The sequence below is a fragment of the Neopsephotus bourkii genome, unplaced genomic scaffold, assembly GCF_033783945.1.
Source record: "Neopsephotus bourkii isolate Nb327-2 ecotype Australia unplaced genomic scaffold, CSIRO-AGI_Nbou_v1 NB_1615, whole genome shotgun sequence".
Classification (NCBI taxonomy): domain Eukaryota; kingdom Metazoa; phylum Chordata; class Aves; order Psittaciformes; family Psittacidae; genus Neopsephotus; species Neopsephotus bourkii.
Window position 1 is genome coordinate 5325205 of NW_026902090.1, and position 142195 is coordinate 5467399.

The following is a 142195-nucleotide window of genomic DNA, read 5'->3' on the forward strand; positions in this document are numbered from 1 at the left end:
GAATCTCTCTAGAAATCAGGCAGATCAATTTTGTAAGCGTTAAGTTGGCATCACATATCTGTAACAAAAAGTAAATCCAAACTGTGGTGCTCAAAGCACAATGAATTTCCAGTCCAGATTCTGTCACGCTGAATTTTCTTGGTGGAAAGGAGAACTCAGGTGTGAAAGACTTCACAAATGAGCACCATCCTGCACCCAAATATCAGCTTGGCCTTTAGACACAAGGCTGTGAGCGGTGTCTCTTGGACAGCCAGGCTGTAGCCCAGTATCCTGCTTGATCCATATTGCAGACTGGGTCAAGGCTGTGTGAAAACAGCCCTCCTTAGGGAGCCGGGCTGTGCAGGGAGCTGGGGACAGAGCTGCCTGCTCTGAAAGAGGCCACCATGGGCTCAGCCATGGACACTCTGCCCTGATGCAAGCAGGGCCAGGCTGATGGGCAGCTTGCTGCACACAGCAGTCACCAGTGTGGCATGAAGCAGCCTCCCTCCGCCTGCTCTGCAGCACCGATACAGCCCGAGACTCTGCTGTGTTTGTGCAGGTGGCAGTGAGGGCAGCTCCAGAGAACAGGTTTGCCTTTGCTTACTGTTCTCTGCCACTCTCTGCTTATCTGTGTCAATATGTTGAGTACTTCCTGCATGCTTGGCTTGCCTGATGCAATGCTTGAAGCCATGGGAGTATGCAGTATGTATTTGTGGAGAAGTTCCCCCTGTTATGGAGAAGAGGGGGACTGGACAAGGACTAGGGATTCTCCCTGTTACATCTTAGTGGAACTGGTAAAATAGTGCAGTGATAAACCAGATCTTGCACAAAAGAAATATCCATAAGAATCAGCCTTCTTTATCACAAGGCCTGAGCTGCCCTTACCAACCTGGTGGCCATGAATCCCATCCACCTCCCCTGGCATGTCACACCTCCCCTTTGCTTGCCTTCAGCATTGCTATGGTGTGTTACCGTGCTGGCAATCTGCCCTAATCTTTATGAAACACGCAGTCTTGTACTAACCTAATATATTCACAGCACCATGGAAACGTGACTCCCAGATGCTGAGGTGAAAGAAGCAGAGGTAGTTTCCATCTCTCCTTTCCTAGCTATCCCCTTTTACTGCCAACATGAGGCTCAGGAGGGCCCTGATGGGTGTCTTGGGGGCTTGGAAGCAGGCAGGGGAGGGATGGGGCCACCAGGATCTGTCTTCCACACTGGGAAAATGTTTTTCTTAGGGCACATCTCCATGCAATTGCATCAGCCTACTGCAGGGTGAGATTTCTAATCAGATACCCAAGGTGATTAAAGCCAGTCAGCGCTCTCAGTTCACATTGAGATTATTCTGGTTAAAGGGCTGTCTGTCAGCAGCAGCGTTCAGCTACCTGAAGTAGCTGCATTTAAACTGAAATAGGAGCATACGTCAGTTTTTAATTAACTGGGTCAGATCTGAGCGAGTGGGCATGTCCAAAAGCCCTTTGTGAACTAGAAAGCTGCGTGGGACAAGCTGAATCCAGCCTATTAAATGTTTAAATAATTGCCAGGCAGAGTCCTGGCCAATATTCCTCAAGGTAAGACAGTAAGTATCAACCCTGGGTCAAAAGGCAGCTTTTCCAGCCCGATTTCTCCCCAGTGCCTTAGAAATGAAGGTTCCTGTTTGTAAGCTGTCCTCCCCTTATTCCTGAGCCTTGTTTGAGGACATGCATATTAGTTCCCGCTTCCTTAAACACCATCTTGATGTCTTTAAAGGATACAGGAAGCATGTTTTGTTTGTGGGTTTCTTCTCCGGCTGGGCTGTGTTTGCATTGCAGCTAGTTTATCTTTGGCAGATAGCAACGTGTTCTTGGCAGCAAACGCTCACCTTGAGCTCAGGGGGTGTAGCCACAGCGTGTTTTGCACACCTGCAGTGGGGAACTAGGGGAAATTTGCCTGTTTGTATCACTGCTGAGATGTTAAAACCAGTTTCACTGCAGTGCAGTTACTGCTTCAGAGAGGCCCTGGCTCCCAGGAACTGTGCAGCGTATGTGTGTGCATCATAGAATCACAGAATGGTTTGGGTTGGAAAGGACCTTAAGAACACCCAGTTCCATCCCCCTGCCATGGCCAGGGACACCTCACAGAGAGCATGTCACCCAAGGCTCTGTCCAACCTGGCCTTGAACACTTGCATGAGCAAGGAGCAGCTGGCACTCGGACATACTTCGCCAACATTACAGTCACAAGTAGTATTGTTTTGATGTGTGCTCAAGCTGAGTTTCTAACCTCCTTATTTACCCTGTTTGCTGTTACTTCCTGTAATGCTCTCTGTGTAGGTATCAGCTGTGCTGGTGAGCTCGCATTGGTGTTTCCCAAGGTGCCCTTGCTACAAAGTGCAGGGTCTTTGGGAACAAGGCAGACCTTAACCAAGCGTGCTCGCAGCAGATTTCGCTGAGTAAACAGAAAGTAGGCTGAGACCAGCAGGAAGAACAGCTCAGGTCTGTCCTGATGCTAATGGGGATCAACACCACTCCAGCTGGACTACCCCAGTGCCTACTTCCATCTGATTGCAATTGGGAAAGATTAACTCAGGAGGATTTGCTAGGTATTAGTCTGCCAAGAGATCAGCAAGGCAGCCAGGATGCTGTAAATGATCCCAGAAGCCTTCTCCTTTATTTCTCTCACAAATTAACCTTGTTGGAGGTGAGGGTAGGGCGACAAAGGGTATTTTAGTGAGACAGCATAGGGATTTGCCATTGGATGTCCTCTTCCTGTGCCAGGCACGGAAGCTTAGGTGCTGTAGAGATGCGTGGAGACCTGGCAGTGCCTTGTGTCACTGATGCCAGGCTGTGTATGAGATGGACCCAAGAGTTCTGAAATGAATTGGTAGGATTCTGTGCATGGGTATTTCCCACCAGCAAGCTGATGTCCATGTGACTGCATGTTTCTAGGCTGTAAAGGCAGATGCTGCTGCTGTTCAGTCATTGGCATGTCTCTTCCCAAACCCCCTCCATGGGGTCTGATCCCAAAACCAGTGGTGAGGTTGCATCGAGGGCTACTTGAACTTCAAGGTAAGTACTTGTTTAAAACAGCACCAGATGCAAGCAGTGCTTAGCAGTGTGAGAAAGTGAAATGAATGTAACCCATCAGAAATACAGTTTGGGTACATTCCTTCTATGCACTGCTTCATCTCTCTGCACCCAGGGCATGTTCGCACCGTGGCAAGGAATGGCATGAACTCACTTTCATGAATTACTTCTTGTCAGCCAAGCAAAGTGGGAAGTAAATGATGTTTGATTAAACCACAATGCAGGTGGTCTAGGCGAGTGAATGTTAGCTCAGGAGGTATGTGCACCAGGAGTTAGCTGACACAGGGTAACTAGCACCTCTGTGGTATCTTGATTGCTTGTGATCTTGCAAACATGCCTGAAGATGCAGACAGTATAAAACAGAGCAGCACTTATGAGGTTTCTGAAGCTCAAATCTGCTTGTATTGGGTTCTGGAAGCTTTCAACAAAGACCACCCACTGCAATGAAGAGGAATTATTTTCCTGAAATGCGAGGGACCAAAACACAGATTCAACCTCTTTCAATCATAGAATGATTGAATAGTTAGGGTTGGAAAGGACCTTAGGATCATCTAGTTCCAATCCCCCTGCCATGGGGTGTTCTATGCCCTTTGATGATGTTGTGGAGCCTTTGAATTCCTCTTTACCTACAAGAGGTTTGCTACAGTGCAAAATGAGTTCCTGGAGCAAAAAGATCCTCCTTTCTGAGGGGATATATGTTACTGAGGCTCCACATCTTCCATCTTTAAAGATTCATGCTTCAAGGTGAGTGTTGTCATAGGTTGCTAAAATAATCTTTTCCCACCACTTTCCTCATGTCAGCATTTCTGGAGCTCCGGTGCATTGCGGCTGCTGTTGTTATGTAAGGATTTATGAATGGCTGCAAAGTTCAAAGGCATACTGGCAACCCCAAGTCCCAAAAAGCCAGGAGTCAGCCCGAGCCCTGCCCCATTTCCCAAGAAGTTGTTTGCCAACTATTTCTTTTCCTGACTTTTTTTATTACTAGCCCGCAAACTTTAGGATCTCTTTATTCACATCCCAGCTTTTTGAGCATTTAGGTTGCGCTAGTTTCATGCTTTCAAATCTTTCATCCCCAGCCTTGAGGGCTAGGGACATACTTTGTTTATAAATGAAAGTTGCAATTCCCTTGTTGCAAGGAGCTGGGATTTTTGGATATATTCCCCAAAGCATAAAAGTTGTGATAAAATCACAGGAGTTGCCAGCAGTGCAACAGAGTCTCCTCTGTTTGGAAGAGGAGGCACTGGGCTGCAGCGAGCTGCCAGCATCACTGGCTACTGTCGTGTTAGTGAGTCAAATGAAAATAACACTGTGGTTAAACATCAGCTCTGCTAAAGAAGATAACCTCATCTGCTTCTAGCTGCAGTGCTTCACAAAAGTGGTGCCTTTGTAATCCTCTGGATTAGTGTCCACACTCAAGCTCTCTCCCCTAGAAGGCCCCTGCACCCTTAACAGGGCACATCTGAAAGTATAAAGCCCTCTCTGGGATGCAGAGAAGGCTGGTGCCAGCCCGGCACCTCCTGGGACACGTGGCTGTGGCTGCATCCAAACCAGGAGCATTTCAGCCCAAGCGATCTTCCTTTCTTCCCTCTCCTTCCTCTTCACTGTTGCTTTAACTTCAGCTCCGTGCTGCCTTTCACGTAGCCCCCCTCAGCCTGAATCAGATCCCTTTTGTCTGTGTTGTCAACACAGCTGTTTAAATCCCTTCCCCCAAATACCCCTGCTTTCCAGAAAGCTCCTGCCTGCAAGTGCCAAGCACTGTTCTGGGCTTGTGGCTTTTTGTCAGGGCCCGGGCTGAGCTCAGATTCCTGTTTGGACCAGCATGAGGTCAAAATGGAAACGAACTCAGGAAAGCCCTCCACTTCAGCAAAGCCTGATGCTCGCTGGCTGCATGCTGGTGGCTGCCGCAGCGCTCCAGCCTGAGACTGACGAGCAATGCGGAGCGAAGCGAATGATTAGCGTTATTAAAAATGCTTTGCAATTATACAGCACCTTTTCATCTGGAGATTTCAAAGCTTCTTAGCACTCGCACAAAGTTACTTATTATCCCTGGCGTTTAGCAGAGTCAGGAAACGCAGGGAAGGAGGTAAGTGACTTGCCTTAGGTCATGCAGTAAGTCGGCGTCAGATGGGAACTCGGCCCCGAAGTGCTGACTTCGTGGCTCATGCCCCAACGTGAGGACACACCTCACCCTCTCCTGTGCCAGCAACTTGAGGGTGCAAAGGTGGGGGAGCGCTCGGCCCACCAGGAGGGTGAGCACCCCCATTCCTAAGCACTGGAAGCAGCACCACCGTTCCTAAGCCTTGCTCCTTCCCTTGGGAACCTCATGCACACCGCCAAGGGGCTGTTGTGGGATCTGTTGTGTCTGAGGCTGTAGTCCAGCTTGTCACAGCACAGAGTGGGCAAGTCCATGACAGACAGCAACCTGGAGGGCAAAGTGTGGTGTGGTGTGCCCCTGGGCTCACCTGTCATCACCACAGCCCCCATCTCCACCATACTCCATCCAGTTCCCCTCTGGCATACGCACATGCGAGACTACAAGGACTTCCGTTGTCAGGAAACATCTCTAGAGACACTGCAAGCTTGATACCCCAGAACACGCTATGGAAGAACTGGTGATGACCAGAAGTGGTTGTGCTTTTATCAGCAGTGCAGTCACATTAGCCAAGCCCTGGCTACAGGGAAGGTGCGGCAGCACTGATTCTCTCCAGACCAGGTGGTCCAAGCCTGCCAAGGAGCCCAGATATATGTGCAGACACCCACCAGGAGGTCAGAAATACACCCCTCTGTACTGCTAGGCTCTGTGGCTGGTTCAGGTGGCTGATGCACTGGGTGTCAAACCTTTGTCCCTTGCAGCAAGAGAGCTGAGAATGTCAAGCGCTTGCACACCAGCACTCCTCTGACTTCAGCACAGTGCTGAGTCTCTGGGGCAGTCAGCAGGGATGAAAGCACAAGGGGGGCCTGATGAGGAAGAGTGAGAGCAGACAACCAGAGGAAAAAGCAGACATCAAACAGGGTGAAGAGAGGCAGGCACATCTCTAGACCTCACTGGCCTTGGCTGAGCCTCCTGGCCTTGCTGTGGTAAAACACCTTTGTGGTGTTTTACACTAAAGGTTCTATTTTTAAGGTAAAAAAAGAATTATTTTTAAAAAGACTAACTAAACCACTTCTGTCTTTTCAATGTGTTGCTGATTTTTACTCTAAAAATATCAGGAAAATCCACTTTGGTCAAGTTTTTTTCTAGGAGAATTGAGATGCTTCAGTTTTCTAATGATAAACAGTACCCTGCTTAAAATGTTATATGCCCATGATCAAGGCAGGCTTGACTGATACAGCTTCAGACTTCCAAGGGGTGTATTTAAATATATAACAGGAACTAATCCATATAGCCAGATTTCCTTAGGAGCTCTGGGATTTACATGTCTAAACTTTACTGCAATGAGATTCTAGGATTGGGAATAAAACTCTAATTAATTAAGCATAACTTCACTGGGGATAAAAGCCAGGCAAGGGGAAAAACCTGAAGACAGAGGCTGCAGCTTAATATCATTTCAACCTCAGAAATGATACTAAGAATGAGCAGTCATCACAAGGAATCATTTCAAAAAGCAAAATATCCCACTGGGTGTAAAAGGTAAGTTTCAAAATTGAGTTGGGGTTTTGTCTTCTAAAGGATATTAATAAAAATGGGAAAATGTTTTTCCTGTATTTGGCTGAAAAAAAAACACAGAGGAAAAAGAGAGATTATATGGGATAGAGGTTAATGTGTATTGGGTATGTGCAAAACCCAAACTCATGCTTTGCCTCAACTTTCACTGAGGATGTTAATCATGTGGCTGCAGATGAGAAGTATAATGGGATGGGGGTATGAAAATGTTCACTGCCAGGATAGAAGCAAATCTCAGGGCTCCTTCCTGCACTTAAGGCAGAGGAACGGGCTGATCCGCATGCCAGAGCTCTGGAAGAACTGGCCTGATGTCTTTAACAGGTCCCTCAGTCAGGGACAGGAGCACAGTGAACCTGTACAGAAGTGAACTGATTGGGACAAGAACAGGCATGAAGGTTTCAGCTTAATAGTATATGGAAAGCTTCAGAAAAAATGGTGAAGCAAAGGCTAGCAAAAGAGAGGGAGGTAAATGGCATGAGATTAAATGGGTTTATCAAACCCATTTATCTTTCTTGGGTAAGGCAAGCTGCAAGCCATTTGCTTAGTGAAGGAAATGGGGTGGATCTCTCCTATCTGGACTTGAACTGCACATTTCATATGGTGCCATGTGGAAAAGTCTTAAGAAAAGGGAGAAGCAATTTAGCACAAGGCTTAAACCCCATAAAGAACTGCTGTGAGAGCAGCAGACGGCTGTCAGGCTGGAGGGCACTTACCAGGGGCGTATTAAACATCACTCCTGGAGATCTAGTAAAGTGCTTTTGTAAATGAGCTTGGCACTTATGTTAGTGGGGAACTGGTGAAATTGCTGATGACAGAAAATATGAAGCAACCTCAAGACAAAGGAGGCTTGAGATATTACACAGAAAAAAGCAGTCAGCAGCAGAAAGCAGTGGTCATAGGCACAAATGACTGAACCCTTTCCTACAAGCTAGTTGACAACTCACACTTCGATCACCAAATAACTGACTTGCTAACATGGTGGAAACATGAAGCAAGAAATGCAGTCCTAGGAGGCAGCAGGAGAGGTGCAGCCCAGGCTGCAGCAAAGGCTGGGGTGTGCTTCAGGAGAAGCTATCTCGTTTCATTTTGCAAGGAGAATGCTGTGAAAGGGAGGATTTCTCTGCACTAATACTCCCAGGAAAAGAGAGGGAAGAGCTCATAGTGTGGAGGGCTGGGGCTGATACAGAATAAATGATCAAAACCGGACATCAGAAATTCTGGATAGATCATTACTAAGCTTCTGACAGTGTGGTTCTGGAATAGCCTCCCAATTGCAGGCATGCATGCAAAAATATTAAATCACTTTGCGGACGGAACTTGGTAAGTGTACAAAAAGGATTATATCACACAGTGCCTGTGATGATAGGAGATTGGTAGCACAGAAGTTTCTGCCAGGCCTATGCACAAAGGTAACTATTCTGTAGCCCTGTCAATATAAATATGGAGCATGTGATTATGCACACACAAAAAGCAAGCACATGATTTATTAATCACAAGACCTCAGCTTGTCAAATAATAATTACAAGGCAATAACACACCTTGTTTTAATAAATGGTTCCCTAGGATTTTCTCCCACAGTGAACCAGTAAAAAAGGACAATTATTCTGAGGTAAAGGCGGTATTTCATGTTTCTGGTTGTTAGCTCTTAAATGAACTCACTGTCTGGATCTCTTAAATCAAGCACTCCCATTTTTCTGCACATTTCACAAGTTCAGCCCTTTCCAGTAAAGCTTCTTTTCAGATGCGTGGTTGCCTTTTGTTAAGACAAGAATGAACAGATGACAACTGCAGCACAGAGGAGACATGCCTGGAACAGTTTTACAGAGCGAACCCAATTCTAACACTTCTGCCAGAAGGGTGTACTCAGAAATGTGAAGAGGGAAGGCTTTTTTGTGCAATGTGAGGGGCAAGTCCTGAAAAGCCACAACAAAGACAGGCAAGCTGCGGTTGGGAAAGTGTTATCCAAAGCCATCACAGTGGGTGACACTTCAGTCTTGATGTTCAGGCAACCATATGGTGACCCCCTTCCACCCCTCCAAAGGGTTCCCAGTCTTGACAGGCCCTGCACACACAGGTCTGCAGCACAGCCCGGTTCCCAGCTCATGGATGGAGCTGCAGGAGGATGTTCAAAAGCAACTCTAATTACTGAGCATTAAAAAACAGCAAAGGCATGATTTACTATCCTTTCAACCCAGGGCTGACGCTGCCTCCTGAAGAATGGGATTGCTGTGCTTGCAGTTCATTTTATGAAGGCACCTTTGCAGAAGATGCAAAAATAAAAGTAGGCTGAAGGAAGAGAATGCAGAAGGCCAAGAGACAGGCAACTGAACAGAGCAGATTGATTTAACAGATACGATACATTTTTTGCCGTGTGCGTTATGTGTGGCAATTTATATTCCAAGTGGCACAGTAACAGACTCGACTGTAATCAAACAGCACTGCTGAGGTGTCAGGAGCACAGACGCTGCCTATCGAAAATATTTAAAACAGAAAGTAAAACTTTGAGAAACCCACAGCGAGGGGAGCACAATGGGAATGATCTGTGATGTTTCTAACCCAGCACCATTTCTCTCTGCTCTTCTCTGCTCTCTTCGGTGCTGGAGGTCGGGGACCTGTGTGAGTCATGGCAGCTGCAGCTCAGATAAACCTTGATGAAAAGCAAAGGCCAGCAGCAAACTGTCCAGGGCAGCCTGGAGACACCCTGTGTCTATTGTGAACTAGAGATTGGATAGGGGGGAAGGGCTGCTCCACGTGTTTTGGGGAACTTCAGCCAATGGATTCCTCCCCTGGGTGTTACAAGAGGGCTTGGCCAGCATGTGAGAAAGGGAGGGGAGAGTTTGAAAACAACGCAGCAGGCTCTAAGGAAGAAAGGCAGCTAGAAAGTGACCTGCTCGCCTCCGTGCAAGCATTCTGCTCCAGGTGACTGGCGGAGTTAAGGGTGGGAGCTGCTGGCGGGTCCCCCTTGGCACAGGTTGGAGTGGAGGAGGTCCTGGGTGCAGGTAACCCCGGGATGCAGGTGTTGGGGAGAGGATGCTGAGCTGCACAGCCCCCATGGGTTGTCTCAAGCTGCAAATTGGCCAGAAATGGTCAAAAGAGGGTGGTTTCTTTTTCTATGTGAGGAGAAATTCTGCTCTTTTGTTTTTATGGGGATTTTGGTGGTATGTTTGCTATTAATATGGCTGGGGGAAGAAGGCTGGGAGAGAGGAAGGAGGGCTCTACAGCTCAGAGATCAGCATGTGATCAGCTGTCTTTATAATATTGCAGGTGGTTTTGAGGTTAGAAAAGCAAAAAGAGGTGATATCTTTGAGCAGACTGGTTGATAACAATGGAAAAACACAATCTGTCATGTACATCAGACCCTTTTCAGGTCACAGTGTATTACGGATCAGATAGTATGCAGAGTCAAATCTAGACTAGATTTTCAGTGATTAATAACCCAGCTGCTAATAGAGAAATTCAGCAGAAGAAAGGGAAACCACATCATTTTCTTATCTGAAAGTATGCTGGATGGTTCAGGGGTTTTAATCTTCTTTTGATCACTGACCCAGCTTTTGGGCCTCTTGGAAGTGATCCAGTCCTAAATTGTACCAGAAAATCCTCTAGCAGTTTTCCACGGTGCTTTAAAATGTGTAAGTGGCATGATGCACTGATTTGGTATTTTGTGGCATCTTCTCTGGTGCAGGTTCTGGTTAGTTTTGTTTCAGTTTCTTTGCCCCCTATTTCCTTTTCACTGAAAAACATTGGTAAAGCCCTTTTTTCTGCCTTGCAAGGGAAGCTGGATCCCATGATCTGTTTGCTTGGTACATGCAATGGAGGTGCATAGAACAAATGAGATATTACTTTTTGATTGATGGGGAAACAACATCTTTTGAGGCTGCCTCTAGGTTGTATGTTAAAGAAGTCCTGTGTGAGCATGCTGAAGTGTCCTGACTTGAAAATGTCTGCAACTTAGTGTCTTCATGAACAAGAAAGGTTTTCTTTCTGTCGTTTGCCTGATGGGGAAAGGATTTATCATTAAAAATACAGCAATTGTGCTGCATGTTCTTTTAACAGACCACTGTTGGTTTAACTTTTAAACCAAGTTTTGACGACTCGTGCAGAACTGGGCCAGTAAATTAAATCAGAGGCTCTTATACAAGGAAGGTTTGGCTCTTATTTCAGTCAAAAGTACACTGATTTGGAGTAAAGTATACTGGAAAAATATGTAAAAGTACTATAAAATTCAAGCCATCATCTATTAACCGAGGAGGATTCTCTTGTTGGCAGCTGAAATATCCTGCAGTGCAAAAATACTAAGGCAAAAGGGATCTGTATTTGCTTCCCTCATATCACTGACTGCTATTGCTTGGGCTCTCCAGAGTGAAACATTAGAGAGAAAACAAGGGGTTAGCTGAGTTTTTAGGAGAAACTGTGAATGGAGGCAAAATACATGACAGGGAGACTAGTCTCTAATTAGGTGTCTGGCCTCAGGCAGTTCATATAGAATAAACAGGGTCAATGTAAACTAAACTAAGGCAGAAGGTTTGGAAGGTTGTAGATGGGTATGGCTGGTTTAGCTGAATCTTCACTGGGTTTGAGTCCAGCAGTGTGTAAGGTGGCTGCAGCACATTTGGATTGCCCGGCCAGCGAGTATCCTGTTTGCCAACTGCAGGCCAATTGCAGTGTTCCCCAGTCCCCTTGCCCAAACCCCTGTCCTGTGACACCCAATGAAGAGAATATAGGGGGGTCTTGTGTGAAGAGAGAGCAAAAGGTCTGAGATCCCCATGTTAGCAACACAAAGAGGTAGCACATTATTCATGTGATGGTTTTGGTGCAGAAAACAGATTTCTTATTGACGGAGGAGGACACGATGTTGAAGACAGGCAAGCAGAGCCGTCAGGGTTTCCTCAGGTCTGTCACTGCAAACCCAGACATCCCCTCACACTTCTCCCACATCCTGGCGTTCATCGTTGTCAGATCTGACCTAAAACCGGTCAAAGGCGTTGCTAATTGACACTACTGAGCCTCCTGAAGGTTAAGAAGTCAGGATACGATGACCAGGCACACTTTTGTGGGCGGACGGGGGTAATGTCATACAGGGCAATGTTAGTTGCGGGTCCGGTGCGTGCGGGACAGCCCCAGAGGCCAATTCCTCACACACCTCGACAGCGTAAAGCAGCTTCGTTTCAACCAGCAGGTACCAAGGGGCCACAGGGCCGGAGGAGGAAGGAGCCAAGCCTCGCCGCTTGCTCATGCGCCCTCCCGCACCGAGGGACCGCATCCGCCCGGTGAACGAGGCACAACTGCCACTCCTCACAGCCTGCGGCCCCCTCCTCCCCTCCCTGCACGAATGGCTCCTTCCGGCTTCTCCCCCCCCCCCCGACACGCCCGCGATGGTTTCGCCCTCTCTCCCCTCACTCCTTTTCCTGAGGGCTGACCGCCCTCCCGTCCCCCTCCCACCGCCATCCCCGCCTGCCGATTGGCTGCGGCGGCAGGCGGGAACCAGCCAATCGGCGGCTGCGCTGGCGGCCGTGTCGCTGGGGGGAGAAAGAAAACAACAACAAGCAGGCAAGGGTGTGCGCGCGGCCGGCGGAGGGGGGCGGGGCCGCGCCGCGGGAGCGAGCACCGCCGGTAACGGTCTCGGCGGGCGGCCTGAGAGGGGACACGGCCGGGCCCTACCTCCTCCTCCCTGCGGGGTGCGTTGGGGGGTGGCCAGGCCGCGGGTGCCGCCGTTGAGGGTGCTGCTCCTCTTGAGTGACCCCCGCCCCGGGCTCTTCGGCCGTGGCAGCCGCGCATCGAGCCCGCGCGTCGGTGTCAGTGTTGCTGAGGGCGCGTTCCGTGAGGTGCGGGTGCTTTCAGGCAGCAGCCGGGCGTGGTGCGCGCGTGTCGGGCCTGTGCTGCCCTGCGGGTGTTTGGCGGTAGGGCCCTGTGCTCCCTTCGGCCTTGGCTCTCGGTCACGCCCTCTCTTAAGGGCCGGAGTTGCTCCGCCATTGATTTCTTCCAGCGGCACGGGTTTTGTAGGGGTAGCTTAGTCTTACCTGCTTATACTTGCTATGGCCTCAGAACAGCTGGTGTTTGCAGGTCTCGAAAGCGTTGGTGATGGGAGGGGGGTTGCTTAATGTTAAGGAGATGAGAAAAATGGTGTAAGCTGTGTGAAAGTTCCTCAGGGGTGTTTTGTATAGGTGTATGGTCTTGATAAGTTTTGGAAGCTTTCTTCTGCAGTGTGTTTTGTTCTTAAATATTAATTTGCTGCTGTTTACCTGCTGTGGTAGAATTGCTTAGTATGTGCAGTGGTGGTGGGTGCAGAGAGCTGGGTGTATTTTATTAGTGGTTTTCAGAGATTCAGGAAATAACCCTAGTCTGCTAAACTCTTTTAGAAGTGCTGTTTGTGTCAGTGCTTAATCTGAAGATCTCTTGCAGCATTCTTATGTTGTAGGTACTTGAACTCTGTCCATTTTGTTCCTGTGTTACTTCCTTTGACATGAAATTTTGGGGCTATTCTGATGTTTTTAATGCATGTTTTCAAATTGTGTTCTGTAGTTGATTGGTGGTTCAGGGTTGTAACTGCCTGTTATAACTATGAAAAATATGAAGTGATGGTGTTTTTGCTACAGTAATAGCAGCATCCTGAAGCCCCAGCAGACCTGTTGGCTTGAGTTAATGAGAGGGTGCATTGCTAAATTGAGAGTGTCTGTCCTGATCAGTATGACAAAATGAATTGTAAAGCCCAGTTATTCCATCATCCTCATCACAGACGAAACAGGGTGCTGAGTGTCAAAAAGACAGCATATGAAAGTTGTGGTGTTACTTACTACGTTGCCATAGGCTGAGAATTTTAACTAGGATCTGATATGGAAGAAGTATTTCTCCACTTTAGGTCTTGATTACAAATGATGAAAATCATGATTTTTATTTAATGCAAGTTTTTGTCCTTTGTCTTCTTTTTCAAAGAGGTAGACAACTGATGGAACATTCCAGTACGAAGAATAAAACTGTTCTTACAAGGTAGCTTGCTCAGATTAGACTGAGATCCATACAGGAAAACAAAACCTCTCAACCAACGGAGACTGGGACCACTTGAGAACTCCTGAATGATCGGTTGAGGTAACTCAGGAAAATGTTTATTAAAAAGTAGTGGTGTGGTGCAAGGGAGGACTCGTTATTACACAAAGCTGTTAACTGTTTGGGTTGCTATTATGAAATGCAGGATCGTGACAGCTTGGTACTGTGCCCTAAACGAGGTTTTTTATTGCCAACGGTTTGTGATGAATCATTTGCAGTTAATGAGTCTGTGGTAGGCAAGTGGCCATACCAGAGGAAAACAAGGGAAGAGAAGAAAAGGGGAAGGGAGCACTGTTACTTGGTGTCACAAATGGTAAATTGTCTTCAGGGCAGCTAAGGGAAAAAAGGGAGCAAAAAAGAGACACTGCATTCTTACAGGGCAGACACAAATGTCTGCAATATTCACAGGACTACAAAGTGATCTGTGAAAGTCTTGTAGGTGAAAAAGTGTATGGGGAATTCTGGGGCTGCTTAATTTTTTTGTCTACATGAAGGGAAGATGGATGATGCCATCTCTTCGTAGTGACATGGGGTGGTTTGTAGATAAGTAGCTGCTAGGAGGAGGGAGAGAGTGACAGAAGTGTTGAACTTCATCCCTTGCAGATTGAATGGTGGTTGTGAAGAGTGTTTGAAGGGTGTAGCAGAAGCAAGATGTGAAAGTTTGGCAGCTGTATGTACACATACAGTAAAGTTCAAAGACTGTGTCCTTGAGGGAGGAATAAAAAAATGGCTTGTGTTCTAAGGGCTGGTCTGAACTTGATAAATTTGTACCATTTTATCAGTATAGTTCATGTGAAGAACATTTCTGTTATGGATGCAACTATAACATTGATATTGTATGCTCATATAAATTATCACTTTGCAGAATAGAACAGTCTAAATTGATAGAGGTGGCTTTTATCAACTAAAGCTGCATACAGAGGACTTTTCTCCTGGTGCCTCCTTTATAAGCAACAGAGCTGACAGCTGCTAGGACATCCAGGCTTAGATAGGTGTGTTTGAGGGTGGTTCTGTCTCATGTTGCACCATTTACCTTACCAGGAAATTTTTAGGGGTTGCTAATAGTTAATTATAACTTTAAAAAAAAAACCCTTGTTTTGGATTGTATTTCATGAGTGAAGCCTTTGCAGCTTTTTACTACTTTAAAATTTGGTCTAGTGCTTTTCTTCCCCTAAGCTTCTCTGTTTCTCTTTAGGCCTTGGAAGGAAAGCATTGAAGACTTTACATTTCACAGTCAGTTCTGTTAAGCAGCTATGGAACTAGAAAAGGACCACATTATTATTTCCCCCACAGGTAAGTAATACTTGCAGAATCTTTTTACTTAAAATTGCTGACCTGAGGTGTTCTCTGTAGAAAGAATTTATTACCTCTTGATTTTTTAACAGTGCTCATTAAAAAATCTTCACCAGAAATTTGCAGAATTCAGTTATATACCAGAGTATCCTGCTTTATCACACTGATTTCAAAAACTGTTTAAATTATAAAGTTAACATTTCTTAATAAATAATAGTGGCTCTGGACTCGTTATCATCTGACATCATGTAGTCCTGGTGTGAAAAAAAGAATAAACTCAAAAGTAAAGACATGTAGGTTCATTTGAAAGGTACAAATTCTGCTTTTATATAGCTGTTAAGTTTAAATGGTGAGAGGCTTGAACTGGAAGTGGGTTGGCATGGGAAAATATACTGAGTATTTGTTAAAAGATTGAACTGAAGTTGACTAGTTCGTGCATATTGCAGATGCCTTTTATGATGCTCAGTCAAGTTAACAGAGTTCCGTGTGGTTTTCTCTGTCTTCCAAGGGTTGTGATGATCTGCACTGACCTTCTTATACCTAGGAGGTTTTGTGGCTTTTTAAGGTTTTTTGGGGAAAAAAAAAAAATCATATATATGTTAAAATGGTATGTAATGCAGTTGAAGAGGCCACATGCTCTATCTGACCTCTTATTTTAAACCTTAATTAGCTCAACGTAGAAGATTGATTGCTTTTCAGCATTTCAGAGTTCTATTTGGATTATAGTTGGGGAAACTGCTAGATAGCTAAACTGACCTAATTTGGTCAAATGAAATCGGTGTGTAGGTAAGTACTTGCTGGATGCTTAGTTAGGTGACACCAGAAAAGCACAGGTTGTAAGTGTGCCTGCTAGGCTTGGTAGCAGGGTAATAAGAGAAATAAAAAAAAACTAGTTTAGAAATGCAGTGAGAAATACAAAGTCTTAGAGGTTGGATGTTTCCTGTGTAGGATTTCCTTTAGTCTTTGAACCCGAGGTCAGGATTGTGTAAGGAGGTTGAACTGTAGCCTCCCCTTGTAAGGGTCGCCACGTTCAGGACTGACTTGTGTTAATGGCTGGCCATTTTGTTTAGAAACTGAGAAGTGCTCACTGAGAAGTGTAGTTCCTGGAGGGCCAGATGGCAGGTCTAAACTGCATAAATCATGGGAGAGTGGACACGAAGAAGTATTTAAATTCATTTTTCTGATTGTGCTGATGGTGTCTCCCCAGGGAATGAGAGGAAGGAAACCTGTTTGGCTTTGCCTTTTTTTTTCACCCTCTCTGCTAGCTTTATGGAAATCTTTCGTTGTTCTATTAAAATGTTGGACAAACCGAGAAAGCCTGTTGTGGGGAATCTTTTCCTGGACATGGTGCATGCTTTTCTTTTTCAGCTTGCTGCAAGCGTAAAAGGAATGCTTTTGTGGGAGCAATAAGTGGAAAAATGAAGCTTAAACTGGAATGGCTGCATCATTGTTCAGCCATAGCATTCACATCTGTGAACACTAATATCTAAATGTTGCTTCTTTGATCAGGAAGGAGGCAGTTGTATCAAACTTTCTTCATTTTGTACTGTGCTATCCCCTTTCATATAGGTACATACTTTGAGGTTGGAAATGTTCTATTAGTGCACTTTGCTTTCAAAACAATTTTTCATGAACCTGTTTTGGATGAAAAAGCAGTTCTGAGAAGTGTTGCCAACTGAACATTGCTAATGAGAATGTATTGGCATGATGAAGTAATATATTTAGCTAAGTTAAAATACAAATTCAGAATGCTCTTCATATTCTGGGTTTATGACAGTCAGCTTTTCTGTAAAACAGGCTTGGCACAGCTGGAAAAGCAGCTTTCTCTGTGTGCCTCATGAGAGCACTTCCTAGGGTTGGGGCTGTAGTTTGTATTTTGAGACTCTACTGAACCCTCAAGAAAGAAGGGCTGTGTAACAGAGTTGAGGCTGTGTCCTTTGTGTGTTTTACAAATTTCAAGAACAACTGGGATACTAACTGGGATGTAAATAGGTCTCCAGGGGCATTTTTCTATCTTGATGGGTTAAGAAGGGTAAGAAGAGCTTACAAAGACTTTTGCTTCTAATGCAGTCAGTAAGACATTCTACTGAATCACATGGCTCAGGTGGGGGACATCCTACCTTTCTGAGACAAAAGACTTGAGATCCAAATTTTAAATGTGCATTAACTTCCTGAAAGAGTGAAATGGCTGCACTTCCCAGTGCTCTGAGACAACTGCAAGTTCCTCAAGTTGTGAGAGAGTGTTTTGTTGGCTGTTAAACAGAGCTACTCTATATGAAACAAACCTATTATATGATTGCACTAGGGAACAAACCATGGCCATATTAGAAACCATCTTGATAGAAGCTACAGTGAGGGGCAGTCCATAGAGAAGAGAGATCACACTCTTTCATAGAATCATAGAATAGTTAGGGTTGGAAAGGACCTTAAGATCATCAAGTTCCAACTCCCCTGCCATGGGCAGGGACACCTCCCACTAAACCATGTCACCCAAGGCTCTGTCCAGCCTGGCCTTGAACACTGCCAGGGATGGAGCATTCACAACCTCCCTGGGCAACCCATTCCAGTGCCTCACCACCCTAACAGTAAACAACTTCTTCCTTATATCCAATTTAAACTTCCCCTGTTTAAGTTTGAGCCCATTACCCCTTGTCCTGTCACTACAGTCCCTAATGAAGAGTCCCTCCCCAGCATCCCTATAGGCCCCCTTCAGATACTGGAAGGCTGCTATGACGTCTCCACACAGCCTTCTCTTCTCCAGGCTGAACAGCCCCAACTTTCTCAGCCGATCTTCATACGGGAGGTGCTCCAGTGCCCTGATTATCCTTGTGGCCCTTCTCTGGATTTGTTCCAACAGTTCCATGTCCTTCTTATGTTGACACCAGAACTGTACACAATACTCCAAGTGAGATCTCATGAGAGCAGGGTTTCAAAAGAGTTTATTCTCTGAGTCTTTGTTACTGAACTCCCTAGCGTTTGGATTAAACAGCTTTTTTCTTTTATAACTTTAAACACACAAAAAAGTAGTGATGGTTTTGTATTCTTGCAAGTCTAAATTACTGCTTTACCAGCTATTGTACTGTATTTGAAATTCCCTCAATGGGGAGAATGTTGGTTGATGACTTAGGAGATGAATTTCACAGTGTTGACTAGTCTGTTAACATTACTGACTTCTTACAGAACTTACTGTATTGGCAGTTTTGCTTGTGTCTAAATGGAGCTGAGTGGGTGGAGTGAGAATTAGGTACTTGGAGCTTCTGTACTGAGGACTTCTGATAGTTTTTGTTTAACAAGGGCGGGTGTTTCTGTGGTTTACCTGTTTATAAATGGTTTCTTCATTTGCTTTCCAACTCTTGACATATGTTCTGTTTAGATTGTGGATGGTTTGTGTGGGGGAATAAGGAACTCCTTATGACTGTGATGTGTAGACATACTTCAAAGCTAATGTTATTTGCCTTAATGCTGTTGGAAATAAGAGCTCTGTTTAATATTGTAATCCATTTTAAATGTAGCATGTTTTGGTATTCTAACATGAAACTGTTTATATCGGATTCTTTTTGCTCTGTCTCCTTTTTAAGAACTTGAGAATCTAAGTGATGCTCCGTTTTCCGGTGATGAAGAAAATGGTGTGTCTGAGGAACGAAAGACTGAAATCAATGGAAATTGGATTCCTGCAACTTCAATTACTGAGGCTAAAATAAATGCTAAAGCAAAGAGGCGCTTGAGGAAAAATTCTTCCAGAGATTCTGGGAGAGGAGACTCTGTTAGTGACAATGGAGAGACGCTGAAGGTTGGAGCTGCACCAACGAGCCCAAAGGGGAAACTCCTGGACAGGAGATCCCGGTCTGGAAAGGGAAGAGGTCTACCAAAGAAAGGTTGGTGTAGCTTAGCAAAGAGAGTAGCATGATAAAGATTCTGTCCAAAACATAGTGTGTTTTTTCTACTGGGAATCATTTTCATAACCCACAGTCTTTGTGCAGGTGTTTGGTTCTTTATGTTAGATAGTAGGTGATGATAGAAGCCAATAATAGGTGGCATTTTTATCAGAAAATTTGGCATGTGTATCATCCATTAATTTCTCTCTTCACAGATTTAATGTGAAAACTTGAACTGTTGGTGGTTCACAGGGCTATTAATTCAACCTTAAAGCATGGTTATATTTGAAGGTTCAGAGTTCAGCCTTTAGCAATTTTTGTGCAGTTTTATACTGCTTCTAGTATCATACTGGAAAGTAGTTGCTGAAGTGGGAACATATGATAAAAGCACACTTCTCAGTGTATATACATCACTCTTAAGTGAAAGAATGTTGGGTTGAACTCAGAAGTATTCTTTGTAAGCTGGTGGTCCTTGCTTACTGTCACATATTTTGCCAGGTGGAGCAGGTGGTAAAGGAGTTTGGGGAACACCAGGTCAAGTGTATGATGTGGAAGAAGTAGATATTAAGGATCCTAATTATGATGATGATCAGGTAGGCAAATAATTTCTTTGCAGTGTTGTTTTTTATTTCCTTTATTGATTTCAGTTGCTCTCATGCTTATATTAACGGCAGTTTGACCTTCTGAGTTGTATGCATGTCACCCTGGCTGTACTAAACGCTCATTTTATGTTCAGGAGTGAATTAGGTCTAGTTAAAGACAGTGGACGTAGAAGTGTCATGGTATAATACTCACAAATCTTACCCCCCAAACTCTCTTTCTGTGCTGCCTTAGCCAGCAGCCTTTTCCTAGGTGTTGTTTTCACTTTGGCTCTCAAAGAGGTGTATGTTGCAGTGCTGTACTCTATTGCAAACAAGCACTGCATTAAAAATGCAACACAGAGTGAGTCAAGTTAGGGGTTTAGTAAGGGGCAGTATCCTGTATAGATTTTTTTTTTTTTTTCCTCTCCCTTCTCATTCCCAACCGTCCCAATGTTTTGTATCTCCTTGGTATAAACACTTCAAACTGGTATGAAGTTGATAGCCTGGATATTTTGTTTACAGGTATTTATTTAGGGTATGGTTTGGAAGATTGTACCCTACAGTGATATTATTGGGGGGGGGCGGGGGGGGGGGGCAGAAGGAGGGAAGTGAAGTAAAGCTCATTGGGCAAAGGGTGCTTTGTAACATGAAATCGCAGAGGAAACACTGATTACCAGCTGTAGGTTACTGAAGTATCTAAGATCAATACAACTGTCAGACCGTGAGTAAATTCTCTGTAACGTAAACAGAGCGATGGAGGTGTCCTTTGAGCAGAAGCTGTTTGCTGTAGCCATAGCTGCTGAGAGGGTGGCATGTGAGAATGTCAAAACCTTCCAGTACTATTTTTTCCCCTACGGTTCAGTGCTGTACATTAACAGAGACAGCTATGAGAAATGAAGCTGGTGAGTCCATAAAAGAAAGTTTAATGAAGAATCAATATTCCATTGAACTTCTGTATGCTCAGCTTTTTTAAAGTTGTGTAAACAGAGACTGATGTGATGGAATGATAGGCTTTTGGACTTAAGCTATACTTCCTGATCATGGAAAGCTTCTTTCCAATCAGCACTAGTTGGGAAGCTGCTTTGTTCAGATTTCTGTGATCTGTAGTATTGCTGTAAGTATTACTTCCGTAGTCTGTGAGGAGCAGAGAACTGAATTACAGCAGGGAAATCTGCTCATGATGGAACTCTGCAGGACCAGGTCATACAGGAGGCGGTTGCTGCGTGATTTTTCTCCCCTTAGGGAATGTCTTTGTTCACAAATATTCTGAAAATGCCTTTTCTCTGAATTGTACATGCTGTCACCTGTCTGGTCACACAGTCACTAGGGAAGAGGTAACACAGGCAGGCTTGCTGTCAGGAACTGGAGTGCCACTTGCAGGGAAAGGTGCTGACAGCTCAGTCTTGTGCTGGGCTGGGACAGGAGTTTCTGTCGCTCTTCCTTTGGTACGTAAGCACTTGATCTCTGTGTGGATGTGGTGTCAGGTGTCAGCAGGATCCTAGGAACAGACTTGGGAATGTTTACCATTATTTAACTGCAAATTCAGCCTTTCAGTTGAATTCAGCTAACAGTATATTCAAAATATAAGAAGCATGACATTTAGCCATCATCTTCCATAATGGTAGAGGCATAATCTGATGTTTTCTGTCAGAATACTGGCTACCAAGGCTAATAAAGCATTAAGAATGTAGAAGATACATTTTGAAGAGACAGTACTGCTTACAAGAGGGCTATGTGCTTTTGTTGTCTTTTAAAATAGGAGAACTGTGTCTATGAAACTGTAGTTTTACCTCTGGATGAAAGAGCATTTGAAAAAACTTTGACACCAATCATACAAGAGTATTTTGAACATGGAGATACTAATGAAGTTTCGGTATGTGCAGTGCCTTTTTATTTCTTTATCTAGCCGCTAACTGCTTTACTCTGTAGCTGTAAACGAGCATGTAGAGATGTTGGCAAGAAATGTGCAGTAAGAATACCTCAGTAGTTATATTAATTACATGAGCAGAAGCATATATGTAAATACATAATACACATAGATATTAGGTGCGTGTATTTATAAGTTTATATATTAATCATCTTTGCTTTTCAAATCTTATTTAGGAGATGCTGAAGGATTTAAATCTTGGTGAAATGAAATACAGTGTGCCAGTGCTGGCTGTCTCCCTGGCATTAGAGGGGAAGGCTAGTCACAGGGAAATGACATCCAAGCTGATCTCCGACCTTTGTGGGACGGTAGTAAGCAAAACTGATGTGGAAAAGTCGTTTGATAGATTGCTTAAAGAACTACCTGAATTGGTGTTGGATTCTCCCAGGGCACCACAGGTATATTTGTTAAGTTCTATGCTTGTAGTCAAAAGCTTTTTCTTCTAAAATGTTGTTAAAATTAATCAAGATAACTGAAACAGACTCTAGTTTGAGTAACACCTATGGATTTTCGTGCTGTTTATAATCCCTTGCTACTTTCTCAGGCTGAGCCTTTACTTTGAGATGGTTTACTTAAATAAAATCTGAAACCCAAGCATGTTATAATTGTCTACTTAGAACTACTTTCAAATTCAACATCTAATTAAAACTGCTTCTGTTGTGTTGCAGTTGGTGGGCCAGTTTATTGCTAGAGCTGTTGGAGATGGGATTCTAAGCAGTACCTACATAGATGGCTACAAAGGCACTGTGGATTGCATCCAAGCTCGGTAACTTTCTTGCTTTCTATATAGCTACAGTTTTCTATTTCAAATACCAGAGATGCTGATCAGGAATTTAGGACTTCAGGATAAATGAAGTCACTCGCTATAACTTCTTATTTTTAAACTTAAAAAAAGAAACCCACAAAGTCTGCAACAAGAACAACACCAAAATCTAGAGTGACTTGGGTCAGAGGAGAAATACTGAAAGTACCTCAAAAATGTATGAATACATTTGAGTTCAGTTTGTCAGGCTTGTTGTCCAGCTCATGTTTGAGGGTGGAAAAAGAAGAGCTGAAATAAGAAGTGATTATAAAAGGTTTTGTCTTTAGAAGAAGCTTTAATGTGATTAATGAGTAAATATAGCATCAGGACAGCTGCTGTAAATATGTTGTGAAAATACACAAGGGATTAACTGTTTTGCCTTATAAAGGTTTGAAGCACACGCAGTGCTTTCCCAGACATTCTCTGTAATGCTTTATTTATTTTTCAAGAAGTCTAATTGTTTTCCATGTAATTGTTTTCCATGTCAGGGTGAGAAGCTTAGGGAGCAGTCTCTGGCAAAAAGGAACATTTTAATAACTAGTCATGGTTTATTATTTGCCCCCATAAATGTATGTTTCAGGCTTGATACAAAGTTGTTGAACATTTTTAGCTTCTGGAATGGCAATTAGCATTAGCATTAGCATTAGCAAACATTAGCAATGGTTATGGTTGGGTACTTCTGTAAGGAAGGGAAATGCTTAGCTGCCTAACTTGAGGGTTCAAGGAGTGGAAATTGCCAGTTCTACAAGTGTCTCCTGCACTTTGAAGGACCATAGCCTGATGAAGGACCATAGCCTGAATGCTGCCCACCTTGGGATGCTTTGCTGCCTTGGCTGTTTCTTGGACAGTCTTTTCTGCTCATTACATCTTGCTGAATAGTGTAACTGTTGTTGGCCAGCCCCCAGTATGAGGATTGGGATAACTGTTCGTTCATTAGCTGGATAGTGCTTAACTGGATCTGAAACTTCTTTTTTTCACCTTTTTCATTCTTTTCTCAACAAACTGGCAGGCTTCCCTAGTTCATGCCATCTCTTTGCAACTACATATTTGCCTTCTGGAGTACTGTTTTGGGTTAAATTGTCAAGGTTTCATAATTCTTTAGACCCAAAGAGAAAATAGTATTTCAGTAGACAGGCATCTCAAACCTCTTTTGAGACACACATGCCAAGCTGCATTCTTGGAGGAGGCTGGATGCAATCCACCTCTGAGAAAGAAAATACTAAGTTCTTGTGAGGATGCTTCAGGTTCTGTGTTGATGATTCAGATCTGTTGCTGTCACAGGATTGTTTCCTGAACACAGCATGGTATAACCAAAAAGGTGAGAGAATGTGGGGAGCTGGCTTGCTGGCTGCTTGATCCAGATGTTCCTGTGGATTTGTTAACCCTGACTCCTTACCAGGGATCTGGTCACTTTGCCCAAACGGGAATGGCAGTGGGGGAGGTTAGAGATGCATTTTAATGAAGTTCTGCAATAACTTTTTCAAACTAACTTTGCTTTCTAGAGCTGCACTGGACCGAGCTACTGTGTTGCTGAGCATGACCAAGGGTGGAAAGCGTATAGACAGCGTGTGGGGGTCAGGAGGTGGGCAGCAGTCTGTGAAACACCTGGTTAAAGAGGTAACTGCTTCTACAAAACTCTTCTTTCTGGAATTTGCTGTCTGTCTAAGCCTCTCTTGTTTGGAATGAAGACATGAAGCATAGCCTGTAGCAAAATGATGTCTTGAGTGTTGAGTTAGGGTTGGTTTGGGTTTTTTTTTTTTTGAAGATTTGTTATTTATTTATATAAAATAGTTTTTAAAACCTGCTGCAGGCCATTAAGTTGATTTTGTAATGTTCATCAGTGGTGGGAACATGCTGGTACAATTGCAAGTATACACTTATTTTTGCTTTAAGCAAAACTTTTAAGCACTTAGCTTTTTAAGAGCTTTTAATATAAAATGGTGAAATAATTAGAAGAGACAGGATGAAACTGGCTAAACTTGATAGACTATTATTATTATTTGGCATCATGGATTAAAAGCACAGTAATAAATGAAAAAGAGAGAGGAAGAAACAGGAATGCGTAGAGATCCATGCTACGAAATAGGCAGGTTTAAAGGAAAAGGTTGTGTTACAGTTTCTGGGTTGTGAGTGTAACAGATGATAGGAGGAGGAGTTCAGGGGAAAAGATAAACTTAATTGCTCCCATATTAACCTTTTATGGTGACATGCATCTTATAAAGCAATGTTTCTGGTGCTTGTATGTCTGTATTAACACTATGGATCGGTATTTTGCTTACACCGTGTTTCAGGTTGCTGATAATGTCTCAATTAACATAGGAATTTAATCACACTTGTAAAAACACTAGCAGCAAGTTTCAGGCACTGACCTGCTGCTGGGCTGGTTATAGAGTATCAGAACAGTTGACAGCTTTTACATTTTACATCTACTTGGTGTTGGTTGTTATGTTTGTTTTAAAATCCAATAGATTGATATGTTGCTGAAAGAGTATCTGCTTTCTGGAGATGTATTGGAAGCTGAACGTTGCCTTCAGGAACTGGAAGTACCCCATTTTCACCATGAACTTGTATATGAAGTAAGGAGAGATCAAGAGTCTCTTTAATTGTCTGTAATATGAACAGGCTTGGTTTTGTTTGGATTTGGGGATGCAAATATTCTAACTGGAATCTGAAGCTCAGGTTGCTTGTTCTGATGTTATTTGAATAATTAAATAGCTTAATGTAAAGTTAATGGTTTGTGTACGTGTTTGTTGTACACATTGTGCAACAGTTAAGCTGCTGCTGACTCTGGGAACATCCAAAATTATTTGTTGGGTAAATAGTTGAATTCAGATTATTACAGATTCCTAAAAAAGAAGAGATTTTATTTTCTGCTGAGGAGCAGCAGCAAAATCCCCCATTGTTTTGGTGTCTGTTTCCTTTTAGTTTTGGATAACTGGGTATTCACCTGCTTGTGTTAAGTTGCCTTTTTAGGGTGGGATTGTTCCATCTAGTACATTTGTAAAAGCTCCAAGATATTTCAGAACCAGACTGTAAGAGAGAAAGATCTTTGCTATATCTGGGAGATGTTCCCATTTGTACTCTTTTATCTGCCAAATTAGGAGATGGTTGTTTACCAGGAAAGCTGAACACCCACAACCTACAATTTTATTTCCTTTTTTTGGTACATTGACTTGTTTTTAGAAAACTCCTTCCCAGTAGAAACCCAGAATCTTTTTAGTTGATGGGGTTGTGCAGATCTGTAAGTTTAAAAGTTCTTTAAAATCACAGATACAAAAAGAATCATAGATACAAAATTAATTTCATAGAATTAATTGCCATCTGTACTGCAGCAGCCAGATGGGTATAGTCGTGGATCTGTCAGTGCAGAGCCAGAAAGGCAGTGCTTTTCTTTCTCTCTAGTTCTTTCTGTTTTTTTTTTCATGCCTTTTATCTTTATCCAAATCACTTTTCATCAGTTTTCCTTTTCAAATAATAATACACTGAAATTGTGAGTGTGTGGAACAACTGGGCTTGTCTCCCCAGAAAACATAACAACATACTCCTTTTTGCACCTTGTATGCTGTACACAACATGTACTTGAACCACTCCTTTCTTTTAGTTAACACTTGCATTGTTTGTTTTAGGCCATTGTAATGGTTTTGGAGTCAACTGGGGAAAAGACCTTTAAAATGATACTGGATTTGCTGAAATCTCTCTGGAAATCTTCTTTCATTACTGTGGACCAAATGAAAAGAGTAAGTGTAGCGTTTAGGGAATTTTGTGTAAAGTCTTCCAATATTTTGTATAGCTTTTACCTTCTTTAAAGTACGGTTTGTGGTTGACTGCCACTTTTAAATGCTCCATGGTTGTTCTGTATCCCACAGAAATAATCTGTCATTGGTACATGTACAATACTTGCCCTGTACTGGAAAAATTAGGAATTAATTCCAAGCAGCAGTTCTCTAGAGCTGTGTCCTGGGTTCAGCAGTAGCAGTCATTTTTTCTCCTTCTTAGTAGCTGGTGCAGTGCTGTGTTTTTGGCTTTCGGCCTGGGAACAGCGCTGATAACACCGATGTTTTTAGTTACTGCTGAAGTGTTTAGTCTGACCAAGGACTTTCTAAGTCTCATGCTCTGCCAGGGAGGAGGGGAAGCTGGGAGGAAGCAAAGACAGGACACCTGACCCAAACTGACCAAAGAGGTATTCCATACCACAGCATGTCATGCCCAGGATGTAAACTGGGGGAGTTACCCAGAAGGGAGAGCTCACTGCTGGGTCAGCCTGGGTATTATTGATCAGCGGGTGGTATTGTATCTTCCCTTGTTACTTCCTTTATCATCATTATTGTTGGTAGCAGTAGTGATTTGTGTTATACCTTAGTTACTAAATTGTTCTTATCTCAACCCCTGGGAGCTACATTCTTCCGATTCTCCTTCCCATCCCTCCAGGAGCAGGGGGAAGAAAGGGGCGGGGGGAGTGGACTACATGGTTCTGATTTACAGCCTGGGCTTAAACCACAACAAACTGTAAGATGCAGAATACTGGAATCTTCAGTCAAAGATTTTTTAAGTGCTTTTATGCAATTAAATGGTTATAACCAGTAATTTTACATGCTGTAGTATTTTGTAGTAAAATGCTTAATCTTAAATACAATTTTCCCTTTTATCCAGCAGTTCTTTGTAATTACAGTAGTTCAGTGAGGACCCACTTAATTCCAACGTCAACTAGAACAGTGTGTGTATATATACATATATACACACTTGGAATTCTAGGTATGAATACAGGACAGCAGTCCTGTCCCAGAGCAAACCAGGTACTACGCAGGCTTGTGTCAGAATTTACCCAGCCACACTGCGAAGGGAAGTGATAAACTCAGCTCTGGTTGTCACAAGTGTTTTCCTCACTGCATAAACTGTGGTGCTGGAGATTTGTGGCCACATTGTCTTTATTTACATGGAAGAAAGGTGAAGTTGTCTTCCTTATGTTACTACTCATGCAGCAGTGGCCAGGCTAACATACCCATTCTGTACTGTCTGGATTTCTGACTTGTAAAGACAATAAAAGTTCAGCTAGGTGGCTGTGCAGTATCATGGTATTCCACTGACTTGCAGCTGCTCTGATTTAGGCTGCTTGAAACTGTCCATGGACCTATACTGAAAAATCCGAGAATGCCAAAGGGTATTTGTGTAATCAAATCCTGGAATAACCAGGTGATTGTTTGAATTCTTACATTGCAGGGCTATGAACGAGTTTACTGTGAAATCCCAGATATCAACCTGGATGTGCCACACTCCTATTCTGTGCTTGAGAGGTTTGTAGAGGAATGCTTTCAGGCTGGAATAATCCCCAAACCACTGAGAGACCTCTGTCCTTCAAGGTACTTGTTTTACTGTAGATGGGTGAAGGCACTGCTTTTTGTCCCCACTGTAGGTAACAGAAAGCAGGGTCTTATGATCAAAGTATTACAGATTGATACTGGAAACTATGGAAGACAGAGACCCAGAGGGCTGGACTGGTAAAAAGTTTATTAAGGTGTTATGGTTATCCTGTTATGGGATAAATAGTTGAGGAAAATAAGCCTCCAATGAGTCTGTTGCAGGCCTGTGTGCTCTCCAGAGGATGAACGCCTGCTTCTCCTCTGTTCTGCTGATCTGCTTGCTAGGGATCAGTGCAGTACTGAGATGGAAGCTTCAGGTGTCACAACGATCCATGTTGGTGACAGTGAAAAACTGTGAGCTATAGTGGGGAAAGGAAATAATTAAAAATGGCTTAAAAATTTGTTTAAACTTGCCAAACAGCATGAGTAGAGTTTTAAGACAAGACCATTAATAATGTTTACGTCAAAGGTATAGAACACTTAATTTGGAAAAAGCTGTACACACTTGATGCCTTCCTATCTCTCCTGTGGTTTGCACAGTGCTTCTGGTTTTGTCGTTTTCGTATCTGTAGTATAAACAACGCTGTTTGAAGTGTAACTGATCAGTATTCTGTTCCCTCCTTACTGGTCACAAACCCCTTCTGAGTTTCATTTCATGTAGGGAATACACGCAAATTTTAAAATATGATGTTAAATCTATTACTCAAAATTTTATGCATCGAATACTATTTATTAGATCTTTTCCTATTTGGATGTTTTGTTGGGCTTGTTAAACTATCCTGACAGTTTGAGGTAACTTCAGATTTTGAAATGTTGGCGTCTTTACCCAAACCAGCCTTCATTTGTGGACTTCAGGCTGAAAACTGAGTTTATGAGTATTTTGGTACTGAATGTTTTGCAGGTTTGGGCTGTGGTAGGGTTGAAAGTCAGCATTGCAACAAAAGCTTCATTGTATTTGTTACCAGTAATGCACTGGGGGGGGCATTTCTTGCTTATGTACTTCAGTTTTGGGTAGAAACTCACCATTCTCAGACTTTCAAACTTAGCATCTTTTGCAAGTGTCAACATTCAGAGGTGAGCAAAGTAGAAAGCACTTGACAATAGAAATTAAAGCAAGAAGCTGGTTAAAACAAGCTGGCTGCAAGATTCAGATGGATTTTAAGCAATTTATCAGTGATTAGGAATGTTAGCTAATATTGCTGGATGAGCATGTCTTTCATTTGATGGCCTTCATCCAGGACTGTAGTGATAGGACAAGGGGAACTGGGTTCAAAGTGAAAAAGGGGAAGTTCAGGTTAGATACAAGCAGGAAGTTCTTTACTGTGATGGTGGTGAGGCACTGGAATGGGTTGCTCAAGAAGCTGTGAATGCTCCATCCCTGGCAGCGTTTAAAGCCAGGTTGGACAGAGCCTTGGGTGACATGGTCTAGTGTGAGTCGTCCCTGCCCATAGCAGGTGGGTTGGAACTGGATGATCTTAAGGTCCTTTCCAACCCAGATCATTCTGTGATTCTGTGACCAGGAGAAGATTCTTAGATAATTGTGATAAGAACAAAGCAGCAATGCTACTGTGAACTAAAACTATACTTTCTCCTTTCTTGCAGGGGCAGAAAGCGTTTTGTGAGCGAAGGAGACGGAGGTCGTCTTAAGCTGGAGAGCTACTGAATGTGAGAACCAGCTCCTGAAGCCTTAAATGTTGAAAGGGAAATAGGTATCTATATATATATATGCAAACACGCATGCTTTTCTGGTGTGTGTATGTATATATGTATACACATATATAATGTACCAAATTTAAGAGTTGCTTAGCACAGTTCATATTTTTTTAAAAGCACATGTTTTGGGTACAATCTTTTCTTTTCCTCAATAGTTTTATAAATTTCAGAAAGAAAAGAATTTCTTTCTTTGGGCATCTGGTAGAACAACTGGCCACTGCTGTGGTGGTGCCTTCCAATAAGCTATCGTTTCAAGTGCCATATGTGTATGACCTGATCATTCCACATCCGCATCCATGTCTGACTGCAGCTCTTTCTTTCAAGGACAATGTTGTCATCATAAATCACCATTTATACAAAGCTTTATAGAAGGGTCAAGTTAAGCTGCTGTGATCCCATTTCCATTGCTGCTGAAGAGATACTGTGCTTTGGGAGAAAAAAAAGCTGTTTCTTTGTTTTAAGAAAATGGAGTTGGGTCATAAGAGTAATGCATCTGTTCCAGGGGAGAACACTGGTTGGTTTTAGCCCCTGTGTACCAAACTTGTCTTTTTTGTTGTCTTTTTTTCTATGTAACTGGAAAAGTGAAAAGTTCTGGTAAAACATATTAAAAATATTTTTTGTGATGCTGCTTTTCCTGCCTCCTTTGATTTTTCAAAACAGAACAAATCTAACCCTGTAAGTTCTGAAGTGGGTGAAGTCAGCTGTACATCGAACTGTGCCCTTTTCTATGACAATCTGCAGCAAAGCACCAACTAACTGAACTCATGGAAAGTATTTACCAAGTATGGTGTTGAGAACAAGTGCCTGGGGTAGGAGCAGCCAGGCTGGTGCAGTGGAGATGCTCTGGTGTGTGTGTATTGCCTATGTGCCTCTGCCCAGCCCCTGCTCAAGAACAAGACCGAGCCAAGGAAGACTTTACATCGACAGCACAGAGCCCCTCCTGCTCCCTTTCATGTTTCACGTTGGTGCCACAACTCCGGGTGCCTGGCAACACCGGCACCTGCCGTGGCAGGGCCGGGGAGACCGTGTCGCCGCTCCCAAGCCAGCCCGGTAAGCCATTACCGGAGCCATGGGGTCGTGTAACGGGCCTCCCTCTCCACCTTATCTGCCCGGGCCTAGCACTGCGCCTGCTGTGGTTATGATGCCCGTCGAAGCTGGCGAGCCCAGAGATGCGTTTAAAACGTTGCTTAGAAAGCGGTAAGTGAAACTTCCACAGGAGGAACGCCAGGCCACGGATCGCCACCTCCCGCCTCCCCGCTCCAGCAGCACCCTTCACTCAGGGCCAGCCTTTAATCCGCGAGTGCGTTACAAGCGGGTACCTCCGAGTCACGGACACCGCAGGGCACCGGCCCCCTCTTCGGGGCCTGGGCTACGGTTGGGGCTGGGGCTGAGGCTGCGGTGCCTCCTCAGCCTGCCGCGCCGCCGCCTCCAGTGCCGCCCGCTGCAGCGCCTCCAGCTTCTCCAGCGACACCGACTTGAGCGGCAGCACCTTGGGCTTGCACAGCACCATGGATGCCGTGTCCTCCACCGACAGCTGCCCTGCGAGGGAAGAGAAGGGCCGGGGGTGAGCGCCGGGGTCGGGCAGGCTGCGGGGACCCTCCCGCCCGCTGCACGTACCTTGCTTGGGCAGCACCTCCTGGAACGCTGCCTTCCCCTCCGGCATGGCGGCTCCGTCTGCGCATGCGCACTTCTGTGGAGGGGAGAACTACAGCTCCCGGCATGCGCTGCGTGGTAACCCTGCGGTCAGACCGCCTACGGTTCCTCAGTGCATGCTGGGAGCTGTAGTCTTGGGGCGGGTCCTGGCTGCCATCCCCGCACCACCCATCGCAGGGACGGGCAGGCAGCGGGACGCGGAGCACGGCTGACCCGGGGCGGGGGCGCGGCGCGGTGCGGCCGGGCCGGGTCGAGCACAGGCTCCCGCCGCGCCGGGGCTCCTCGGTGGAGCGCCGTGCTCCGGCCTGCGCGGGCCTGCCCGCTCCCGCTGCCTGCCGCTGCCTCCCCTCCCCGCCGGGCCTGCGCCTCAGAGCAGACACCGTCCAACGACCGGCTGGGCCAGGGCGTGCGGGTTCTGGTTTGCGTTGCGAGGCAGCACCTGAGGATATGAGGCGTGAATCGTCTTGCTGTTCAGCATGTAAACAGTAGTAAAAGCCGGTGTTTTTCAAACACTGGCGGGTTTAAATGTCGCCGAACCTGCTCAGCCAGTGCACCTGAGATCACCTCCACCGGCACCGGCCTCGCCTTGGGGGTCATTTGGTGGCGGTAGCAGCTTCCCTCAGAATAACCCGCCTGGGGTCGGTCACTATCTGTGCACAGCACCCGGTCGTGCTGTAGTTTCAGATGTTGCTGATGCCCTGCACACATTGTCTGCCTTGTGCCCTTTGCCTCAGAACTGGCAGTGAAGGTTCATAATCCTGCTAATGCTGTGGCAATTCCTTACTTGTTGCAAGGTTGAGAGCTTCCTTCTTACTATTGCGCTGCGACTGGTTGTGGTTGGATAAAATGAGGGAGACTGTGACTGTTGATGATCAATGACAGTGGTTTTGCTCTCTCGGGCACTACCACGCTATGGACCCCCCAGCTACGGGATCCAAGCCTGCGGTTTGCCAGGAGACCTGTGGTAAAACTCCCAGCTTCCAGTAAGCGGCACCTCTCTGATAGTTATTTAAAGCATCCTCCTGCATTGTTCCAGAACTATTTCCTTTTTCCTCTGAGGGAAACCTAGGGTAGGAAACTGACAGTCCCTCAGGTAGCCCGCTTCCACCTCACTCCAAGTCTTGCCTGCCTGTTGGGTTGGAGGCCAGCAGAGAACCTGTGGAGGGTAGAAGCACACATCTCCTGTGTCCTGTGTGCTGTGTGGTCAGCAAGGACACTTGTGCTTCGGGCCACTTTGTTGTGATTTACATGTTCTACTTTCAGGTCAGGAGGTTGGCACTGATGAGGCCGTAAAATGGATGTCATTGCTGGGAACAGCCTTCTCTACCCTTTGAAGTGCATAGGAACGTTCCCACTGATTTCAGTGGGAAAAGCTCTTTTGTCTGGCATGCTAGTCTGTCTGCCAATTAGTATTTCATACTGATTGGAAGGGAAAAGGCTACGGACTGATTTGTGAACACTGTGGATGTTTGCTTGTAAACAGTGCGTGCAAATTGAAAATCAGTTATTTGGCAGTTGTTTCTTTGTTTGATCCAGCATCTTATATATGGCCGTGCCCAAAAATGAACATAAAAGCCAGTTATGACTGAAAATCTTGCACTATGCCACTAACAGTTATTCCTGTGTTAACAAGTATGGCTTGCAGAGCAACAGAAGGTGGACTGAAAGCAAGGCATTGAAATCAAATTGTAGGCAAGGGTTTTTGACAGCGTCCTGATGACCACCAGGAGTCCAGCATCATATGAGAATTGGTGTCTATAGCAGCCAGAGCCCATCGCAGTCATGCAAGGAATCACCTTCCAAGCAGAGTTTTCCTGCCGATGGAGTTTGTTTACATGGGGATGAGAAACAATGGTCAACTCAGTTTGTTACTTGAGCATTTCACTGGTGGAGAAGTGGAATCTGGCATTGTGTGCTGAATCCATTTTCTTAGCTAGGCAAATGCCAACTTGGCAGCCTGTCTGGAAAGCTGATAGCACTGGGACAGGTGTGATTGTGGAGATTGGTTTTGACAGGCTCTAGTAAGTCTGCTTTTAAGACGCCTCTTTCCATTGGGGAAAGAAAGCACAGTCACTACATTCAGGACTGGAGGGACTGGATGAGAGAGAGGAGAGAGGCAACGGCATTGTCTGCAGCTTCATACCCTTAAAGACAGGAATGGTTTAGCTTTGAGTAAGGCTGGCATTTATTCACTAGGGTGGTGCTAGCTATAGTTAAGAGGAGGGGAAGGTGTAGCATTGAGGACCTAATTCCCCTTCCTAAAGCCCTGAGACTTCAACTTTAGATAAACCCTGGTGTTACTTGGCAAAGCATGAGAGCGGTACCCACAGAGAGGACCATGTGCTCTAGGTTGTATATCCTTATTTTACTGAAGTCATAAACAAGTTATTCTTGTACACTGCAGAAAGCCTCGCAACCACAAACCCAGCAATAACTTCATAAATGATAAGCTTGTTTTCCTCCCCCTCTTCCCAGATACCCCGAGTGCAGCAGACAGCAGAGATGTGCATTGCTGGAATCCAGAGAGTTTCATAACGTGGCAGCCGCTTGCTGAAAGCCCTGCAGATACAAAACAACGCTTACTTTAAGTCTTGGGAAACAGCTCCTACTAAGTAGAAGAAAAAAGCATGTAGGTGAAGCAATGTTGCCTGTCCCAGTTGTTTATGAGGCTTGGGTTCTGTCTTTATATATTTTAAATGCTTTTTATTTTCATTCTGCTTTTTGAGCCTTTCAAGTGCATGTTTTCCATTTCTTTTCCATCTGAGACGAAAGTCTGGAATCCAGTCCTTGCTTTAAAAACAAAAATCTGGTTCAGAGTTCTGTATAATCATGTAGCTCCAGACATGGGGTGTTTAAAAATAAAGCCACTTTCATGAGAATCACCCATCTTGAAGGTGACTTTCTGTTCTGAGTTTAAGTAAATACTTTGTTGGCAGTTTAAGAAGTTTTTAACAACATCTGATCTGCATTTGCTTTCCAGGCAGATCTCTCTCTTTTTCCTTCTTTTCTAAAAATCCAGAGCTTGTTTCATGTCTGTATGTGCTGATGTGGTCAGAAATGTAGTGTACCAGCATGCCTGTGACGTGCGTTGAATAATGCATACCAGTGCTTTAAAAAATACACATGCAGGTTGCATGCAATTGTCCCCTCAAGCTGCTCAGTGGTACCATGAGATACAGAGCCCATCTTCTGTGGAGACAGGAGGAGGAGGTGGTTTGTGTTTACTGGGTGGGGTAAATCGGAGAACAGAAAGCCTGAGGGAATCCCAAATGCCTTCAAGGCCTGAAGCTTAACATCCTGATGTTTAACCCAGTCCTCCTTTTGGAAAGGAATTGACAGATGAGTGATTTCTTTTAGATGAGCTTTCCGAATCTATTTATTTTAGATCTGTTGTTTGATGCATTGGTGTCTTCAAGCTGTGCGCACAAGGCAAGAAGGAGACGTCCTTACTCAGTGTGGAGATTTATCTTTCACTGCTACATACGTAAAAGTGCCTGGAAATGTATTATCCAAGGGACACAGAAATAGCTTTTTGACAGGCTGCTCTATCTCCAGCAGTAATGCCCGGTAAATGCAGAGACCTGGCTGCCTGGCTCATTGCTAAGTGTCAGTCCCGCTCTGGGCTCCCACGCCAGATGCTCTATGCTGGCATTTCCAGGGGGTTACTGCTCTACTTGTGTGGTTTGAATCGCTGAAGTCTTTGGCCTTGTGCCTTAAAGTGCCAGCAGAGGCATGCTGTAATTGCCCGTAAATGCACCGTCTGTCATATTACTGTTTCATTACTCCAGCTTCTCACCGCCGCACGCTGCTCAGTGTCTCTCTTGCTATCTTTATTTAATTGAGCAGAAAAAATCTGAGACTTGTGCTTCACTTACGTCACTTTGTATTTACCCAGCATCACTGGATCCTACTATGAAGTCCCAGCTTTTGTTTGCAGAAGTCAGTCTTCTGTATAGAAAAGATAAGGTCAATATCTAAAGCATATGTTAGAAAGAGAATCAATATTTTAACACATGGTAAAGTCAGATCATAAATCTCTCAACACAGTCAAATGATTGTATTATTCGCCCTTGAAACACCGCTCCTCCCTCTGGGAAACAAGAGGGGGAAAGAAAACTCTTGAATAACCAAGCCCTTGTCCTCACAATGAAGGACTGTTCTGAGCTCCTCGCTCTGTGTCGCTTCTTTCTTTTCTGTCTCCTAACTCTTTCTTCTGTTGTGTGTCAGACGCCTGCCTCTTAGAGACCTGTCTATCCCTATCCCATCCCTGTTAATCTTTTTCAGAGTATAACTGGGATGGAGCCAGTCTCTCCCTATCCCATCACTGTTCATATTGTTCAGGGGATTACTGGAATCATAGAATCATAGAATCATGGAATAGTTAGGGTCGGAAAGGACCTTAAGATCATCAAGTTCCAACCCCCCTGCCATGGGCAGGGACACCTCCCACTAAACCATGTCACCCAAGGCTCTGTCCAGCCTGGCCGTGAACACTGCCAGGGATGGAGCATTCACGACTTCCCTGGGCAACCCATTCCAGTGCCTTACCACCCTAACAGGAAAGAATTTCCTCCTTATATCCAGTCTAAACTTCCCTTGTTTAAGTTTTAACCTGTTACCCCTTGTCCTGTCACTACAGTCCCTAATGAAGAGTCCCTCCCCAGCATCCCTATAGGCCCCCTTCAGATACTGGAAGGCTGCTATGAGGTCTCCACACAGCCTTCTCTTCTCCAGGCTGAACAGCCCCGACTTTCTCAGCCTATCTTCATATGGGAGGTGCTCCAGTCCCCTGATTATCCTTGTGGCCTCCTCTGGACTTGTTCCAACAGTTCCATGTCCTTTTTATGTTGAGGACACCAGAACTGCACACAATACTCCAGGTGAGGTCTCACGAGAGCAGAGTAGAGGGGCAAGATCACCACCTTTGACCTGCTGGTCATGCTCCTTTTGATGCAGCCCAGGATATGGTTGGCTTTCTGGGCTGCAAGTGCACACTGAAGCCGGCTCATGTTCATTTTCTCATCGACCAGCACCCCCAAGTCCTTCTCTGCAGGGCTGCTCTGATTCTCTTCTCTGCCCAGCCTGTAGCTGTGCCTCGGATTGCTCCGACCCAGGTGTAGGACCTTGCAGTTGGCATGTTTAAAGTTCATGAGATTGACATCAGCCCACCTCACAAGCATGTCAAGGTCCCTCTGGATGGCATTCCTTCCCTCCAGCGTATCAACCGAACCACACAGCTTGGTGTCATCGGCAAACTTGCTGAGGGCGCGCTCAATCCCACTGTCCGTGTCAGCGACAAAGATGTTGAGAAAGACTGGTCCCAACATCGATCCCTGAAGGACACCACTCGTTACTGGTCTCCAGCCGGACATTGAGCCATTGACCACAACTCTTTGCATGCGGGATGTCAGGTCTTCCTTGAGATCAGCTCATGAGGACGTTCCACTGCATACTTGTTGCCATTGCAAACAGCGCTAAGCTTCCTCCCAGGCTTGCAGCTGAACCCTTATTAATGTGTGTTTTAAAAATACTCTTCCAGAGCTCTCTCCAAAGCAGTCCTTGTCTGTATGGCCTATAAAAGAACTCGGCAGCACGCTGACTGCTTTTCTTTCCTCATGCTCCCTGCATCTGTGACAAATGTATGTCATTTTCCTCGTCTTCCATTTAGCTTTGAGTCTCTGAATCAGAACACAGCACCCTGCACACAGGATCAAGATCGAGGCTGCTGTTCTCTACTACAACAATAATAAATGTTAGGGTGGCCCGCACTCAGTCTGCTGTATGGTTTTCATTGCTCTGGGCTGAGGGAGTTTCACGATGTCCTTTTCGAATATGGGTGTGCACCTGAACTATTTTCAGGGTTTTTTGTATTTCAGAAATCCTCAACTAACATTTTCCTTTACAGGTGTACTCCTGGTAACGCCTGACAGAGCTAGCACCATTGTTGGGGTTGTTCTCACTTCCCATAACTGAACAATGAGGTTACTCATTTCATGCTGGTTTCTGGTTTGTTTTATTTTTCATCCATCTCTTTCCTGCAGGAAAGAGCAATTTATATAATGATTTCACTGTGGAATTGACTTCAGGCTTTACTGCTATTTGTCACCATTTAGGAAATCCATCCCTGGCTCCAGGAGAACACTCAATTCCTGCTGACAGTCTGGAAGAGGGTGGGAAAATAGCAGAGCTGCAGCTATTGAGACCAACAGGCAAATATTTTATTCCACCTTAATTTTCCCTTCCCAAATTACTTCTAAAGATTTTTTTCCTCTTTGTGAGAATGCAAATGAGGGCTGGTTGGTTGTTTCTTTTCCTGGGGACTCTCCTATTCATCTTCTTCCACATTTCAGGCAGTGGAGCTTGCAGCAGTGACAAGATGTAATCCCAGGTAACACTGCTTGTGCCCATAGCCTTGGTTAACCTGCTGGCAACAGTACTTGCCTGGGCATGGGGCAGCTGGCTTTTCACACAGCTCAGCATGGATGTGCTGCCACTCCCTGTCACTTTTAGGACACAGATGAGTGGAATTGTAATAAAGTTGTTCTGCCTTTCTGAGGCTACCAATGTCAGGGGCCTTTCTCTTCCTTGGCAACTGCAGGAGCCTCCTTCTTTCAGCTTCACACCTTTATCAGCTAAAAATGTTAACAGTATGGAACTGGTTGCCTTCAGGCTCTTTCTTTAAAGGACTGGCTGCACTGCTACCCTGTTGTGGCTTTTGAGGACTGGAAGATCAGAGAGGACAGTGGGAAGTAGAAGGCTTCTCCCTCTTTTATGCGGGATGGAGGTAGGCTATGCCCTTGTATGAAGTTCAGCAGAGAAAAACTTGGGCTCTGCTTGCATTCCTACATACCGTGCCATACCAGTCAGCCTGGTACTAATCTTCATGGATCTTTGAAGGCATGAAATGACATGCAGTGTAAATGAAACCCAAGCCACACCATACCCGATCATTGGTGCCAGCCAGTTTTAGAAGGCTGTCTTGTACCACTTGCAGGCATGCAGATCTGCAGTGCTCACACAGCATCAGAGTCCAACAGCAATGTGTGGCATGTAAAAGGCTGGTGAACCCACAGCCACTTAGGATTGAATGCACTTTCCTGGGGAGGAAGTGGCTTTTCCCTTGGAAAGCTCAAGTCCCCAGGGCCTGCGTGAGGTCAGTGGAAAAAGTGATCTCTTCAGAATACGATTCATAGTGCCTGAGCACAGGCTTATCTTATTGACTACAGAGGAGGCTTAACCTCTGTAGAGTTAAACTAGCTTTTGTGAATACCCATCCCCTCTTGCTCCTTTATTGTGGGAATTATGCTAGTCCTGGGCATGGTTAGTCCTTAGTAAGGCACGCTGCCTCTGGAAATTCAGGTGCTGCACACCCTAGCTAAAAGAAGCTTGTGCACCACAGAGCACAGAATGTCCTGTTGCATCCTGCTTGGTCACTTCGAGTTACCCTGGGATGTCAAAAAAGGTTAGTTTCTTTAGGGATGGCCTGGCTGTAATCAGCATCTGTTTCAGCTTAGCTGGGTTTTTCATTCCAGCCTTTCTTTCCTTTCAATATAGAGACAACTGAAGCCTTTAATTTGCCCTTGTCTTTCACTGCAGAGAAAAGTAGGAGTTTCTAACAGCTGATACTATCCTGTCTAGAATATCTACACTAAAAAAATACAGTTTATTTTCTGCTGTGAATGAAAAGCTCTTGCTTGTTTCTGTTGTTGGTAGTGTTGACTTTGAAAGATAAATTGTTTGAACTGGTTGACTCTCTGTTTGTGTAATTGAAGATTAGCTTGCTTGATAGCCTGCTGGATTTGCAGTTTTCCCTTGCACTAGATAAACTGCAGAGCTGCCGGCCCCGGGGCAGTTAGGACACAGCACATATTTGAAAGGTTTGTGTGCATACAAGTAAAGAAGAGAAAATCATGTTATGTGTGGCATTCTGGATGTGCTGTCTCAGTATTGCCATGTCCTGTCTTCCCACCTTGAAGAGCTCCTGTAAGACCTAGGAAGTCTGTTGAAAAACTTGCTAACAGCCTCACGGACACAGATAGGTGGCTAATGAATTGAAAGTTGAAGCTGGCAGGACCAGAACTGTTTTTACATGGTAGTTTTACAACCCTAAATCATGCTGTTTGGTTTTGAGAACACAGGTACCTTAATCAAATACTGTCCTTTTATCATTGCATTTGTTTTGTAGAACCAACTGGAGGAAAAAGCAAAAGTAGATTCATGTCACTCAAGTAAGCAGACCTGGCTGTGAAGACATAAAAGGAACATACAGTAAAAATAGCAACATCTTACTGTACTGTAGTCCCTCAACAGAGAACCACATTTTGAGGTTCCCCTTCTTTGCATCCTTCTTTGTATTGCAACAGCATCTTGCACCAAGGAGCAGCTTTTGCTCTGGTGGGGCACTGTGTGTTTTCAATGTGATGGCTCTTGCTGTCAGCTGCTCTGTTGGAGTATTGGCTTCTAGACACTGACATGGCTCTGAAAGCCTGTGTGCATCCTCCAGGTATGGTGTCTGTGCCAGGAACCCTTTCTCTCTCCCCTTCAGCTCCTTAGTTGTGCCAACTATTCCAGCCTTCACAGTTTTTGTATACTCATACTAGTAAGAGTGGAGCCAAGGTGACATTCAAGGGGAAGGTAAAAAAGCAGTGACAAAGGCAAACACTGTTTTCCTGATTGGTTTGATGCTCATAAAATGAAATGGGCTTTCTTGTGCCATCAGAAAGAAATAAAGCATGTTTCTTTCCCCCAGAAGAACTAAACCTGTTGCAGCCCTTGGCTAAAAGACTGAAGCCAAACTTTTGGTAAACTGATGACTCAAGAGAAGGGAAAGAAAGAGGATAGGGCAGGAAGGTCTGGGTAGATTAAGGTGTAGATGACAGGAAGATAAAGCCTAGGACTGGGAACTTGGAGGTTTGAGAACTGATAGAGGGAGATTCAGATTCACAGAGAAACTGAAACTGGGAATTAGAGGAGCTTTATACTGAGACTGACTGGGAAGGAACTGGCAGCAGGGGAGGGAAGACACAGGAATTCAGTTTGCCAGTACAAGGAGACAAGAAGAGACAGGAAAGAGTGTTAGGGAGATAGGCAGTGAGATGAAGAACCAGACAAGAGACTGAACTCGGACTTGGTGTGGGGAACCAAAGTTGAAGGCCCTGTTGGAGGCTAAGAAAGGAGAGACAGCCTGAGGAAGGATCAAGTGATCAGAGTCTGAAACTGGAGGTCAGGCACAGGGATGGGAACAGAGTAGCAGGGGAGAGCTGTGAGAGGCAGTGGGACATCCTGGCTTCCAGAGCTGGAAGTGGAGCAGAGCCTCCCTGAGACTGGCCTTCACATTGGCTTAGGCAGCAAAGAATTTGCCTCTTGTGTTGTCTGCCCCAGCCCACAGCACAGAAATGGCTCAAACCGAGTGTCCTTGGCCAAGACAGCAGCAGCTGCCTGCCTGGGGGAGGAGAGAGGCTTTCTTCTATGAGATGACAAGAATTGTACAGTTGGGAGGAGGTAGTGAAAAGGCCACATGACCAAGAGAGAAAGGGTCAATTCATTAGTCTGGCAGCCACTAAATTAAGCAAAGACAAGTGGGGCTATGGTATCAGAGGTAACTGACTTGAGTCAAAGATGATTCTAAAGTTGTTAGATTGATCTTGTGGTCAGCTTAAGCAAGCTCAGCTAATTAATTGCTTTGTTTTAGTTCATTGTGTAAGAGCTAGCTCCTAATAAATCACACTGCGTTGTAGAAACATGCTTGAAACAACTGTGTAAATACTAAATAGCCTTAGGAATGGTCTTATGAATCTAATCCAAATTCCAACACTCATCCCCCTCTGCTGCTGGTTTAGGTGCAGGATAACACTCTGCTATTGCTGTTTCAAGTGAAAGGGGCAGAGGTCTGTGTTTGACACACAAAGGTACCAGCATGGCTGATGACCCATAGATGTGCTGTGGTGTTGCATGATCCTATACTGATAATTGTCCCTTTCCAGAACAGGCGTTAAAGGAACATTATGAAGGTTGAAAAGCCAAGTATTTAAAAGTTAGGCTATGTCCAAATGAACCTGCTAGTGAAACCTTAACTCAGAACACATATGCATGTAGGTTATGAAATGCTTGTTAATTATATTTCCCCTCCTGTTCATTTCAGTGTGAATGGCAGTAATTCAAGATCCTCACACAGTTTTATGGGTTTTTTGGGGCAATGAAGCTGAGGAACCTCTTACATACTGTCTGTGGATCTGTTTTGAGGAGAGGTACTCAGGTGCAGTACCACAAGGTTCAAAATATCATAGAATCATAGAATCAAGTAGGTTGGAAAAGATCTTTAAGCTCATCCAGTCCAACCATTACCCCAGCACTGCCAAGGCCACCACTAACGCATGGCACTGAGGGACTCATCTGCGTGTTTTGTGAACACTTCCAGGGATGGTGATTCCACCACTGCCCTGGACAGCCTGTTCCAATATCTGAGCACCCTCTCTGTGAAGAAATTGTTCCTAATATCCAATCTAAACCTCCCCTGGTGCAGCTTGAGGCCAATTCCTCTTGTCCTATTGCTTGTTACCCGGGAGAAGAGATTGACCCTCACCTCATTACAACCTCCTTTTAGGTAGTTGTAGAGAACAATAAGGTCCCCCCTGAGCCTTGTCTTCTCCAGACTAAATAACGCCAGTTCCCTCAGCCATTCCTCGTAAGACTTATTCTCCAGGCCCTTCACCACGTTCGTTGCCCTCCTCTGGACCTGCTCCAGCACCTCAGTATCTCTCTTGTAGTGAGGGTCCTAGAACTGAACACAGTATCTGAGGTGCAGCCTCACCAGTGCTGAGTACAGGGGGATAATCACTGCCCTGGCCCTCCTGGCTAAGATATTGCTGTTACAGGCCAGGATGCTGTTGCCCTTCTTAGCTGCCTGAGCACAAGCTGCTCATGTTCAGCGGCCATCAATCAGCACCTCCAGGTCATTTTCCACTGAGCAGCTTTCCAACCACTCTTCCCCAAGCCTGTAGCATTGCATGGGGTGGTTGTGGCCCAAGTGCATGACCCAGCTCTTTGCTTTGTTGAACCTTATACCGTTCGCCCATCGATCCACCCTGTCCAGATCACTCTGCAGAGCCTTCCCATCCACCAGCAGATCAACATTCCTGCCCAGCTGAGTGTTGTCCACAAATTTACTGAAGGTGCCCTCAATCCCCTCATCCAGATCATCAGTGAAGATGTTAAACAACACTGGCCCTAACACCGAGCCCTGAGGGACACCACTAGTGACCTGTCAGTGCAGTGTCCTGATCCTGAGAGACCTTTAACTAATACTTCTAGGATTATGACTCTTACGTTCACCTTCTACAGTGGGCCAGGTCTGTGTTGATGAAGATTTGGGGACAAACATTGCTGATGGAGGCTGGGAGTAGGTTGGAGCTGATCTCTCCAGCATCCAGTAGGAGGGTATAAAATTAACTACTCCATTTGTGCAGATTAAAAACAAATCTTGTGTGTATGAATTCTGCCTTTGCAAAAAAGTCTGCTAGTTCTCATTGTTGGCACGAGTATTACTGTAGTATCAGTCTAATCTCCTAGGACTTATTTAAGGAATTGCAGCACAAGGGCGGAGTGATCTGTAAATTCCTTGGCTGAATCCTTGTCTAGTGACAGTTGTCCTGCTCTGCTTTATAACAGCTTTTTGATTTTATGTTTTCTTATAAGAAGAGCAAATCAGTTTAGGGATTTATTTTTTTTTAGGATAAAGAAGTATTTTTTTAGATTTCAAATCAAATTTTGAAAGTTAATTGAATAGAAGCAGAAGTAAAATCTCTCACAGAACCGGAGGACACTTGGCGTGTATCCTCTATACGTTCATGTTAAAAGTCCCTCTCCATCTTTTCTGTAGGCTCCCATTAAGTACTGGAAGCTGTTCTAAGGTCTCCCTGGAGCCTCCTCCAGGCTGAACCAGCCCAGCTCTCTCAGCCTGTCTCCAGAGCAGAGGTGCTCCAGCCCTCGGAGCATCTTTGTGGCCTCTTCCGGACTTGCTCAAACAGGTCCATGCCCTTCCTATGTTGGGTTGATCTATAGTACAGAAGATGTAGGTGTATGTAGCATCTCTGTGTGTTCAAATAAGCAACAAATATTCTTTCAGACTCCAAGCTTTCAAGGCAAAACTGTATTTTTGTGTCTCGTAAGGGATGGGCGCACTGTCTGCACTGAGGGCTTTACTGAATAATGACAACAAATAAACGTCCAGCCATTGTGAGAAATACTAAAATTACACCTGGTTTATGCCCTGTGACCCATTATGCTAAAAAACCAATTCTGTTTTTAACTGCTGTCCAGCATTTATTAGTAAAATAGCAACATTGAACTGTCTGGTTTGCTAAAGAACCACACAAAGGAAACTGGCAGAACCCAGATAGTCGAATATGAGTAGCTTTGTTTCACTGAAACTAGCCTCAGTGGTTGCCAGAGGTTGGAAGAACCTGATGGAAATAGCACTTAGATTTGACTATCTGATGTAGGAAATGGCTCCCAAATTTACTCATGGGTTTGATTCTCCTGAGGTTGCTGCTGTTCCTTTTTAATGTGAGACAGTGGGACCAGTCCAGACCAGCAAGTGCTGAGACCAATTAGTAGACTCCCATTGGCTCTAATGTGTTTTACAAATTAGAATGTTGAGCTACTACTGCAGTGCAGAATCCATCTAAACTTGAAAGGGGAACTGATTGCAGCCACCTGAGAACTTAGCATTAAAAAGCTAAACCTTTCTCAGCAAAATACCAAAAGATCTGTTATAACAAGTCTTCAAAGAACTTGCTTTTAAATCCCATCTGAACTCAAATGATGACTGATCGCAGATGCTCTGCACACTGGGGTGTATTTGTCAACGCGGAGGTGTGGTCGCCACCTTCTGAATGGCTCCTGCCGTTTCTTGAGGCCCCAACGTGTTCCTTGCAAGGGAGCTTGGTCGTGCTTAGCTTAAGGCATCTCCTATGGAAAGAGTAGTCAGCACACTGGTGCAAGGTTATAGTAGGTGTCAAATGGGGATGGTTCTCACTCTGTAGAGGAAGGAAACACGGGAACGCTGCATTGCCCTGCTCCACCTCTTTGGTGATGTCTCAGTAGCTATAAAGGTGACCAGCAGCAAGTGCAGGGTAGGTGTGAGACACACACAGGGCTCTGAGACCTGCTTTGTACCCACTCCTCACGTTAGAACGTCTGATCCTCTGTCTTGGGGGCAAACTCTCCAGTTAAACGGTTGGGCTGTCGGGAGAACAGTTCCTGATCCTTCTAACTCTTCAATGAGGGATAGTCAGCGACCGGCTGAGCTACGGGCCGCCCTCCTCACTGAGGGCAATCGCCACACTCGTTTCAGCGGTGACACGAGGGGGATGCGAGGCCAGGGAGACTCCGGTGTGAGGCCGCGCAGGGCCGGTTACCTGCTGAGGCTGCCCTGCAGCTGCACCGGCGGGCTCTGAGGGGCGGCGGCGGCACGGCCCGGCCCCTCGGGGCTTACGAGACCCCGAGACAAGCGGCCCAGACAGCGGGGAGCCCGGCCTCAGCGCGCCCGGCCCCGGCAGGCCGGCCCCGGCCCCGCCCCTCCGCCTCACCGTCGCCAGGGGCAACCGGGCCACTTCCGCCCGCCGCCAAGATGGCGGCGGCGCCGTAACCTGGAAGCGGTCGCTCTCTCCGCGCCGCGGCGGGCCCGCCCCCGGTGTGCGGCGGGAGGGCGGTGGGCGGGCAGTCCCGTGACGGCTCGGTGCGCACAGACGGTGGCCGGCAGGGGCGGGTGGGGAGGGGGGGGTCTGAGTTCGCCTCGGGAGGATGGCGGAGCCGCACGGTACGGGGCAGCCGGGCTGGGGCCGCGGCTGGTTGGGGCGGGGGGGGCGGTGCCGCCGCCGGGGCAGGGCTGAGGCGGTGGCTGACAGCGGGCGGGGTGGGCCTGGCGGCGGCCGGGAACGGCGGCTGCGGCGGGGGAGGCGGGAGGCCGCGGGCACAAAGGCGGGGAGGGCCCGGGCAGCAGGTAACCGCGCGGGGAGCGCGCCCCGTGCCGCCTCAGAGCGGGGGGTGGTGGCGGGAGGCAGCGGGGCAGCCCTCGGGGCTACCGGCACCCAGCGAGTGTGTGCGTGCGTGTGTGTGTGCGCTCCCGTGCCCCGGCGGGGCAGCCCCGCCCGGCCCCAGGCAGGTGGGGTGGGGCGGGTCGGGTCTGGCCGGGCCGGGCCGGGCTGGGGGCCGCCCGCTGCGAGCGGCGGGGCTGGGGGGGGGGCGGTCGACCCGCTGGGCTTGGCGGCAGGGCTGCCCCGCTCCGCCGCGCTGCCGGGCGATGGCAGCGACCAGCCGCCGCCACAACAACAACAGAAAGAAAGGAGGAAGCTCCGCTTTACAGCTTCACCTCTCCTCCTCCCCGCCAGCTCCCGGTGCCGAGAGCTGGCTAAGAGAAATCTGAGGGACTTCGCATGTGTGTAGTGGTACTGGTGCTCGGGGTAATGATTACCGACGCTCAGGGTAATGATTACATCTGCCTCTCTGTGTGAGTGCTGTCCCCCACCCTCTTCTATAGGCGTGAGGTTCTTTTCCTGTTTCACCCGATGTATTTATTGTGGCAGTTCTGATGGAGACGGACAGGCAAAACCTCCTTTCAAAAATCATCGCCTTCCTGCCTAGCCAGGTGATTTTTGCTAGTGTTTAAACCGGAGGGGTGTTGCAGAAAAGCCGTGTGACAGCTATGTGTGGCCGTAGAAGGTGTTTTCACCGAGTTGTATGTATCTTTCTCTAGGAAACGGTTAAAAAGCTGTAGTAATCTTAGGTGGGGTGAACGGCTGTTGACTAAAATTGCGACTGGGTGTGGGCTGTGCAGAAATTCATCAGAGCTGAAGTTTGGTGGAACTGTTGCTGCTTTACTTTAGCCGCAGGTAGGGACACGGAGTAGAAAGTCACAGTGTGTGAGGAGGGAACTGTGAAGTGCTGAAGTAGTGCTAGTGTTTTTTACCTGATGTGGTTGAGCTGGGACTATGGATGCATACGTTCAACTCAGCTCTGCACATGTGCAGACACTTTTGAGGCAGAATATTCATGATCAAGGAGTTGTAATTGTGCGTGTTGTGATTGCTGCAGGACTTGGCTGGGTCTTTTTTTGTGTCTATCAGAGCAGAAATTAAGGTGGTTTTAGTAATTACCTTCATGATTTTCTCCTGTTTCTTGTTTACACATTTGACTTTCTGCTTATTGTTGTTTTTACCTTGTAAACTGCCTTTTTATAATCACTAGTCATTATGGGATGCTTCTATTTATAAAATCAAGGGCTTAAAGTAGGTGGTGGTCAAATTAAGTTACACTTATTTACAGCCATATTTCAGGCATATGTTGCATAGTGATCTTGATATAATCCTAGTGTGGTTTTGGGGAGGATTTACTGTATCCTATGAATTTGTTATTACACTGTTGTGAGTACATTTTAATTTTAGTAACACTCTTATCCTCTTAATTCCTGTTGACTGATTTGAGTTTGACTATTCTGGCTTTGGATGTAATTATTCTTTGCTCTGGATGAGTAAAATGGGAGATTACTAATTTGAAGCTGGACTCCTTTTGTTTTAGGCTGGTGTTTGCCAGCCGTCAGGGTTTCTGTATGTGTGGCAAGGCAAAACATGTACATCAGGTAAAACCAATTTTATATGTAATCTTGTAATACAGAAGGATGGTTCCAGACAAAGCTTTCCTTGTGTCCACAGCATTCCTTTGAGGGATGCTGAGGACTCCTCAAAGATGATGCTGTCTTCTGCCACATCCCTCTATTCTGCTCTTTCTAGAAATGTGAAACAATCCCCAACGTTTTCTCTTAGGGGTGATGGCAAGGGTAGGGTTGATAAACAGTGCTGATTGCCAATAGCTGCTCTTCCTAGTCTAGTTTTTCCTTTCCAGCGTGACATATCTGTAAGGCAGGAGGTGCTGGGAGGGGCGTTCCTTTGTTATGTTGACACTTAAATCGTACTGACGGGTGTATTCTCCTCCAGGAATTTTGTGTGATTTGAAGGGATTCCTTCAGACGAGGAATATTTTCTCCAGCTGCACCCTTAGCCTGTGCACAGAAGTGAATTGCTCGGAGGATCGCTGTGCGTGTGCCTTTTAGGAAACCCTGGGATTCATTGTGACTTGGCTGTGGCTTTCTAGAAAAGAATGTTTCTGCTGAAGCGGGGTGTGTGTGAGGCAGTCCCAGCTTGTCACTGCATGAGCTGACCTCTGTACAGCACCCCTGCAATAGCTGGATGCATGTGCTGCTTACGTGTGTGTATGGTGCTCCTGCATGTTAACTGAATTGAGGCTGTAAAAGTATCTTCTGGTTGTTACGAACATGAAGGATTGCATTTTGTGATCCTGTCTTGACAAGGCTTGAGGAAGCCCTACAAAGAACTGGGCTGACTTTTGGGAAGGTTTAAAATGTTGATAAGGAAATAAAAACTACGTTAAAGAGATACCAGATATTCCAAAATACTATTGTGGAGAATTTGGGTGGGTTCTAAAAAGAGGATGGGTCTCTAGCAGCAGGTTCTCCTTCGTGTCTGAAGAAAGGTGACAGTTTGCATGCATGGAGGAAGGGGAAGGCAGTGTTTGCCCCTTCTTGCCCCTTGGCCCCAGGATGGCTCACCCTTGATGCCTACCTTTTCCCTGCCCTTTGGGTGACTCTGCTTTTCCTGGGTGCAGCGCAGCTTGTGGCCCATAACATGTACCTGCATCCAGTGCTCTGTACCCTCTCACTCAGCTTGGCCGTTGGCATTTCCCACCCAAAATGCTTCGAGGCTGTTTGCTTTTTATTTGATTTTCTTATTATCCTCCCGTAATTGAAGTGATGCTTGCTTTCCTGCCTGTCATTGTAATAGCTTGTATTTATTCTTACTGCATGCAACTGCGTCTCAGAGGAGGTATTTCTGTTCTTTCTCTTTCTGATGGGTTTTGTGTGTGTGAGAGAGGGCTGGGAAGGACACCGTAGTGAAGATTACACAGCCAGTTGTAACTAGATTGCTGAGACAAAAAGAGCCCTTGTTTACATTATAATTGTACCGGCTGACATATTCTAGTCTGTTTGATACAGTAGTCTTGCTGTGTTACAAAATGTACCGGGATAAAATGTAACAGGTTGTATAATGAGCAGGTAATGTTTGCAGTATTAGCCAGTGACCTTAATTTGCTTGTTTTTTGCTGCGTTGCTTGGGCTTGATGGTGTTGTGAAATAGATGTAACATACTATTAAATCTAGGCATTCTCCGACACCAGATTTGGTTCAATAAAGGCATTTTCAGTACAGCAAAACAATGGTCTCCAGGTAAAAGGGGAATTCTAATTACTAAGAATTTTCCCATCATTAATCTACAGGTAATGGATATATTTTGTAAAGAAATCATGTAGTGTTGATATTTTCTTTCAAAAAAGTAATTTCAAACTTCATTGTTTAGTCTGTTTTAAGATTGTTGCAGTTTAAGAAGTACTTTGTTTGTGTTGCTCTCAAAGAGAAATACATGACAGAACAGAGCTTATCATAATTGTGGACATGCTGACTAGCGTGAGAATACGTTAAGAGGCTGTGAACTGGTGTGGATAAATACTGGGATGCCTGGTCAGACTCCTTCAAACAATCTATATACGTGGTTCTTTTAATCCTGTTTTACTGTTAAAGGTGTACATGAAAAAAAATAGGAAAGACTTGAAGTATTTCTTTGCTTTTTGGGTTCTTTACAAAAGCATCCTCTTTTCAGAGTGGATGTACATTAGATCCTGATTTGCACACCTGCTTCCCTTTATGTTACAAAACGCACTGGAGAGTATTTTTTGCCTCAGGAAAGCATGCAGCTGGTTTGTTTTAGTGTTTTTTAGAATAAAGTTTGCTCTTTGTCTGTTAGTGGTGTTGGGGTGTTGCAGAGAGGAGCAGCGCTGGGGAGGGTGAGCTCTGCCCCAGCCCAGTTGTTCATCTTGAGAAACACGCGACTGGTGCTCATAGTAAGTTGGTTGTAGCTTGCTCTTACCTTTGCCACTTTAATCCTCTGTGTGCTTTTGTGTCTTAAAATGCTTCATATTCTGGAGTGATCCAGCAGACAGTATTTCTGCCGAGCCCTGCTGATCCCATGGATATTGTATCTGGTTCAGCAAACCTGCCTACCCTGTGGTTGGAGCCTTTTTGTTATGCATGCATCCTAATTGTTCTTCTGTTGGCATTGTAGCAGACTGAAGGGGCTGCGCACCAATGCAAATAGCCTTTCTAATACCTCATGCATTTGCATTATAATGGCTGCATAAATATTGCAGCACATCTCAGTTCACTCTCTCGATACTTTGACTGCTCTGCTTTAAAATAGGTTCTTTCTGTAGCACAGTTCTTGTTTGTGGTTGGGATTGCTTCGCAGAGGGGTTCTGAAGCGCATCTTTATTAAATAGTGAAGCCTGTTTGCGATGCGGTGTAATTTTAACTCACCCGTGTTGCAGTCTCCCACTCCTTGCAGCCCACAGGTTCATACAGGCGCTTGGAGGGAAAAAAAAAGAAAGCTTAAGCAGTTTTTCACCAACTATTTCTAAAGTCACTATATTTGGGGTTGCAAAACATGTTTGCTCGAGACTTGGTTTTGCATTCATTTCCAGAAATCCTATAGATGTCTGTGGGAATATTTTGCGCATAAGGAATGTGCAGTATTGTGCCATCATTGTTTCACTGCTGAAACATTCCGTGACTTATGACTGTCTTTACCCAGAAGCACCCCAATTTTCCTTTGCAAGTGTCGATGCAGTGATCTGACTGAAAGGAGACACTTTTTGGGAACTGGTGGCAGGTTGCCATCCCCTATCTGTCAAAAGTTTGCTTTACAAAGTTGTTAAACAGAACAGCGATTGGTATCACTTGCTTGACTCGTACTGATTAGTAGGTGCATAGAGATTTTAAAATCATCATAGAATGCCATATGTTAAAGGTTTGGATTAATGTCTTGTAGCTACAGCCTTGTTATTAATGTATTGTGACACATTTTGGGAAGGGTAATATATTAAACTATATTTTTGGCTAATCAGTTGTAATCCAGGGTTCACTGTGTTTTAGTGGTTTAGTTTCTGAAACTTACAGCAAGAAAGGTATATTTAAATCAGCTGTTCATGTTTTTAAAACTATATCCGATGTTAGTAACCTGTCACTCTTTCACTTGTTTGCATGCTTCAGAGCAGTGGTAGTTGTTGGGTTTAAGGGTATGATGAATGACCCTGCTCTTGGAACTAATATTAAGAAAACAGTTTTCTGAAACAGTACATGATAGTATTGCAGGAAACCATGAATTTACTGAGAACTTTTCAATGATGACTGATGATTCACTTATACATGAAGTATTCTGCATTGTGCTGCAAACAACGCACAAACGACTGTAATACAGTATTTTTAACACTTACCCTGTCAAAACCTTGTGCTTTGTCTGCTAGAAGTTTAAAATATTTCTAGAGATGGGCATGAAAACACAAGGTTAAATAATGTTAAGTGAAAGCATAAAAATAGTCTTGATTCCCTGACACCTGAGAACCTTAAGCTTTAGTATATGTATGCTCAGTAATTACCCAATAGCTATTACAGATAATGTTAGGTTAGTACCTAAAAAAATACGACAAAACCACTTCAGGGTTTGCTGTTGTATTTAGATCTGTGTTTTCAGTGTTTCCATCCTAATTAGGGGATAGTATTAAACTGAAATTGAAGATGTGCTTCAATGACAGTTTGAATGGTCATAACAATCCATTGATCTAGCAATTTGTGTTGATTGGGAATGAAAATAAATGTACTTTTATGTCGAAATACCTGACTGACCAGGGCCTGACATTTATTTGTAACCAGATGCAGTAATGATCACAGGGAGTTGGGCTTCTCCTTTTTCTTTTGCCTGTGTCCCAGTCATCTAAATCTTGGCAAATAGGGGATTTTGCTTTCTCTTCATTATGAGGCTTCTCTCCTTGACTGGGAGTAGTGGTAACCTGTGTTTTGTAGCATGTAAAATGTTCAATCTTCTGTATAATCAGATTTCTCAACAGTTGTGGGATTGTTTTGATGGCGAAAGTTAGGATAGAATCTGTTGTGTAACACAGCGTTAGTCATGTTTATTGATAATTGTCCTGAGAGGAAGCACTCACTTTGAGTCAAAATGCTTTAAAGTAAAAATACTCTTTTCTTACTGTTTTAAATCTTGCATAGTTTAGCTTTTTCTTTAACCTAAAGAAAACAATTTAGTGTCACTGTAACTTAAAGCATGTGTAGCACAGAAGTGAAGGTCCTAGTAAATTTATAGGTAATTGGCTAAAGCTATACGTACAGTGCAGGTGCTGCTGAGTAAAGTGCTTTGTGCCGTGGAAGAATTCGGGTTTTTAGCTTCAGGGTTTTTTTCCTTCATGTTATACCTGAACCAGCAAAATGATGGAGTTTGTTCCATCAGCATTTAAAAAAAGGTGAACTAAAGCCTATAACCACTTTCAGTGTCTCCTTTCCAACTGCTCTCCCCCCCCCATCAACCGCCAGCTGTCCAAGACAAGGGAATGATCGAGTAATTCTTATTCTGTTTATTAGGGGAACTCTTGTATTTCTGAAATTGTGATGTTCAGAGTTCCGTTCTCTTTTATATTCCCCTTCCCCCTCCTCTTTGAGTTAGCCACTGCAGAAAAGCAGAACTGTGTTTCTTTCAATTCTAAGGGATAACCACGCAGAGAGGAGTGGTCTTCAGATTACCTTAGATACTAAGTCCTGTTTAGAAGCATTTAGTTACATGGAGTCGCTATGTGTTGCAGAGAGAAAATGACTTCATTAGCAAGCTATATGGCTCCTGGAGGCATCAGGTGGCTCAATATGTAAACAAAAGTCCAGAGCAGTCAAAAATAGAGCTTTATAAAAGGAAATAGTGCAGAAAAGTGACCTCCTAAACAAGGAAGTGAAGGGCTATCAGAGAATCTATCTGTGGAGTCCTGCAAAATGCTGATTATAGCAGAATATGAAGGACTTATCATGAAAACCCATTTTGCTGTTGCTTCTGACATAGCATTTAGAGTACATGATTTTTTAAAATGGTTCTTGTAGAGGACTGATTGTATGATCAAAGGGCTTAAAGCCAAGAAAATCCTGTAAAATATGCATAATTTGGTGATTTGCACCATTTTCTTATTGAAGGGATGGATAGGTTAAATGAAGCCTCAGTTTAAATGTTCTTGTTAACATACCAACTCTGTGACAATTACTTTTCTAATAGGTTTTAAAATCTGATGGCTATTGTGCAGTACTTGAAAAACCTAAACTAGTTCTTATTAAAGAGAATTTGATAATACCGGCAGTTACATGAGGTATATTGAATTTATTGATATATTGAACTATTCTGGATGATTTCATGAAAAGGGAAATTTATGTTGGTAAATAACATGAGTTAAGAAACCTGAGAACTTGTCTTCGTGCAGCAGGTTCTGCTCTTGTAAGTCTCTCTTAACTCTTTTGAGATCCTGGACAGTGTGCAGCTGATGGCAGATTTCAGGTGATTGTATTTGTTTTTCACAGGGGGCTATAGATTTGCTTTTTGGGAATACTCAATTGTTTGGCAGCTTTCTTGACAGCATATTGTGTGTGGTGGGCCTAGTTAGGAAGGAAACAGAAGTTTAAATATTATAGCCGAGAGTTGTAATTCATACAATAAATACAACAACTGGGATTGTTTTTTTTTCCATGATTTCATCCATAAATTTATTTTCTGTGTTTTAGATCATCATTAAGCATGTTTTTACAGTAGCTGTTTTTCCCCATAAGAAGTCTTCTGGTAAATGTTGGGAGTTACTTCTTGCATTTAAACTGTACGCTGCCTTGTCTTTTAAAACTGCTTTTTTACAGTCCAGCTCTTTTGAGAAGCCTGTAGTCATACCCAGGCAGCTATCGGGGTTTCAGTTACAAGCTCTCACTGTAGTATCATGTTTTCTGCTTCTGAGATGCTGTTTATTGAACCAATTAGTTGCTGGGTACAAGCCAGAACTTTCTCCTGAAATCAGAATTAATGACACTGGGAGGGTTTCTGTTGCTAATGGGCAGTGACAGTTAAAGTGTGACAAGGACGTGGTTTGTATCCTGCAGCCTCGGTGCTTGCCTGTGTCTGTGCCTATACTCGGTCCTGCTGAAATCAGTGGGGTAAACTTCAGAGTATGGATCACACGTTCACATCATAGATTTGATGGTATGTCTGTCTTGGAATGTTTTTGAAACCGTTCCAGCTCCTCTGTAGTCAGCAGATGGGATGCATACGCCTTCATTAACAAGCAGTTAACTCTGCTGGTATGACTGAATTTTCATCACGCTCCAGGTCTCTGACTTGGCTCTATCTGCGTTCCAGCTCCCACTGTTTGTTCTGCTCTCTCCAAGAAGAAATCGGCAATAGCATTACATGCTCCTGCCCTCCTGTGGTAACAAAACCCTAAATGTTTTTCTCAAAATCAGGTTGTGTAAAAATAAAAGAGAAAGAGAGGAGAATAAGGAACCAGTTTTTCTCTTCTGGAGTAGCTGCGTGCAACTCTCAAGATGTATGTTTGCTTTTTGTGAAGTGCTCTGCTTCAGAAGCCCTGACAAAATCATAGTCATGTCTAAACATGCTGTTACAGTATCAAAAACACCGTGTAGCTTTTTATAGCTTTGAATTAACCTTCTGGCCTTTTTGCATGATGTGTGCTATCCCTTTTGCATTAGAATAGAGAAACTGAGGCACTGAAATTACAGGCTAGATTAGCAGTCACAGAGGGGTTGCTCTACCTTTCCTGCAGTGACTTGGTGGGAGCTGAAACCCAGTTCCATCAGTGCCTTGAAGAGCCTGCCCAGTGGGGTGACCCATGCGAAGCTCACCATGAGTAAGAAGCAGAGGTGGATCTAACCCCAAACTCCTCGCTCCTTCCAGACAAGTGGAAGGTGGAGCAAGGCAAATGGGTGTGAAACCTTTATTGCCATGAAATTGTTGTCAGTAATGAAAGCCATAGAGAGCAGTGTGTTCGAGCTTTGAACATGTGGTGTGACAAGAGGTCATGTTGCCCAGAAGGATCCTGAAGTGGTTGTAGTCAGTATGTGACCCCTTGTTTTTTCTAATGATCCTCTGTATTAATAAGACATACTTAGTATATGACAGAAAGCTGGTGTCATCTTAGTTTCAAAGCTAACGATGTATATAAACTATGGATATACTCCTTCAGTCTCTTTAAGCAAATGTTTATGTGTTATTCTCAACATGTAAAGTCTTGGAACCAGAAATCTGTGTTTGTCACAGCTTTCACTCCTGTGACTTCCAGTGTCTACTGAAACTGTTGGGTTTTTTTTCCCCTGCTTAAACCTGCTTCATGTTAGCAGGGAGACTTTCACAGTTTGCACACCGTTGTTTCTTCAGGCCAGCTTGTTAGCTGTCTTTCAGTAACATTTAATATAAACTGATAAGTTGTATACCATGGCAATCCGAAAGTAAGCTTTAGAGCTGCTTCTGCTGATTTTTCTCATTGTTCTGTACTTTTACAATGTCATGTTTTGTCCTTCTTTATCTTTGAAACCAGTTAACAGTGAAAATACATTGCACACTGTTCCCACAAAAAGAAGTGCTCCAGAATAAGCTTTGATGATCTTTGCTGTATAAAATTCTTACTTTGTGGCACAGAAACAAGTTCATTCAAGGCACAAGGCTGTATAGAGCACGAAAACTATTCATTGCTACGGCTTGTCTCTGTTCCCTTATCCTGGGATAATGTACGGTGTGCTGCCTCCAGTCATCGTAACCAAGAGTATGTCTGAGATTTCTGCAAGTAATGGCTCTGACCACTGAGTTATTCTGTTTGTAGTTCTATCTAGAAGTAAAAAGTTCAAATGAAAATAGGGATAAAGAGCACAAAAGGTTTGTATGTAAGTGCCACTTTTAAAATGCCGATCGTTGTGTAATCATAGAATCATGGAATGCTTTTTCTAAATGGAAATCTTACTGAGATTTGAACTTTTCCAGTGATAAAGAAGCAACTTGTTTTTCATGTCTGAAGATAGTAAGCAAAGGATGATGAGCTACAGAGAGGGTTCTCTGTATGGGTTGTGTATGGCTGTAATGACTGTTCAGACCCTTTTCTCCCTATCAAGAGTAAGTTTTCTCTCCTATCTAAGCAAGTTTCTCAAGCAGTGGAGAGCGAGATGGGCAACAGTCTTAAATATTTATTTTAATTACGATTTTTATATGTTAAGTATTGTATAACCTGGTTCATGAACTAAATGAGAAACCAAGGATCTAGTTAACAAGTTTACATTTGTGGGGTTGTCCTTTGATGGCCATCCCGTATGTACTGCAGGTATGTGTGTATATATTCATTAGTAGAAACACATGCTGCTTTTCAATTACCAAAAGTAAGTGGGCAGAACTTGATTAATGAATTAATTCTGTAAATGTTACTTTTTGCCCACTTTTGGACCACTTTTCAGGTGGCTGCTCTAATATGAGGTTTACATTGACCCTTTGTAATAGCAATGAGAATTCCAGAACCCAGACACTTAGGATTAATTTGGCTTTTGGTTTTCCTTGCTGCTAAAACTCTTTATCACTAACTAGCAAGTGCTCTAAGGTCTGTTATCAGTCACATCAGGGGGAGAGGTTGTGTGGTCCTTTTTCTTCATCTAATGTGACCCATGGGCACTTTACATCTCTCTGAGAGTACTGTTTGGTTTTGATTATTATTAATATGCAACTTTGAGCACTGCCTAGCACTTGCAGCCTAATGTAAATAAAATATCCCAGCTTGAAAAGCAGTGATAAATGGAAGCTTAAACATGTGGTCACCGAGCAGATTAATGAGCCAGTGCAGGGTATTTGGTTCTTCTAAGTCAAGCTTTTCTTTTGCCTGTAAGGTTCACTTTTCAGTGTGAGGTGTTCTGATATGCTGACACCGTTGTACCATTATAAGTTACATATATATGTATATATATAAAATAAGAGGGGAGGGAATTACTTTGCACTGTTGGTGAAGTTCACCAAATCCACTTGTGGATCACTCCCAGCTTTATTTTTTGTATTTCTGATGACATGTTGTCATTCTTAAAGTAGTGGTGTGGCTTTTATGCAAATTTGCTAACAGCATCTAGAAATAATAACTGAGAGCTCCTGATAATAATATACCTGAGGAAGAAATTTTGACTGGAACTGGTGATTTTATTTTTCTCCAGCTCAATTTAGATTTGCTGTTTTATATCTAATTTTTTTTAGTGTGTTTTAGATAAGACTGGAGGAATTAAGCATGCTCGTTATAACAGTCTTGCCATCTAGAAATACCTGTTTTTTTTCCCCTGTGTTTAGGGAAATTATTTTCTTTGGGCTTGATGTATCCCTTAATCTAAACAGTATTCTATTGATGCAGTGCTTGAAAACCTATTTGAAAGGAAAACACATGAGGTGCTGGGTTGATGTCGAGGTATGGCTGTAGCTTTTACCTTGTGTTAAAGTGTTTGTGTTAGTTCTCCTAAGATGGCATTTTAGTTGCTAGGTTCCTAATAGTTAAATTTCAATGAAAGCACAGATTTTAACAGCTCAAAAACCCCCATTTAACCAACCATGATCGTATTTTCTTGCAGTAGTCTCAAACTTCAGTGTTTTTCTTGAGATACCTATGATGAATAACAGTCTTCCTACTCTAGTTTCTTTAGTGGAGATATTCAGGTGCCCTTTGGCTTCATACTTGCTTTTTGAGGATTAGGATGTGTAAGTTTTTGAATATTCTCGTAAAAGATAAAAGCACTGTGTCAGCTGAAATAGTAAATTTCAGTCTTGCTTTACTTTAGCACTGCACAAAATAATGATTTAGCTGAAATATAATTTCACTGCTGACTGATTTGCTGGGTTTTTTTTTGTTTGTTTGTTTTCTTGAGTTGTTTCTTAGTTCTGTGCCTGTGTTTTGGAACTGTTTACTGGTGTATGAATACAGGTCATTGAAATAGTGACCAAATACAATTACTACTTGCAATTACTTCTGATCACAGAAGGGGAAACCTAAATAGGTGCAGCCTGTAGGGATCTTCCTCTGCTGGGGGGGTCTGTAGCTGTTCCAGTTTTACATTATACTGGATTTGTAGTATAGTTAAATTGGTTGCTGATAGTTGATAAGTTTTTCTTTCTTCTTATTCATTCAGAGATTTGAGATCTGAAAATTCAGAGAAAGATCAGACTCTAAGTGATGCTTTTTCATCTAGGTTTTATGTTTGCTGATCTTAAGTTGCCCAGGGAGGTTGTGAATGCTCCATCCCTGGCAGTGCTCAAGGCCAGGTTGGATGAGGCCTTGGGTGATATGGTTTAGAGCGAGGTGTCCCTGCCCATGGCAGGGGGGGTTGGAACTTGATGATCTTAAGGTCCTTTCCAACCCGAACTATTCTATGATTCTTGATTTTTCTCATAGACATTGCACCACAAATGCAGTATGTTCAGTCTGCAGATATCTGAAGTCTGATTTATGGTCACGTGAGCTCTGTAAGGCTTGTTTTTAAACAGTACCCCAGGCCTTTTAAGCTTAGTTTTAAAACGGATAGTTTTCTGGTTTAATTTCTGCTGAAGTTGTTTTTAGGGATATTTTGCAATTCTTTGTCTTGCTCTCATTCTCACGGAAAAATGTAATCTAACTGGTGAATGTTAGCAAGTTCTATTGCATTCTGGAGAGTTTTGATTCCATTTAGCATTCAGGCTTCTCTGTTAACATCTTCATATGTTGTTATGTCAGCATGAATACTATGTGGGAGCATGCAGGGCAGCATAGCCTGGTTAGGGGTCCATAGAGCTGCCTTGCAGGGCAATCATGTGCTTCCTTTTCCTGAAGGAAGGGTAGAAGGGGTATTTGGGCAACAAATACTTTGAGCACTGAACTTTTTCTTTGAAAAGGCTTTGTAGCCATATCTAGACGTACAAGTACCATGGCCAAAGCATGGAGGGGATAGGAATATTCTAGCAGATTCCTATGGGATTATGGTGTGATTATAAGTATAAGGGAGGAAGTGCACACACAAAAACACTTCTTGAAGATGTCACTTTTTTCTAGGGAGAGATGAACAGCTTTTGAATTAAAATGATAATTTATTAACAAATGTTAGAAGTAGGAAAGAGATAAAGTATGTGTAAGACAAAGTATTCCTAATGCAGCTTGCAGTGTGGAGCCTACTGCAGGGATCATGTGGCCTGGGTTTAGTACCATCAGTGTCGATGTTGTTTGCTCTGTAAAATAAGCTAGATGTTGATTGTGAGAGAAGGGACGCAAGGAAATAGTATCATCTGCATAGATCTGACACAAGGAATTTAGGAGGTAAAGGGCAGTGCAGAGTATGTCAAGCAGCAGAGGCCATAATTAAAACCTCTTTCTTTGTCCTGCTTCCAAGTGGTAGTCCTTGCAGACACAGATCAAATTTAGGCTTAGCAAGCAAGAATCGTTTGAAACTAAAATTTCCTTCTGTGCATCATGTCTGAATTTGATCCCCATAGGCTGCTGATTGAATATAAAGTGGTTTTATATGTATCTTCATTTAAAAAAAACTAAGGCTATAAACATTCATTTTAAATTTTAACTAGACTTTAATACTAAGCCAATACTGTAAATACAATTTACAGGCCAGTTATGTTACTCATTGTCCGTGTAAGAATTAGGGAAGGTTTTGGTTAGGTAGGAATTTGTGCGGTACATGCAAGCGATATTCAGCTCTTCATATTGCAGCTTCTTCTCCACCTTCTGTTTGAAAAATTATTGTCAGGGAATGTTAGAAGGGGAGGAAGGAGGAATTGTGGAGGAGAGAAGCAGCCTTCCTTTGCACAATCTTATGTCCAAGAATCACAAGAGCTGGAGGCTGGTAAGGAGGAGAAGGTTTCATCATACACATGCTAATCCGACAACCCCGCATAGGAACAAAAGACTTGATGTAATTTGGCTGTTTCTTGCCTTGCAGCAAAGGGAGGGATGGAGAAAGGCTTGGGACAGGGTGGAGGAATATAGCACTGGCACGTTGCACCTTGCTGCAAAGGCACTGTATGCTGAGCAGGTGGCATTGTCTGTGCCCTGTTGCAGGGGACACACTAGTTCAGGTCCTGCTCCACAAGTCTTCTCTAGTTGTGTTGTCCTGCCTGTCTGTTGCCTCTCTGCACTCATTATTCCTGTACACTGTCATACATACAGTTGCGTGTGGTCTGTACCCAGTACTGCTGTCTCACTTCAGGTAAATGGTGGTGGTTGTCATGTTTCTTTTACCTGTACCTGTGCTTGTTCTCTCTGTCTGATCCTTTCTGTTTCCTTGGAAGTGTCATTCTGTGCTTTTATTCACATTACTATTTTGAGAATAGTTGAGTAAAAAAGGAACAAACAGGTAGCAAGTATTTGTTAAAATAAATCAACTTTGTTGGTAAACTAATTTTTATATGTTTATTTTTCAAGGTTTTGGTACCTCTGCAGTTTTTCAGTTTCATCTTTTTTCTTCTGTTCAGGAGCTTTTTTATCTCACTTCCTCAGATATTCTCCTTGTATCCTCTTACTGTTTGTATATAAATATAGTACCCTGATTTTGAACGTATTGTTCTGGAGCATGTTGTCATACTAAAAGTTGTTCAGCCCTTGTAGTTGGTTCATGAGTCTGTATAACTTTTCTGAGTGCTTTCTGCATGTGTCAATTACTTTTTGGATTATACTTCTGAAAAGGGCTAATTTCCTTTTAATCTGGATTCCTTCAACCCGTGCTGCTCCTGTGAGTGTTGCTTAGGTAGTTGAAATACCCATCTTCTAGCCTTGTGTGTCAAAGCATTGAGGCTCCATTGCTCGGCAGCAGGAGGCTGCGAGCGGTCCTCGCCTGTGTGCAGCTCAGAGAGGAGCACGTGTGGGCAATCCAAAAGTGGTGAATCATCTGCTCTCAGCTTGCACCATCCGGTGCAATCCTCTGGTCCATTTATTTAATACATAGAGATCTTGCAAGGCGCAGGTATCTAGAGGCCAGCAGGTGTGGTGAGGCTCTGTGTTGTGCCTCAGCTGGTATAAAGGTTGCATTTTTCTTAGTCATTTGTTTTACAACTCACAAACAGATCAGCTGATTCTTTGCTGAGTTACTTAGACATTTATAAATGAAGTCTGGTTTTGTCTGAAACGAAGGGCAGTAAGGTACAGGAATGTTTGTTATAAACAGACATACAGTACCATTGTCTTTAATACTTATTTTGCTAGGAGAGTGGTATGAACTTTAATGTAGCTCTAAGCTTGTTCTAGATTTCCATTATCTAATTGATTAGAAAGGGGTGAGGCAAAAGGCTTATTACTACATCATATTTGTACAGTGGCATTTAACTCTCTGTGTCTAATTCTTTTTCTATGTCTTTTATTTCAGTTAAACTTTGCTGCTATTTTCTACTTTTACAATGCGCAAACCTTTCAGGCGTGCTAAAGAGTATATCATGCAGTTTGATTTTTGGCAGACAGAAATCATGTTTTTCACTATTTCTAGTAAAAATGTCATTGCAGACCTTTTGTTTTTTAGAGGGAAAAAAGATGCCTCATCTGAACAGATTTTGAAGAATCTGCTTGGAAGTGATTATAGTGGTTTTCTTTTTTTTTTTTTTTTTCCTTTTTGAAAGAAAACATCTTGTTCCTGTGAAGATGCCCAATTTATCATGCATTTTCTAGCATTGTTAGTGTATGTGAAATGATCTTTTAATCAGGCTCCTAGTTATGAGCAGAATAGTGTTCAGTGCCATTTGGAGGCTTTTGGGTGTCAGGCTGGGGCTTAAGCTGTTGCGTGGGTAAGCCTCCTCAGCTGTAGGAGGGAGCATGAGGAGCATTCATGGCCAGGTCTGGCCTTCACATGGTCCTTCAGAGGAAGGTGAACAGAACTTGCTTTCTCTTCCCTGTTTGTTTCAGTTTTGTCTTTTATCCTGGGAAAAAAATCTCCAAGATTGTCTCTGGAATCTGTAAGAATGTGGGTGAACTTGCAAGAAATGTAAATGTTGGCATTCTTGGGTTTTGGTTCTTTTTTTGTAATGCTAATGCAGTGAATGTTGATGGGAGTTGGGGGGAAACCGTGTAAAAACAAAAAATGCTCTAAAAAGTTACAGAAATTAAGTTTGCAATCTAAAGCAGTCAAAATTACAGGTGTGAATGAGGTGGCTTCTAGTGCTTTAGATGATTGTGCTTGTCAGGATGTGTTTAATACCTCTCCAATTACTACATACTTTTGCCTTCTTGAAGACCCTTCTCCATGTAGTGTGTAGGAGCGGGAGTGGTGCTTGTTGACTGATTGCCATTTCAGTATTTTTATATCTGTGATATAATCTCTTATGTGGATTTTTAAGTCAGCTGCCTTGTACCTGCCAGCCTCCCATCTCCACTTGTGTTCCATCTCCTACTGTTTCTCCCTTTTCCATATTTCTCAGCTTGACCATATTCCAGGCAGGAGCTTTTCCTCTTTGTGTGGCCACTGTGGCTCCAAGGAAGGTGGGGAGGATGGCAGGAGGGTGTTTCAGCCGAATAGGAAAGGCCTGTTCAGCCACTGTGTTTGACTTGCTCTGTGGGAATGCCTTATATCAAAAGAAGTTGGCGAGTAGGAGTCGAGGAGGTGAAACAGGCTCAGGGTTGATGAAATACTTGGCTCTTTGTTGCCAGAGGAATTCCTCACAGTTTTCCTATTAGAGGGGTTGGAGTGGCCAGGAGTGACTATGTGATGAAATTCACTGTGGCACCAGATGTCGTCTTAGTAGATTTCAAGTCCCTAATCTAAACCAAAACCACCATAGTTCTTATGGAACCGGTGTTAAGATTAATTTTGACATAAACGTAAAAGCAATGTGCTTTTACAGCTGTCACTCTTATGAACAGCTGAACCGTGTAAATCACCTTACTTTTTCACTCCATACTCGTGTCCTCTCAAGGCCCCTCTTCCCAACCCTGCAACATCCCAAAAAACCCCAGGGGCTGGCAGGCAGCTGCTGGTAAACATCAACTTTGAGGAGTGAAGGCTAAAAAAGAGCATTGGCTGCATGTAGTTGTATACAGAGCTACCTGACCCACCTATAGTATGCATCATAATGTTTCACTGCTGTATGTCATTGTGTTTAATTCTGTTTTGCTCACTGGGGAGAACATCTGAAGATTCTGGAAAAGGCTTGGGAGCAATTTTATTCTTCATCACCTTATCAGGGTATAAAACAAGCCTACATTTCTATGGTGCCATTAGTTTACAGAGCTCCCCAAGGTATTTCTAAGTTGTTTTGGCTTCTCCAGCTGTGGTTAAGCATTGTTTCAAGCAGTGGTGTAGGGCGGTGGTCTGCCCATTGGAACTTGGAAGTTGTTCCACCATGTGCAGCAAAGGAGGGTAAGGACAGGGGGGAGAATAATGCAAAATCCTGTTGAAACTGTAGGGAGTATCTAGGTAAGCAGAATGCAATTGAAATTAGAGACATAGTGGTTAATAAAGAGAATCTAGCTGGAGTGAACACACATACTACAGGAAGAATACCATTCTCTTAGGCAGCTTGTAGTTCTTGAGTCTGAATAAGAATACTTGGAGGATGGAAATAGTCCATCACATTGTGTTTAGGCACGTGTTTGTTGGAGTATTTTTAACTTGCATCCAGTTATCTGAAACGTAGCAGTTTCTTTGTACTCTTGTTCTATCTATGTACTAACTTGACCTGAATCAGTTTGGTTTAGCCAGGTTAAAATGCATTTATCTGAAAGGGTCAGATTAGAAAAACAACAAAAAAAAAAATCACTGGAAAAACATTGGTTAAGCAGTAATGGGGGAAGATCATAAAATCGTAGAATGGTTTGGGTTGGAAAGGACTTAAGATTATCAAGTTTCAACCATGCTGCCACAAGTAGGGACACCTTTCAGTAGATCAGGTTGCTCAAAGCCCCATCCAGCCTGGCCTGGAATACTGCCAGGGATGGAGCATTTACCACTTCTTTGGGCAACCCGTTCAAGTGCCTCACCCCCCTCACAGTAAAGAACTTTTGCCTTATATCTAACCTGAACTTCCCCTGTTTTAAGTTTTAACCCATTACCTCTTGTCCTGTCACTGCAGTCCCTAATGAAAAGTTCCTCAAGTATCCTTACAGGCCCCCTTCAGCCACTGGAAGGCTGCTATGAGGTCTCCGTGCAGCCTTCTCTAGGCTGAACAGCCCCAACTTTCTCAGCCTGTCTTCATATGGGAGGTGCTCCAGTCCCCTGATCATACTCATGGCCTCCTCTGGACTTGCTCCAACAGTCCCATGTCCTTTTTTATGTTGAGGACACCAGAACTGCACACAAGACTCCAAGTGAGGTCTCATGAGAGCAGAGTAGAGGGGCAGGATCACCTCCTTTGACCTGCTGGTCACTCTCATTTTGATGCAGCCCAGGATGCGGGTGGCTTTCTGGGCTGTGAGTACACACTGCAGCCAGCTCATGTTAAGTTTCTCATCGACCAACACCCAGAATGCTGATTTGTTCAAAGTGCTGTTTATTTTCTGGGAGCAGGTCAGATGCAATATATGTTAATGAGTTCTAGAAGTGAGGAGATTTATAATTGGAAACTTGTGGATAGATATGTATGTTCTTGGACTTCACTAGATGCTTGTATATCTTCCAAGCTCATGTATTTTAGGTGAAAAATAAATGTTACTGCATATATCTGTTTCTATACTTTGGTTATATTTAAACTAGGTGTTCAATGAAACAAGTATATCCAGGCTTTTCTCATCTTAGCTTCAGATCAAGAACTGCAAATTATCTTAGCTAGACAAAAAATGGAACAGCGGCCAGATACTGTGCAGTGCCAAGCTGCCATATGTAGTTATTGTGGCTTTGTCTGCTAGAACATAGAAGGTAGAGTCATCAGTCCTTTTCATGTTCAGAATTGTGTTAAAAGCGCATTTTAAGTTGATTTTTAGATAGGCTTTTTTTCCTAACATAGAAACCCTCTGCAAAGGGATCTTGTGACTTACGCAGGCACTAATTATGATCAGAAAATGGAAGGGCCTGAGAGTCATCCGGCACTGAACTTCGTGAAATGGTCATAATTATTGCATAAAAGCATGCTGAAGATGAGCAAGCTTATTGCATGAAATTCAGAGACAAAGAAACAAAGGGAGATGCTGCAATAAACCATGTTTTTACTATTTTGCAGATAACTCTGTGCTGCTGGTAGGAGTCAGGGTAGGATGCTACCCTAGGTAGTAATAGAGCAGCGTTTTATTTAGCTGAGATGGGATTTGACATGTTGTTTGTCACAGTTTTTATAGGATCTACATAAGTTCTTGGTAATATAGCTAATCAGTAGGTAATATATTACTCTATTGATGTTTTGTGCATTTACTTTTTCTCCTGCCCATCATGTGTTGTCTCCTGTTTGGCTGGGTTTATTTTGATATGTTGTTTGTATTGCTCAGAAGAAATGATGAGTAAAAGAACAATATTTGATGCTGGTTTGAAGTTTGTGTTATTACCTTTGAGGACCAAAGCTGTTTTCTGTCACGGGTAGCGAAGCTCTGTGTGGCAGGCTGCTTCCTTTGTTTATGAGAACTCTTGAGGGATCTGAACTGTAGCACCAGGGTAGTAATAGTGCTAATAGTGAGGGTTTTTTTTAATAGTGGAATGTAACTTTTTGATACAGCAGGGTCATCTTTATTCAGAGGAAGGTATTCGGTAGATGTGGAGCACTTGCTTTTGTGGAACAAAGGTTGTACCCCACTATAGATGCAGAATTTGGGTAGTCCCAAAAAACCTGTTTTTTCCTAGGATAATATGTCTATTTACACTAGCCTTTTTTTAGGCATATCTAGTTATGAGGACCTGTACTATGACTGAGAAATGTGTTCCATCAAGCAAATTAGGAATTTTAAATTTCACGTGTTATGCAGCATTATAGAGCCTGCTGATATGGTGAGTTACCATGGCAACAGAGACATGCAGCTCAAAAGGTACATGCTGGGGGGCCACACATGCAGAAAGTACCTTTTTACATATTAAAATAAGCTGCCACATGGAGTTAGCAGAATGCTTTGTACTTGTTCTTAGAGTCTGTTTCTATGAAAACATGAAATGGTATTTTATAACTTGGCCAAAAACTAGTGTTTTCTTTTTTCCCATAAAGGAGAGAAACAAAATGCTTTATAAAAAAATAATATTGGAGTGAACAGAATGAATCACACAATGTATATTTTTGTACTTGCTGGATGAGTTCAAAAGGTGGGGCACAAAAGATTACTTCTACCCCCTAGGAACTTAAGGCGTAGGTGACTTTCTGTCTGCTAGCGTGGAACCTTTTTGTTGTGATGGATCTGGACTTTGATATGTGACCTGGCTTTTAGTGCAGTGAAGTGCTTCCAGAGAGCAACAAATGTGGGGACAAGTAAATGAAAAGATGGATTTGAAAGCTTTGAAACCAACAGTAATGTTCCATTTGCTATGGAAGGGGATGGTTGTGTTGGAAGCCAGAATGAGATGTCCTGGGAGATGTGCCTGGTTCTGCAAGCACAAAGGGATCAACCTCCAAACACCTCTTGGAACTGATTTGCTTATTTATAGTAACTTCAGCTTTAATTGCAGGTAGGTTTGTAATTAGGTACCTACAGTTACAGATGTGCCTGCAGATTTAAGAAACCACAAGTAAAGCATAAACAAGCCTTCAGAAGTGGTCTGGTTGTTGCCCCCTTGGTCTGATCTTTGTTCAGTCATTCCCTAGACCTCCAGGTTTTGCTCGGGTGTGAGACTGGGTTGTGCTCAGCTCTTCTGCAGCTATGGAAGCAGTAAGGAGGCAGAGAATGGTCTTGGTTGCAGTCATTTGGTAGATGAAGATATCCTAAAGGGCTTAGTGGGCTATCAGGGTCCTGGCCTCCTTACTTACCCAGCTCCACAGGCTTGGGCTGTGTGTGCAGGGAGGCAAAAAGCACTTACCTTGATTTGAGAAGGGACTGGGGGGGAAAGTGGGGTCATATCCAGATACACTGGAATCAAGCTACACTGGTAGTCTTTAAATTACCATCTGCTGGCCATTCATTTACAGGACCAAGATGAATTTAATGGTCAGCCTTCTTTGTTGAACAAACCAGCTATCATTACAGCTGGCTCGAAGAACCATTACAGCTGCTGCCATTGACCACCTTGTGCACTAAAATCAAGGGGTTTTCTTCCCAAAGAAGAGCAAGTCTCCAGCTGGTATGTTTCAGGAGCGCTACTTCTGTCGAGATAGATTAGGTGATGTGTTTGATCTGTGGTGGAGCAATGGCTGGCTGTTCCATGCTGTCCCCGTACCTCTCAATGAGGTTTTGTGTTCAGAGGAGCCATGCAACCGCGTTGTGACTGATTCAGCAGTTTGCTCCCAGCTGGTCTGTGGTGGCTGCAGCGGCTGAAGCTGAAATGCACTTACGCAGATGAAAACTGTAGCTCGGATGTTTGAAGCTAGCAAATTGTAGGAGAGAATGTGCTTTGTTTGCAAGTGACTCGTTGGCTTAAGCTATTTGGGTTTTGAAATGAAAGTGGTGACCATCCTTTTTTGCATATGTGGGATTGAGAATGGAAAGTCGTCGTAGCAGCTTGGGCTGAACTTTGAATTTCATCCATGGCTTACTGATGTGTTCATGTCTGTGGTGCAGTAGAATATGAAATGTTTTACATACATCCCATGCTATCCTAAGCAAAAGGTAAATACTTCTGGGAAGGTAGGTATTTTCTGTTTGCTGTTTGTTCATTCCTGCAATTACTGGATATCATTTGAACTGTCTTGTTAAAAGTAACTTAGGTCTGACTAGCTAGACTTTCCTAGATCAGAAGTGCAATCTCAAGACTTCTTGATTACGTAGTGGAATCGTTGTCTGCCTACTTCAGGGTGCCAAGTATGAGGTGATTCCTTACTTCTTTTACATGTTTAATATTTGGAATGATCCTCTTTTGTTACTCGGGTTGAAAAGCACTAGCCATGATGTGCACCCTTTGGGTTAAGCTTAGTGCAAACACAGAACAAAGAGGAAAAATATTCCTATTCCATGATTTAAGATTCTATACATAGTACAGAATTTTCTGTTCAAATCCAGGCCTGTGGGCTTCCTGCTACATTACAGAAGAAGTAAAGTTGTATTTCATTTCAGTGTTGTGTATATAGGCCTTAGTGAAAGTGATGTCTTCAATATTACATGCTCTGAATATTAGAAATGTTTATGATTTAAAGTCCCTGTTTTGTCTACTGAAATAGCAGGAACCAGTAGATGTTTAAGTGTAGCTGTAGAGTGACCATTTTGTAAGATAATGTGCCATGATGATTTTCCTTTAGCAGAAGAAATTGCTGTTGGTTAGTCTCATCACTTGAGAGGGAAATACTTCATAGAACCACAGAATGGTTTGGGTTGGAAGGGACCTGAAAGCTCATCCAGTTCCAACCCCCTCCCATGGGCAGGGACACCTTCCACTAGAGCAGGTTGCTCCAAGCCCCTGTGTCCAACCTGGCCTTGAACACTGCCAGGGATGGGGCAGCCGCAGCTTCTCTGGGCAACCTGTGCCAGCGCCTCAGCACCCTCACAGAGAAGAATTTCTTCCTAATGTCTAATCTAAGTTTCTCCTCTTTCAGTTTAAGGCCATTCCTTCTTGTCCTGTCTCTATGACCTCCTGTATAAAGTCCCTCTCCAGCATTTCTGTAGACCCCCTTTAAGTACTGGGAGACCGTTACAAGGTCTCCCAGAAGTCTTTTCTTCTCCAGGCTGAACACCCTCAAATCTCTCAGCCTGTCTCCATAGGACAGATGCTTCAGCTCTCTTATCATCTTTTTGGCCTCCTCTGGACTCACTCCGACATGTCCATGTCCTTCCTATGTGGGGGGCTCCAGAACTGAACACAGTACTCCAGGTGGGTTGTCACGAGAGCAGAGTAGAGGGGCAGGATCTCCTCCATGACCTGCTGGTCATGCTCCTTTTGGTGCAGCCCAGGATACGGTTGGCTTTCTGGGCTGTGAGTGCACACTGCCATTTTATGTTGAGTTTTTCATCAGCTGACACCCCCAAGTCATCCTTCTTGGGGCTGCTGTCAGTCCAGTCTCCACCCAGTGTGCAGTTGTGCTCAGGATTGCTGCAACCCGTGTGTGGGGCCTTGCACTTGCTCTTGTTGAACTTTGTGTTGTTCACTCAGGCACACCTACCAAGATGGCATTCCTTACCTCCAGTGTGTCAACCGCACCACACAACTTGGTGTTGTCTGCAAACTTGCTGAGGGCTCACTCAATCCTACTCTCCATGTCAGTGACAGAGATGTTCGGCAGTGGGGGGATATTTTATGTCAATGAAATTATTTTTATTTCAAGCCATCTCTGTGAACATACAGGAAACTTTCATATACTTGCAACTCACAAGATGTGTTACACATCCTCTAAGAGCTGAGGGATTGCAAAGGGTAACTCATGCAGGGACAGCCTTTCCTGGAGGGGTGCCACCGTCCTGGGGCAGCAGCAGCAAGACTTGCAATGCATCTTTGGTGCTGCCAGCTTGGTGAGCTTTGGTCATTCCTGCTGGCTGGCTTCCTCTGGCACCTCGGGTTTGGGCACCCCAGCGCTAGGCCAGAAAAGGCCTCTTGGCATTTTATTACAGAGCTGCATGCAACCTGTTCAACAATTCATTCGTATAAAATCAACATTAAAAGATGTAATTGGGTCGAAGTCTTTACTAAGCTGTGAAGTAATAGTGGCAGTGGATTATTTTGGGGGGAATGGGGTAGTAAAATTACTCTGCAGTAGTGAGTAGGAGATAGTTAAATCTTTTACAACCTCTGAATAGCAGCTGGGTGAAATCCTTTATCTCAAGCCTCACTGTATTAGGTAATGACCAGGAAGCATTACTATGTGTATTACCAGGTGATTAGTTTAGTATTATTCCTAGAATCATGATTGTTTCTTCATTACCATGGTTTTTTAATAAAGCATTTATTGCATAAATGTTTTGGGTTGTGTTGCTCGGAGTAACTGAAATCTCTTTTTGATTACTTGTACATGTTTAAAAAAGATAATCAGTAAAACAGCCAAGATCAATGTGTTTTTCTTTTAGAGGCAGCTAAGGAGGGTGATGCAGGTTAGGCTGAAGTTGTTTGTCTCTCTGGAGTTTGGACAGTTACAGATATCAGGAGGAGTGAATCAGAACTGTGATGCTGCTTATTTATAGCTATTTACAAATGTTTTACTTACCAAAAGAAATATTTGGAACATGGAAGAGGTAATTTTAACTTCTCTGAAAGTTTTATTTTCCTTCATATACTGTGCAGAGCAAGAGTTTTACGAAGTTTTCCAGGTTCTCTAAGACCTCATAGTTAAATGTTTTTATGTCAATTACTATTGACAGGAAGTCAGTTTGAACAGCATTGGAAAATGGAAGTAGTTGGCAGAACTGGCTAATTTAGCTGAATTTCCTTTTGCTAAAAATATCTCTAAAAGAAGCTCTCCTTTTGGGATACAATGAATGCTTGTTCGACTGTAGTGGAGAGCTAATGGTGGCTCTTGTCCCTTAACCAAAAGGGCTTAAAAAATATGAATGACCTTTTGAAACATATTTAGCTTCCTCTGTAGTATATGTGATTATGCTCATGTCTGCCCAAAGTTTACATACATGCTTAACTTGATGTATGTGACTAACCCCATCAGCTCAAATGATCTGCAGTAGGCTGAAAAGTTCTGTAGGGCTGCTTATGTGAAGTTGAGTATTTAAATTGTGTACATGTTGGTAAGATTATGGAGTTCTGAGCATAGTTGCCCTTTTGAGTTTTGTCTCAAAACTTGGTCATTAATGTATGAAATGGAAAGATTTTAGTCCTGTGTACTGAAAGCATGCAACATCAGAGATGTATTCTCATTTATATTACATGCAAGTATGTTAATTTTAGATAGGTTGCAATGGCAAATTGGGTTATAAAAACTTATAAAATTGGTTTTAAAAACTTATGAAGTGCTAGAAATAGGATGAGTTTCGTATTGTTGCTTAGATCCTGTGCTGTCTCTGTGTTACGATACAAGAACACCATACTGTACTTGCAGGACAGCCCAGAGCAGATGTTTCACAGATTTGGCCATTGTGGGGGTAAGTCAGCACTACTTAGTAAGGGAGACTTCTTGATTGGACTTCTTCCACTGTGGAAGTTGGTGATATGTGGCAACTATGGCCTTGTAGGAAGATAAAGGGTTGTATCATGAATTACCCTTCTGTCCTGGATCTTATGCTTGCTGGGACTTTTTCCTCCTGAAATAAAACAGAGTGGAAGAAGGGTTGCAGGGATGCTGAGAGTAATTTGAGTTGAGACACAGGCGTTGCTCGTGGCAGAGGAGTTTACTGGTTCATGGAGTAACTAGGTGAAACCTGGCAGGTACCAGCTGGGTTCTTCTGCTATGGGAATCTCAGCCCTGTTGAGCCGGCTGGGGAAAAGGGAGATGCTGGTGTCTTAGAGGTGTCTTGGACTCTGGAGAGGTGAGGCATTTTCTTTGATGTGATTCCCCTGCATTAGCTGTTGTGTTTCATCTCATAAGGGTCTCATCATAAGCTTTTTCTTCTTCTAAGTCCAAGTTGTAGTTATTCTAGGTATTAGAGAATTTCCATGGAAAGAAAAAAGCTAAACCTTCTCAAGCTATTTTAAATACATTTTGCAGTCTTGAACTGTAATCAAAATTCTCAGTAAAGACATAAAAATGACATAGGTGCAGTGCATTTAACTGTTAGCCTTCTGTCAATGAACAGGGAGTGTATTTTGAAGGCCTGCTGCACTGCAAGCTTGGCTCCAGTTTCAGTGTGTTAGGAAACCACGACTGCCTGTGGCTTGCCTGCAAGTTGACTGCCTCATAACATCTTTAACTGTGAGGCCATGTTGAAGTCTCTGGTCATGACCCTTTGTATTGCTCTCAATTTTCTTTATGTATTTCGGGTGATGTTTCTAATGACTTTTCAATTTTTATTCTTTTGTATAGGCAAAATGTTTTTTGTTCCTTACTAGAAAATGAAATGTTAAACTGTATATTGAAACAGGGAGACACCCCCTGCTTTCTTTTTAGGTACAATTAAAGTAATTGCTAATGAAGGCAGTGAAATGCGTGCAGGTTATTTGGAGCATGTGCAATACCGAGCTGCTTTCAGCAGTACTAACCTCCAGCCATCTTGTCTTTACGAGTCTCCTTCAAAACCTCCTTCAGCTGCTGTGCACATCAGAAATGAAACAAATCTCTTGGTGAGTCCTAAATTTGATTACACTGAAAGCTCATGAGAGCAGCAGCCCTTCGAGTATTTTGCACTTGAGGGGCTTGATGTGGAGCAATAGCTGTCTGGCACTGCTACATGGCTGAGTTCTCTGGGTGTTATCAGGATGCAGAAACTGTCTTCTGGATTCTTTGTGTTACCTTTCACTCTGAAAACAAGTTGTCAGGCGTTTCAGGCTCCCACCCTTTAGTCAGCTGCGTTTTTGCACTTCGAGTCACTACATTTTCTATTGCTGAAGTTTTTACGAGCATGTAGATTACACAGTGCTGAGAATGAGTTTTCAAATATAATGTGGTGAGGTTAGTAATCTTGAGGATAGGTCAGGTTAATGGATGGTGTAAAAACTGGGTGGGAATGACCTGGCTTGTGCTGCTTTAGAGAACTCTGTGTTGGAGAAAGCATCCAAGTTAAAAGCTGTTGTTGCTTGCTGCTGCTAGCAAACGGCCATGGTCCTTTACAAGAGAGTTGCCCAGAACACAGTAACTGGATGCAGCATGGGTTTTGACATCATGGGGTTTGGAGCACATGCTTTGTGACACTGCAGCAGTAATGAATCAGGGGGAAGGGCTGGAAGCCACCTCCTAGGCGAGGTTTTCTTTTGAGCTTTGTTACCAAACAGTGTGATTTGCAGCCGAAGTAAAGTGGCTTGCCCTTCTTACCGTCCTTAAATAGATTTTCTTCACTTGTTTTTTTCAATCTGAACAAATTTTGAGCAAAGTCTGCTCTTCTGTGTTCTCTGAGCACGTGTTTATACTTGAAGGCAAGTGTGCATAGCATAACTCTGCGGTTAAAAATAGTTGAGCTTTGCTGAAGAAATGGTTGTATCTCTAGTACTTGCTGATGGTTTAAGCATGCAAATTATTATTTAATTGATTTTGATTATGAACTTGTGCAGAAGCTCAAATGCTGGGACAGTGACAGCTGTTTTGGAGGTGTTAAGGGTATTCTATGATTCTATGATTTTAATATAGGTGGCTGGGGAAAGAAGGTATTCTGAGATGCAAACTTTCTTCATCGATGAATGAAAGCTGGTTCTAGGCTAAAAGGTGGACTAACATGGAGCTATGAAATTACCGTTGCCATTGACTGACCATTTATTTTCTTCCACAAAGATACATTCAAAACTTCTCCAAAGTATTCAGTCGTGAAGTCCTTGGGCACGTTGTGTTTTGAATTGCAACATGAAGCAAAGCTACTTTCTGTGATACATGATGATTTTGTAAAAATGTAAATGGGGCTCTATAGGTTTCAGACATCTGTTCACTCATTAGGCTGCATTATAGTTATTGAGGGGGAAAGAATTGAAGATACTGTCTAAAGATATGTTGTATCCTACTCATGAGAAATTCCTTCATAATTTTGCTTTTCTTGAAGCCTAATATATTATTTCTTCTGAGGTTTCAGTTGACTTTTTGATAGGTTTATTTTAAAAACTCTCGTATTTGCATCTTCAAAGCAGTGAAACTGGTGGCAACATTCTGCTCCACGTTAAAAGCAGAGCCGTGTGGTTCAGAGCCGGTCAGGAGGGAGATTTGGAGGTGAAGTGTTCGTATTACAGGCACATATTAGATTTCACTGTAGATCGAAGTGAGACTCCGGTGCTGAAAGAATAAGCCTGTACAGGTTTGTTTGAAGAGGTAGGCACTTAAAATTACAGCAGATCTTTATTAACTGATTTGGCATGGAGGGAGAGAGAATATTTCTGTTGAGAACCAGAGTGCTATGCTGAGAGCTAGCTAATATGTAAGATGGTGACTCAAATGAAGTACTGAAAGCAGCGTTATGTTTAAGAACTGTAACTTTTCTTTGCTAATGTACAGTAGTTAGTATAGCTCTTCTACCACAGTGGGTCCTCTGAGCTATATGAGTAGTATTTTTGCTTTAGCACTGGGTTTTTCATTGACAGTTGAAGAAAAGGACAAATCATTAACCTGAGTTAGTGAGCACAGGCTTGATGTAGAAATGTCCAACATTTAACTGGAAGTTTTGTATTTACACTAACTTTGGTTTCTCTTCTCTCTGTGTTCCAGAAATACTAATACGGAGCATTTGACCTTCTAATCTCCAGAGGTGAATCTCCTGTTACCAGGATTAGGAAAGAGTGCCTTCAGAACCAATATGTAGCAAATGGGTATCGCACTTCCGAAGCTCCTCCTTTGGTTCAGTGCTTACATATTTTAAGGATCCTTGTTGCTTCAGCAGTGAATTATTCTTGTGAACTTCAGAAACGGATTTCATGTGGTGCTTGCTAAACACTGAGTCACCATGAGTAGTAATCTAGGAAAAGAAAAGGACTGTAAAGAGAAGGATCCAAAAGTCCCATCATCGAAAGAAAGGGAGAAGGAGGCCAAAGCCTCTGGAGGATTTGGGAAAGAGAGCAAAGAAAAGGAGCCTAAGACCAAAGGGAAAGATGCCAAAGATGGAAAGAAGGACTCCAGCAGCACGCAGCCTGGGGTAGCTTTTTCAGTGGACAATACGATAAAAAGACCTAATCCGGCCACAGGTACCCGCAAAAAATCCAGCAATGCTGAAGTGATCAAAGAGCTAAATAAATGCCGGGAAGAGAATTCAATGCGCTTGGACTTATCCAAGAGGTCTATACACATGCTTCCATCAGCTATCAAAGAGCTAACGCAGTTAACAGAACTTTATTTATACAGCAACAAACTGCAGTCCCTCCCGGCAGAGGTGGGCTGTCTTGTGAACCTGATGACACTGGCGCTGAGTGAAAACTCACTCACCAGTTTGCCTGACTCTCTCGATAACTTGAAGAAGCTACGCATGCTTGATCTGCGGCATAACAAACTTAGAGAAATCCCTTCGGTGGTGTATAGGCTAAGCTCTCTCGCCACTCTTTATCTACGCTTTAATCGTATAACTACTGTGGAAAAGGATATCAAAAACTTGTCAAAGCTCACCATGCTTAGCATACGAGAGAACAAAATCAAGCAACTACCTGCTGAAATTGGTAAGCGATTACCCTGACTGAATGTTCAATTCTGTGCTTGTGTTCGGGTTGCGGTTCAATGATGTATACATAAACTGCCACGTAACTTCTCCAGCTGCCCATTTAAAACTTCATGATATTATGCTTTTGATCATATTGCAATGTTAGGTTATATTGGGAGTGATCAATACCTTGAATATTTCTCTTTAAATCATGCCCTTTTTCTTCATCCATCATCTTAAAATCACACGTATCTTGTTTTCATCTTTGCCTTGTGCTTTCACATATTGTGTCTTCAGAGCCCAGATGGTTTAACAGCTACAAAAAAAAAAGATAGAGGGGCATATTTCAAGATTTCTTTATAAATCATTTATGAACTGTTGCAAGTTATAAACACATTATGGGCATGTTACACAGGGGTGTGACCATGGTAATACAAGGTAGGCTACATGCTATTACCGTGAGCAAGCTGTTGGATGCTGTAACAGTTAATAATGTAGGTTAATGATTTGTGAAAGCCTGTACCTTTTATAAGTCATGAATATATTAATACACAGACTTTTAATATAAAGTGACCAAATGTTGTATGCATGGCTGATGATACGACTTTTTTATGAATATTTGTTTTTCCAAACTTACTTAGAAAAGTTTGAAAGGTGGTAAAATAGTATGAAAGCGGCTTATTAATTTAAATATGTTGTTATAAAAAGGTGCAGGAATAACTATATGTTAAGAACTCAAGTTGTTCCTAATAGGTTCTGCTTGTGGAAAACATCTCTCTATCACACTGTTCTCAAGCAATATTTGGGCAATGTGTGTCCCTCATAAAAGGGCGATTCGTCACTGTTTTTCCGATGTATCACCAGTTTTTTAAATGTAAGCATAGCTTAGTCCCTTTAGGGAAAGGGGAATCATAAAACTTAACACAGTTAACTGCTTCGACTTTCTTCAAGTGTGGAAAAAACCTTGTAAAAGCCCTTGTAACACTATGAGTAATAATTCCTGTGCCCTGTTTTTAAAAGCTGATGCAGGGCTTTTTCCTGTTAACCAAGCCAGTGCGTGAGTACGTGAAGTGTTACAAGTTGGCCCCTGTGCTCACTAATTTTGCAAAGCTTGGGAAATGCTCTTGCTTGAATCCCTAACAGACCTTTATAAGCCGGCAGTGTTTGCCTCTTTTTCCTGCACCTTGATATGAAAGATACATAAGATAACATGTTCCTGGTGGCAGGAACTCCTGGGCACGTCTGAAACTGCTGATCGTGGTACCAGCAATGTTCAGGACAGACGGCTTCTGTATGTGACAGCAGGAATGGGGAAAGGCAGTGAGGCTGTTAGCTGTTGGTGTGAGTCTTTGGCACAGCTGTTAAGAGTGGATTCTGCTATAGCCACGGAAACACTGGTTTGCTAAGCAAAAATAAATGGTTAATGTGGTATGTTTTCTGATCAACACGGTCTTTGTGTTGGCACGTGCATCTCGGCAATCCTGGGGATTTCCCCTGGGAGAACTGAGGAATTGCAATTTTGACCTGTTTTGACAGTTCTGTTTGAATCCAACAGCCTCTTTGAACCTTTTACTAGTTAAAGAATAATCCTGGAAGCCATGGGGGGTTTGATGTTTGCAAAAAAAAGCCCCCATCATACCACATGTTGCTGCGTATGTTGAAGAAATTGTGGCTGATTTAGCTGGCTGAGCTGTATTACACAATTGTCAATACTTTCCTTGGGTCTGTTTGTGGCTCAGTTTTTAAATGTAATTTAGCAAAGAGTCAGCTTCTGAGCTTCATCTGGGGATAGAACAGCATAAATTTAGTAATAATGCATGAAGAAAAAGCTTCTGTGAGCTGTGGCATTTTGGGGTTGCCCTTTTTGTAGATGTTTGATGCTGCTGACATTATTGTTTCTGCTGGAACATCTTTGGTTCTTAACCGTTTTGTTTGTGGAATTCTTATGGTTAAGTTTGCATTAAAGTATGTGATTTCTGTGTGGTTTTGTTCACTATAGTCTTGAAAGAGCTCATGTGTAACAGCTTTATAGAGAAATTTAGTTGATATATGTATAATGAAGGATTTCATGTGGTTTGCTTCTTTTGCATTATTCTTGTCTTGATGTGCATACAGGCAGCATTCTCAGTTCTCTATCAAACCTCAGCTTGAGAACGTTAACTACTTACTTCTGTCTTTGTACCCAGCAGTTAGTCCTGCCTTTATTTGTATTGTGATAATGCCCATGTTCCTTGTTACAAGTCAGCACCTTGTTGTGGAAGGCATTTTAGAAGCACAAATGCAAGACCACTGTCACCCTTAGAAGAATTTTTGAAAGGAAATCACTATGTTCAACAACATCCTGTTTTATTCAAAGCAAATTTCTCTAATTGAGTTGCCTGCAATTGCATCAGATGAAAAATAAGCTAATTAAAAGATTTCTAAGTTCGAGTAACGCAAATAATTTTAACTGCCAAAACGCTCAGAACAGGCATTGGAAAACCTTTTTCCTCCAGCACTAAAAGCAGACAATAGTTTCACTTTTGTAATTGATTTCTGCTCACTCACTTTCATGTATTTTTGTTGTCTACAAGGACGAAATGTTTGAGTTGGAAACATAGCTGAAAAATGAAACTGCTGAGAAGTGTATTTCTTACTTTCCAATGGAATTTGTCTGTTTCTTTAAACATTCATTGCTTCTCTGTATTTCACATGTGCACTTCAGAACAAACTTGCCTTTTAAGTCCCAGTGATTTTAATCCCTTGTCTGTTTATAACACAGTTTCTAAATACTTTATGCAAGCAAATACTCTTATCAGCTTGTATACAACATAGAAATTTCTGTTGCTGCAAAGCGGGAAGTAAAATGAGGCCATTATCTTTTATAAAGCAATATCATGTGGAGCATTTCAAATTCTTGTTAAAAATACCCCATTGTTCCAGGGCCTAAGGCTCGCATATCTGATGGTAAGCTAGTATGCTTGTTCATATGTTTAAAAATCCAGTGCTTGTGTAACCCACTGACTTGTCCAGCAAGGAAGAGGCTTGCAGCAGTTAGCTGCGATGTGTTCATGCCCCTCATTTGGTGTGCAGCTATGCAAAGAATCCTGGGTTTCTTTACTTTGTCTTTTGGGGGGAGATGTGCTACAAAAGGTTGCCCTGGACAAAAAAAAAACCACCCAGGCTTCAGCCTGAAAGATGGGATGTTGCCTCTGTTCCCCCAAGGAGCCTCAGTGAGTGTAAAGGATTGAAAGTCTTACCCTGGTGCTAGAGACTTGTGACGGCTTTTGATACCACTGAGCACTACACAGGACTTAGCATAAAAAAGACTTTCCAGCTTTAGAACCTTGCTGCTTTAAAATAAAGGCTCACCTGATTTGTAAGCAATCATCCCATTTAATTCCGTTTCTAGGAATCTTTAGTTTCCAGCCTTATAAAATAAACCTTATTTTTCTTCTGCTCTCATTGAAAGAAATTGAAAGTGGGCTCTGGAGTCTTAAGTGCTCTGATATTTGAGACTTTTCCAACATCCAGCATGTCTGTGATGTTTTGTGACAGTGATGTTTCACTGGTCTTAGGTGTAGCAGTTTCCCTCTGTTGCTTACATTTGTTCTCACGCTGTATGTACCGACAGCAGGCATATTTTCTCCTGGCCATTACTCAGACCATGATTTTTAATCTTGCATAAAATCTTCATTCCTTTTGTCACCCCACTACCTGTTTTCTGTATTGTTTTATCTTTTGAATGCTGAGCATGCTTGATTAGTTTGAATATACCATTCTAGATGAGAGTTTATCTTTTTCTGCTTGAGATAACTGTCTGTGAATCTCGATCATATTGGAACTGCATTAGACTTACATCAATGCTCTTGTGACCACCTAAGACATCTGCACTCTTATCTTCTGTGTTCTCCCTCTCCATCAGAAGTCAACCTTGAGATCCTGGTAGAAGTATACTCTTTTTTTACACTATTGAATTTCATAGTTTCCATTATTTTTAGTTACTTGTTTTGTCTAATGCCTCTAGCTTGCTAGATAACCCTTGCTTTCTAAGTCATTGCTGAAGACACTACAAGATTCGTCTTAAGGGGGATTCTTAGGAGTACTGGAGAGGTAACCTCAATCCAAGTTGATACCTTGCTTTCAGTCCCACTGCATGCATAGCAAGTTGTAGTCAATTCCTTGGGTATCTTGACATCATCTACTACTCACCTGTCACTAGTTATTTTCTGCACACTAGTACATCAGACATCTTCATGGAGTCTAGGTTGAATAGACTGAGTAAACTAAATCTTCCATATTTTTTGAGAAAATTGTTAACTCTTGATGACAAACTGATTTATATTTCACTGATACTGTTTCAAATCACTTTTTATTTGTCTTTTTCAGGCCTTTTACTTTCGTGCCTTCTGTTAATGTTTCCTGGTAATTCTGTTGGTCTGAAGTCATCAGAATCTCCCCTTGTTATTTCTTACAGTTTGAATTTATAGCCTTCAGTCCTGTAGTAGTGTTTCTTGTTTGATGGATGACATGTAGAAACGATACTATTGGTCATGTGGTTTCCAAGTAAGTTTCTAGAAATGCTTATCTAGAGCATCCACCACTTGCTGTGCGTGTAACGTAGTGTTAAAAATAGATTCCTTTTAGGGAAACCTGAAACTAACTTGAAAACATTTCTTAAAAGTCTGAGTGAAGATAAAGCATTTAATGAAATTTTGTTTGCAGAACCTATAGTTGGTCAGATTTTAATTGGTCCTGGAAACCGCATTTAAAGAACTGACCTCTTAGTGCATGTAGCGTCTTGAGGAAGATCTAGAAGTGAACCTACCAGCACTTTGCTGCTGAGAAGTAATCTCAAGTTTGGTGCTATTTTGGGCTTTAAACTGTCTTTAGTAGTTAAACAGCACAAACTTAAATGTGGTAACTACACTGGGGGAAAAGTTGCTTTACATTTAAACCCAAAGGCTTTAGTGAGAAAGAGGAAACGTTGTTATCTATGGTTTAGTAAATAGATGTGTGTGTTTCTGGTCTCTTTTTTTCCTCTCAGAAAGCAGTGCCTCTCATTCCCTTGCATCCAGTTGCTCCTGTCTTTTCAATATTTAGAAGGCCTCTTAAATAGTAGTTTACTCAACTGAACTCACTTAGTAAAGCAAAAATGAAGAAATTTGGAAGAATATTCTTTTAGTAACTTGGCAAGTTCAGGCTCCAGGTACATAGCAAATAATTTCTACTAGTCATTTATTGGACTTCTCTTAACACTTTTCCAGCAACACCATAAAGATTGCTTCTACATTTTTAATGTGATTGAAACGATTCTAATAGACTGCATAGCCTGCTGAGGTCTTGATATGCATTGTTGTATTTTAAAATATAAATGGATTTATTTAGAATAAGATCTAAAAAAACCTTCAAAACCCATTTACTGTAAACATATTCTGAGGTTTGGGTGTTTTTATTTTCCTGTGATTAGCCAAAAACTCTGTTCAAGAATAGCTGGATTAGGGATTTGTGGCTTTGCTGATGCGCAATAGCTTTGTGATGCTCAAAAGAGGCAGTATCCATTCGCCTCTTCCTAGTTGCTCACTCCTGCCTCTCTCATCTGAGCTGTTCCTTGGGGAGCTGATTTATCTCACTAAACCAACAGAGAAATATTAGTGGTTTTGCTACTTTTGTTATCTATTACAGTAGTTGAAATCAGTGGAGTTTCAGATAAGACTTGAACTGGTGTAGGAGGAGTGTAGGAGAGCATGAACTGGAACAGAGAGCAGGACTGCCACTTCTGTGCGTACTGAGCTGTTAAATCAGCTTGCCTTGATGCAGCACACTTGTGAAGCCTCACAGGTAGGGTTGCTCACATGGTATAAGAGCATGTGAAGTGCACTGTAAGTGGTTTGAAGAAGGATGTCTGCAAAGAGCCATTGAAAATTCATCAGATTATATTTTCAGAATAAATTTTTTTTTCCTCCCCTTTCCCCCTGTTATCTGTGTCTTGTTCCACAAAACCCTGTGTAGCCATTGGAGTCTCAGTAGCATCAGCTCAGCCCCACCTTCCTGAAGCAGTTTTTTGTTATGATGTAGTAAGAACTCATTGGTGTTTCTTGATGGCAAAGCTGCTCTGTGTTGCTGTTGTGAACCCAGTCTTTCTTACACATTGTATTCTACTTAACAATGGTGATAAATTTTCAGTGTTGATCTTGCCCAGAATCCTGCTTCTGCCTGTAGCCCTAAGCAAACTGCGTAAGACCAGGGTAGGTCTTACATATGGGGCTTAACCTGCCTCCTTTCCCAGATCCAGCTATTCTTGTATCGGGGATTCCTCAAGTCTGGTGCAGCTTGTCTTTAGTACTATTCAGTAGACTCCTTCCAAGGACTTGACCATGTTTTCCCTTTAAGCTCCTATAAATGCTTTACATCCTTTAGCAAAGGTCCACAAGTTTGCTTTGAATGTTGGTCTCTACTAAAAGGTCACTATTATGCACATGCTGAATATATATACTTACGGAGTGCAAAAGCAGAACTTACCTGTTCACTTGACTGTTGAATTTTTAGTGGTATTCAGGAAATAAAACCTGAACAGAAATATTTCCTGGAAGATTAACAGGAAGCTTTGCCAAAATGCAACCTGGAGGGATAATTGTGGAATTGAGTTCACAAGGTAGACTCCAGCTTCATCACCATATCTGGTAAATTGTCCATTCCACTGAGATCAAAAAGTTGAAGATTAGAATGGAAGAATGCAAGTGCTTTGAGTCAGACAGTCAGCACGAGAGGGATGAAAACCGAAGGAACTGTCTTGGGATGAGGCCAAGCAAATGTTTCAATATCTTAAGCCTTTTGCATTTCTTGTATCGAGAGTTTTATTGCATTCCTCCATGTTGTCTTGAAGGAATTGTACTGCACAATCAAGTTTATGGTATTTTCTTTGTGAAGACAAGGTTGCATCTTACACCAGTGTTGGGGATTTTTGTCATCGTACACAGCTCAACTAGAACTGATATTGCTAACATGGTTGAAACTACATTTGTGTAGTTTCTGCAAGCTTCTTGAGACTCCAAATATTGTGTTTTCTGTCTGTGAATGCAACTCTTATTCTATGGAGAATCTGGTCAGGGCTGTTCTGCAAGGGAAATATTTTTAGATTGTAATTCGGGGAATCTGCCTACACCAGACTTGGAATGTCTCTGAGACTCTCTTCTGTTCTTCCCTTCCCCCATCTACCCAATATTTAGATCATTTGTGGTTTCTTCACTACTTTGAAACTTTTTTTTCATAACACTTCCACCTGCTTGGTTTTCAGTAGCACAGGCAGCAAACCAGATGTGTGCAGCTGCATTAGTTCATGTCTGCTCACGCCATGCTGAATATAGTGCCCCCTTATTGACTTGTTAGTTGCAAAGCTTTTCAGTGATGCTCTGAATTTCATTTCCCCTTTTTTCAGCCAACCTGACAATATAGAGAGATATTTTGTTATATTATTTGTAGCTAAGAACCCCTTTTTCTGTTTTGGCAGTTGGAAGGAAACCAAGTTCTGTTCCTGTGCTTTGTTGGCATGCTAATGTCTGTAAATGCGGCGGCTGAGAAAAATTTTATATTGTTGTATTCTAATGGGATAAAAGCGTGAAGTTGTGAACAGAAGTGGAATAAATATAGACATTGATATGTGTGTGTTGTCCCCTAGAAGTCAGTGCTTATTTGATCCAATCTTGGTTGCTTTCTTGAGCTGCAGGGATGGTGAAGAACTTGATTTTGGCCAACTTCAGTCTTGGTATCTGAGTTCTGATGCCTGTGAAAGCTTTTGTGGGGATGCACTTTTGTCTTGTCAGCTAGTCAAATTCCTCCTGATTACATTTGCTTCACCCTGGCTTTAGGATAATGATTAAGTAGTCCTGCCTTTTTGATCTGCTTGCAGAGCTTAGTGGGATGATGCCCCAAGTGTAATTCCAGTAAATACTGACAACTTGTTAGAAGTCCAGCTTTTTTTTTTTTTCCTTTTTAATATATCAGTGCTGCAGTTGAACTGTTTAAATACCTTTGTGACTGCTGAACAGAGAGAGAGAACCACTTTCCTTAGGCTGCTCTTGCTAATGGTGGTTAGCCTTTGTTGTTTGAGAGCAAGCACACTTGTTCCACACTCAGAATGGACAGCATCCAAGATGTGACCCCAGGTTGGGCTTCAGCAGGACCCCCTGGTCCTTCCCTGCAGACTTGTTCCCTCACTGGCTGATGTGAGGCTGTGTACCGCTTTCCAGGGTTATTCCGTGCGAGGTGCAAGCCTTTGCCTTTCTCTTAGCACGTCTTGAGGTTCCTGCTGATTTATTCTGCTGCCCACCTCAAATCCTGCCTCGAGCCCTTGCTAAGACACTTTCTTCTACACGTTTCATGTGTTTAAAACGTTGTTTGAACATGTTTTTAATTTTATTTATATTTGTTACTTTCAGTTCTAAGCAATAAATAAATGTTTTGCTGTTGTGTCTTGTTGAAACTTGTTTTAAATGAGATTTTGAGTCTTTTCAGTTGAGCTCAGCTTCTGTGTTTTTGAGTGGTTCCCATGACTAAATCCTTTTGCGCATTCTGCACATCCTAAATATATTACTCTGCTTTTTTTTTTTTTCCTCTTATATGAATATTTAAAGTTTGGTACATAAATCACTTGTGGCCATATTAAAATTGCATTCTTTCTACTCAGGAACTCTTCTGTGTAATGTTATAGTCATACGATAATAATTCAAAATCACTCTGAGTGCTTAACTGTTGTGTTGGGCAGTTGGTGATGGTAGCAAAAAGTTCAGCCTGTCACAGTGATGTACTCAGATCCTATAGAGAGGGAAAAGATCCTGAAACTGTAAAGGTGTTTTTCATTTTTCTCTATAATTAGAACACTTACAGCATGGTTTGGGTTGGAGGGGACCTTAAAGATCATCCACTTCAAAGAGTTTTATACACCCAGTGAAATTCATTTGCCATAGAGAACCTAGTGAGAGATGAAAAGCTACCAACATTAATTGAACTGCTTGTAATTTGTTTCCAGCATTGCTGATTTCAGGCAATTATTCTTTACAAATTAGCTTACAACCAATGTTGGGACACAGCAGCCTGAAGCCCCACTAATATTTGCATTCTCCTCTTCCTTGTACTTTCCATAAAAGTGTTGATCCTCCTGCTGTGTCATCTGGCCCACATTTATCATGTCATGAAGGATTTCATAACTTTCAATCTGCTTAAGTATGGGCAGGCACGGAGTTAATCCAGTGGAAAACAGGCTATATTACAAATTGTGTTTGCCATCCAAGAGTGTTGCCTGCCGAGTGAATTAGTGGTAGGAGACACTGAAGCCTCTTTGCTCTTGGCCTCTCTCCCTACATGACTGTTAATTCGTGTGTACTTGTGTATTTTTTTAATGAAGCTGTATTTGGGTTTTTAAATGGCCAAGCAGAATTTTCAGAGTTATGTAAGTCAGGGCATGTACCTTGCCCCTCTTGTCATAACAGGCTTTCTAGGTTGGCCATGTAATAGGGCTATAATTCTGCCTCATTATGCAGAAAATATTAGTCATTTCGTAAGGCTGGGGTTTTTCAGCGGGTATATTTAGCTTTGTCATACTATAACATTTAAGTCTCTGCCTATAAGAACAACTGTGAGGTGATTGCTCACCCCACCTTTCTTAAGGCTTGTTGAGGTGTATACTTCGCTGTATTTTTAACAATGTTTTTGACTGGAAGGTGGTTGGGAGTCTTCACAGACTATTTTCTCTGAAAAATACATGTGAATTGGCTGCATTCTTAATCTTGTAGAAATTAAGGTTTTTTACAAACTGCATCATAGGGCGTAACTAACTTTTGTGAAGGTTATTTATAAACTGCTTTATGTATTTCATATGGGCATTACTTCTACTTCAGGATCTTTTATTGTCAAGCCAGCTAGTACATGTGATTTCTGCCTGCATCCTTGGCAGACTTTGAGCCTCAACTCTTTTTTCCTTTGCAATAACAGTGCAATATAGTATTAAAAGAAAAGGAGGGCAAAAACCACCCCCAAAACCCAACTAACCCCAAACTCCAGCACCTTCCTAGTTTATTTGTTGAAATGTCCTGAGGCAGCTTGTCCCTTCAATTCAGTTGCAAGTAATCCGTGGGGAATCCTTTATTTACTACTGTGAGCTTTAGATTTGTCTACTTCAAACATTACTTGCAGCAAAAAGTTCATTTTACCTGTGATTAGTACTTCCCTAAAGTAGTGATTTCCTTGCTCCAGTGATTTTGAGTGTTCCAGCAATCCTGTGGTGACGTGATGCAGGAGCTAGTTGTCCATGTGGTGAACAGGAATGGGTTTTTCTTTAATAAATTGCTTTCTGGGTAAGGCTGATTTTGTGCTGCAGCATGTTTCTAACTGTTAAATGGATTAATATACAACTGTGTTTCAGCAGCGTTTCTGCAGTACACCAGAAAAGAGCAAACGTTGAGTCTTTTAATGTGAATAAGATCGTGAGCTCCTCACTCTTGGGCCATCTTTCCTTCTGCACCTGAGCGAATCTTCCTTTTAGGAAAACTTTGGTTTTGATTTTTGACCTTCCCTTCTTACCGTGGCCAAGCAAAAATGCCAGATTCCAGTTGTATCATTGTGAAATTTATTTTTACCCGCTTTTGAGAAGCACTGCCCTCAATACAGTCGCCACTGTTCAGACAATATGAAGGACGCATTCAGTCACTGAAACAAGCTGGCTTTACATCGGCTCCTAGGAAAACCTTTGTGCAGATGGCCTTGAGTTTGGCCTCTTTGTTCTTGCAGATCATTATTTGTTGTATTGATTGTTTATGCCATGTGTTTATCCTGGCATCATTTTTGAAAGGGCTGCTGTTGTGCAGCAGTGCACAGTGTGTCCATTCATGGGGTAAATGATTGCTGTCAGTCAGCAGGGGAAAAGCTGCCCCTGGCCTGGCGGCAGCGCACTCTCCATGCCCAGAGCGGGTCTGGTCCCACATACTGGGGTGTTTCCAGTAGTGTTGGTCACATTAATTGCAGTGTTGCTGGTACTCGGACCTTCATGCATGCAGAACAGAGAGCCTCTCACCCAGGGAGTTTAAGATGATAGGGCAGATGGTGCTGATCGGCCATATCAGAATGAGCAACACTGATTTGTAAAGGACTAGACCTTTTTATTTCCTTATCCCTCTATTTTCCCACACTTGTCCTTTCTAAGCCACTTTGATTCCTCCCTTTCCCCTTCCCTAAAGATTCCATAGCAGCTCTTACCAAGCGAAGTTGCTCTTCCTTGCACCTCAATAGATGTTCAAGGCCTGTATGCAGTAACAGCCCTCAGCCTGTGAGGTGCTTTGTAGAAGTCTCCATTTACTCACTGTGGTTGGTCTCACTGAGGCCTTGGGGCTGATGATTCTCCTGGGACAGCCAGTATTTGAGTTCTCCACCCACTGCTGGTCCTGTGTGCTTTTACATGTGAAGATGAATCTCTGCCGTATCACCTAAACATTTTTTTACCTCTTTAAGCTTATTGGATAAGGATCTTCTCTTGTATGTTATGGAGAGCAGCAGCAGAAATGTACCGTGAATGCTTTTTGTTGACTTGTCTGCTCTCTGTGTTGTGTCTCAGCAATCCAAGTGAATGTAGTGAAAGAATTTCAGTGCCAGCAGCATTTCATCTTCCACCCTTGGGGGCAGGGGATGAAAGAACATTTTGGTGAGATACTGTCAAACTATAAGTATCATTACATCCAAGAGCAAGATTCCTTCCTGAGCAATGTGAACTAAAAGCTGAATATTATAATATCCCTTGAAATTGTTTTCCTTAGGTCATTGTACTTCATGGTAGGGCTTTAACTTCCACTCGATTTCTGCTCTAATGTCTAAAATTCATTGGGCAGTCCTCGCTCTTTCTTGACATTCAAAATTCTCATTAAGTGTTTACCAGTGTTGCTTTTTAAAAGAGTGCCCGCATCTTTAATATAGCAATATTAAGGATGGCTGTCCAAATTAAAGGAAACTGTTAGCTTGCATTTAGTTGTGTAAGTAAACAGACACCTCTCTTCTTTTTTTCCCTCCCCAGAATTAGCTAGTACAATGTTTGTTTCAAACACGTAGCTTGCTGTTGTCAAAGTTCTCAGCAGGTGCAAAAATAAAGTGCGGCAAATGTTGCTGCAGAAACCCAAATCTTTCTTCTACTTCAGCAGATGTAGAGTGGGAAGAGTCAAGTAAATGAGAAATCAGTGTGATGAAACGAAATTTATGCCATGTTTCAAATTTGACATCATTCGTTTAGGTCTGAAGTGAAAACAAATGAAAACAGCAATCATGAAGGGAAAACTACTGCCCCAAAGTACATGAAGGTTTTTGAGTTATCTTAGTAAAGATTAGTGGGGTTCTTTGTTTGTTTAAAGGGAGGGATTTTGAAGTCTTCCTCAAGCTTTTCTTCCTCCTCCTATTGCCTTCTGTACTTTGCCCACTTGTTTTTGTGAATAACAAGGCACTCCTACCACACAACATTAACTCTTGCTCAATCTTTTATTTGCTTTCTTCTGCATATTAATGGCATTGAAATGTGTGGTTTATGCAGTGCTGGGTGCAGCATGTTTGACTGTTGACTCTGGTCGCCTGGAATACATTTGAGTGATGACTTAGGAGAGGGGAGGCACACACAGTGATGGAGGAGCTGCTTAAGCACCACATTTCCATCTGCCTAGATCCTAGAAAAACATCCCAGTTTGGTTTAATATATGCAGGAAATAAGATCAATTATATGTCAGCCATCTAAGAAAAATGGAATATGAAGCTACTGGGATTGGCTTTTTCTTTTTTTGCTGGCTTTTCACAACTGTTTCCTGATATGTGGCTACATGATACCTACAACTCAAAACAGGGTCTGAATTCATAAATATTTTATGATTTGTTTAATCACCATTTGTGATTATCTGCTGATCTAATGGGTAGACACTCTATGCACATCAGAACTTGCCCAAGCCAGTCCTACAGGCCTGTGGGAAAATCCTTACAGGACTGTGTCAAAGATACAACCCTGAAGCTTAAAAATAGACATTTGCTTCTCAAAAGGAATTTGCTGCTCTTCCAAATTTGTTACTCACCGAGTCATGCTCTTGTACACACATGCAGTGACCTCATCTTTACTGGATAGAGTTGAAGCTCTTCAAATAATTTGCATTAATTTCACCTCCATCATATGCAAAGAATGTGAATGCATACAGATGTGTTCATGCACACACTTTTCATTAAACCCATCAAGCTGTTGCTCAAAACACCCTATGTTTGTCACTAAACTAGGTGAAAGTACTGTATGCAGACAGTTATGCCAGCTGTACTTTTAAATTAGCATGTAAATATCAGGAATGAAGCAGTTCAATGTGAAGGTGCTCTAAACTTTAAGATCCAGTCTTTTTTTAAGGCTTATCAGATAAACCTTTTATTTTAAACTTTTATTTGCTATATCTTTGTTTGCATATAAAAATATGATATTCTGTTGCCTTTTTGTGATGACTAAAAATGATTAAAAAGTAGCACTCATTACTTTGGATTATGTGGACTGTCAGCCAAATAATTTTGGTATGTCTTAATTGTTGATTTAGTGCTTAAAATAATGAGTGGTGTAAAACCAGATCTCTGTTTCTCAGAATTCAATACAGTTCACTTAGTGATGTTTTAAACTTCCAGTCAGTCTGAAACAAGTGTGAAGTGTAGGTTTTGTACTTGTGTTCCACAGCTTGAACTGTCAGAATAAAATCAATCAATAAACAAGATTTCTTGAGAGAATATATGAAAGCTTTATCTGATTTTATTCAAAGTTGTTGATCAGGTTTTAGATCTGACTGATGAAATTATGATCCTGTAATGCCTTATTTTGTATATATAACTTTCTGGTAGCAATAGCTTTTCTTCAGATTATCCCAAATCCTGTCTGATTCTATTAATCACTGTCTACAGCTGTACATTAAAAATCTTGATATTTTGGTTTTTTTGTGTGCTTTTAGGTGAGTTGTGTAACCTCATAACGCTGGATGTAGCGCACAATCAGCTTGAACACCTTCCAGAAGAGATTGGAAGCTGCACACAGATCACCAACCTTGACTTGCAGCACAATGAGCTCTTGGACCTGCCAGAAACCATAGGTATGTGAAGATGCTGGAGAAGAGAAAATAAGACACTATTTCAAATTGTTCAGTAAGAGGAACAAACTTAAGAATGAGTGTTTGGTTGGTGACTATAGCATAACTGGTGTTCAGCTCAAAGCAGCTTAGCACTTGGGTTTAAAAGCAAGGTGTGCGTATTACCTTAAATGTAATTTCAAGCTGTCTGAATTAGGTTAATAGATCTGGCTGTTCTGCAGTGTGGCATTGACTAAGAACAAGAGTTGCAAGGGAAAAAAATCCATCCCTTCTAACTGATTTGAGGTGTTCTGTGGTTATGAGTAAATGTCTGCAGATTGTCTGACAATTCCGTAATAAAACTGAGCATATAAAGGAATAAAAGGCTAAAAGATTCATAATTGCAGTGTAATAATTTGGCAGATGGTTTTAACTAACATCTTTGAAAGAAAAATTGAACTAAAAAGATAAAGGATTTAAATGAATTATATGTATTTTATGCTTGTTAGTAGAACTGAAAAAACCTTCCAAGTCCATAAAGTTCTCATATTCTAATACGGTAAAATACAGAGGGTTTGCAACTGAGATTGGGAATAATGGACCTGAAATAAACACCCTTGTGGTCGGTTTCAGAATCCCATATAGGATGAAACAGCAAAATATGACTTTTTTATTTAATTAGATCAGTTTTAAACAGATGGCAGAAGAAGATGCATGCTGTGATTTAAAAAGACAGGAAACCAAGGCCATCGTGATTTTAAGCTCTTATTTGTCACCAGAACATACTCAGAAGAATGAACATTATCACTTAAGCAATATTTAATGTTGAACATCTTGTTAAATGTACTTCAACGCATAGTAAAGTGAGCAGGAGAGTGAGGAACCACTTAACAACACTCTCCAGCTTTTCTTCTAGCAGTAAATTGTTGAGTGTGGAGTTACTGGGGTTTTTTGTTCAGAAAGTTTGACTTGAGCAGCATTTACATTGATGAAGTATCCACTGGAGCTAAACTTCCTTCCTGGATTAATGGTATTTTTAAACTCTGGAGATCCCACTCCATCTGGAATTTGCATCTAACCTACACAGTTCGTAAGCACAGCCTTTATTTTTGTAGCTAATTTGTAAATCTGATTGAAAGTTGTTTTGCATAAAACTCATGTGTAGTTTACACGTCGTATTTAGAAGTGAGTTCTTTGGATAAACTGCCAATTTTGGGAAAATTTCTCTAAGCAAGTGTGAGATTTCCCTTGACAGGGCTTACAGATCACTATTGTTGATTCTTGTGCAGAATAGTAGGACAATTTACTAAGTTGTTTAGTGACTGGTAGTCACTGAGCTGCTCAGAGGACCACAGAATTCTCAGTTACAAAATGCTGCAACACTGTGCTTACAGGGAAAGGTCTTTGGGTACGAGAGGCACAAAGTTACTCAGGCAGTTAAGTCGTTTGTGATAGGAAATTGCTGACTATGCAGTCAAGGTAGTTTGGACTCATCTATTTCTTCAGAAAGTTATTGTAAGCTTAGGTGGTTTCTATTGAGTCAGGTTCATACCTGGTTGGACCGGATTTCTGCCATTTTCTTTGTTTTGTTTTTCTATTGCATTGTCTTTATAGTGTTTTGAAGTTACTTATTTTAAAATGCACATAGCTGTGTCTTCACATGGTTATCTGAGCTGAATATCAATGCTATATACCACACCAAACCACCAAAGGCAGATGAATAATGGTAAGAGACAATGGTGCGCCTTTGTGTCTTAATCTTACACTAGTTCAGTTTTCACTCCAGTGGAAAATACCTGTTGTTTGTATCGACTGGGGTGTAGCAGCTGAGCATGTCTGCTTAGAGAAGAACTTAAAATCAGAAATTGGTATTTGTGCTACAGATACTTCAGTGAATACTGAAGGGAAAAGTTTTAAACTCCAGCTTAAATGATAATGATCAGCCTACATTTATGCATGTTACAGAAAAGGCAGCCGTAGCCAGTTCAGCAACATTGGCTTTATTTCTTAGTCATCACAGTTTTGGTTCAACATGAAAGCAAGTTGTGGCTTGATTTTTAGATTACAGCTTGCTTTGTGGTTAGGATTGTTCAACAAGAGACGTTGAGTACTGAGAAGAGCCCAGCGAGTAAATGGCGTGTGGCCACCTGGTGTGTGTCACTTGGTGGCTGCAGGATGGCGTCTCCAGCCTCTCCATCTCTCTTTCCAGTTTGTGTCTCTTCCCTACTCATGGTTGTCTACCTGGTGTCTGGCACAACTGGCTTTTCTTTCAACACGTGCATGCTGCCAGGTTTCAGTATGCTAATATAAAAGTGCTGTTAATGCTTCCCTGGTTCAGTCAAACTGGGGCGGGGGTTGCAAGCTGGGTACAAAAAAGACCAAGTGCATTTGCTCGTTATAAATATTTAATGTACTGTGAGCCTCTTGTTATGGAGCAGACTTTCCATTACTGCCAGGTCTGTCCCCTCCTCCCCATGGACACTCTTCTGATGGAGGCCTCTTTTTTTTCTTGAAGGATGTTTTTGTCAAGCTGCTTTGAAAACCAAACAGCCCCCTTCATTTTCTGTTTCTCCCACCCCTCAAAAAAGACTCCCATTCCCCCCCAGAAAACCCAAAGACAGAAGAAACCCCACCCCCAAAAAAACCCACTTGAAAACTGCGTCTTAAATTCACTGCTGGACTATCTAACCAAGTTTTGGGTTTACCACAGGAAGATTTCTGAATCTACCAATTAAAAATAAGGAAAAAATCATGGTTTCTAACTTAGCAGTACTGTACTGAAACGTGCTGCAGCTATGAGGAAGGGATGTTGGAGGGTGACATGCAGGGGAGTGGCAGGGAAGGGATTATGCATCAGCAGTGATTACAGAGAGGTAGCAGAGCCAATATAGCCACTCTGTAAAAATACAAAGTTCTTGTTTCATCTAACACTGTATAAGCATGCTTTCATACAGTAACAAATGTCGATTTTAGATATTAGTTGTCAGGAAGTGACCTAATGTCTTGCTTTATAGATATATGGCTTAATACATTCATATCTGTATTTCTGTTGATTGAAAATTGTAAAGTACTTTGTATATTAGATCACTTCCCGTAAGAAAAATGAGCTTTGTGGAACAGCTTAGCACATTCCAAGAGTCTTAAGTCTCAAACCAAGATCATAGTGGGATCTTAGCTACTTGGTGTTTTAGTTGCAGATTCCCCTCCACACACGGTGGGATTTTTTTTTTGGGAGGGAGCATTATGATCTACTTTTATATGCACAATGTCTTATCTCTGTATACTTAGTTGGCACACTAATACTTCCAAAAGGGATATATATATTTCCAAAAGGATATCAAAATCAATAATTAGACTTTTGAGACAGAGAGAAAGCAAATTTTGGGTGGAGTAAAGTGTTTCTTTGGATTACAAGCTAGTTTAGACATTTTCATGCTGCAAATACCACGTTGTGAATGTTCCCTCTTTGAACTTTTAATTTTAGAATTCTGTACAAATGTGTTCACAATTTCTTGTTTAAAAGCACAGAAACACTTATTTGAGAAAGTAATTCAACAGGAGCAGAATAACAGCTTTAAAAAAAGCAGATTCTTCATCTGGTTTGTAATTTTCTACTTTTGTGTGTGTACATGTGCAGTTTGCGTATAGTCAAATGTGCCATATTCATGGACATTTAAGGCAGCAGACATTTTAATAAGAAAAAGAATAGTCAGTTGTAAATGTTCCAAAATGATGCTTTAAAAGCACAAAAAATCCTGTCACTGGACACACTTTACAGTGTCTGACATGGCAATGTTCCTAAGAGATGGTTAGGAAAATGAGAGGCATATTGAAAGCCCTGTGCTCTCCTCCTGCCCTTTGCTGTAGCACATTAGCTCAGAAGCTGAAATCACCACTCTCATGAAAGCAAATATTATCTGGAATAGCTTTGCCATTTTTGCTAGTTGAAACTGTGCTACAGGCTGGGCTTCTAACCCGTTTAGTCCCAGTGTGCCTCTGAGAGCACTGCTGTGCTTTTAAAGCATATAATTGATATCAAAACCATGAAAGCATGGTGACCAGAACTGGCCATAGATAATTGGCTCAGCTGAGGTTGTACAAATTGTGGTTGAGAGCTTTAAGTCCCTGGAAGTCCTAGGAAAGATGTTTCTGTAGAAAAGTGGAACTACTTTTAAATGATGTTCTAAGTTTAGCAGGCTTAGCGAAAACTGGAGAAGTCTTAACTCTGAGATGTTTGACAAATAGTCCTGATGAGACCCAGCAGAGCACCTGCAGCTCTCTCTGTGCTCAGGGGTGATGTTCATGTGTGACTGATAGGTTTGATGTTAGTAATTACTCATCATTCTGATGAGGCAAAGTGCATAGACTCCTGCTCCAGCTTTGATAGCTGTATTCATATTCTTAACGGTTAAGCACATGACTAGTGCTTTGGTCTGTGAGCATTCATTGCTTTACAGGATCAAACTCATTTCATAAGCTCGCATTGGGAGATCTGGTCAGTGTTCAGTGCTTTTTCTGAAGCTTTGTTCTTGGGCTGTGCTGTTAATGAAACATTTTTTCATTAGATTCTGCTAGTATTGGGCAATTGCAATAGGCTCAGCATTTATCTGGTGGAAAGCAGTTGCTCCAACTTTCATTCTCATGTCTGGGTTATTATAAGCCTTTGCTAGTTCTCATGGTGGTCTCATAAAGGGAGTGAAGCTTCCGGTTCTTGTTGGCTTCAATTCTAGCCTTAGTAAATGTACAGCAGTGAAATTGGCTAGAAAATAGTGAGTGGCCAGAGATGGTAAATGGGAAGTGACTGCTCACTGCCTCCTCCATCGGCAGAAAGGGCAGGATGAAGCATAGCTGTGAGGGCTTGAACTCAAAGCAGTGAAAAGCAGACTGTAGGAACACTTGGGTCTTGGTGTTTGCACAGGTTGCTGTAGATACTAAAAGCTCACAGGGCAATGTGACCGTTATGCAGAAGAAAAATCTATCAGTTACTTCTAAATTAAGGAATTCACTGAGACACACACAGTAGAATCTTCCCATGGCTTTTGGGAAAGTTTCAGGCTGTGCTTTACCCTTTTCTTAGGTTCTTCTTGTGGTATCTGCTGTTGGGCATTATTTTCGAGGGAGAAGATAAATAGGTGGATCTCTGGTCTGCACAAAGTAATTGTCACATTCCTTAATTAGCTGAAATTATAAATGTATATTCATATGTTTTATATTATTATATAGTAGGGTAGACTTAGAAAAAAATGAAATACGTCTATTAGGAAAGGATAATGCTTTTTCTGCAGTGCCAGTTTGGTATAAAATGTTCTTACAATGTGATTTACATTTGCATGAATCTTTAATTTCAGAGAAGGGTTTTAAATAAGCAATTGAAAAGGCAAATAAGACAACCAGTGAAAAATTAAATGAAATAAATTGTCGTTGCTTTGTGTTATTGTATGAAGTATGAATTGAGTAAAATGCAGCACTTTAATTGATAGCCCCAAATACGTCCCAGCTGTTGCTTTTGACTGTGTTGCAATGTGAAGTGTTTTTGTATTTTTGTATTATTTTCAGCTAATTAGAACTTCCCTTTTTGTTTTACCAAATCTTCATTGCAAGCCCAATATTATTAAATACATATGTACTGTGTTTCTTTACAAGATAGACTTCTGTTGACTCATTCAGTCAGAGTTTATGGATTTGATGTATATTACAGAAATATAATTCATTTTGGTTGGAATTCTGGTAAGTCTAGGATGGGCACAATTTATTTTAGTGAATGTGCATACACAGTAATTAGATGTGGAGGCCAATATGTACAGATACATTATAACTGCAGCTCAGCCTTTTCAGAATTATTGCTGTACTGCAGAAAGAAAAAGCCCATAATCTTACTTTCTTTATATAAGGAGCAGGCATGAGGGAAGAGTGATTCAAAGGAACACATCAGAATCAAGACAAGCAGGTCTATTAGGTACATGCATTTTGATGAACGCATATTAAATGAAGCTGAATTTTCATAGCTTAGTTTCAGAAACATGTCAGTAAGAGGTTTTGTGTTCTCTAGCCTTATGCAGGTGTTGTGTGTGGTGCGTGTCAGATACTTGAGCCTCTGTCACTCAAGTTTTTCCAGTATCTTGCATGTATCTTTCCCACGTAGGCAGTCAGCAGTGATTATGGTCTTGAATCAGAGTTGAAAAATAAATAACTGCTAACATGATTATGCTTTAGTCTTAATCTCGAAATGATGATGGAAAACCTGCCTTTGGTTGGTACTGTTAGACTGAAAATAGAGAGGAATCACTTTGTTATCTTCAAATAGCATTTAAACCAGTAAGGGTGATAGAGTTTAATTTTAAATGAATGTTAAATAGCTTTCTAATAGATAAGGTCTTTATGAGAGGTCCTAGACTTTGTGTAAGGAGGATAATGTACTTTGAGCAGGACAAAAAATTACAGGCTCTACTGACCCTTGTGAGTCTGAATCTAGCTCCTATGCTGGCCTGGTGTATCAGGAGGTACTTACTGGTGGCTGAAAGAAAATGAAACTAAAAATCACTTCATTCTTAAACCAATAAAATCCAGAGTTTGGAAGTGAAACTTTGTGCTGTATTCAGTTATACCTTTGGAAATACAATTGTTTCATGCTTTGGACTTGGTAGTTGGTAGCAAAGTTCAGGAGGGATTCGTTTATCTTCTGCAGTTTTCCTGAGTGTTTGCCTTCCCACACCCATCATCTTTCTGTCCCCATTCCCAGTTTTCCAAAACATCAGCTTTTAGCCAGAGTGTATTAAACATTAGGGATGTTTCAGCCTTGCAGGCTGTGTAAAGGATTTGACCTCTCTCAGGTGACTGGTGATGTGCATTTACATTCATACGAATGTATAGACTTCGGTTTAGGAAAGAGTTGCCCCCAGATCAGATGAATAATGACTGTGAGATTTTGGTCTGCTTTCTCTGCAACATGCTCACTGAGATCACCTTCAGGATGTCTTGCTGGACCAGTCACTTCCTGCTATCACAGTGCTGGCCATTAGCAGACATCATCTTAGCTTGTGGAATGCAGCTGAAGATTAAACCTGCTTATCTGAAACCTTCCGTTTTACTCTACGGCTATCAAGGGGAATGGTTTGCGTTCTGATAAGAGGTTAAACAGGTCAATGGGTCTTTTCACCTAAAAATCTGTGAAACTGTTCAACAGTTGTCATGGAATATGGCCAACATCTGGAAAAACCTAGTATATAGTAAGTGCAAAGTGTAATACGAGTGCCTTCTGACTTACAGCTAGTTTAGGCTGCCAGCACTGTTGAAATATTCGAAGCAGTGTTTAATTCTATCCATAGCTGCCCATCTCTGGCTTGTCTAGTCTCTTCTATACAATTTTAAGCTCTTTCAAGGCTGTTAGGTTCCACCTGCTTTGTAGCATCCTCATTGAAGCTCTTTTGGCTTCTTCTTCCATACTGTCATCTGTGTTATTCTCACTATGAGATTAATGCAGTGTGGTGTATTAAGCTTAATTCATGTATGTTCTTTTAAAAGTCACATCAAGGTTTTGGGCTTTTTTCAAATCTTCAAAGTAATTTTGGATGTGCCTATTGCTTCCCATTTGTTAGAACTGACACCTGGTACCTTTTGTATGCAAACTAGCATTTTTGTCTGTCTTAGAAGATCGGTCCCGTTGTGATTTAAGCGCACTGTGCTCTGTGAGGTAATGTATGGTCATGTAAAACATGTTCTTGAATAGGTGGTTACTCATTGTGCAAAGTTTAGTCAAATCAATAGCTAAGACTATTTATAGAAGTTAGATGATCAGAAATACTTAATAGTACCCTGTTGTTGCAAGTTCTTGCAAGTATCTGTTGCATGGTGAAGTTAATGCATACTTTTGATTACAACCTTACGAGGTTTTCATGTGCACAGTCCTTATAAATCCAACTTGTGTTTTTAACATTATATGCAGGAGAGTTTTCTCTGTTGAACAGATTTTTAAATGGATCTGATGCTTTTGGCTTATTTAGGAGGAAGCAACTGCTCCTGGTAGCAAACTTGCTTGATGAACTAAGTGCTATAAAACAGACTGATTATTCCATCTTTTAGTAATGATGCAGTAACATTTCACACGAAGTAAATGACCCTTCATGTAAGGATAGGGAGTTTGAAGAATTATCTTTTAACTGAGGGACGGAAAGCAAAAAGTGTGGTAGATCTCGGAAGAAAGGAGCACTTGGCACTCCCTTTAGAATGCACTGAATTAGGAATTTAGATTTATTTATATTATTATCTATATTATTTATTTATATTATTCAACATTCCAATTCCTTTTTCTCTTGATTTTGAAATATTCAAGAAAGAGATGTATTGCTCCTACTTTGAGAACCACTTCAGGTGGGCTTTCTAGAAAGTATGTTTTTGTAGGCATGGTTTCCTGCTTTATTTCCAGTCTTCCCTTTGTTTGGGATTGGCAAACACCTCTTTTTTTCTTTGACTAATATTTTTGAGGTACCTTTAATAAAGAATTTAATTTAAACCATCTGTTTAGAGTCCCTCTTATAGCAAGCGAGTTTAATTTAATGTTTCTGGATTTGCATGCTTCCAAGTATTTTTAATTCATTTCTGTGCAAATTAAACAGCTAACCCTGAGAGAGACATGCAGTCACTCCAGTGAAGTGATTATGAATTCTGTGCTTGCGTTTCTTCAAACCTGAGAGCTGGGCAAAGGGGAGCATCGATACATTTGCTGGTGAGAAAATGGACCTGAAACAAGGTGGTTCATCCCCAGGAGTGACTGCTCATGCCAAAAGTTGAACTAAAACAATTTTTCAGTAACTTTCTTAGGCCTAGCATAAGTTTAGGGCTTAGTCAGGCTTTAGTATTTTTAGAAGTACCAATGGATGGGGTAGTTGAGTTTACAAGGTTTTTTCCAGTGGACTCCCTAAGAAAACAAGTTGGAAGGGGTTGTGCTTGCTGCCTTTCCTGCTAGTAGCTGCTTTTCAGTTGTGGTTATCAAACTGTCATGTTCATGAGCATTTAGTGCTGCATTTTCTGAGTGACTCAACCTGCAAGGGGCTGATTTTAGTACTGCTGAGGTACAGTTTCAGTGACAAAAGTACAAGTGCAGATGATCCTGATGACTTTGGCGATCAGTTATTACCTTCCTCTCCTTATTTCTTAGACTTGACCTGACAGCACGTCAGTGAAGTACCTAATGTGGTGCCATCTCAGAAACCAGTAGCTGAACTGGAGAAGAAAGAGATGAGTGCAGGCACTGTAAAGTGTGATTGGGAGTGATACTCCCAATATGAGTATCAGCTGGGACGCTGTAAATAGGATCACTTTTGATTATGCAGTGTATCAGGTGTGCTATTTAGCAACTTGTAACGGTTCCTGTTACAAACTGGAGTTTTATCGCTCCCTAGTCAGAGAGCCAGTGAGGAGGCAGGAGCATGTTAACCAGCTGCTGGGTGGCTGGCCCAGGGACCATGAGGCAAATGAAGCCTGGTAAACCATGAGGGAGGTCTTAGAGCAGCCTTTTTACAAGGGCATGAAGGGATAGCTCATGGGGGAATGGCTTTAAACTGAGAGAGGGAAGATCCAGGTTAGACATAAGGAAGAAGCTCTTCCCTGTGAGGGTGCTGAGGCGCTGGCACAGGGTGCCCAGAGAAGCTGTGGCTGCGCCATCCCTGGCAGTGTTCAAGGCCAGGTTGGACAGGGATTGAAGCAATCTGGTCTTGTGGAAGGTGTCCCTGCCTGTGGCCGGGGGTTGGAACTGGATGAGCTTTAATGTCCCTTCCAACCCAAACCATTCTGTGATTCTATGGGATATTAACATCATTGTGCTGAGCAGTCCTTTTTTTTTTTTTTTTTTTTTTTAAGAAAAAGAGAAAGGAGGTAAGTTTTAACATGCTGAGCAGAGGGAAGAGCTCCAAGGGTCATCCTTAGATGATAATTTTGTGAGGAGGAGACTCAAGATCTGTCTTTTCCAGCATGTGAAGATAAAAGCTGATAAGGGCTTCTCACCCTGATGTGTTCACAAGTTCACAGTGAGGTGTGAATATGAACTCTGATGAGGATGAAAAGGTGTCTGAGTCTTTTTGACAGAAGACTAAATGGCAATAAATCTGCTATAAATAAGCTCTGGCTTGAAATGAGAAGGCAGCCCATACTGCCTGTATCAGCTGGGTTCAGGAGCAGTGGGAGAGGTGCTACTGATAAAGCTCCAGCTGCAATCTTGCTGCTTTTGTTCTCAGGAATAATTGTATTTAGTGCTGTGGTGTGTAAAAGAGTCATAGAGAATGTGTGGTACACACAGGATGTCTCTTCTGTTATGCTTGTGCATGCTTTTCCTATGGAGGAGAAAGATAACAAGGAGAGAAACAGTGATGAAGTTCTATTGAGAAATGCTATTTATGATAAAACAACAGTACCGGGAGCTGCCTCCTTTCTGATAATGCCATGAGGATAGCCAGTGTGTGTCATTAGCTCCTGGAAAATTATGGTACAGTTTGACTCTCTCTAATGGCTGCCTTGTTTCATTTCTCTAAAATGCCACATTGCTGGTAGGAAGAAAGCCATATACATACAACCTGTGCTCACAATCTGGGAACTGGCACAGCGACGTTGTATTGCTAAGCAACAGTTGGCATCATGCTGTCTGCTAGAGCCGTTCCCTGTGCGTCCTCTTTGCCTGAAAAATCCATGCTGACATCTAGCTCAAGGTTTAAGTAGTGAAAAGAAGGGTAGACTGATATTCTGTGTACAGTTTGTTTTGTTAGTAAAGCACTAAATAACAGTTCAGAGAAACGCAGTCAGGATGTACTCTGTTCTCCTAGAATGGTGGTTCCTAGTGGTCTTGGTGCCTTGCAATAGGATGTCTTATCCTGGGAAGTGAGGCCAGTTTCCCATAGAGCCAGCAGTGCCAGATCTCACCAAACATGACATGAAATAGCTGTCTTATGTATAAATGTGCATCTTTATACTAGTGGATTGTAGGATCAAAATAGGGCTTAATGAACTCTCCTTAGTGTGCATATGCACTGTAGGATTTAACCTCAAAAGATTAAGAGCAATGTTGATAGCCCTGGCTTTTAAATGCCTTTTTGTTGTTAAGGGAAGACTTTCTTTGCCATTTTTGCAACGGGTAATTGTGTACTTGCTCAGAAGGAAAGCACTTGCAAATATAAATGAAAATCCCAGTGGGAGATACTGCTAGTTAAGCAACTCTGGGAGGCTACCTGCTGGTTTAACTTTTGTTTAGTTATTCGTGATACTAAGTGAAATATGTCCCTGTGCTTGTTAGCTAAGTATCAGACATGCACTGAAAATTCATCTTTTATTTCTTGATTTGTAAGACCTGGATCATTTTATGGTCTGTATCAGAGTTTTTTGTTTGTCTGTTTTGTGCAGCATTTTGCTTGTTTGTGGTTGGGGTTTGCTGTTTGGTTGGTGTTTTACTTTCACTCTCTTGTGAATCTCTTACTTTAGTAGCTACAGAGAATCATACAGCAGTCCCAGTTACCAGTTTTTCCTAGCTGTGTTCCCAGATACTCAGAGATGTCGAGTAATTTTTACAGTATATTTTGAAAAGCTCTCTCTGTATATTTTGACCAAGTTCAGGAAGGAATTATTTTGCCACATCTCTTGTCGAGACTTTTCCTCTGTCTGCCAGATCCCGCTGTAGCATTTGTATTAATTTGCATTCTCCGTTTCTTTTTATTTTGTTTCATCCTTGGCTTCCAAGCAAATACTTCATACACTACTTTCGCTTCTTCCTTTGCTGTGTTCCAGTAACCTTTGTATGAGTACCTCTGCACAGACATTAATACAACCCTCTTTTAGTGAGTAGACTGTACCATATTAAGCTCCTTTCATATTTTTAAATTATATCTGATTATTCTTGCTACCATTTGTTGAATCTGATATTTCTTTTCCAGTGTGTCCTTCTGGTACTTCAGTTTGAAGAACAAATGTGTTGTGCCAGGAGTGGTTGTAAAAATCAGTGCAAAATAGCAAACGTTTTGCAAGGAACTGATTGTGTGAATCTGTTCAAAGCTCCACTGGTGCAACGTACACACGTGCACAGCCACGTTTTCCTATCATAGGGGTGAGCCAGAAGACAAAGCACTGTTGTTATTTGCATTTATTTGCCAGTTTTCAGTGAAATTCAACATCCGATGGCCAGCAGGAGGGTCTAAATGCCCCAGCACTGTGTAGTTCAAAGACATCCTTAAGCAGTTGACTTTGGTCTCTAGTACTTGCTAGATGGTAAAGGTTGGAGCTAAAGGCAGCTTCAGATGGGAAGTTTTCAAGTTGCAAGTTTCCTTCTCCCTTCTCCCCCCCCCCATCAGTTTTTAGAGACTTTGTTGCTTTTGGAGGATGGTAAAACGTTTTTCCCCCCCTGTAGAGAAAGTGTTTTGCCAGGACCAGAGCTGTGTGATGTATGCCCAAGTTCTGGTAATGTGAGTCATGGCATTGAATGATGGGATCTGTAATTTTAAAAAGTCACACTGGGGACATCTGGAAAATTATATAGAGTTTTTTCTTGGTAGAAAGCTCAGGATAGAAGGACTTCTGCAATAGGACATAAGTCTTGCTTGCTTACCATATTATACATAACTTATGAAGAATATTTAATGTGCACAATCTACTCTGCATGGCTGACTTGAGCATTGGAAAGCAGTGCAATATGTTATCTTCTGGGTTGATAGCTGCATTTCACCATGTGAAAAGTTGTGTGAGACAACAGAAGATTCAGAAGTCAAACCTTGTTCTGTGCCTTTGTGTTAATCTAATGATATATTAATACCTGTTTCCTACCTATAGGAAATCTGTCCAGTCTAAGTCGTCTTGGCCTGAGGTACAATAGGCTGTCAGCAATTCCGAAGTCTTTAGCAAAGTGCAGTGAACTTGATGAACTGAACCTGGAGAATAACAACATCTCTACTTTACCAGAGGTGAGAATTAGAGGGAGTGGACTGGGGAGGGAAGGTTGTTGTAAGGTGTTGGTGTTCTGTAGAGGGGTTGGAGCATGTGAAATGATTCTGTTTCATGGAGGTGGGGAAAAAGTAGGAAAATTAAAAATGGGATATCTTTTTCTCCATCTAATCGAGCCAGGAATGACCTTTAAGAGGGTGTCACAACTACCTGGCCTCAGCATTCTCATTTTAATGTGGAAAGTGTGCTGTTGATAACCAGTATGATATCATCTGTCAACTCAGTGACAAATCTTCCATCAGTTACAAGAAATAAGAATTTTCATCTTTTTTTCTCTTTCCAGTGACTCTGTGAGGATAATGGGAGAAAGGGAAAGAGAAATCTGTTCTTTTGCTTTGCTTTTCATAACTACTACACTTGACTGTCTTAGCTCAGTCTCTCTTGCTTCAGGCTTAGTGTGGGATCAAGGATAAATGTCCATAGTTAGAAGTTCTGGAGCCACCTTGTCAGTCTCTTCAGTTAACACATTCCCTGTTTTGATGGCTCTGGGGTGAAGAGGCAGAAGGTCCTAGTCCCCAGTGCATATCTGTGCAGTTTTGTGTATTCCTTCTCTAGAGTTGTCTGAACCATGCCTCTGCAGACTCCAGTTCTACAGTCCTGGGTAGCTAGTTGGTGACAGGCCAATTTTTAAATACAGCTTTGATGTCTGCGCACTTGGAAACTATTTAAACTGCTGGATCATACCTTTAAACCTTTTTGTTTTCTGAATTTCTTGAGACTATCAGGGCAGCAGAGTGCGAGATGCTCAGCTGCATACTGTATACTGCTGGTGCTAGTAAACATTTAGAGAAAAATGTTTGACTTGAAGCATTAGTGCCTGGGAAGAATTGCTCTGATGACAGGAAAAAAAACCCTGATGTGATTTATTACTATACTGCATATTTTTTTCCATTGCTTTAGAGTCTTTTGAGATGAAGATTTCAGGCCACAACATAGAGTTTATATTCTGTTCTGTTTTAAAGGTGGTCCAGACAGCTTTTCTAAGGTGTCATCCCCACCTGCCCAAGTGGTATAAATAGTGTGAGTTAAAATGATATCTAAAGAGGTATAGAGGAAATTACAGATAGAAGGGAAAAAAAATGTATTTGGAGTTAAGCAAAGTACTTGTAGTATTAAAATGCAGTAAGTACTTTCTTTCAGATAAATTTCTGAACTCAGCAGTGACAGACTGAAAACACAGAATTTAATAAACATTTAGGTTAAACTATCATTTAGGAAAATGCTGCAGAGTGAAAGCCACAAGGCTGCTTTACGATGAGAGCTAAAGCTAGCCCACCCCACCTAGACATACTGTAAAAGCAGCTATGGTATAATTACAGAAAGCTAATGTGAGGGACGATTACTTGCTTTAGATGTGTTCAGTCATAATACAAAACTCTGTGACTGCGCTGCCTTCTTCACGTGTGTTTGCCAACAGTATGTTAACACTTAAGCTGCTACCTTTCAGAAGTGTATAGTTTATACTGTAATCTGTTTAAACATTCTGTGCTATAACACAAAGAACTATATTTGTAGAAGAAACTTCTGAATTTAAAAACACAGCTGAAGCTGCTGACACAATGCCTAATAAATATTTTATCTTAAAAGGACGGGCTGGGAGAAGGCAGCGCTGCCACAGCTCTCAGAGATAGAAGAGCATTGTTCTCTTTGTACTGCCAAAGCTCTCTTGCTTTCCTTCAAATGTGTTTAATTACTCTAGGCTATTAGAGTGTATTAGCTAACATATTTTTAATATTATTTGTATGGAAGCAGACTTCAAAAGTGGCTTTTTGAAATGCCAAGATCCATTTGAAGCAATAAAGTGTGTTTGTAATAGAGCTCAGGGACTGCCTAACCCTAGGACAAAGAGTATCTGTTAATTAAAGTATAGCTAGAAGCTGTATTTCCTAATCAAAGATTATACTAGTTAATGATTAGGTTAGATTAATACTGATTTGAAGATCTATTATTTTATCTTCGGGGGGAAAAATTGCTTCACTGAAATTTACTACAATGCCCCCAGATTTGTATGTCAGTGCTTGAAGTTTTAGCCATGATATGTAGACAAGTCACCATTTGATCCTGATTTATTTACAGTGATGTTAATGAACTATTTAGAAAAGTAGCCAAAGCTTTCCTGGTGAAACAAAACAGCCATGTTCTTAAAGCTTTTACAGTGAATACAGCACTGAAATTACAATCCAAAAATACTGACATTAGGAATATGGTTGGAATCATCATCTTGTTACCGCACATTTCTGATTGCAGATGTTGCATTATTTATGGTGTGTAATGCCATGCATAAACCTCCAATTTCTGTAATACTTAAGCAACTAGGACTGAGTTCAAGTTAGCATAGTAATAAGCAAAGGTGACACTTCAGCAGTAATTTAGATCTTATTATTCATTTCCACAGTTCCAGCAACGTGCTTGGCACGTACCTACCAGGTAAATTCTGAGGTAGTGATGCTGAGATTTTAGAATCTAATCAGATTGCATAGTGAAATGAGACAATATTCAATGGGCAACCATTGCTATACAGTTTAACTCTGGCCTTCTTGCTTTTTGTTTCTGAAGAAGGTGATGGGGAGAAAGATGGAGCAATAACTATTTAGGAATGTTTTGAAAACAGGGAAAAACCTTGGAATTTCCATATCCTTCCTTTCTATTCTTTTTCTCTGACCTGTCCCATTATCTGAAACTGTTACAGCCTAAAAAGAAGCAAAGCTTCTACCAGATGTGATCACAATACAGATTTTCAGTTAAATTATCAAAGCTTTGTACTGGAAGTATCAAATGTGTGTTTGAAAAACAGTGCATGCAGTTGATGCTTCTTTGGACCCCACTCTCAGCTGTGAGCAGGCATCAAACCTGAAGGGGATGCAGTTGGGTGGTGTTAGCCAAAGCCAGGACTGCTGCTGAGGATGGACATGTTGCTGACAGTGCTCTTCAGAGCTGCCCAAGATTTAGCAATGTGTCATTAAAAAAATCCTTTTGGAGGCGAAATGAGTTACAAAACCTCCTAAACTTGTGCTTCTAAATGTGAGATGCTTGCTTTTTGGCAGTATGTAAAAAGAAAGGGGGAAATAAGGTAATGCTGATTCCTGTGATCAGAGGTTGTTCCTGATGGAGGTTTTATCAAATTTAACACTGGTTTGTGTGTTGCAACATGTACTTAGGGGATGGACTTAAGGGTGGGGGGGCAACATTTCTAACTAAACCCATGAGGGGAAAAAAGATGTATTCAGATAAATCTGTTCTATGTTCCTGGGTGGTTTTCTTCTCTCTACAGGGTCTTTTATCCAGCCTTGTCAAACTGACTAGTTTAACACTGGCCAGGAACTGCTTCCAGTCCTATCCCGTGGGTGGCCCGTCCCAGTTCTCCACAATCTACTCTCTCAATATGGAGCACAACCGCATCAATAAAATCCCTTTTGGAATTTTCTCTAGAGCTAAAGTATTAAGTAAGCTGAACATGAAGGTGAGGCACAGAAACATGCTACTGTGTGTAAAATCAATGAGGAGCACTGTTTGCTGCCCCATGAATTCTGGCAAACTTAATGATACGAGGAATGAATTTATCACACTGAAGTGGACTTGCTGCTGTCACTTATAGAAACAAATCTGTATTGGCTTAAAATGTACTACCAAAATGTTACTATTTTGTCTTTGTTTTAGTTAAAGCTTTTGTCACATTTGCTCAAGTTTGAACAATGGAAGTAAGAAAGTTGGTTGCAGAGCTCTTGAATAATCGTGGGATATGAGCATGTAGAATAGCTTATTTCTTACACCCCCTTCTACTGTTACAGTTTAGATTATAAACAAAATTATGTAAAAAGTCTTTTTTGAATATATTCTTTCAAAACCAAAGCTTGGAGACTTTTGGCAGTAGCTGTAGAGCACAGTAAAAGAACCTTTAAGTCTGTGCTATGTACACTTAGAGTGAAGAGAACTATGAAAAGGGGTGATGTTTTTCTATGGGTGGGTTAGTTTCAAGTTAAAAAAGAGTTATTTAAATTAAAGAAAATCATGTTTGTGCAGTAGCTTAGCTCAGCTACTGGTTTAGAATATCTTTTGATAGAAATGGATTCTTAATTTGCATTAAGAGCATGTTTTATCACGTACCTGTTTGTAAGTTTGCATGTTTACCAGGGCTTTGTATGACCTGGGTGTGTTTAGATTTTGTGGTGTTTGCTCTAGATCAAAATTTATAGCAGCATTTTGAGCAGTTAGGTGTTCAGGTTCAGTTCAGATGCTTTTACTTGTTTGTCTTTTGGGGCTGGGTTTTTTTGTTTGGTTTTCATTTGTGTGTTTGGTTTGTTTTGGGTTGGGTTTTTTGGCTTTCTTGCTTGTTTCAGGGTTTTCTTTGTTTAGTAAACTCCATATATTTTTAGGATTCCAGCATTGCTGATAGCATCTTTGAAAGTTATGGTGAATTTTATTTTCCTTTTTTCCTCCCACTCTCCATTGTATGCAGCAAAGAAAGGACAAAAAAAAATGTTTTAACTACTGTGATGCATGGAATCTTGAGAATTATGTACTTCTAGTTTCTCTACTTCAGTTCATTTTGGTATTGACAGAGTCAGTCAGGTTACTCTAGGTTGGGGCTGCTTATTATTTATTATGTTTGGAGGAATTAAATATTTGGACAATTAGCAACATTTTATTATTTTGATTTAATTATCAACTGTTTTGTTATGAAGCATTTTATAAGCAGTTTGTTTAATAACTCGGATGCTTTGCCAACTTCTTGCAAGTGTGGACCCTAAATGTTTGCTATGTTAAATCACAGGACAATCAGCTGACCTCTCTCCCCTTGGACTTCGGGACTTGGACTAGTATGGTAGAATTGAACTTAGCAACTAATCAGCTCACAAAAATCCCTGAGGATGTATCTGGGCTTGTTTCTCTTGAGGTGAGAAGAGAATACATGAAAAGCTGAGTGAATCTCTGCAAATAGGGGTTCTCTGCGTCAGTATTACTTTTGGGTCAAATGAAGCCAAATAAATATATGTCTGCTGTTTAATTAGATGTGTTGCATCTGTTTATGGTTATTATAACAGCTTTTTGAATGTTGTTCTGTAGGCTCTAGGTTCGTGTCTGTGCACAAAGGGCTAAGTATATATATATATTCCTAACAATGTAGAAAGTTACTGTTGCAAAAGCAACAGCTCTGAACTCAGTTTGATTCCTGGAGAGACCATCATGGAAACAGCAGGGATCAGAAAAACTTAATGAAATGGTCTACAGCCAGAGGGGACTTGGACGTAGAGGGGACTTGAATGTAGCACCGTGATCTTGTAGGTAGCTGTGTGGGAATACTCAGCATTTGAGGGTTAAGAACTCATAGGTTGAAACCATGAGCTAAACTTGTATTCCCTAGTCCTGTTTCACAAGGAATCATAAGCAGAGACAAACCTAATTGCCTTGGAGGGACATAAAGATAGATGTTGAGGCAGTTGAGGGGACTTCATAGACTCTGTGAGTTGCTGGGAAAAATCTGTTCAAGTACAATAGCAAATGGCATGTTTGAAACTGCAAATTCCCAGTGTGACTGCTGCTCTGAATAATTAAGAATTCTTGTCGTTTGGGACAAAAATTATATGGCAGAGTAATAGCTATTTAGTGGCCCAGTTCCCTTTGAGTTAAGGCTGTGATTGATGTGACTGGGAGGTCAGTAACCTCTAACAACTGGGTTTGCTGGTGGTCTGCCGGCTGCTGAAGCTGGAGAGCTGCATGGACTGCAGGCCCGTTAGCACTGTTTTTCTCTGTAATTAAAGAATTGAATACAAAGAACTATTTGGGCACTGTTTACACAAAAGTGAAGGTTCCCACAGCAGTGCAAAGTCAGCTGCATTGCACATAGGTAATATTTTCTGTTCCTGCCTTTGTTTCTTGATACGCGATTAAAACATTACTGTTCTTATCATTCTGTGTATATCACAGTGCATAAAGGAAGGCCACCAACATACTGCTTGTGCTAGTGCTAAGACTTTCACTTTATTCATTTTGATTTTCACTTCAGTTTCAGCCTTGCTTTCTCTTCTGTTCATGCCTTTGGTGTTTCCATGTTACACAAAGCTAGTGAGAATTGGGATTGGTACAAGCCAGGCATTTGCAACCTTGGTTGGCTTAGCAGGGAGTTTTGTGTCTAGGGTGAGGGTTCACACTGGGTGCTCTTTCACACCCTTGTGTTTCAATGTACCTTGTTAAATAACTAGGTAATAGCATTGTTTAATCAGAAATTAATTACCTTACTACTCACTATGTTGTCACAAGGCTTGATTAGTTCTAAGGACTGCAAGACTTCTCTAGAGGAAAAAGGGTATGCTAGTGTAACTCCTGTTAATCTGCTTGTTACAAAATACATGTTTCTTGAGCCTAGGGTATTTATAATTCAAACTAGAAAGGAGGAGAAAAACAAGATGATAACACTGTATTAGGGGCAGGTGTGTAATAGGAGACCATTTTGGAAAGCCAGTGGCTGCTTACGCAGTGTTCTACTTCTGTGCTCTGATCTATGTGTTTGCTTGCTGCTGCTCCTCCTAACCAAAGGGACACAGGGAGAAGAGGAAGTATTACGCTTTTTAAGGAGAACTTGGCAAGCACAGCAAATAATGTAAAACATGATTATGAGATAGTTAGAAGGAAGCATAATAAAATAATGGGGAAGTCCAGGAAGAAATTGTTTTTCTTTGGTCATTTGAAGAAATAAGCTGGTCTTTGGGTTTGCTCTGCATTTATTATGTAAAATAGTATTTGAAAGAATTCTCTCATAAATCTATGTATTTGTATCATTGAAGACTTTAAAAAAAAAAGATGCTAATCACCAAATTGATCTATTTAATCTTTTCAGTTTGCTTCCATAATTTGCATGTAGGCTAATTTTGGACTTAATTACTTGAAAATATAAAAAGATCCTCTCTTAACTTGTTACCTACTTCTGCCTTGCTGAAACCCTGTATTTGGTTGTTTGGAATCTCTTTTTTTTTTAGGTTCTTATCTTGTCAAACAATCTCCTAAAGAAACTTCCCCATGGAATTGGAAATCTACGGAAACTCCGAGAGTTAGATCTAGAAGAAAACAAACTGGAATCCTTGCCAAATGAAATAGCTTACCTCAAGGATCTGCAGGTGAAACAATAATTGGCCAAGATAAACATCTTGCATCCTTTATTTGCACCACGCTGATTTGATTGCAGCTAGTTGGATGGGGAAAGCTGTTTGTGACTGGACAGAGAACCAAAAGTTAAGATTCTTGTGCAACTTTGTCCACAGTCTGTCCACAAATAATTCTTCCCTAGATTTATCAGTTAATACTGAACAAATTTTGGAGTTGAACTCTTTGAAACTGTTTAACTGTTGTACCATGAGTACAATACTACCATAGGGGTACCCTCTGATTTCAGCTGTGTTTGTGAAAGCTTTTATATTTAGGCAGGTGTTTTACTATATACTATTTTAGTTTTACGTTCAGTGGTGCTTAATAGAAGTCTGAAATGTTGGTGAAGGGTGGAGATTTTTTTGCTCAAATGCTAAAGAGTAGAACCTATCAAGTTTTCAGTCATATTGCTGTCATTTGAAGCAAAAGTCATTAAGTTAATTTTTAAACATGTGTTTTTTCCCTTAGAAATTGGTTCTGACTAATAATCAGTTGACCACCCTTCCCAGAGGTATCGGTCACCTTACCAATCTGACGCACCTTGGGCTTGGAGAGAATCTTCTCACACACCTTCCTGAGGAAATTGGTAAGTTCCCTTTTAATGGTTTTATACAGAATGCCTGAGCCAAAGCACTTACTGACACGAGATGGGCATCTACTGTTCTGTCAGTAGAAGCCACAACATCCATTTCAAACTCCTAGATATACATAACCCGATGTGAAGCATGTGCCACAGGAAGAGCAGTGTAGCGTATGATCTTTATCTTGCTGGACTGCAGTGAAATGCATGGCCTAGCTTTTTTCGGTTGAGCACAAATGAACTTGGAATTGTGAGATCCCTTTTCTCCAAGTTCTCCCACAGTATGTGTATTACCAATCACTCAACTTCATAAAGGTTTTCTTGGAAAGAGAAAGGAAACACATTGGTAATAATACCCTAATTCAATGGTGTAGACAGAAACCTTGTGTAAGGTGTAGACAGCTGAAGTAAATATTTCTGCCAATAGTCTTTCTGCACACACTGCTATTTATAGACCATAATACTGTTTTTCACCTTGATGGGGTAAAGTGAAGAGGAGGAAATCTACTGAAATAAAAGGAGAAATAGGATTCTTGTCTACTTCAGACATCTAGAGTAAGTGGAATTCGGAGCATCTGAAACTGAGAGCCCTTGTTTCCTCTGTAGTTGGTTCCTGGCATGTAGGTCCAGAGTATGAGTCCGAGCCCTTAACATCTTAAAGTTACAGCATATTATGGAGATAAAAAGGATGGGACAAGCTACACAAAGCACACTGGTCAGAAACAGTGATGTGCAGATGGGGCGGTGGGGCATAGTTTGTTTCTCCCAGCATCTTTAGTGAAGAGCCATTACAGCTGCTGCACATCTTGTATGTGCCTCAGTGAGAGAAGAGCCTAAAGGAATCCAAATCTGGAGATTTGTAATTTAGTTTAGATGTGACTGCTTCATCTATCGTGCTATCAGCTATTTCTTATTATCTCTTTGGTAACCTTTCTTTTTTGTTGGTTTTCTATGCCTTAAGCCCGAGCTACTTCTTTGTCTTGTGAAAGATTAGGTACTCTTTTAAGTTATAAGAGATCTTTGTGGTACATAAGATTGGAAAATGGGGAATGTTTTGAGAAGGACTTGTATGTTTGGAGTATGTTTTAAAGACATGGATTATTTTTTATATTTGATGCTTGTGGAGCAATGGAAGTTTTACAAAACAAGAAATTTCTCTGTTTGCCAGCTTCTGGTTAATCTGTATTGCAGTGCCTGCATTAGAGGCAATTGTAAAACTTGGATTCAGTTAAAAAAATCAGAGGTTTGTTCCATTTAATAAATTCACTGCTGTGCAGAGATTTCACCTGCTTTCTTCCTGTGACACATTACAGTTACAGCTTCAGGTCCTTAATATATGGGTTTTAATTACATAAAAGCTATGACAGCTATTTGAAAAGGGATAATTGATACTGCATGGTATAAAGATTTTCTAGGCCCTTCTAACTAGATAGCTATTCAATGTCACCTGCAATTGCAGAGCACTTGGCTGAACAGTTAAGGTGAAGTCCCTCTCAGTTCTCTAGTTCTATGTAGTCTCAATTCAGTTGTTAACTAAAGGAGATGTCATAATGGGAATTTTTACAGGGAAAGTAAAGCAAATTGGCTCTTGCTTAGGTACCAGGGAACAAAAAACTTGCTGTGCTTGAAAACAGTTTGCGTTAATTACTGACTTAAGATTGTAGATAGTAAAAAATCTTCAAGAGGACTTAGAGCTTCTGTTTAGAGGTCATAAACTGCATGAATCAAAACCTACTTCGTATTATTTTATTTTAACCAGGTACACTGGAGAATCTGGAAGAACTGTATTTGAACGACAACCCCAATCTGCACAGCCTTCCCTTTGAGCTGGCTCTTTGCAGCAAACTGTCAATAATGAGTATTGAGAACTGCCCGCTCAGCCACCTTCCACCTCAGATTGTTGCAGGAGGACCCTCCTTCATCATTCAGTTCCTCAAAATGCAGGGACCATATCGTGCCATGGTCTGACGCTAATCGGATTGTCCAATACACTGTACAAATACAAACTGCATTAATGTTGTAATTGTCTGTATATGTATATATAATATAATATATATGGTTTATATTATATTATATATATGTATAAATATATAAATAATATAAAAAGGCAAATTTAAGACTGCATTATGTGTTTCTGCTAATAGAGGAATCATAGCCATTTAGATTTTTTTTTTTTATCCTGTACAAATGCTTGTCTAAGTTTTCTTTGCTGAATTTGATGGAAGTTGTCTGAATAATCTGGAAATGCCAGTTCATTTAAAGCAATTGCCAATGAGCTCCGAGTTTAAATTTAAGGGACAAAAATAGTTTTGCTTAGATTTACTTTCAGTTAAGAGAAATGTATAACCTTTATATAATGAACTCTTCTGTTTTCCTCCATCCTTTTTTTTTTGTGTCAAAACCTGCAAGGGTTATTGTGCCCTGAGGTTGGGATTTTCTTTTAACTTATTTTGAGATTTGAAGCAAATGGTGTTTTTATATTGTTTACAGTCAGAGTAAATCACTGGATTTTGTTTTATTCTGATTTGCTCTGTTTTAATCAATCATATCGAGAATTTATATGCCTCTGCTGATGAATTTTTATCAACCGGTTTGTATGCTAAACCCCTGTGCTCATCAGAACAACTGGCAGGTGGAAAGGATGCAGTCAAAACAAAAGAAAAAGAAAAAAAAAAAGCTTGAATTCCTTTTAAGTCTTGCTTCCCTGAGTTATCAGTTGCAGGCATAACATATCTGAACTGAGCCTTTTGCGGTTGGTCTTTTCTAGCACAAGTAAACCTTTTCAGATTGGTAAAAACGTGGAGTATACTCAGTGAAGAGCGGTTTTCATTTTGTGAAGTAACAAGTCCATGAGGTCTAACAGTACAGTTAAGTGGCAAGGAAATGATATATATGTACATTTTTATTACAATGTTGAGTCATAAACTACAACAGGCAATTTTAAGGATTCCTTATAGTCCTTGTACAATAAATGAATGTGTCTTACTTTTAAACACTGCAATATATGTAAGTTTTAAGGTTGGTTAACAATGTACTATGGTTTTATATCTTGACTTGCCTTGTACCTCCTTCCATTATGGAACTTCTGTGTCCAAGCACAATATCTTCACACTGTGCTGTTTTGCTGCTGAACTAAATGCACTTTTCCCCACAGCTGGGGCACTTGCTTCAAAATATTCAGTTCAGTATCTTGATTATTCTTTTTTAACTTCATCCTATCTGTTTCAGTATTAAAACGATCTATTAAAAAAGAGGCACCTTTTTCATTTGTGCTTAGGTGTTGGTAGCTCAAGCGAAGCACTGTAAGTAGTAGACATTCAGCTTTATCATGACTTCTTTGGTTGTTCAAAAGGCAGAAGATGCTTCAGGATGATTCACACTGTTGTTGCACTCATAGGGCCGATTGTCCTATTTCAGGAGGGTAGGAACTCAAGGCGGTTGCATTCCACGGTTACTCAAGAACTGTCCAGTTTATACTCATTGGAATTGCTGCTGGGGTAGTGTGATTTAGAGGACTGTATCTTTTGAACAAAGTCAAATCAAGCAATGCCATGGGAAATCTGTTTCATGTGCTTAGGGAATATTGTTTCTGGCTTTCAGGCATGCTTACTTAGACGTATTGCCTTGATCTGTTTGCATTCTGTTTTGTTGTACATCTTTTCATTAACAAGGAGTAAGTTTAAATGGAAGGCAGGTGGAGATATAAAACCTTAGAGGGCTTAAACATGCTGTAAAACTATTGTAGGTGTCACTGGATTTTACTAAGTAATGTTCTGTTCTCTCTCACACACTCTCTTTTCCCCACCTCCCCTATTTTTTTACATCTACTGTAGCTTTTCAGTTTAGACTCTATAAAAGGCTAGTTCCTTACAGTTCTGCCTGGAGTTAATCTTTCTCAGCATTAAGGTGTTAAAATTATGAAGATGCTGAAATGCTTAGTATCAAGACTGTAATCTAACTTCTGAATATACTGCTAAATCCATATTTGTGCCCTCAGGTCCCTAGGGGAAACTGGTTTGATTGATATAGTTCCTCAAAACAAAAGTGGCGACCCCTTGTGTTTTCAGATGTCTTGGTCTCATTCCCTGTCTGCACCTCAATCCCATATATTATGAGTTGATGGGATTGAATTTGTTTAGTTTGTAAATATGTTGATTATTCACCTTGTTAAGGTACATGGTAAATGACTGTATGATCGGAGCTGACCCTCTCTCACATAAATTCTTGTGGAGAAGTTGGTTACCAAAATAGTGCTCGTTACACTCGCTTAAAAACAAACCGTTCTTTTCATCAGACTTGTAGGAATAAATCTATGTTTTAAGTCATTACTATATTAAAAACAGGCTAGGTTTTCAAACACCTTTGTACTAGTATGGTCGTTGCAATGCCAGATAACCCTGAGCCCTGTTTTAGGAGTTTAATTTTATACATTCTGAGGTGAATGCTTATTTTTTTAGCATCTCAAGAGAGATTCCAATAAAAGCAGTGTGCAAGAAGTTCTGGTACAGGAGAAATCAACTCAGAAGGATTTGAGAAGTTCTTTAAAATTATCCAAAAGTTTAAGTATAAATGTGTAGCAGAGATTCAGAATAGATGCATATAAATCCATATAAGTACATACATGGATTTATATCCGAATCTAAACACAGATAAACCCAGCTCCTTTGATCATTCAGAAGAATCTTACATCCTGACACAACAGACTGAGCATTTCCCAGGATGCTGGATAGTTAACTGGTACAGTTTCTAAGTTGTATTTAATGCCTGATGACATTTCAGGTGGGCACACCTTGCTAGCTTATACACCTGTAAGAATTTTGTTTGGCCTAATCACTTAAAGTATGAATGGAAAGAACTTTATCCTCACAAGTGTACGTATGTATACATACAGATATACATGTATATGTGTATCTGTATGTATAAAAGCACAGACAAGGTGGAGAAATTATCTCTGTATCTATTTGAAAGCAACTTTGAAAACAAGATGGACAAAGAAGCAGGTGATTCCCAGGTACTTGTATTAAATATGTATCCCACTTGCTATACTAAGGGTAATAATTTGGAGGCTTATTGCAATTTTGACAATCTTTGGATGAAAATCATGATCTAGATTGCTTGTCTGTAGATAAAATACCAGTTTTGTATGTGCCTGTGCCTATGTACATAAGAATATGTACATATACACATGCTCTGTAAAGACACTATTCTGCCTTGATTTAACAAGCTAAATTACTGTACTATAGGGTATATAGTATTATGAGAGCATGGTAAAGTGTAAAGCAGATCAGGGATTTGTTAAATAATGAAAAGAATAATTAGCATTGTGACTCCTGTTGGTCACATATTTTATTTAAATTTACTAAATGGAAAGGCATTTGGTAATTCAAGTTCATCACCAAAGTTGTCTAATATAAATGCCGTGGAAATGCTGACTGTGGGGTTGGGTTACAGTTGTGTAATTGGTACTTTTCCATTTGCCAGATGCTATTGGAAACTTCTAAATTCATACACCTATTTTAGAAAGATTCTTGGGTTGTCAAATATTTGCTTCATTACCTCTCTCAGATTTAGGTTTTCTCTGCTGTTTTGCCCATCTCTTGCTATTGTTGTGTGAGAAAGTGCATGTTCAGACTTCTTGAAGGTCGTGTTTGCTCATGTACATGAGTTAGTAAATTAGTACTCTGTCTAGCTGGTTAGTGCTTAAATCCATTGTGTCACCTGGAATTTAAGTATCATCTTTAATCCTGGAAGTCTGAAAAACATCTTTTCTTTAACAAAAAGAAAAATTTGAGAGGCTATTTTTTTCTTTTTTTCTTCTTTTTTTTTAACCCCAAATTAAATGTCTCGATCAGTACAAACCAGTCTTTATATCTGGATGCTATTAGGAATTTAGTCTAAAAATAGTCAGTATCACACCCTGGTTGTATCGAATCAGCAAGCCAGAATAGCTTCTAATTAGAAGTGTGCAGTTGGCAGTAATTTGCACAATGCAAACTTCAAGGCACGATAAGGACAATTACAAACAACCTATGGACAAAATATTTACAAATGGTTTTTGTTTTTTATGTTAGCAAAGATCAGAAAATTATGTTTATTATTCTGATGTTTAGGTCTTAACCAGGACTGCACAGGACTTTGGCTGTGGAAAAATACCAGACCACACTAATTTTGTGGTTAAAAGCTAAACAAGAGTGTAAACAGTCTACAAAAATGTACTTTTAATCTGAACTATTGTAATGTTGATTGTTATGTCTATATAAAAGATTGCCTTGCTTTTTTATAAGAGTCATTCTGTATCGATGCATTCATTATAAATAGTATATTTGTAAATAAGCTGCCACTGAGTCTTTTGGAAGTTTTCTAGTATTTCTAGCGTGATGTTAACTTGGGTGTAAGTTGTATTTCTGCAGTGCCCCAGATTATCAAGAACTGCTTTCTCATTGTATACTCATCACTCTTCAGGAGACTTCAAGTAAAATACAGATTTTCATGTAAAGCAATTACAGGAGATGTCAAGAGTTGTATGATGGTAACTGCTTTACGCAGAGTCTTGTCGATTAGACACCTTTTACAAAGCAAGTATTGGTAAAATCCTTTACTTTCATTTTGTTATAATATAGTAGGGTGTATAGTAAACCAAACAAAACCAAAAAATCCCAAACCTTTTCTCTGAAAGGGGAAATAAATCTTGTGTTCCAGTGCAAAATGCATTTCAACTGCAGTAAAATTAAAATAGATACAGAATTCTGGTGCTTGAAAGACAGATTCCAGTATCTAAACCTCTGGTTTCATAAAAGTTAGTATTGCCAAGCTGACATAACACAGCTCTGAACCATTTAACTCCGTAAAGCTCATTGTGATAGACACTGTTTCGAGAAAGTCATACTCAAAGATGTCCTATAATCAAAGAAGTTGTAGTATCATTTGAAGCCTGAATAGGAAGGCCTCTGCACTTCAGATACAATGATGATAAGGAGGGCACCAGTGTACTTGCTGTAGCTGATCGCTTTAAAGAACTGGAAAAGGTTCTCGTAATGTGCAGCAGTCGCTGGTGCAGTGAGTTGAGCACCTCTGTCCTTATATCAGATCTCAGCTGATTGAAACCAGAAGGTCTGATCAAACTGCCTGAAGGCCTGTTATGAGTTGATCCCTGTTCCTGTAAGTGATCCAGCAATCTGAATTGCCTGGTCTCATCACAAGAGTGGCTGTCTTGTGCTGTGATGTTGGGCCACACACCATCCCTCCCGTATCTCACAGGGCTGGATGGCAGAGGGGTACAGAATGGAGCAGTTCCTCTGGTGTACTGCTCCAGACCTTACCAACCAGAGTTTGAAGGGCTTGCAAAACGAAAACAGCATCTGCATCACTGCCTTTGGGAGCCCTTGATAGATTAGGCAAATTCACAGAAGAAAGTGCTTGCTTTTTCTTCTTCTTTTAATTCTAAATCTGTTTGTGTTTTTGGCCTCTGCAACATCCTGTGCCTGATAATTCTACAATATAATTATGTACTGGGTGAAAAAGTGCTTCCCTTTGTTTGTTTTGAACCACACCACCTTATTTCATTTGGTGATCCCTAGTTCTTACATTCCAAGAAATTTATGAACAGTCTTTTTCCTGTTCATCTGCTTTTTACTACTGTTGAGGGTTTGTTTTGGCTTTTGTGTTCTGGCTTTTTGGTTATTTGTTTTCATAAATGGCAGTGGTTTGGATTTTTTTTTTTTTCCAAGCCATGGAGTTCTAGTTTTTTAGCTTCTCTTCAAACAAAACCTCTCCATTCTTTGACAATTCTTGCTGCCTTTCTTGATCGTTTCCTAGCCCCAGCACTGATTCTTTTCCCTAATTCGTGGCCTTTAGCAGGCTATTTTGTTCTTGGTGTGCTTCCAGTGAAATGAAAGTACAGCTCTGTTATGAAAATTAAAAGTTGAGTGAGAAATAAAACTTAGTGCTAAACTCCACTGGGGAATAATCCCACTAGGCAGTGACCAGATTGGGGTTTAGACTTCAGACCCAAGCCACCTGCTGCAATAATGGTCTCCTTTGACTCTCATCATCTCTTGCAACTAGGTATGAACAACAAAGTTAATATTAAATTTTCCATAACATGCTGGTTTAAATAATTCCAGGATTTAAAATACTCTATTCATGCTGGTAAGAGTGTGTAGCTTTGGAAGATGGGGTGTTTGAATGCATCAGATGGCCTTTTTAAACTGTCAAAGCTTAACGTTTTCTGACAATACTGGGAAATTTCTAGTGTCATTGTTTCTTGGGAAGAGAGATTGGAGACTGGCAGCACCAAAGTCGGGTTTTATTTTCCTCCTTGAAGCCTTTGCAGAAAGCTATTCAAGAAATTCCCATAGTTTAAAAAAGGAAAGCAGTCAAAAAAGCCATTTCACCCCAACCCAATAGCATCTTGCTGGTAACTCGTGTTGCCAGACTGTGCTGGGCAACCACTGGTACTGGGAGGAACTTGCTGGTCATGACCAGTTCTTTGCCCAGAGAAACTGCAGCTGCCCCATCCCTGGCAGTGCTCAAGGCCAGGTTGGACAGGGCTCGGAGCAACCTGCTCTAGTGGAAGGTGTCCCTGCCTATGGCAGGGGCTTGGGACTGGGTGAGGTTTAACGTCCCTTCCAACCCAAACCATTCTGTGACTCTGATTCTATAAAGTGATTGCCTGTAGATGAGCCTGGCCTCCGAAGAACCACAAGTGTTAATTCTTATTGAATGAAAAGTGAAGAAAAGATCTTGTTTCTGGCACCCTATGTCCTAAAGGCTATATTAAAAGCCTCAAAAACGTGTAGACAGCATCTTGCATGACTCTGGTGAGACAATTACACATTTGTATAATTAATCCATCCTAAGTGCTTCAGGATACAGAGTCTCCCTCTCCCAGCACTGCTCTCTGCTGACAGGTCCTACTTTTCAGTAGTGGGAAGTTGTGATTTAGATACCTACTGTATGTTGAAGTGTTCAGTGGGCAAATACAGTATCTGGATGCTAAGCAGATTTATAGAATATAGCTGGTGCTTTGAATGTATGTGGTGGTGATGGTAGAGAAAAGGTGCTAAAGGGCTGGAGGTGGTCAGCTTTCATACAACTGGAAGAGGCTGAGTGCCTTGAAAGTGAATTTGTTTCATTTTCACAATCCATCTCGGTCAAATAAAAACCATCAGCTCTTCGTCCAAGCCTTGCCTCACTTAGGATTGTAAGAGTGGGAGATAATTTGATTACCAAGATCAAATGATGATGCTTTAGAGGAGGAGCCATCTGGAGTATTTGAGTGAGCAGCTGGCAGCCTGGGCTGCACAGTTAATGATCTGACTTTATGCCTTGCAACTATTTTTTTCCACTGCAAAACCTTTTAAGAGTCTTTAGAGATCAATCTGCCCCATTGCCTCTGTGTAAGATGCTATCTGCAAAATTGCACACAAGTGTTCCCTTTAAAAGCTCCTTCCACAACACCCTCTTTTCCCTTTCTATTAGTAAAGTATCTTTGTTAAGATTAATAACGAATCCTTACTTTGCTGCAGTTTGGTCATTGCTTTGCTTGACCTAGTAGTAGCTGGTTTGCTTTCTGCCCTGCATTATGCCTGAAGTGACCGTTTTAATGGAAATACATTTTTCCATGAAAACCTTAAAACATTGTTTGAAAAAAGGCATGGTAAGGACAGTGCAGTGAAATTCTCTCCATATGACCTAAGCTTTTTGGATGCCCATCAGCCTTTTTTGGTCCTTGCCAAGTATGTTAAGTGTGGGAAGTTATAACCGAGAAGTTGGAATCATCTGTCCTTGCCAGAATAGCAGAAGGCAAGAAATTCAGATAGGTAGGGAGCTGGTGGTCAGTGAGGCAGCTCTGATTTCAGGTCTTTTAATCCTTTCCAAGTACTTCTTTTCAGGCCTGCTGGGCGTTTCCAGCCTCCCAAGAAGCTGCACCAGACAGCACAGTTCTGGTGTGGGGGATCAAGAGACGTTTCCAGTAGCTTTGGAGTTGGAGCTTTGCCTGGAAGGGGGGAGAGGCACTGGAGGGAACTCCTTAAAACCAAGTTGAGCCAAGTGGTAAGTGGGTCCCCTGTGGAGCCCCTGCCCAGGCAGGCAGGGCAGAGAGCATGCCAAGATTCCTGCTCTGTGGCTCCACCAGATGGATGCTCCTGGAGCCAAGCCATCCCTTCTTGTGAAGAAGTGTTTGAAATGTGGTGGGGTTTGATGTCACATCAAAACAGAACTGTACTTGGAAGTAGTAGAATCCTGCATGGAAAGGAGGGGCTTTTCCTGCAGTGCCTGGTTTTTCAATGTGTGCTCTTGCAGTGTCACATCTGCTCTCATCCTCTTCACGTGTGCTCTCACCTGCCATCTCTTCTACTTCAGGTTTCCCTCTTCTTACAAACAGCGATTTATCCCACCCTGGTGCTTCCCATGCTGTGCTGAGCTGAAGTGGAGAAGGGTAGGGAGAGCAAACATAATGTATGGGATCAATCTCTTCTTCCAAATACCTGTTGGTGCATCCTGTTCTTTTGAACTTGTGTCATATCATCTATGAGCCCCTTTTCTGTAGTTCTTTTACAGAAAGGAGGCACCAGGATTAAAAAAGGGTTTGGGAACAGATGGCTGGGAGAGGGAAATATAAAACATGGATCTGCTGTGAATGGCACAGCTGTGCATTGCTCTGCAGCTTCTCTGTTGGCTCTTTGGACGCTTGGTTTGTAGAGCCCAGACAGGCTTTTACATGGTGTCTCAGAGTCCCTGTGAAGGGTTTTGATGTCTTAGTACTTACCAGGTAACAGATTTGGCTTGGGATATGTGTCAAGACGCAGATAGAAATGAATTTTGATTAAATGACAATTCTGTGGCCGATCCTTGCTTCAAACCATTCGAGAATAAGGACGAATGTCTCAGTTTTTGAAGTGACATGGAGTGCTTAGCGGCCTGTAAAGAGTTCTGAGGTACACGTAATGCTTAGTAATGCTCATCGCTTTTGCTTTAGGAAAACCCACATGCTCCCACAATTAAACTGTTGGTGAAATATTAATGAGAAAATGTTATTTTCTTTTCATGCAGACATTTAATTCCCCGGAAACATTAAAAAAATTACATTTTCTGAAGGTATGTGTTAAAATTGCCACTATTCCCTTTTACCACTCTTGCTCTGCTTAAGGAAAACTGATTGGATTGTAGTGAGGAATCATAGAATCACAGAATAGTTAGGGTTGGGAAGAACCTTAAGATCATCAAGTTCCAACCCCCCTGCTATGGGCAGGGACACCTCGCTCTAAACCATATCACCCAAGGCGTCGTCCAACCTAGCCTTAAACACTGCCAGGGATGGAGCATTCACAGCCTCCCTGGACAACCCATTCCAGTGCCTCACCACCCTAACAGGAAAGAATTTCCTCCTTATATCCAGTCTAAACTTCCCCTGTTTAACTTTTAACTCATTACCCCTTGTCCTGTCACTACAGTTCCTAATGGAGAGTGCCTCCCCAGCATCAGAGGTGATCTTCACTGACTTCAGCTCCAGAGGACTTTGCTGGCCTGGCGAGGTATCCCAGTGCTTGGACACACTGAGAACCTTCCTTGGTAGTACCCGAGCCTGGTTCCTGTGTAGCTGATCCCATGCAGCCTGCCTGTAGAGCGGGAAGGAAGGTCTCCTTGGCAAAGCAGTTTTGAGGGTCTGTCAATTAAAGCCAGTGGCAGTCTGCAGTGAGCTGCCTTTCTGGTGATCCACGGGGTATTTTTAGCCCAGCTGAACTGAAAAGGTGCTGTTAAGCCTCACGATTGTGGCTGTGCTGTTTTCCTGTCGATGTGTCTGATTGCGCTGGGAATACGCCCCTGGTAATGCTTGGATGCTGTACGGCAATTTCCACTTCTCTGTGGTTGTGACCCAGTAAATGGCTTGGCCTCAACAAGTGGAAAGAAGAGTTCAGGGCAGGTTCAATGCTCCCTGGCTGCAGGAACACTCCAGTGTTTCTCATCAAGTTTGCGTTCCCTTTCAACCCTTCTGCCCTCGTATTTAACTGGTGCTGACAGGCTGAAAAGCAGGATTGTACATGCAGTAGTAGAGATTTCTCCCTTCTCTCCCCCAGGCTGCAGCTCCCATCGGTTGTTCTTGGGGAGGCAGAGGGTGTTGAAAGACATCAAGCCCTGTGGGGATGGGGATGGCATCCTGTGCTGATGAGAGCACTGACCTGCTGTATCCTTCATTGGATTGCAAAGGCAAAGCTGTGGCAGAAGAATTTGCTGCCATTCCTCTGTCTGAAAGTGACTTCTCAGGGGAAAAAAAGGAATAGAGCTTTATTTGTAGTGGGAGAGATTAGTGCTTGTTGGTATGTGCTTAGTTTTCTGTGACACTTCAGGGAAAGACACAGGTTATTTTGCTCTTGAATTTTATCCGGCAGGAATTCCCTTTGCTACCTAGGATGTTTCGAGGGAAAAGGAAAATCTGAGTTGAAAAAGCACAAGTGAAGATGTATTATAGCTCTTCTCTCAGCATCTAGTGTTATCAGCCTGCCTTCTCTAAGTGCTTTGTCCTGATTACACATAACCACCCCTTGGTATAGTATTCCCAGATAGGATAAATGCTTCCTGGGGAGAGGCGTATTTTATATTGCTGAAAAGCAGACGATGAATACGCAAATAAATCAAAAGCCGGTGTTTAAACTTAATTTGGAAAGGAAAAAAAAGCAGCTGTACCTTGCAATCCGCATAGGGATAATTGTATTGTAGGCAACGAGGGACGAGCACGGTAACGATGATAGATCTCCCTCTGTGGCATGTTGCATGTGGGACCCGCAAACCACTGCGAGGATGGGAACCTGGCTCTGGGGAGAGGAGCCCTCCCTCCTGTGCCTGCTGGATGAGGAACGTTCCTGTCTGCTCTCAGCTCCTGGCTACCACCATGCAGGGCAGGGAGGTGTTGGGCCACCCACCAGCAGAGGTCAAGCACAAGGCAGATCCTGGCCCTGCCATGAGGGCTGTGACTCCTTTCTGGCAGTTCCCTTGCAGGGTCCTTCCCTGTGCCATAGGGATCCATATGGAAGCATTTCTGCTGTGTCCAAGTGGGTGCACTGTGGGAAGGGGGCCTGGGCATGGGGGAGATCTCTCCTTCTGCCTGGCCTGATGGCAAAGGAGGAGGACAGGGGGACTGCTCCTATAGAGAGTTGAAGACAAGCTCTTCCCAGCATCCAGGTGCTCATAACACCTGGCTGAGTTCACCATGAAGGCTTTTTCTTGAAGATAGAGGGGTTTAAACTAGATGATCTGAAGGTCCTTTCCAACCCAAACCATTCTGTGATGCTATGATTCTGTATTTGTGTTCCTTTCCGACACCTTTCTTCCTTCACACACTGCACTGCTAACGGTTCAGCTGATGTGGGGAAAGGATAAGACTCTGCTCACCCCAGCATCCTTTCCTGGGTGCTTAGCTCAGCCCATGCCTTTAGCTAAACTGGATTTGGCCACCAGGAGACCTGGGTTTGCACTACTCAGTGCTGCTCTTCTGCAGATGCCCTTGTTGGTTGTCCCCTTGCTTCCCCAGAGTGAGCCAGGCAGTTCTGGGGAGAGGCTGGCTCGGGAGGTGGCCAATGGCCCCTGGGGAGGAGAAGCCACAGGAGCCTGTGGGTTACAGCAGGGACACAGCAGCAGGGCATGGGCAGATGGCCCTGGGATGGGAGTCAGCTCATGCAGAGGAGTCTATACAGGGCCATGATTTAGGACCAGGGGACTTGCAGGGCTGTGGATGCTGCCCTGTGCCCTCCCCTCTGTCCCCAGATGTGGAGGTAACTAGGGGAAGCTGGTGCAAAGAGAGGTCTCCTTCCAGAGCCAGATGCAGCTCCTGGATGGCTTCTCAGTGTTATTTGCTTTTACCACTAGATGGTGAAATAAGTAATAAGGGAAAACTCAGCTAGCCTTGCTGCGTTCCCCGGTGGCCTCCCTGCCTGTGAAACCATGCTGATGCACTCTGCTTTCTGGGAACCTGGCAATTCAGGCAGTTATCCTCTGGACCTTCTGTAGAGTTCAGCCTTCAAGAACTGCTGCTGCAGCCACGGCTCTCATGCAGACGTGGCAAGCTGGGTTAAATGCAAAGAGCAAACCTGCCCGATGCAGGAAAGCTGTCTCCTCCCCTAGCAGCTTGCTGCGGTCTGGTTTCTGAAGGGGGTATATGATCTGCTTCCCCTTTCCGGTGATGATCTGCACCTGCTGTGAGGACCACAACTTGCCAGTGGGAATTGCAGCCTCTCATCCCTGCTTGGCTGCTCTTGTTGTACTCTCTCTTTTCAGAGCTGGTTGCTTTGCTCTGGCCATGCCAAAGGATCTTGCTGTGGATGTGAATGAACCACAGAGTTACAGCTCACCTGGGGCACCTCTGCCTTTGCAAGAGGGATTGAATGGATGCTACTGATTGCAGCCCCTGGCCAGAGGTAGTGTCATTGTCAGTCTCGGAGATGGTGAAGGACAGGGAGGGAAAGGGCAGAGACATGCTTGGACCTTAGGGAGTGGGACTTGAATGAAGGAGCTGCTCCTCAGCTGAGTAATTGAATGTTAACCTCTCCCGGTTGGGAAATCAAATGCTTTAAAGTGAGGCAGCCTCAATTTTGCCTTAAAAGTGGTCCAGCTGCACTGATGAAAGGTAACCTGTTGAGCTGCAGGAACCTGATGGGTTTCATTTAGGGAAGGTTATAAGGAAAGTGAGTGGGGCCCAACCTTTCTCTTCCCTGCCTGCTGGCCTGGCAGCAGGACTACCTGCTTCTCTTCCGAAAAGGTGGTTATTAAACCCCTTCTGGCCATTTGTGCACTGCCTCTGCTTGCACTGCAGGCTTGGTGCTGCCTGGAGAGGCTGATGGTGCAGGCTCCAAGAGCGCGGCAGTGCTCTGTTATCACTTGCTGGGCTGTGTTTTGGCTGTGTGATCCCATATGTACGGAAAAGGCCATTGTAGTCTGGTGAGTGAGTCAATGAGGCAGTGAGTCAGTCCCCTGAGCGAGGAGCCGCCGGTGAACAGTATGGAAGCTCCTTGTAATGTATTAGGGATGATCCATAGACCGTTTGGGTATTTTTAATTACCTTTGTTATTGGCTAATTTCAGTGGGATCCATCTCATGAGCTGGCAGGCCGGGAAGCCTGGGTAAAGGGAGATGGAGCTGCTCCCTAGCACTGAGGGATGGCCTCAGAGGTGTTCAGTTCTGGCCATGTTGCAGGATGCAGCGAGGAGAAAGGATTCCCAGATAGGGAACTGGATAAAGTAAACAGGGCTGCACAAAACCACACTCTCCTGCGCTTGGCACAGAGGAGCACATGCGTGTATGTGCTCGTGTTAGCTACAGACACAAAATGCACATCGCTGTCTCCCTTAGGCATGAAGTGCCTGAGAGACTCAAGGCCAGCAACACGCAGGCAGCCAGAGAGGTTCCTTGTTGTGCATCACTCCTGCAGAGCTCAAATGAACCTTTCATGTTGCAGGGGCCACCAGGCAGAAGCAAAAGAGGGTGAATAATGAATAACCAAACCAGAGGCTCACAACAGCGCAGCCCCTGCACCTCCACCTCACCCCGGCTGCCGTGCTATGATCTGTAGCACAGAAACATTTCTCTTGGCTGTTGGTTTAGGGCTGTGCAATCAAACCTGGCAGTTAAAACCCTGCCGAACAGGGCAGGCAACATGAGCAGCAGCTAATGAGGGCAGGCAAGCAGAGCTTTCAGGCTGCCTGCAAAGAAAACCACATAGGATCCATCTTGTGCTGGTCTGAGCCAGCTCTCTGCACCTGGGGGTAGTGAAGAACTCCTACCATAGGTAATATTCAGTGTAGCTCCTTTCCTTCCCCTCTGAACATCTGATAGCACAGCAGCATCCCCGCACGCAAGGGGATTAGGTGCTACCACAGGCTGCTGCCGCAGCTATCTGCTTCCTGCTGGTTTATTCACACAACTCAGGAAAGTACATCCAGCAGCTGAGCCCAGACAAACTCTGTTGGAAAACACGGCTCTGCAGAAGCCTTTGCTGTGAGAGCTGGGAAAAGGGCAAACCTCACGCTTCGCACGTGCAGCGGCGGATGGGGAAAGGGCAGGCTGCGGGTTTGAATGCGTGTGCAGGAGGAGAAGTGCCTGGGGAGGTCCCAAAGCAGCCGGAGGGGTGGGCAGAGCAGCCACGTTTCTGAGGATTGTTTAGAAAATGTATTATTTATCAAAATACGTGGAAAACATGGATTTTGAATCACCTGCCTGGGAATGCGATGCTGTGCTTGCTGGTTTAGTTTGTATTACTTTGCAGTGGCATCGCTGCATCCTGCCTGTGGAAGGTCTGTTGCTCTTCCCTTGGTGGCTCCTACAGAGTTTTTCCTCCTGGGGTTAACTCAGTAATGGGAAAAAGCATGTATGTGACTTGGATGCCCCTGCTTGCTGTAGGCCTGGAGGAAAACTGGCCAACCCAATGCTGCCATGAAGGGTTACTCCATCAGTAGCCCAGCAGGGGTGACCAGCCATGGGATTTCAGAGTGTTGCCCCCAGGGAAGCCCAGTGACTAAAGGAAATGTTCCTGAAAGACACCCTGCTTTGATTTATGCAAACACACCTGTCAGCAAGATGAGGCACAAGGAGGCCTTCCTGCCATGGATATGCAAATATTGAGATCAGTGCAAACCACAGATCTCCCAGTACAAAGCAAACTGACTGCAGTTCACCTCTGGTCTCAGAGCACCTCTATGGCTCCAAACCAAAGCTCCCCACTTTGATTGCTTGTGTCAAGTCAGCCCGCAGCTTCTACTGAGAGGTAATGTCTGCACCTTGTTGCCCCTTTTATGGTTCCCCCCCCAGAGTCTGTGCTGCCAGGACTGAGCCAGCTTTAGGTTTGTCCAGCTTCTGTAAGCCTGAACCAGGCTGTCCAAAAAGCAAGTCTCTGTCCTTCAGCAGCTCTTGTTGCTTCTTTCCCTGCCAGAATCTCCCTGTTCTTCTGGAAATTAATTAATTCCTGAGGCTGCTTGTTCAAAACACACATTTTGCAGCCTTATTACCATAGCGATTCTTTCCAGAGATTATCTCCCCGTATGTGCTCTGCCCCGCGCTGCGAGCATCTCTGAGCCCTCACGGATGCTTCTCGGCTCCTCCCCGAGAGGCAGCAGGAGAGGAGTGGTCCTGGCTTCCGGCACAGCACTGGAGGCGATGCCGGAGCTGATGGGTGGAAGAGATGCACACACATGGGAGCAGCGCGCTTAATGAACGACCCAAACCCAGCCGCAAAGGTCAGGTTGTTTGCGAGGGACACGCTCCGTGTACACACGTTATACACGGGCTCACGGAAAGGGCATCGCTGCCCGCCTGGGACAGCAGCTGGCGGAGGGGGAGCTGTCAGAGGAGGATCGATACCCTCCAGCCTCGCTCAGCTCTGTGTGCCCTGGCTCTTCCCCCTTGCCCTGTGCGGCTCTGCCGAGGAAGCAGGCGGCTTCCCAGGGAAAGGGCAGGCTCCTGCGGCTCAGCCGAGCACGGTGCTGCTGGAGACCAGGCTGGTTTATGGGCTCCCATCAGGCACTTGTTGCCCGAGTTCAGACAGCAGAGTAGCTGGTATCAGAGCTGCCTGCAGCACGCAATTGAAAGCTGAGCATCTGGATGCAAATGCTGTGGGATTGATTTATGAATTAATCACTAACTGTTATTTCCGACCCTCCAAAGCTTTTCTCTATGGTCTCCCAGAGGCTACAAATTCAGGTTTCTTGCCTAATCCCAGAACTCTGGGAGTTGAGGCTTTATGAATATTCTAATTACCATCATGGTACAAACCCGCACAGGCTGCTGTCCTGCGGGACAGGGTTGTCATGGCAGATCTTGAGGGTCTTTGCCAGCCCTGTCAGTTTCTGACCCCTTTTGATCTCAAGAATTGGGCAGATACATGAGGTGACCTGCAGAGGAAATAAAGGGAGACTTGGTGTTAGTGAGCGATATTGCAGGCAGCTGAGTGCTTCTGGTGTCAATAAAACCAGAGATGTCATGGACACAACAATGCACAACAGTGTGAGGCAGGTGCCTTTGATGAGGCAGGTTTTCAGCCTCTCCAAGATGAACACAAAGCCATCCCAGCTTTCTACTGGTGTTTCTGGAACAAAGCTTTTGGCCTTACCTGCCTCCCTTATGCTCTTTGTCCCAGCGAAGAGCCCTGATCAAAGCTCTGCTGTTGCAACGTGGTGGCTCAAGATGGATGCTGTTGTCTGGGTTTAGCTTCAGGCAGATGGAGGGTGTCCAGCCACAAAAGGAGACAGAAAATCAAGGACATGTGGTCATGTTTTCCTGTTTAAATCCACCCTCTGCTTATGCTGAGGAATTAAGCTCAGTTTTGCAGAGAGCATGTGGGCACGCAGGGGAGTTCCAGAAGGGCAGCAGCTCAGGTCTGGAGCAAAGCATTTCAGGTGGTCCCTAGTGGCCTTAGTATGGTGCTGCTGGAGCCGAGGTCAAACTGGTCAGAGAAGGGGTGATCCCTGTCAGACAGGGACCTGCACCATCCATCTCTCTGGGTCCTTTCATCAAGGCAGTGACCAAGGGGGGCTTCTGCCAGGGGTGATCTGAAGCCCCTGCAGGCCCCATACCGAGGAGGACCCAGTGCTGGGCAGAGCCGTGCATCCTCCTGCAGAGCACACAGGTCCCTGCAACAAGCAGAACACAGGAGATGCTCACAAAGTTCATCACCTCCTCAACCAACCGCCTGGCCTTGCCATGGACTTGGGTGAGTCTCTTCACCAATTGTGCCTCCCCTTGCAGTGAAGTCTATGGTTATACATCACATTTACCTTCTCAGATGTTTTGTGCATGCACGTTGTCACCTTGGGTTTCATTTACGAGTTTTAAGTGACTCCCTACAGATGTCCTTTTCCCAGCTAAACTGGTGCAGTGGGTCCTGCACTCCCTTGCTCCAACAGTGGGATTCCCCTTCGTTTTCCCTCACTCAGCCCTGTGCCAGCCCCAGAGGCTGTGCTCCCTGGCTTCCAGACCCTGTCTCTCCCACTCCAGTTCCCTCTCTCCCAGGCACTGTCACTCCTGGGCCTGGCTTATAACAGTGTGTGGCACAGGGACAAAGATGACAGGGCTTCCTCTGTCTTGCAGAGGACATACGTTCATTGGCTCGAGTGTTCAGCACGGAGATTAATTGAGAGCTGCCTGAATCTGGAGCACCAAGTGAGCATCATCAGAGCCGTCTGAAAATGAGGGAGAAGAAACCATGAGCAAGAGGATCAGGGCCAGAGTCTGTGTGCTGTGTGGGTGAGTAACGTCTACATGCTGAGAGCTGACAGCCTTGGGGGCCGGGCGGGCTACCAGGAACGTCACTACTGCTCTTTTGGCATTATAAAGGTCCCATGTTGCTCTTGCAGCCGTGCAGGTGGGTGATGCCAACTGCTGTGCTGCTGGGGATGCTCCCTAAGGCTGGCACATCCCGTGGGGCGGCTGCCTGCCTGGGCCTGCTGCCTGTATCCCTTCCTCCTGCCCGTGGGGCTGGGGGAGAGCCGGGGGGGAGCACGGGGGAGGCAACGAAAAAGGCCCAGGGGCAAGAGTGCGGGATGGGAGCTATGGGCTATGGGATGGGAGCCCGTGTGGGTGCTGCGGGGTTGAGCCGGGTTCACAGCAGGGCTCTGCCCTATCCCGGGCTGCGCTGCCCCATCCCTCCCTCAGGGAGGGCTCCTCCTGTCCGGCGCCGGGTGAAGGCGGGCGGTGGGTGCAGTGATGCGCCGCGGCCAGCAGGTGCCACTGCCCCCCCGTGCTGCCCGGGGCCGCCGCCCGACACGGCGGCAGCGTGGAGCGGGCAGCGCCCGGCCCTGGGGGGGTTCCCTCCGCCTGTGCCCCGCTGCCACCGGCGCGGACGGGAGTGGGGCCCTGCCCTGCACCCCTCGGGGCCGTCAGGCGAGAACTGCCCCGGGAGCTCCAGAGGGCACGGCCTCGCAGCCCGCACCTGCAGCAGAGCCCGTCGGTGCCGCCGGGCACACGCGGGACGGGGCGGCAGCTCTCAGCATCACGGGGCGGACCGGGGATGTCCAGAGACCCGCTGCACGGTGGTTGCACCCCCCGAATACACACCCTGCCCGCTCCCCCTGCGCACCCACCGGGCTCCTCTGCTCTCAGCTCCCGGTGCGAGCTGTGGGGCGTGTGTTGGGGCTGAGGTGCTGGGGGTGAACGAGAGTGCCCAACGCAGGAGGGGCAGAGCGGGCAGCGGGTGCGTGTGTCCGTGAATGAGCCCCGAGCGAGGTGAGTGCGCGGGTGGGGGGGGAGCGCAGGATGGGCGGGCGGCGGGCGGTGCGTGTGTGTGTCTGTGCGTGTCCGTGTGTGTGTGTGTGTGTGCGCTCACCGGGGGCAGCTCCCCACGTGGGGCTGACGCGGCAGCCCCGGCCTGATCCGGGGCTATAAAGCTGCTCGGCGGCGAGCGAAGCAGAGCAGCCGCCACCGGCTGCAGCCCCAGCCCCAGCCCCGCTCCGCGCCCCGCTGAGCGGCTCCCGGCGGGCAGCGCCCCAGCATGAGCCGCGGGAGCTCGCACCCCTCCGGCGGCCGCCGCGCAGCTCCGCCCCGGCCAGCGGCGCGGTAGGAGCGCGGAGCCCCGCGGAGCCGGGCGCGGTGCGGGTGGGGCAGGGGGCGAAGGGCGGGTGTCCGCGCAGCCGGGGTTGATGTTTAACCTGGAGCGCCCGTTCACCGAGAGGGGCCACTTCTTCTCCTCCATGGAGTACCAGCGGCAGCTGGAGGAGGAGGAGGGCTACCCGAGCCTCGGCACCAACGGGACTTTCAATGACAGCGGGGCCGGGCCGGGATGGGGCACACCGTACCTCCTGCACACCACCATCACCCTCATCAGCCTGGCGGGCTTGCTCATGCTCTTCACCGTCTTTGGCAATGTCCTGGTCATCATCGCTGTCTTCACCAGCCGGGCGCTCAAGGCCCCCCAGAACCTCTTCCTGGTGTCCTTAGCCTCAGCTGACATCCTGGTGGCCACGCTGGTCATCCCCTTCTCGCTGGCGAACGAGGTGATGGGGTACTGGTACTTTGGCAAAGTCTGGTGTGAGATCTACCTGGCTCTGGATGTGCTGTTCTGCACCTCCTCCATCGTGCATTTGTGTGCCATCAGCCTCGACCGTTACTGGTCCATCACACAGGCCATAGAGTACAACCTCAAGCGTACTCCCCGTCGCATTAAGTGCATCATCTTCATCGTGTGGGTCATCTCGGCCGTCATCTCCTTCCCACCACTCATCTCCATTGAGAAGAAGAGCGGGCAACAGGCTGACCAGGGGGTGGCAGGTTGCAAGATCAATGATGAGAAGTGGTACATCATCTCCTCTTGCATTGGCTCCTTCTTTGCCCCCTGCCTCATCATGATCCTGGTCTACATGCGCATCTACCAGATAGCCAAGAGGCGAACCAGGGTGCCAATCAACAAGAGGGCAGAGCGCCCTGAGAAGAAGCAGAACGGCCTGACCGACAAGGAGGACCTGCCAGTCACAGCTCAGCATAACGGGGAGAAGGCAGCAGGAGGTGGCAGTGGGCAGGAGGGAGAGGTCAACGGCATAGACATGGAGGAGACCTCTTCCTCGGAGCACCAGGAGAACAACCAGTGTAAGAAGTCGGAGAGACCACCAAAGGGAAAGACCAAGACTAAGCTGAGCCAGATTAAGCCTGGGGACAGTTTGCCCAGGAAAGTGGAGGAGGAGAGGAACACCAAAGGGTCCCGGTGGAGGGGCAGGCAGAACCGGGAGAAGCGCTTCACCTTCGTGCTTGCGGTGGTCATCGGGGTCTTTGTCATCTGCTGGTTCCCCTTCTTCTTCACCTACACGCTGACGGCCGTCTGCAAGAGCTGCTCCGTGCCTGACACCCTCTTCAAGTTCTTCTTCTGGTTCGGTTACTGCAATAGCTCCTTGAACCCCGTCATCTATACCATTTTCAACCATGACTTCAGACGGGCCTTCAAAAGGATCCTCTGCAGGATAGAGAGGAAAAGGATTGTTTGAAGGACCCTTTGCTATGGGCAGGACTAACTCCAGACTTTCTAGGAGAGCGAGGCACTGCTCTCTTGGGCTGTGCTTGCACGGGATTGTTTCCTTCAGCTCGTGAGCAGGAAGCCTTTAAACCCCGAGATGAGCCTGTGGAAATGCCGGGCAGCAGCAGTGAGGAGCAGCAGGCAAGTGGAAGCCCGAGCCATGGCATTCGGCTTTCCAGGGGAGGACGGCCTTTGACTTGCTTGGTTTGTTCTGTTAGTTTTGGGTTTCCTTTTGCCAGGATCTCTGAGTGGATCTTTTTGTGACTGCTCACTTTGACTCTTTAAAGACAAACAGCGTGCAGCTCCGTGAGATGAACAGCAAAGAGGGAGTATGCCACCCCAGAGGTGTTGGTTTTTCTATTTCGTTGTATCTTTCATTTTCCCCCCGTTCTATATGTAATTAATTTTAACCCCCCCCCCCCCTTGTAAAATGCAGTGTTGTATCCTGAATTTGAATGTCTTAATTTTTGTAAGGCAAGCAGCTTTGAAGTCGTGAATGCTTTAATGATCTTGGACACATGAAAAGTCCTTCTTTTCCCCAAACCCCCCTCACTCAAAACCACTGACCAGCTAGAGCCATTCCCCCTATCTATCAGTTTGATAACGTTACTAACATTTTCAGTGTCCTGCCTGTTGGGTTTTTTGGGCTATAAACCTTAGGATCACAGACCTCGCTCACCAGCCTGGCTGTTTTTGTTGTTACGTCTTTATACTGTACCTGATTCTGTTTGATTTCTGTGTTGCCTGTGATATAATGCGACTGAGATTGTAACTGCCTGCTCGTTATTCTCTAAAGCAGACCCTGCCGGAGCAGTGGCTTTGCTGTGCAGGCAGGGACATCCCAGGCGATGGAGTGACAGGCAGCTTCCCATGCCACATGAAGCCTGGGACCCAGCCAAGCTCCCCATGAGTTAATCTCGGTTGGTATTATACCACACTGCAACACGGGGGATGTGTTCGATGCTAACTTGCTTCCCCCGCCTCCCACTGTAAATAGATAACATTTCAAAGCAAAGGGCAGGGCTCGGTGTATCACGTTATCTCATTTGTATTGATTTGTGAAGGTTTAACTCCTGCGGGAGAGGAGGGGGTTTGTGTGCAGGGCGGTTCCCTCTTTCCAAGTTAAGGGAGAAGAGTTCAGTTTCTGATCCGCCAGTCTCATCTTCCCTAAGAAATACGACAGCATCCCTCTTTCAGTCTTACACAGGGCAAAAACTCCAAAATGGGAAACTTCACTGGCAGTTTCTCCAGCATTTTCTAGTGTAATTCAGCTTTTTTCCTTCTGTTTTTAAACGTGTAAATATCATGAGATTGGAGCAGGAGGGAGAGTCGGTACTGACTGCTTGTACACTCCTTTCCTGAAATGTCTTTCAGCTCTTTCTGCTAAGATATAATAACACAGAAATGGACGGAACAAATCTGACATCCTTGTGCCATGAGAAATGTCTGGGGAGCATTGAAAGGAAAAGCTTTTGATTCATCACAATAAATGAGTCTGTAAAACCTTTTAATGTTATGAAAACAGCTTTATCAAGAACGGACGGTCATAGAAATTGTTTGGAGGAAGCAAAGTTTGTCTACGTCTTGTGTCTAAGATGAATTTGCCTTCTCTGGTGTCATGTGGTGCATAGGAAGAGACTTTAAACCCCAACCTTTTTACTTTTGGGAAGTGTTTTGTTGATTTTGCTCTCTCTTATGACTTTGTGATTAACTCCGAGGGTCCCTGGATGCATCCCGAGACCTGGAGAGCAATGTTTACATTCACTTGCGTTTTAAGGATTGAATCCTCAAGAGGTGAGGAGAGCAAATAACCTGTGCTTTAATGTAAACCCGACCCCAAACCACGAGCAGAACTTGCTACAATGGATGATTATTTTTATTAAATAAAAGAGCGTTTACAGATCAAATGTGAAACCCTCTGCATAATGTCAGCTGCTTTATTCTATTCTGTTTTCCAGCTGTTCACCCCTCCTCCGGCAGCTTTGGGCTTGGTATGTTTTAAAGGACATGTTGGGAAAAGCACTCGTGGTTTCTGAAAGGTGGTGTTACCCCAGGTAGGGAACAATGGCTCCGTTCATTGTGCAGTGGCATAATAACAAATGAGCCCTTGGTACTTCTTGGTCTTTATTTTCTTTATCCCCTTTCATGCCCCAGGAGAAGCACTCGTGTTTCTTAAAGAGCTCAGTGTTTCAGGGTGCGATTTGCTCCCTGGCCATGCAGCCTGGCACTGCTGCTGCGGATGCCAGCCTGGTGCAGCGTTTGCAGCTTACTGGGTTGAAAGGTTCTTAATAATTAGGCTGCAGATGGGATTAGAAATGATGAGGCTGGAAGGGACATTTCTTGATATATGCAGAAGGGTTCATCCGAGTGGGACTTTGTTTCCAGCTGGATGGGCTCACACCAGGGCTGCTGAGACCCTCCTTGAAGGAGGGTGATGGGGATCCACCAAATAAAGTGCTGGCTATCTGACTCCCTGAGGACCACAGGGTCCACTCGCCATCAACTTCAGCTGTGCTGCTTCTTTGCCACAAGTGCCAGGTAGCTCCAAAGGTGGGGGGGGACCTGAGGTGCTGATCCTGTGGGTGCTTTAGTGTGTGTTTCATTTTATCCAGGAGCACAGGTAACTCTCTGGGGGCTCTGGCTCCTGCTCTTCTCACTGTTGGGGTGCTTACAGCCACCCTGCTTCCCTGCTCTGCTTCTTGTCTGGTGACAAAATCAGGGACCAGAGCTCAGTGCTGGAGCTGCTGCTTTCACAGCCCCACTCTGCCAGTGGCTGAGGTGCTCAGCAAGCTGGGAGATGGACCAGGGCTGGCAAGCAGCATTGTTGCTGGGTATAGGGCACCCGATGACAGCTGAGAGATGAACATCTTGGTCACCTCATGATGGCCTTTGCAGGCCAGGAGAGCCTGATCCTGCTGTCCATCCTCTGGTCTCAGCTGGCCCTGTTGGCCTTGGAGGGTTTTACAAAGCATACCCCAGCGAGGCATAGGAGATGGTGCCTGGGACAGGAGGTAATCCAGCAGCTATTGGTTAGTCTTGCCCCATCCCTCTGGCTGTCTGATGTCCCTGTGGCCAGATGTCTACTACAGACTGCAGAGTATTTTGGTGGGTTTGGGGCTGGGGCACTGGGGGTTTGGTGGACTTTCAGTTGGTGAAGGTTGCACATCTCAAATGTCTGATTTCTCCCAACTTTCCATCAAAAGTAAAAGGTGCCTAAAACTGAAATTATGCCCCAGGGTTGTGTCCTTCTCAAAGCCTCTTGCCCTTGTGGTCAAATAAAATACTCAAGGGTCTGATTTCCATGGGGGCAATGACTCCCCTCATCTGACACAGCAGAACTGCCTGCCTGTCCTTTGGTAGGCGAGGACCAGCCCTGCTGCCTGAAACCCAGAGATTGTGCTGCAGTGGGGTTTGCTGGAATGCTCCCTCCGGTCCTGCCGTAACCATGTCCAGCTCTGCTCATCTCCATGCCTGCCCCATATCGCTGTGGGGCTGAGCCCCATCACCCTTTCCAGGTCTTGATGCCTGGCTTTTCCCCTTCCCAAATCCTTCCCCTGCAGGAGAAAGCTGCCTCATTGCTCCCAACTCATTCCCATGCAAATGACGCATTAGGAGATGTAATGAACTTTGGTTGTGTTTTATAACCTTTTATTTTGCAGCTGAAAGGTTAATGGTGCCAGAGCAAGGAGGGAATCTGCCTCCCGGTGGGGTGGGAGCCATCCAGCCTGGCACAGCCAGCAGTGGGCAGGTGCTGCTGCCAGCTCTGCTCTGGAGGGGTTTCTTCATAGCTTTCCTGCATGGGATGACCCCGCACCCTACACTCTGTATAGGGACCCTGGAGGACAGCCCAAAGGGCTCAGGGACATTCAGGAAGGACCCATGTGAAGTGGTCTGGTGTGTCACTAAATGTCCCTGCACAAGCAGCAGGGTTGCCCTTGAAGAGACGAGTGTCCTCCTACACAGGGCTTGTCCCTGACCCCCTCGGTGTACTGACACATGCATTTATTTTGGTGGGGTTTTGGTGCCCATTCTCTGGCATGGGGCGGACAAGGAGCTCGTTGCACAGAGGAGCCTCTCCAAGATGTTCCAGTGAGGGATGGACTCAGCCCGAATTATTTTGCTCCCACAAAATGCCATTGTGGGTTTCAGCCCATGTCCATCAGCCATCCTATGCCGTAAGTACCCCCAGTCGCACCCAGCATCCCCAGCCCAGGGGTTGCTGGACCTGGTGCCTTGGGATTTTGCTGTGGGTTGGGTGGCCCTGCTGTCGTCAGCTGATGCTCTTTGGTTTGGTTTATTTTACTTTATTTCTTAATGTTCACTGCTCTTTCACCACTGGAAAAGTTCAAAGTCTGTTGAGATTGCTCCTTTATTACAGCCAGTGCCTTGGCAGACAGTGCACTTGGAGCTGGCTCACCATCTCTGCTATGAACGTTGCTTTGCAGCTGGTTTCTAGGAACATCTCAGTGTCTTGCTAAGTGTCTGTAGCTGTGATTGCTGTGCCTTATCCCAAGCTGTAGAAATGAAGAGAGAACAGGGTTAGTGGGGACCCCACCCCCTGTGTTAGCCACTAGTATTCAGTCAGCACACAAATGCTCCAGGAGGACCAGATCCTGACCCCTCTGTGAACAGAAGGGGTTGTAGTCTGAACACTGGGAAGTCCAGGTGAATTCCAGCTTGGAGTCACACTACAGTAATGCTGCACAAGGTCACAGTGCACTCTCAAATGTCTTCAAGGCTGAGCAGAGGGAATGGTGAACAGGGTTGTGGGGGGCACCATAAAACATGGTTGGTCCCAGGAGGAAGGTTTGTTACAAGCAGAGGAGGAGACCTGCTGTCAGAAGATGCTGGGAGGTGTTGAATGGAGATGCTCTTGCTTCTCATTCAACATCCCTTCCTTATTGGGGGACCTTCTTGGCCATTTGAGTTGTCTCCTTGGAGAGCTCATTTCCCAAAGAGGACCAACATCTCACACCTGGGTGTATAAGGATGTGAGATAGGTTCCAGCACCCAAATCTGACAAGAATTCATGAGGACAAACCATGAAAGAGAGCAGGAAGGCATCTCCCTTGCTTGAGCATAGGTGTCTATCAATAAAGGTATGAACTTGCTGCGTTAAACTGGCTTAAAACTATTTAGGCTGGCTCTGGTTTGTCTGTTTGTGTGATTCTTAACTCTGTTTTGGCTAAGTTAGGGGACATCATCCATGCTGGCTTGGATCTAAGGTCCCGCTCTCCCTCTGGAGCTCTAAGAGCGGCCTGTAGCAGATTTTAAGGAACAGGGAGGAGGAAGGCCCCTTCCCTGGAGGCTGTGGGGTCATCAGGCTCTCAGGGATTTCCTGGGACCAGTGGTGCCTTTTGCACTACTGAAGAAATTCCACTGACATGTGTTTCCCTTCAGTGATGCTCTACAGTGGGAGGTCTGGATGCCTTTCAAACATGTCCTCAAGTCTAACTCCAGCAACTGGGTCTATGTGAGAGCAATGGGATGAAGGGGTTTTATCAGGAGGCGAGATGAGCTGATACGAGCATCCCTACTTTCCTTGCAGTGTTTTGCCTATATTGGTTTGGGCACAGTCTGGGGTATGGCGATTGCAGGAGCAGCCTTGAGGTCTTCCAGAGCTGCATGACCTGCTGTAGGATTAGCTCCCAGAGATGAGAAACCCTTGTCTTAAACCAGCTGCTATGGAAAGGGTTGATTGCTCCTTTGCCGACTGAAACAGTTGTGTTTTGCTGGACCATGACTTTATGGCCTTCTTCCTGTTTGTCAATTGCTGTCCACAGAATAGGGTGAGCTTCCCACCACTGGACATCTCTGATAAAATAATGCCTGCTGAAGGCTGCTTTGCCTTCATCTGCACACATGGAGTTGCTGCAAAGCATTCATCTGAAGATTGAAACCTTAAGGTGTTTCCACCTTAAGTGGTTCCAACGATGGCAGGGGAGTTGGAACTTGATGATCTTAAGGTCCTTTCCAACCCTAACTATTCTGTGATTCTATGAACTGAAAACCCCCTTGAGTAAAAGAATAGAATAAATGTATAGATAAGTATTTAAGACACCACATACAACCTTCAGCCTCCCTGAACTGACTGAGCTTCTGTTTTAGAGCAAAATGCTGAATTGTGGCCTTTTATTACCAGGATAACTTGTGCCCCCAGAAAAAATTTGGACAAACTCTTCCTATTGCAGACCCAATCCTGTGGGGCTAAACCCTGAGCTTCCAGGGTTAACCCTAGTTTGACCTGTGCAGCTTGGCTGCTGTGATGCTGATTTACACCCTGGCAGAGCTCCCCCTCTCCTAGCAATTATCCCTTTCAATCATGATTCCTGGGTAATCGAGTGACAAGGCCTTTCAGTGTAAAGCTGAGTTTGTTCTTGGTGTCATGATGCAGGTATTTGACATGAAATGGCTCCTTAGAACAAGGTCTGTCAGAATGAGCTTCCTGTTACTTTAGGCATGGCTGTGCCTGGTGCTTTGCAGCCTTTCCATGGCACAAACCCAGCTTTCCGTGTTTGTTACCTGCTGTGGCATCACCCAGACAGGGCACATTTATAGAGAGGACTCCAAATACAGTATTAAGGTTTTCTGTTCCTAAAGAGGTACCTGAAGTAGAGAATACACCACCCAAGTCAATCAAGTCAAAAGTGGAGTCTCCCCATGGTTAGGGTTTGACCTGTAACCAAAGCACAACCCAAAGATTTAAACTTCAGAGATGTTAAAAGTAATCCCACGTCCATTATTTTCAACACATCTTGTGGCTTTTAAGCCACAGAGTTTTGTGGGGCTAGAGGCGTTGAAATGACCAGTTTAAAGGGAATAATCTGGTGTACTTACATTGAAATATTTACCATCACAGGGCCTTTGGCTTTCCTGTCTCAGGATAATGACGATGTATCTCATCCAATTTGAACAGCAGTATAATTACTTCCATCAACACCGGTCAGTGTTTGGGTGAGAGGGCTTTAAAACAGTGCAGCAGAGGAGAAGAAAAGCTAAATGCTGTTCTGCTAAATCAGGCACACACCGAGGAAAACAAGGTAAGTAGTGTTGTATGTAGGGCAATCTTTCATCACTGTTGGCTCTGCTGGGGCTAATTGGAAAATGTGTTCTGGCTGTATGACTGGTATGAATGGGGTTTGGTCCAAATAGGGTTTTCTGTGGTAAAATAAGATGGTTGTAGCAGCAGATGCAATGGTGGCAGCTGTCTTTATAGCCAAGTGTTAGTTGGCTTAAATCCTTTGCGCTGGAAATGATCTGCTCCTACTGTAGCTGTTGCTCACTGTCCCCAGCAATGGCTGTTACTAGCACAGCCTGGGTTTTATTTTCTGTCACTCAAATAGCTTTTGCTATCACCTTATCATGGATTCCTATTGCTGAGGATGTAACAGTGTCTGGGAGTGGGATGAGGGCACCACTTGTGGGGCTACAAATAAAGTCCATGGAAAATGAGAGATGGTGAAACAGGATGCAGAAGTGGTTGGTATAAACTGGATGATGCTACTGTACAGCTGCAAAAGGATTCAGCCTAGAAAGCTCCAGGAGGCCAGCAACCCACCACAGCAATTCCAGCTCTGGGAAAATAAAGATAGGACCCTCCCTCGTTATTAATTGCTATCTTAATTGAGTTGGTATAAACTGGCATGTTCAAGTTATCAGATGTTTGATGGAAGAGGTGATTTTTTTTAGCTGTTGTTTATTCAGACCAAGATTTAATTAATATTAAATAGATTAAATATTTGATGAAATAGACTGAAATTAAATATTTAGCTCCCTTTTCCTCCTAGATAGCAGCCCCAGTGGATGTTTATGTGGGCAGTAAAGCTAGAACATCTTCTGAATGTCAGAGAGTGTTAAAAGACCAGAGCTGCATGGGAGCATCATGTGTGGATAGGAATGAAATTACTCTGGACCCCTGTCTTTGCCAGCCCTTGTGGGAAGGTGGTCCTCCTTCCTCTGGACTTATTCAGCTTATTCATTGGGACGTCAGGTTTTGTTTCAGTGTGGGTTGTCCCTCCTGCTCTCCTGCCACGTTTATCTTCAACTGGGAAACAGGCTTCATGGCCAAGGGTTGTCTCCCATGGTTCTCATTTCTCAGGGCAGTGGGCAGGCAAACATTAACTGGAAAGCAAACAGCACTGCTTTATAAAGTGGAGAAGGGTGAGGGGCTTGTCCTGTGCTCAGGAATTCCATGTTTGTCCCACTCATTAAAACCCAGTATGCTGATGATTTAGCACTTAAATCCATTGATGTTAGTTTCCATGCCAGTATCTTTCAGCCTGTGCCTCTATCATGAAGCATTTGCTTTTGCAATGGGGAAGGAAGGTTAGTGCCTTACTCAGTGAGCCCTGTGGCTGAAGATCAGCTGCAGAGAAGCATCCATGCATGGATATGTGCAGAAATAGAGCATTTTTGTCAGCCACAGGAGCAGCCTTGAATTGGAGCCATTGGGAGGCAGCCCTGGCTTCCCTGAGGAAAAGCAGGCAGCTTTGGGCTGTGAGAGAAGAAGCAAGGAGAAAGGCAATCAGTGGGAATGTGTGAGACATGGCAATACAGTCACAGGTAGCAGAAGAAAACGTGATGTCTGTGTGTAACAGATGTGCTTGGTCCAGTGCCTTTGCTGGGCTTGTGGTAGTGGCTTAACAGGGGAAGAGAACAGGTCATAGAAATTAATGAAGCTGGCATTTCCATCTTTGCCAGGCCTGAGGAAGAAGGCCACAGCAACACCAAACTCTCAGCCCTCAGCTGAGTGCTTGCAGCATGGTTTGGATAGGCCAGAGATAGAATCATAGGATTTTTTAGGCTGAGAAAGACTTTTAAGGTTGAGACCGACTGTGAGTCTAGCACTGCCAAGTCGACCACTAAGCCAAAGCTGTAAGTGCCACATCTGCATGTCTTCTAAAACCTCCAGATAAACCATAATATCTGGAATTTTATTATGAACTTCAAGTACTTGTCTTGTAAATAGGCACGCACGGCTTTGAGCCTGCCCCATTACTTACCATTCTGTTCAGTTTGTGCTGGGAGGATTATTTATCATCTATTCTTTTGCTGTGAAAAGGATCTTTGCCTGTCTTTCAGTGGTTCTCTACAACTCTCCTTTGGACAGGGCTTGACTTGTTTTGTAGGTGGTTTATCACCTTTGGAAGTATAGAGACCTTGCCCTCTGCCTTTGCCACCCCTTCCACCTGCCCAAGCCTCTTTATGTAGCTGTCAGAAATCAACTGCTTGACCCTGGAGGTTGATACTTAACTAGAAGCAGTCTTATTGCCAAAATCCACCTGCTAGTGAGTGGAGACTGACAGAAACAGCCTTGATTTGCTCAAACCAAAGATGTGCTTGGAGCTGTGGGCCCTGCCTGCTTGTGTGCTGGCAGCGTTTGATCCAGTACCCTATAGAAGAGAGAGGAATTCGTGTTTTATTTATAAGCCAAATTCAGATACCTTATCAATATTACAGTGTCTTGCTTTATCTATAGGAACCTGACTTTGCTTTATATCCCAGAGTGACAAATCTCTCTTCCTGCAGGAGCAGATACATTTTCATTTGTTAGCATGAGGTTATTCAGTTGAATTATTTAGGATTTTTCATGCAAGTTAAAACATGCTGAATTCACAGGCAATGGCCAGTTGTGGGTTCCCTCCAGTCTGCTCCTTCTTTTGCTATGTGGTGTGTCTGACCATGCTTGGTGCCAGGCTCAGAGTCATAGCAACTCCATGTGACTGACATTGGGTAGTATCATAGAATCATAGAATAGTTAGGGTTGGAAAAGACCATGGGCAGGGACACCTCGCTCTAAACCGTATTATCCAAGGCCTCATCCAACCTGGCCTTGAACACTGCCAGGGATGAAGCATTCACAACCTCCCTGGGCAACCTGTTCCAGTGCCTCACCACCCTAACAGGAAAGAATTTCCTCCTTATATCCAATCTAAACTTCCCCTGTTTAAGTTTTAACCCATTACTCCTTGTCCTATCACTACAGTCAGCTCTGTAAAGCCATCACACACCAGACAGCAATGTCCCTGCTCTGAGATCTTGCACGCCATAGCAGGGATCAACACAGATGGGTGCTCAAAAGGTGAATGAAGAGTAAAAACAGCAGGATGTGCATACCCTGTGAAGGTTGTGTGAGCTCTCAAGAGGACTTTGAATGGCTGGGGCCAGCTGGAGTAAATTGGTGAAGCCCTGTGAAGTCTCTGATCTTTAGGCCCAGCACACCAAAGTGGACCACGCTTTGCAGAAAGTGGGATAGCAAAGATTGAGGGCTGGTCTGTTGGGGCAAGAAACTGGATTAGATTATTTCCCAAACTCTTTCTCAGCTTGAGGTTTTTGATCCTGTACATGTGTGGAGGGAATTTGGGTGGCATCAGCCTTGTTGGGATGCTTGTGTCTCAAATGCAGATCCTCAAAACTGAGCCTCAGAGCTAGCTCAGCCCCAAAGCCATGTGGGCAACCCTGGTCACACACCCAGGGGGCTAGTGGTGGATGATGGTGGACACTGCAAGGAGCTGGGCTGGGGATATGTTCCCTTCAGTGCCCAGTTTTTACTGCTTGTGTTTAGCCTCTGTGCTGGCGCTGGCAGTATTTTAGCCTGTGCTTGTTTGGGTTTGGGTACGTTAAACTTGTTTAAAAAGTATGTACAATATCCTAAGCGGGGGGCTTCTAAACAAAAGTATTGTCATAATTGAGCAATGTGACCTGTATGCTTAGACAAGACCTCCCATTAATCATGAGGGTAAATCCAATGCTCTAGGTAGCAGCCAGCTTTGGTCTCGTGGCACCTGAAACATTTCAAAAGCAGTAGCAGGGTAGTGGCTTGTCCCTCTCATCACCTGCAGCATCATCATGTGGGGATGAAGCTGGTGCAATCCACTCAGACTGGTAAGTGGCTTGCTAAAGGTCGAGTGAAAAAAAAAAGCCATGGTAGATTAATAAAAGATGGTTTTAAATAATTCAGCATGGGCCAGTTGATGAAGCTTAACAGGATCAGAAAGCTGATCTCATTCACCTTGGTATAAAGCAGTGCCTGGACAGAGGGTAAATCAGGTCTGTGCCGAGGACTTCTGGGGGGGGGCTTATGCTGTGTGGTCATGTTTGCTCACCCCCTTGCTAATGGTTCTCACTATGGTTCTCAGGGACTGGCTGGGGACAGGGAGTGGTTTTGGTGTGGTGTCTTTAGGGTCAGGAATGCTTTTCCTTTTGATTTCCTGCCCTTCCCTTTGGTTCCTGCCAGCAGGAACACAGCCCCAGTGCTAGCAAAGGGCATCCCTGGTTTAGGATGGTTCTGTGGGGCCACACTATCCATGACTGCCCAGAAAGGG

General features: G+C 43.3%; 4 protein-coding genes and 1 long non-coding RNA gene across 13 annotated transcripts; 4 read left to right on the plus strand and 1 right to left on the minus strand.

The window, feature by feature from the left end:
* The first annotated feature begins 9517 nt into the window (after window positions 1-9517).
* PDCD4 (programmed cell death 4) lies at window positions 9518-29919 on the plus strand. 5 transcript variants are annotated; one of them, XM_061372658.1, is made up of 13 exons: window positions 9518-9626; window positions 13638-13790; window positions 14944-15041; window positions 18620-18916; window positions 19415-19509; window positions 21257-21370; window positions 21601-21822; window positions 22093-22190; window positions 23729-23843; window positions 24695-24802; window positions 25853-25963; window positions 27444-27583; window positions 29186-29919. In XM_061372658.1, the coding sequence occupies exons 3-13, from the start codon at window positions 15002-15004 to the stop codon at window positions 29244-29246; spliced, it is 1401 nt and encodes a 466-aa protein (XP_061228642.1). In that variant the 5' UTR covers window positions 9518-9626; window positions 13638-13790; window positions 14944-15001; the 3' UTR covers window positions 29247-29919. The 5 variants fall into 5 exon arrangements, with proteins under 5 accessions (XP_061228642.1, XP_061228645.1, XP_061228643.1 ...); XM_061372661.1 differs by having other exon boundaries at window positions 9572-9626; window positions 13638-13691; XM_061372659.1 differs by having other exon boundaries at window positions 9594-9706.
* Window positions 27715-31040, minus strand: BBIP1 (BBSome interacting protein 1). The gene is made up of 3 exons (XM_061372667.1): window positions 30914-31040; window positions 30616-30835; window positions 27715-27942 (listed from the first exon to the last, which is right to left on the minus strand). Exons 1-2 carry the CDS (start codon window positions 30957-30959, stop codon window positions 30666-30668), a joined length of 216 nt encoding a protein of 71 aa, XP_061228651.1. The 5' UTR covers window positions 30960-31040; the 3' UTR covers window positions 27715-27942; window positions 30616-30665.
* A 681-nt stretch (window positions 31041-31721) lies between these two features.
* Window positions 31722-33831, plus strand: LOC133222715 (uncharacterized). The gene is made up of 2 exons (XR_009728346.1): window positions 31722-31932; window positions 32564-33831. It is a non-coding gene; the product is annotated as an uncharacterized LOC133222715 (long non-coding RNA).
* Window positions 33832-44557: 10726 nt separating this feature from the next.
* SHOC2 (SHOC2 leucine rich repeat scaffold protein) lies at window positions 44558-115222 on the plus strand. 5 transcript variants are annotated; one of them, XR_009728349.1, is made up of 10 exons: window positions 44628-44768; window positions 73195-74132; window positions 88084-88221; window positions 100999-101129; window positions 104441-104629; window positions 105941-106063; window positions 108144-108281; window positions 108778-108895; window positions 110649-113825; window positions 113901-115222. XR_009728349.1 is itself a non-coding variant. In XM_061372679.1 (9 exons), the coding sequence occupies exons 2-9, from the start codon at window positions 73430-73432 to the stop codon at window positions 110855-110857; spliced, it is 1749 nt and encodes a 582-aa protein (XP_061228663.1). In that variant the 5' UTR covers window positions 44558-44687; window positions 73195-73429; the 3' UTR covers window positions 110858-115222. The 5 variants fall into 5 exon arrangements, 4 of the variants coding, with proteins under 4 accessions (XP_061228663.1, XP_061228665.1, XP_061228662.1 ...); XM_061372679.1 differs by having other exon boundaries at window positions 44558-44687; window positions 110649-115222; XM_061372678.1 differs by having other exon boundaries at window positions 110649-115222.
* Window positions 115223-129183: 13961 nt separating this feature from the next.
* ADRA2A (adrenoceptor alpha 2A) lies at window positions 129184-132778 on the plus strand. Its single transcript, XM_061372668.1, has one exon. The coding sequence runs from the start codon at window positions 129508-129510 to the stop codon at window positions 130840-130842; it is 1335 nt and encodes a 444-aa protein (XP_061228652.1). The 5' UTR covers window positions 129184-129507; the 3' UTR covers window positions 130843-132778.
* The last annotated feature ends 9417 nt before the right edge of the window (window positions 132779-142195 follow it).

Coding starts and splice junctions, on each gene's coding strand:
- SHOC2 (XM_061372679.1), top strand. CDS start 73,430: ATGAGTAGTAATCTAGGAAAAGAAAAGGACTGTAAAGAGAAGGATCCA. Junction 106,064..108,143: donor CTGGGCTTGTTTCTCTTGAG/GTGAGAAGAGAA, acceptor TTTTTTTTTTAG/GTTCTTATCTTGTCAAACAA. Junction 108,896..110,648: donor ACACCTTCCTGAGGAAATTG/GTAAGTTCCCTT, acceptor TATTTTAACCAG/GTACACTGGAGAATCTGGAA.
- PDCD4 (XM_061372658.1), top strand. CDS start 15,002: ATGGAACTAGAAAAGGACCACATTATTATTTCCCCCACAG. Junction 21,371..21,600: donor GAGATACTAATGAAGTTTCG/GTATGTGCAGTG, acceptor AATCTTATTTAG/GAGATGCTGAAGGATTTAAA. Junction 23,844..24,694: donor TGAAACACCTGGTTAAAGAG/GTAACTGCTTCT, acceptor AAAATCCAATAG/ATTGATATGTTGCTGAAAGA.
- ADRA2A (XM_061372668.1), top strand. CDS start 129,508: ATGTTTAACCTGGAGCGCCCGTTCACCGAGAGGGGCCACTTCTTCTCC.
- BBIP1 (XM_061372667.1), bottom strand. CDS start 30,959: ATGCCGGAGGGGAAGGCAGCGTTCCAGGAGGTGCTGCCCAAGCAAG. Junction 30,836..30,913: donor GGAGGTGCTGCCCAAGCAAG/GTACGTGCAGCG, acceptor CTTCCCTCGCAG/GGCAGCTGTCGGTGGAGGAC.